This window comes from Strix aluco, chromosome 23 (genome assembly GCF_031877795.1).
Source record: "Strix aluco isolate bStrAlu1 chromosome 23, bStrAlu1.hap1, whole genome shotgun sequence".
Lineage (NCBI taxonomy): Eukaryota > Metazoa > Chordata > Aves > Strigiformes > Strigidae > Strix > Strix aluco.
Window position 1 is genome coordinate 4,107,017 of NC_133953.1, and position 143,101 is coordinate 4,250,117.

The 143,101-nt window shown below is 44.5% G+C and overlaps 4 protein-coding genes across 6 annotated transcripts; 3 read left to right on the forward strand and 1 right to left on the reverse strand.

Moving 5' to 3' along the window:
- The first annotated feature begins 8,441 nt into the window (after window positions 1-8,441).
- Window positions 8,442-84,240, forward strand: UBASH3B (ubiquitin associated and SH3 domain containing B). Of its 3 annotated transcripts, none has more exons than XM_074849033.1 (14): window positions 8,442-8,801; window positions 57,120-57,173; window positions 57,765-57,951; window positions 58,429-58,627; window positions 60,838-61,007; window positions 63,165-63,373; window positions 69,845-69,980; window positions 70,377-70,497; window positions 71,464-71,586; window positions 73,424-73,516; window positions 74,252-74,396; window positions 77,234-77,340; window positions 78,285-78,394; window positions 79,274-84,240. In XM_074849033.1, exons 1-14 carry the CDS (start codon window positions 8,641-8,643, stop codon window positions 79,409-79,411), a joined length of 1,953 nt encoding a protein of 650 aa, XP_074705134.1. In that variant the 5' UTR covers window positions 8,442-8,640; the 3' UTR covers window positions 79,412-84,240. The 3 variants fall into 3 exon arrangements, with proteins under 3 accessions (XP_074705134.1, XP_074705133.1, XP_074705132.1); XM_074849032.1 differs by having other exon boundaries at window positions 8,443-8,801; window positions 57,120-57,177; XM_074849031.1 differs by lacking the exon at window positions 8,442-8,801 and adding an exon at window positions 20,702-21,037 and having other exon boundaries at window positions 57,120-57,177.
- Window positions 84,241-86,948: 2,708 nt separating this feature from the next.
- On the forward strand, window positions 86,949-102,865 carry CRTAM (cytotoxic and regulatory T cell molecule). Its single transcript, XM_074848802.1, has 13 exons — window positions 86,949-87,013; window positions 90,425-90,571; window positions 93,293-93,445; window positions 93,653-93,784; window positions 96,822-96,992; window positions 97,555-97,626; window positions 97,758-97,823; window positions 98,033-98,155; window positions 99,318-99,389; window positions 99,902-100,006; window positions 100,420-100,566; window positions 100,942-101,025; window positions 101,927-102,865. Exons 1-13 carry the CDS (start codon window positions 86,965-86,967, stop codon window positions 102,055-102,057), a joined length of 1,452 nt encoding a protein of 483 aa, XP_074704903.1. The 5' UTR covers window positions 86,949-86,964; the 3' UTR covers window positions 102,058-102,865.
- A 307-nt stretch (window positions 102,866-103,172) lies between these two features.
- JHY (junctional cadherin complex regulator) lies at window positions 103,173-119,876 on the forward strand. Its single transcript, XM_074848696.1, has 9 exons — window positions 103,173-103,229; window positions 103,800-103,879; window positions 104,308-104,731; window positions 107,641-108,139; window positions 111,899-111,984; window positions 113,878-114,163; window positions 116,067-116,147; window positions 117,392-117,517; window positions 119,305-119,876. The coding sequence occupies exons 3-9, from the start codon at window positions 104,394-104,396 to the stop codon at window positions 119,506-119,508; spliced, it is 1,620 nt and encodes a 539-aa protein (XP_074704797.1). The 5' UTR covers window positions 103,173-103,229; window positions 103,800-103,879; window positions 104,308-104,393; the 3' UTR covers window positions 119,509-119,876.
- A 7,706-nt stretch (window positions 119,877-127,582) lies between these two features.
- BSX (brain specific homeobox) lies at window positions 127,583-129,569 on the reverse strand. Its single transcript, XM_074848854.1, has 3 exons — window positions 129,305-129,569; window positions 128,146-128,342; window positions 127,583-128,011 (listed from the first exon to the last, which is right to left on the reverse strand). The coding sequence occupies exons 1-3, from the start codon at window positions 129,567-129,569 to the stop codon at window positions 127,766-127,768; spliced, it is 708 nt and encodes a 235-aa protein (XP_074704955.1). The 3' UTR covers window positions 127,583-127,765.
- Window positions 129,570-143,101: the final 13,532 nt, after the last annotated feature.

Here is a 143,101-nt window from a genome sequence, read left to right on the forward strand (position 1 = left end):
ACTTTTGTTCCATAAAAAAGTCAAAATGTCACTGTCCCAGGGCAACTCCTCTTCTTGTGACCTCAGCCATATGGTATACAAGCGGGCCAGAATTATCTCATGCTATATTCAGCAGCCTAAAAACAGGGCTCCCGCCTCAGGAAAAAAAAAAAAAAAAAAACGGCAGGGGGAATTATTCAATTATTCCAACAACTCCTGGGAAAGAAAAGCTGCATTCACCAGAATTTGGGGGGACTTGTGAGTGTCTTGCAAGCAGGCAGAGAAGGAATACAGTATTATCAGCAAACACAAGAGGGAAGTGCAGCACCAAAATCCAGCCCGCTGCGGGGAAAGAGCAACAGGCTTTCAGTCTCTGCTTAAAGGTTTGTGCTCACACGCTGGGGCACTGGTGGCATAAAAAAGATGGGTCATTTCATGGTAGAGCCTTTTCCCCGATCCCCTTGTACTGAGGCCTGGAGCCATGACAAATCTCATTTACTTTACATGGCTTCAAGGTGGCCATTTTAGTGAAGTCCACTGCAGGCTCAGGCCGAGTACAAGAGGCGTTGCAGCCACAGCCTCCAACCACTTAAGCAGATGTTGTCATTTAAACCCGAGATTAAACTCTCTTGGACTACATATTCTATCGAAGGTACATTTGTAATGCTCCATATTTTTGCTTGTCTAAATTCAACTATTTCATCTTCTACTCTTTGACAGAACGCCTCTAAAAGAACATTGTTATTAGACCCTAGAGCAGGAATCTGAATCCAGCCACTTAGGACTTTGTGTTCAGTGTTCAAGAGGTTGATATGGGAAATCTTACCAGATTTAATAGAGATAATGAGCTTTCAGACTGTACTTTGAACACAACCACAACTATTCTCATCTTAATGATGCTACAGAATGATTCAAAAACCCTTTGTCCAACAAAATCTTTTCTTTTTCCTAAATTGTAAAAAGAATTCATGCAAGATCCCTTTGCATTTCCAGAAAACCCAAAGGACTGTATTCTAGGAACTCTAGCAGTTTTCCGAAGACCCTTCCTCAGAGATGAGCGTCTCTCATGCTTCATTACCATGTTTTCTCTGAAGTAACACCTCAGTTCGGGCAGAGAAATGAAGGGGCGACTGCTGGTTAGTTTGCTGGAGCTGAAAGATCAAGAGCAACAGCATCAGTGGCTCTGGTGCATGTTCCTCTGCAGCCTCCAAGCTCTCCCCTGGCCCGAGCCCCTGATCTGCAATCACACCCCCATTTCCTACTCTTTCCCGGGTCGGAGCAGGTCTATCTCCTCTATTAGGCAGCAGCTGGGAGCTTCGTTGTAATTACTCCAGGGTTGCTTTTAGCTCAGCGTAACACCAAGGATTCCTGCAGGGCCACGGGCCATCCACACAGACCCGAGTGAAACAGGAATCCAGTTCAGAAGTAGGAAGCTCAAAGCGTTCATCCAGACGTTGTGTTCTTTAACATGAGATGTATACAGTGTGGAAATGTTCCCCGGAGTCAAACTGAACGAGAAACAGATGGGGAATTATTTGCAAACAGGAACTCTTTTCTTTCCTTGTTTGCTCGCCTTGTTTTGTTTACCCCTCAAAATCCTAGCAAGAAACACAAGCAGGATAATACGACTGCAAGCTACTTCATCCTAGCAGAGCTGGATAAACAAAACTACAAAGCACTGACAAAGCAACACGTTTATTTTTATGTGATGTGTTGAGTAAGGCATCAAGTCTTACCTCGGGCCCCGGTCCAGCAGACGCTGATGCATGGACTTAATTTCATTGCTGGGAGTACAATGAGGCTGTGCTGAGCAGTAAAACTAAACATATGTGTACACTTTTAGGACTGTGGCCTTAACCACTAAATCTTAATTACTCTTCTTGCAGATGACAAGACCAAGTTTTATGCTAAGTATTATTAGTAGAGATTAGAGTTTTGACTGAGCGTATTTAATTTGGTGCATCGTTCAGTCAGATAAAGACAGTAGCAGCTGAAATCAAAGCACCATGTAAATTTATGCTCTAAGTATGAATGTAACATTTTAGTAAATGGTTGCAAAGAGTTACACATGGAGCCACATACAGTGGAATTTAATTTACGGAGAACAGCCTCTATCTTTTAGCCATTCATATAATGAAGATTTAAATACGAAATAAATTGCAAACACTTGCAGCTGAAGCAGGATGTTGGATGATGTTCATTCATATTGAAATTACATCTGTACGTTCCTCTCAAGCGACAGAAATGTGTCTATAATGGACATACATGTACATGTAAAACAATCCTCTTCTGTAATAAAAAGATATGTGTTATTAAAGTGCTGTTTTCCACATAAAATCCTTATCATAAGCATTAAAAATTAGTCTCTCATGCTTCTAAGCATGTTCAATGAGTACATCAGAAACATTTTTTGCAAATTTTGTTTTTCTCTACCATTCCAACTTTATTGCTGTTTTATTATTTCTATTTCTATGAACTTTGTGAAACTTGTTTAATCATTTTCACTTTTTCGTGTAAGCACTTTTACTCTCTTCTCCATTCAAAGACTGTTGCTGTATCCGAAGAGAGGAAAGTTAAAAAGGAAAAAAACCTAAAGAGAAATGAGAAAAGGAACCAAAGCAATCCTTAGTGTCACTCCACTGCTTTTAGTCTGTTATTGCCTGTCTTTGAGTCTAAACTGAATCACCAATCTTCATATCTTTTCACACAATTCTACAACAGAATTAGGAAGATTTCAAGTGACTATGAACACCCCCTTCCCTTCCTTCTCAATATTATATCAAACAAAGGCATTTTTCCTGAAGTAATCTGACAAGGGCCCCGTTAACAGTACAGGAATGCAGCTAAACAACAAAAAATAATAATTACGACAAATTCAAAAGTCAAAAAGAAAGGCCTTTGAAGAAATGCTGCAGACTTTGTACAGCCCCCTGCAGATCAGCGTATTTTACTGTGTGTGGGAGTTGGGGAAATCCCAGCAGCTTTCTATTGTATCTTGTTATTTCTTGGCTCATTCCCAAACAAACAAATAATCATCATAATAAAATAGATTCATACAAGCGTAGCAGAAACAGACATGAAATCCAATAGATAAGAGAGCCGATGCTCAAGATGTTCATTGCACATGGGCTAGAAGTTGGGACTCCATCATTCTTTTGTTCGCTCAACTGTCCGTCCGCTTACAGAGCCCAGGATTAGAGAGCAGACCGTGGCAGGGACCAGCTAACCACGCTTCTCAAGCCCAGCCTAAGTGGATTTCATACCGATATGCCAATTTACCAGTGGATTTAGTTCCCTTTGAAAATCCCACCTGCATTAACTGCACAGAGACTGTTTTTCACAGCACGCTGTACATGCACTTCCCCCGGCCAGCTGCACTGCTGCGGCGAGCCAGCCTGCAAGGGGAAATTAAAAAGGAAGATTTGCTGCATGCAACTACGTGCCAAATCTCTGACAGAACGCAGTGCTGCACAGGTTAGGACAGGGTACGCTCCATCTTTGCAAAGTCTTGGCTACTCACTACTCCTACGTCCGTGGTTTGTTCCGTTTTGAATGACCCGTGAAAGGACGTTCTGCTAAGACTGCCAAATGAAGCTGCCATCCCCACCGGCAGGCAAATTCTGCTCTGATGTACCCTGAGTACCCTCACTCCACGGGGCCACTGAACCGAGAGAACCGGGCTCCAGAGGAGAAGAGCTGGGCAGTAAATCATCTCCTAGGCACATCCAGCGAGAAAGCCAGGAGTCGTTCCTCACATGGAATCCCCTGTTGCCTTCTAACCAAAAATAGCTCAAAGCATTTTAAAATACATATGTTACTTTATTCTTCTTCACTGAGAACTAGGCTTGAAAGTTAGGCAAGCTGCCCTAGATGTCATCTCCTGCCCTCTGCTCTCAAAGTAAAATATCTGAAGGACACTTTGCCTCCTGGCTCATACCTGACAGTCCTGCTCAACTCCACAGCTCTATGCACAAATGAAAGTATTATGATGAAATTAAAGTGGATTTTGTTTGTAATGAGGAAAATACACTCCAAATTTGAAGGAAATCCAAGCTAGAAAAGCAAAATCTCCTGTGCCTGTGGCCAGCTTGGATCCTCCAGGCCCAAGCCCCAGCTGCTCTCTCATGAAGCCAATAGTGCTGTGACCAGCCCTGGGCCCAAATCCACCCCCACACCTCCACGTCTGCAGCAGAGTTTGCAGTTACAGCCTCAAGGCAATAAAAGCTGGAGATGGAAAAAAAATCCCTAGTCCTTAGGGAGTGCTCTGCAGCCCTAATGAATCCTCCCAGAGCCCAAATCTCATGGCAGAGGTTTGAGGTGAGGTAGATACGGTGAAGGGTGAGAAACTCCTTTCACAGCCTTCTGGACAAAATACAGAATCCTGCTCTCCTATAAACCAGCTGCTCTTTCTATTTTTAAATACTCTGGAGAGACTCAAATATTGTGGTGATGAGAGAAGAGGAGGCTCATGTAAGTACCTAGGCAGATGGATGCTTAGCAAAGGAAGGAAACTATCCCTGCGGGATGGATCCACAAATAAATGCTCATTCCAGCTCAATTATCGAAGCCCAAACAGGTAAAGTATCTGGACAAAGGTGTTTCAGGCTTTAAGACTAAGCTGCTCTCAGGAATGTTGTTCTTCCACTTTCACCAAGGCTCAGCAGTTGTTCCAAACATGCTCAGATGGGTGTTACAACACAAAGCCCAAGCAGTCACAAAACACTGCCCACGGAGCAATTACCAACTACATAGGAAATGGGCTGAAGTTTGCTGAGTTTCTCTGGTCTTAGCTTTGTAAAAACTCTGACTAATAATTTTCATGCTGTTTTGAATCAAGTGTGAGGCAGCTGTTCATTTTTCTCAGTGATAAATCACCATTCCTTGGCATTTGGAAACTAGGGAGACAAAAAAAAAAAAAAAAAAAAGAGAGGAAAAAGTGCTGAGGGTGAGCTCAATTTTGTTTTTAATTATTTAGCGCTTTCAGATGCTCAGCCCCAAAGGTACGTTGACACCACTTCAACATGCAGGCAAATAATCAAAGGATGGACTTGCCAAAGCAAGTAGCCCTCCTTCCCCCCCAGCTGCCGATGGGCCTGAAGTTGCCATGTGGAATATCTGTGTATGTAAAATGGCTAAAGCATGCAAATCATTGCAAGAATGGGCTCAAAGTATAGGAAACAGTGATCTTGCTGTGTCCTTCGTGGTTCAGCTTTTACTCAATGTTTGCCTTATGGCAGACTTCTTTTCTCTTTCTCTTCTCTGGGGACAGGAGGGAGAAGGGACAGTCTTTCCCTTGCTGCTCCTACAAAGGAGGTGCTGGGCAACAACACAATTCAATTGGTAATAATTCAAAAGCAGAGTCTTGAACAAGGACTTTCTGAAAGCATCTGACCCCTTTTTTTACAGGAGGAAAGTTAGGAAGGAGGAAAGCAAAATCCCTGCTCTGTTTCCTGCCGTTATGCTGTTTATTTCAGAATATTTCCATTGTTAGAGAGTAAACCCTTTGCATGTGAACACGAGGAGGTAGCATCAGGCTGGGAAGACGCTAAATTTGGCTCCAATTCCTTAGGAGCCTGACCTCTTTCTGCTGAAGTGTATAGCAACACTCCCACTCACTGTCCAGTACGGCATTTTTAAACACTTTCCCCCCAGTTAATCCTGTGTTGCATTGAAGGAAGCGATATAAATAATCTCCTAGGAATGCATTTTCCTGTAGGTAAAGGGATAATATTTGAGTTTCAGTGAGGAAAACAGTAGAAGAGCACAGAGAACACGGACGAGCCCGTTGCTGTAGGAACTCACACACTTGCCTGGTTTCGGGCACCCGGACGCTGTTGCACTGGGCAGGAAAATGATCAGCAGTAATAAGCACACATATAAATTTCTAAGATCAGGCCAGTAGAGAGAAGGCCACGTGAAAAAAGCGAGAAGGGTGTTACATGAAAATCTGACAGCATTTTAAAATAAACTGCTTATCACAGATTTCATACAGGCACAATGCTTTAATATATTTCAGGTTTTTCACTAGAATTATTGTTAATTTGGGGGACTGAAGCATAATTTTCTGGGTGTTCGCTTTTTAAAAAATTTGCTACCTACCTTTATTTCCTTTCCTTTTCCTATTTGATCACTGAGACAGCTTTCATTTTCAGCTTTCAATCACAACAAAAGGTGGGAGGACGCATTATTTCAAGGCACATATTTAATTGTTGGGGAGAAAAAAAAAAAAAAGGACCGCTTCCCAACGAAAGGGTTTTAATGTAAAAAAGAACAGTCAGATCAAACGCAGAGGCGCTCACTAAAGTTACAGGAGGGACAGGAGGCAGTTCTCTTCGCAGGCTTGAAAAATCATTTCAAGGCAGTCTGCAGCCAGTTTCACTGATGGACTGCAAATTATACAGTCAGCTAGCCTAGATGTGTAAACATCCTATTTCTGTTCCGTCTTGTTTGTTGTAACATCTTTGGTGCTTCCAGTGGAGTTAGTTGCAGCAATTCATCCAACCAACAAAACTTCAATATTATGACTCCTATAATGTGGATTTTTTTTTAAATTGGTCACGTGAATCTGTCACAGCTAGAGGAAAGAGATTCTCATCTGGGCAAAGTCCCTGGAAGCTACTTCCATAGCAAATTACATTTTTATTGTTATTTCCTGATTGAGTAATACAGCTGGAGCAAAAGCATGCATGAGTAAAGCATATCGAGTTAAGTCAAAACACAACAATCCTCACAGATTTCTGTTGGCTGCAAACCCATGGACATTGATCATATTCTCCGAGGAATTGCCTGGCAGGTGGGAGCATGGGGTCAGCGTTAATTTGGGATTTTCCTCTTCCCCTTTCACAGGTCCAGAACGAGCTGGATCTTTGTGGCGCTCGTAGCATGGCTGGGCGTGAGTTCATCGGTGACGAACACTTCTGGGGACTCTGGTAACACATGTTTCAGTGCAAATATTGTTATTAATAATCCTTAACTCTCCTCCTCCGTTAAAACGGACTAGATTGGGTGCCTGAGTCTGATTTCACGGTTGCAAAATGTCTAACAGGGCTGAAATCCATGACTAAACCCTTCTTGGTTTCACCCACTGACTTTAATGAAGTTCTTGCCAATTAATAGTGGGGGTAAACGAAAGAATCAGTGCCTCAGCAACATCAAAGGAGTTAAGAGTGACTTAAAGAAAGGAACAAGAAGGGCTTTGTGCGGTGTCCTTCTGGAGGTTTAATTTTCATGGCGCTCGTTAGCCCAGCCAGCGCGAGGATGACTCGCCAGCCTGTTGTCCCTGTGGGAACACAGCCCCAGCGTGGCACGGGAGAGCTGGCTGCTGCACGGGGCCGCTTCTCACCACGCCTTGGATAAAGCAGCAGAAAATCCACCGGCATGGGAGGGGAATGCGCGGACAGTTGGGAGGGGAATGAGCAGACAGTTGGGAGGGGATTTTTTTCTTCCCTTCTCCGGCTTCATTGATACAGCAAAATGGAAATGGGCTGTTTGTTTTCCCTAATGCTAATAATAACAACCGTAGTGATGGATTTGTCACTGCCAACATCGCTTTCCTTCCCTGACATAAACTATTGTACTTTTAAAAAACGCCTCTTACTGGTTTTTATTTATTTGCAGGGTTGTAATTTCACGCTGGTTTACACAGCCCTGTGAGCTGGGCCTGCTCTGGGAAGATCCTTAGTGGTATCTGCTTGTCTTTAAAAGCAAAGGGAGGCTGTGGGGTGAAGGAGGAAAGAAGGGGACATCAGGAAAAAGACAAAGGAGAAGGAGGATACCTCTTGCTGTATAGAAACCCTTCGCTTTACACCCCAAACTGAAGTCTGAACTGAAATACAGCTAGGAAGAAAGCAGCACTACTTGTCCCACCCAAGGAACACGCAGCTTTTGCGTGGGAGGGGAGCAGGGCTGTGTGTCACAGCGACCGGGAAGGGCCTCCCCTGCCCTGGAACGGACACCCTCCGAGGCCCTGGATTCCAAGGGCCGGCCTGGCGAGGGCTGAGAAGGATGCAGGAACACAAGATCGAGGTGGAAATTTTGGGAGCGCAACTCTTTTTGCCTGCGACTACGTCTCGTTTAACCACTAGTGCTGCCACATCAAAGCGCATCAAGCGGCGGAGAGGGCCCCCGAAGTCCCAGCGCGCCTCCGCCTCCCCCTCTGCTCCCTCAATATCGCGCTGAGCTTTTCCTCATTAAAAAAAAAAAAAAATAGAAAAACCACCAAAATAATTCTTTGTGCACGTGCTTTTGTTTTTTAAACCAAGCCTGCAATTCTCCCAGTGGTCCTGCTCAGCGCATCACCGCCCCCACTCAGCGCCTCCCCCCCACCCCGTGGGGCAGCGCCCGCGGGTGCGCATCCCGACAACCCCCCCCCCGGCGACGCGGGACACAGCGTGGGACCGGCTACCGGCCGGGTTTTGCCCCCGCCCGCCCGGAGGCGGCTTTAAGAGCGGGGGAGGGCGGTTTCTCCTCGCCCGACGAGCCTTTGCGAAGTCGCCGGTGGCGGCGTGGGCTGCGTGGGGCGCACACGTGTGGCGGCGGCGAGCGGAGGAGGAGGAGGAGAAGGAGGAGGAGAAGGAGGAGGAGGAGGGGGCGGCCCTGCCCCGGCCCCCGGCGGGGCGCTGCGGGTGTGCATGGCCCTGCGTGGCCGGCGATGGCTGCGTGATGGCCCAGCGCGGGCTGCCCGCACCGCTCGCCATGGCTGCCAAAGAGGAGCTCTACAGCAAAGTCATCCCCCGGCGGAACCGGCAGCACCGCGCGGGGACCATCAAACATGGCTCGTCGCTGGAGATCCTGCTGTCAATGGGCTTCCCCAAAGCCCGGGCGTAAGTCGCCGCACGGCCCCTTCTTTCCTCCACACACACACCCCCGCCGCCCCCCCACCCTCCTCCTTTTCCTTTTCACGGCGGCGAGAAGCGATCGGCGCCTTTTTGCTTCGCTGCTCCAGATCGCCACGGGCGGGCGGCGCGGAGCCGGCGGGAGGGAGCCCCGGTGGCCGGGGGATGCGCTCCCGGGGCGGGGGGATGCGCTCCCGTAACGGCCCCGGGCTGTGCTCCCGGAGCTGGAGGATGCGCTGCCGGCAGCGGCCGGGGGATGCGCTCCCGGAGGCGGGGGATGCGCTCCCGGGGCCGGGGGATGCGCTCCCGGAGGCGGCCCGGCGCGGCGGCACGGCCCGAGTCCCCCGCGGCCGCCGCAGGCAGCGCTGCCCCGGCTCCGGGGGGTGCGGGAGGTGCTGGGGGGGCGGCAGGTGCCATCCCCGGGCGCGCTGCGTGTCCCCCCCCCCCCCACGCCGCCCGAGGGAACCGGGGTGCTGAAGGAGCCCCCCGGGGTGCCCGCAGCAGCCCGCCTGCAGCGCCCGGCAAGCATCGCTCGAAAGTTTGGGATCGCCAGAGAGGCAATTTTTTGCACACCCCCCCCCCCCCCAGGTGAAATCAGAGCCCATCATCCCTATGCTTGGAATATAAGGAGTCCGCGGCGCGATGCTTTGGCTAACTCGGTCACCCGGGAGGGAGATTTTCTTTAATCCGTGTACAAGTCAACCAAAAAGGAACAGAGCAATACAAGAAAATTTCCATCGTCCAAAGTGGTAGGGTTTTCTTGCCCAATTTAGCAATGCCCTGGTGTAATCTCCCTGCATGTGCTTATGCTTTAAATTAATTAGGCAGCAACCTAATGATAACTTAATAATGACTCCCAGTTTCAAACATAGTGACTCCTGAAGTGGGACTGTGCGCTTTAGGATGGAAATGAAACCAGTGGGGATTTGGGTGATTCCTTGATCTGCATAAGTTTTCCTTTTGTTTTTAATACCAGTCAGAACTTGGTGGTTTTGCAGCCTGTCTTTGTGCAGTTTTCTCATAAATACAGAGATACGCGCATGCAGTTTTAAGGACATATGTCATCTGTGGGTTCGGGAGATTGCCATGGACCCGCTAGCACATACAGAAAATCTAATGTGAGTTTTCCATTGTCCTGTGCACGCTCCTTATGTCTGTCAGGGATCTACAGTTATCTATTGAAATCAACATACAGCGTTTATATACAATGAATGCAAATTGAGATAGCAGGAGACTGGTGACTTCATGCTCTGCTCGTTTGGAAAAACAGATGTGCCTCTTTCAGCGTAGCTAGAGAAAAAACAGCTTGATACTATGAATGAAACTAGTTACTACCTGTACAACAGTGCCATCGAGGCTGACAGTCAGCCCTGGTCTTACCTAACCATTAGCTGAGGAACTATGTGGTTCATATTCTTGCCCAAGAAAATGCTAACATTTGACAAAAATGGACCTAAAGCTTCATTATACAAGATAGGGAAGGTTAAACTATGTCTATGGTTCATATTCTTGCCCAAGAAAATGCTGACGTTTGACAAAAATGGACCCAAAGATTCGTCATACAAGATAAGGAAGGTTAAACACAGAGAGCAAGCCAGAGAAAGGGGTATAATATCCCCAACTGCAAAGAGTACTTATTGCAGATATAACCAGCCAGACAGGTAAAACTGTCTTGATACTAAATTCAAGGCACTGCTATATAACCCTGTTTGACAACTCAGCTGTGTGCTGCGAGGGGCACCACTTTCCTGATCTGAAGTAGTGATTAGTGCCCCTATTCCAGCCTGCTGGAAATACTACAGATAATTCATCATTGAAATTCAGATAAGAAGCAAAACAGAAATAAACCCAAACAACTAAGTACTGCCACCGAGGGTGCGCTCTGGAATGGCACGCAGGGTTGGATGTGTGAGATAGGACCTCACGGGAAAAGGACATTCCCTAAAGGTCACTGCTTCCCAGAAGCTGCTTTTTAGCTCACAGCATATTACTCTGCAAGGGTGGATGAAAGAGATTACCGAGTTGCCAAGGAGGTGAAGAGACCCTGTCTCCCAAAGACGGTATTGAGAAGTAGCCTTGTGGCACAGCCCTTTTGAACCATCTCCCAAGACTCTCCCACCCGTTTTCTACCCCAAAGCCACAGTTATCACAGGGGACAGAGAGCGGAGCGGAACGGGGGATTTCAGATCTGTGCCTGTAGATCCTGCCTACAAATACAAGCCAGGCTGATACTTAAAAGTGGTGACCATCTGTTTGGATGGCTTATGCACAACAAAGCTCCAAGTTGTCAGACTAGTCTGTCAGGCATGTCACAAAACACCGTCGCTGTTGGCATCAGTGGCCTCCTGGCTTCGTGTTAAAGCTGCGGAAGGGAGGGGGGGGATCGATTGGGGCAGGGGACAGAGAGGATCGCTGAAGCCAGGGTAAGAGACACAGGAGCTACGTGGAGATCACCAGAGGGCTGTTTTCAGATGTGGCATTGAGACGGTGCTGAGATCCTGGGAGCACTCACGTTGCCTAATTTTCAGCTTCTAATTCAGCACGAGTAACTTCACACCCCTACCAATGGACGGGTCAGCTTTTGCCTTTTAAAAACTGAAATTGTTAATTATTTGATAATACTTCTCCATGCTTACCGTTTAGAACAGCAATAAGAGCTCTGATGGCCAGGATGATCCTGGGCTTGCGCTGCTGACAGGAGCTGAGGATTCTCATGTTTGTTTTATTTGCCTGGTTCTGTGTTACTTTGGACAAGCCACTCATCCTATGTATGCTCAAATAACCAAAGGTGAAAGACTAAATATGATTTCCAAGTATTACAGGATGGTTAGTTAACTTAGATAACTACCCTTAACTAGCTCGGTTAAGGGTAGAAAATGCTCTGAGCCAGGCTGAAACCGAGAGAGGATGTCATAGGTGTTTACGCTTCAGGTATCAAATACAAAACTGCCGTGGATCTTTTGTTCAAATCAAGGCATTTATTTAATAAGCCTTTATTTGTCCAGCCTGCATGTGGTTTATGGGGGACTGGGGATAAAGGGTCCCTCAAAGAAGGACATATCCTTCCTTTCTGAACTATGATAAATTGAAATGAACGGAGCCCCACTGAGGTCAGTGTCCCACAGCACAGACTGCGACCCCCAGAGGTTTTCCCCACTGAAGTCCTTGTCAGCACAGGTAGAGCAGCAGCTCTGTCGTGTGCTCCTGGACAGACATCTGTCTGTCTTTTTTCCTCCTTCCCAGCAATGGCTTCAGTTCAGCTGGGCTACTCGGAATTACATAGTGACACAGGGACGTACACACCACCTTTGGATGCGTTTACCTGTGGATGGCAATTGCTCAAGCCAATGTAGTATGTCATCGCTTTGGACTGTTCCTGTGAAGAGCTGGTCTGTTTTGGGGTTTTTCGTCAGCACACAAACATTCTTTTTTTATTTTGCAATTAGCCCATTATATTACATACTGTCTAGTCACCCAGGAGGAGGCTGCCCCTATCCCAAGTAGTTTCTGATTTCAACAAGGAAGGAAGGCAAAGGTGATGTTACGATTGCCATTTTGCAATTTGGGCACCGAGTGCAAGCATTTTAGCCAGGGTCACACAAAAGTCTAGCCAGATCCCCAGTGTCTCAAGACCCTAAACACAAGAACGTCTTCCTCTAGAAAGAGATTTCACACAACTATTATTTCCCTCTTGCCCCAAAAATATTGTACCTCATCTCGTTGGGGATCTGCTGTCAAGGGTTGCACCCACAGATCTCAGGTGACTGCCAGCACATCTCATTATTGTGTGATAATCCCTATGTAGGTGTTGATAATCTTCCCAAGAGTTAATATAAGGAGAAGCACAAAGTAGTTTACAGGCCACTGAAACCACAGGGGATCCCTTAAAACTATTATGCACGTACAACCAATTAAAAAAAACTATGCGTAACATGTATCTCTGTAAAATGGTAAACAGGAAAATTTAGTGATGGGCTGCAGTTTCTTTCAGGGTGGAAGAAGGCCTTTGATCAAAATTAAATCATTGGAACTAATATAGGGATAAGCAGTTGAAATCCTCTAGCCTGCATGATGCAGAAATCCGTGTGGCTCCAGAACCTGCGAGTCCAGTGATTCCGTTTTAAAAGTTCCATGTCAGAATTTAAACTCCTACAAAACATCCTCAAAAGCAGAAAGTTAAAATTCTAGTCTGAGAAAAAAAAATCCCGCTTTCTTTGTTTTCATTCCGGGTGTGCATATGTGCATGAATATATAAATACATAAAATTTAAAATGTTACTTGAGTTTCTGCATACAACTCTGAATTCAAGCTACAGGCCCAAGGGACTGTTTCAAAAGAGATTCAGACCTGGAAAAATGAAGATAATTTTCTGGCCCCTGTCATTACTCAAACTGGGTAAATTGCTGCCCATAAACAGAACACTTAAATTACAGGCATCATGCTTTTTTGGTTGCCGTGCTCTGAGTGATAAGCGTTAAGAGATGAGCACTCTTCTTGACATAGGTGGCAAAAGCTTTCCAAAACTAAAGTGATGTTCCTTCCCAGCATCTCAGCTTGCAAAAGGGGGACCATCTTCTACAGACAGGTCCATAACATTGGTTCAGTGTGTAATGCTGTGCTCTTGGGTGGATCTGCTGACGCTAGACATAACTGCAAACACTTCCCCCTCATAAAAATGGGATAGATGGGAATATTGTACAGTTTACCATGAATCAACCTCACTGCTTCCCCTATGCTACGCATTTCCTCCTTCCTCCCTCCCACAAAAGACCACCTGGGTTTAACTCTGTGTTCATGGGCATGAAGAGGAGATAATTCAAAAAGCTGAACCACATTTCCCCTGGCCCTGAATAGAACCAAGCCAGTCTGATTTTGATTTTGTTTCTCAGTAACTATGAGAATTTAGGAGTATTAAGAGTTTCATTATTCTCAAAGAAAAGCAGCTCAGATCCAGTTTACAAACAGTAAAATCTTCTCTTGTGTTTTGAAAATGTTTTTGAGGCTGCTAAAACATGTTTTGCCTAGTAACAGACTTAGCAACCTAGCAGTATTTCAGCACAGAAAGGCTGCAAAGTCTCTCATTCCTCTAGGGTTTGAGCTGGATTTGGGAAAATAGTGCGTGGAAAAAAAGTGCTGCAGATAATCTTTTGATTTTGAAGTGGTTTCTGTTCCTTCACGGCCTTGCCTTCAGGGTATTAGTTTTCTGCAAATATTCTTAGCTGAAATTCATCCTACTACAAAGGACTAGCCCCAAACGTAGGCATCCTCTAAGTCCCACTTGAGCCCAAGCTTTAGAAGGGTTTTCATGATTCACAGTGGCTTGCGTTGGCCTGGGGTGCAGAGGGAAACCCCATCTCAAGTGAAGAAGTTGATGAATAGAAATGTTTCTAAAAGCAAAAGTTTCAAAGGCTACACTGAAAGTGGATTTCCAAGTTTGTTAAGAGCACTGGAGGAAATCTTCAGCTATTGAATAGAAAATCCAGGTGTTGCAGCCACAAGGGCTTAGGCAAAAGCTTCCTCTAATGCTCCGTCTGTGCTCATCACTCAAAATAGTGAGGGTTGGGCTTGGATAGAGCCACTGGACCATGCAGTAGAGAAACCATCTAACCAAAATACTTCCATTTCCAGTATGGCATCAGGCCGATGGACATTGTTAAGTAGGAGCTTCATAGGAGGTGTTGGAGATCTGTTTACAAATAGTGGAAGAGGAAGACCTTGCTGGAGGTGCAGCCTTTGGCAGATCCCTCGGGCAGGACCTGCTTTCCCTACTGTGACCCTCCTTTCCCGTGTGCCTGTTTAAGTTTTTTGTCAGGAGTCGTGAGGCATGCAGCTCTTTGCCCACGCTGGGGTTTGACGGATGAGATTCTGCATTGTAACTTGAGCAACAGTTTGAGCAATTAACTGGTCTAGTTCATGGATTGCAATTCCAAGGTTCAGCACCGAGGCCTCTGAACGATTTTGTACATCTGTGCTGGAAGGGATCCAACAGGTCTGCAGCGCGCAGTGGAACGTGGATACGGCGCTGGAGTTAGCAGCTGCCAGGAAGGTGCACTGGAGAAAGGCTTGAGCAAACATTTGGGACCGAGTCCCAGGGCTGCTCTGCACATGGATTTTTTTTCATGGGCTTTACTGCAGATTTCTGCTGACTGAGAGATGATTACTGCAGTATTCAAACTGTTACGTGCCAGTGGCTCCACCGTGTTTGGTGTGGGGGAGATCTCTATCAGACAGCTCCTTACTTTAAAGATCTAAAGTGATAAAGCATAGAGGACTCTTCACTTCCACCGTATAGTCTGGAAACTGAGGCACAGAGAAACATAGATATATACATTAAATCTGTAGTTAGGCTGGCACTTGCACCTGAGTCTGTAGAGTTTCAGTCTATTAGCTTAGTCACAAGACTTGGATATCTGGTCTAAGTAGAACATCTATTTCCATGACATTGTATAAAATTTTCAAACGGTGAGAGACCTTCTCTTAGGCTGAAGAAGTCATTCCTATGATAAGATCACACTCTAAAATGGTAATGGCAGCAGGAGCACTCCGTATTACCTCAGTGATTCAGGATACTGTATTCCTAACTGTCATTAATCTTCTCTGATGGTTGGGAGAAGTGGAACAATCACATACGCAGGTCTGATAGCGACAAAGAAGATGCTTCTGCCACAAACACTGAGAAAATGGTTTAAGGACAGAGCATCCCTATACAAAGATTGCTCACAGCAGAGCCAAGGTCAGAGAGTCACTGCAATACTTGCTGCATAAGTGCTAGCTGCCCAGAAAGCAAGCTTGCACGTGTTCAGGGAAGGAAAAAAAAAACCCAAACCCCCACCTTTATAGTGCCTTCACACACCGTGCTTCATCGGGATCTTATATTTAAATATCTAAGTAGCACCACCATATGCAGCAAGTTCCCGGTTCGGTGGCCAAGTCAGCCAGAAGGCGGCAGTCCCTGGATTTCCGAGATGTGTTTTTCAGGGCTGTCTAACTCTGGCCAACACTGTAAGAGTTGTCAGAAATTTTCTTGGCCCTTGAGTACTTAGTTCGCTTTGGTATTAAAATGACAGGGCGACAAGAAAACATTTACTTGCGCTTCTGTCTCTCTGATGACTTTTTTGTCTTGGAGGAAAGGTCCCGAACTTGATCCTACCCTCTACACGAGGAAGGAGAGGAGCTTCAAGAAAGTGCAACCCAGACCCCACGTGTCACTGACGGAGCCTGAAGAATTACTTTGTGCCTTCTGTGCCAAAAACCCAAGCAGTTAATAATTTGATCCTTAGTATGCAATTCCCTTTCAAGCTACGTATCAGTTTCAAGTGATACAGATACCAGTGTTATCTTTTCCTTTTCTGTCCCTTTTTCTCGCTCACTTCACAGACCTGATACCTCTGTCAGGAGCCAGTTTAAATTTACCAATGAGATTCTTAAGACAAAGACTCACTAGAGAAACACATGATTTCAGATATCCAGCATGGACTATTTGAATGGAGCCCTGTTTGCATAAAATGCTGATTATTCTTCCCCCTTGGAGGCTTGGGGACAGTGGTAGGGTGGTGGCCTGTTTCTGCAGAATTCTGCAGCACTTCCTTATAAAGCCCTCTGGAGTTTTACCCCTGGATTACTGCTGCCACTTTGAGCGTGGTCTCTCGCACAGCAAAGGGTGCTGCCAGCCCTCGGGACCTCCTGAATAAATACACTGACAGGAGTCAGGGGGGAATTCCGCTTTTTGAAAGATCATGAGCAAAAGTTTGGAAAAAAAAAAAAGAAAAAATGGTGCTTTTAAATGTCAAGTGCTAACTCTGATGGCTCCTGATGAGACTTGCATTTTAAAGTCAACTTTGAAGTGAGTCTTAGACTCCCAAGCATTGCTCACACTTGAAAACATTGCCCTAAGTTTTAACTGGTGCTTGTAGTGGATTCACAGCATGTGCTCTGCAACTGCAAAAAGAATAGAGACATCCGTGTGTGTGTGTGTGTGTCAGTACTGCACCAGTCTAATTATCCTCAACAAGCAGAGTCATCAAAAGAGCTGTAGTTTAGCAGCTGACAGCGTTTTGGATTCCATCACCAAGACTCGCTGCAGGCTTTGTGCATTACAATGGGGTGCACCGCGGCGCCTGTGTCTTACTCACCCCCTATATAAACAGACCTGAAAAGAATAGGTCTTGGCTTTGCTTGGCATTATTCTGTCCCCACCATATCCTCTGCTGCCCAGGCGTGTACAAAGACCAAATCTAGAGAGCAGTGTAAAGCGGATGGGAAAAAACCAACAGCAAGAAATAATAGGGTGGGTTGAGGGAATTGCTAAAGTCACTGCAACAAAGCAGCTGACAACCTACATAAACAGTGTTTTAGACATCTTGTACCTCTTGTCTATATTCATAAGGCACAGGTGCTGCCCTTTCAAATCCACTCTCCCAATAGTTTTTGCTAAAGCTTTGACAAGTCCCAGCAGCAAAAGGCGCTGTTTAAGGTACTCCCGAATATCCACAGCTCGCGGTAGGCAGCTAAGAGATGTCGACCTCGCACACCTAGGGAGCAGGAGCCATTGTTCCTCCATTCCCTGGGAAGCCTCAGCCTTCCTGTTCTTTATATGGATTCCCAAAAGAATAAAGATCAGCACGGAGAGCAGAGTTGCATGTGCAGATGTGACACTATCCTGACAGGTCTCGTCAGGACCTGAGTGGTTTCTGTCACCCACTAAGCAGCAGCGTAAAATTTAAACAGAAAGCAAGCAATTATAAACTGGAACCTGAGAGGAGTGGCAGGAGATGTGTTTGATGTCTCTGCTTTCCCCAGACACCAAATTCAAGTCCTTGAGACTGAAGTCTCACTGCCAGCGTGAATACCTTGCAGGCCAGTCCCTGTCAGCAGGAGATTAGCATGAAAATGCTAGCAAAAGGTGGCTGAGCAAACAGCAGCAGAGTAAACGTTGGGATATCTGTCTTCTGTGCTAGAAATGCAGGGACATACCCAAGGATAGGTAACTCTGATAAACACCCTGGCCTTCCATAGCCTGACATCAAAAGAGGTTTTAACTGTATTTCGCTCACACCCATCACCCCCCTGCCCTTATCAAACACAAGGCAAGTGCCACTCTTTTCCCTTCTGTGTAGTAATAGCTAGGCTCTGCAGTTCATGATAGTGCAGAATTAATCACTCATGGCTGGTGACTGGGAAATAATTGCCAGTGTAGAGGCGGGTGTGTTTCAGAGAGATTTTTCATCTCCTGATTTGTAAAAATGACTGTTTTCTTTCCCCTCTACCCAATGAAATAGAGCAAGTTCTTACATGGCACAAATCTCATTAATGGCCTGATTCAGCAAAGCCCTTGAGCACGTGCTTCTCTTGAGTGGCTGAGCTTAAAACGTTTGCCACATTTCTACCGAGCGTGAAGGGAGATGCGTGAAATGGCGTTGGAAACACCTGAAATAGATAAAGTAGGACTGTTTTTCTTCTAAGCTGTTCCTCATTTTGTTGAGAGCGATTGAATCGGTTTCATGACGCAAATTTCAAGCCCTGAGTTTGTGCGGACATGAAACACTAGTATTGTTTTTCCCTTGTATGGCACCAGTGAGTAGAATCCTGATTTTTATGTGCCACAATCCTGTTGTGCTGGGGGCTGTGCAAACAGAACAGGCAAACATCATCCCTGCTCCAGGAGCCAGAAAGAGCAAACGCCTCGAGAGAGGAGGACGGGGAGAGGCCACATGAGGAAGCAGACAGTACCACCTCCTGCTGACAGGCAGTGATCCCAGCATTGCCTCCAAAATCTTTTACTCCCAGTCGTTACCCGTAGTTACGGCGAGTGAGATTGATGGGTGAAATTCACAGCTGCACCAGAACGGCACTGTTATGAACAGCTACTTTGAAATAAGTATCATTCCCATTTTACAGACAGAAAAATTTAAAATGAGACAATACATCAAGTCGCTTGGTGCCAGAGAGGGCATCTTCATTAACATTTGCCATCCACTCGAGACAAAGGGCACTCCAGAATTGCAGGCTGTAAACGGTGTCAATGATGTCCTGCTCTCTTGTTCTACTATTATATTGAATTTATTCTTCACAATCAATATTTCTTCCTGAGAGTAGCTGCCAAGTCCTAGCAAGTGTCAAATCTCAATATATTACCCATGGATACGTTGTAGTCAGTTCTCCCAGGCACCGCTCAAAAAAATCTCAACAAGAATTGGATCTGGTTCATGTTCACACTAGTCCATGGGCAACGTAAACAAGTCTTGGAATAAATGTAACTTACAGCTGTACCTTTCAAGACACATTTATATTCCCTTTACAGTCTTTTCGACCCCCTCCCATAGCGTAGCTGTGTCGTAAATGTGTTCATGTTCTAAAGGGCAAAGCCTCCAATAGTGTAAATCAGCCCAGCACCATTTACTTTGTTGGAGAGATACTAATACACACCAGGTGAGGATCTTACTCAGGAATAACCTGACTTTCATTGCTACGAAAGCTTCTGTTAGAGAAATAGTTTTTCACACCATTCGGGTAATGCAAAGAGCCTGTGTGTAGGTAAGAATCAGTACCAAAGCCTCTAGAAGAAAAATAGAAACCTCGGGTGTTTCTCACCTATTCACAGAGCATTTATGTGTTGGGGCTGCGGAAGTCTTTTACAAATAGTGGCTACTCGCTGTGTGCTGGGGGAGCACTGGTGCACCTACTGGTGTTTTCCTGGGCAGCACGGGTGCAGCTGGCTCCCCACGTACCCTGATTATTTGGGTTTGAAACACGTCAGCAGGCTGGGGAGAGCATGAGTCAGGGTGGGTCCGCAGAGACCCGACTCGTGCATGTTCCCTGCAGCAGGCAGAGTGCTTGGGCTGTGATGGCAGAGGACAGCTGATGCTGTTTCCGTCCAGTTTTACAGCAGTGACAGGTTCACTGCTCCACCAGCATCCATCATCTGTGCTGTTTAACCCCCGCTCTTCTCAGAGTTGGCCCTGATGTGTACCAGAGGCCTCCTGTGTGGGGTGAGTTGCACAACTGGGACCTCTCACACCAACCTGAAACCAGCTGTATGGGGGTATTTTATGTCTCACTGACCCACTCCCCTGTGGTATTTCATCTTTTCTCCCTAAGGTGGAATTTTCTACTTGCAAATGGGAAGGTCAGCCTTCGTAAGAATTCTCCATTTCATCATCCAGCTTCTCAAAGCAGCTCATCAGATGCCATCTCTGAGAGAGGATTTAACTCTCTATGAAGACCCTGACTTTGGGGGTCGATGTATCTTTCCGATTTCTGCTGCTTCCTGCCCCAAAGGTGCTGATCCTCATCAGGATCAGACTTTAAGCCCTTGGGAATTCTAAGGGGCAGAATGGCATGTTAGAAGTGCATGGTGTGATTGGGGTTTTGTTGGATTTTGGTGTGATTTTCGCCTGGGCTGTGTCTTAGCGACTCGAGCGCCCGAGAAACGTGTCTCGCCAGGCTTCTTGCGTGAGTCAGCCTAAGCAAGGGTGCTGGGCAGCCTGCTGCGATCCTTTTCATGTTCTCCTAAGAAACTCCTGTGACCAGCTGCCGATTTCTTTGCTTGTGCTTGGTGTTCAGAAAGGCCCATCTGCTGCAAAGTGAATGTTGAAAGGGTAGAACCAAGGCCACCCAGCTAGAACATGACAACAGGCGGGAAAAAATGAATAGGTCTTTTAGGATGACGCAGAAACGGGCTGCAAGAGCCTGAGGTCACATTGGCAGAACTACATTTGGATGTAGGTACTGGGATCCTTTGGGCTTAGTTATAGATCCCTTAGCATGGGAACAGGAGTGCCATGTCTTAATGATCTTTGCTCCCTCCCTTCACCCCCCACCTCTGCTCCACCTCTGCATGGCAAACGGAGATAAAACTCTCCTGTCATGGTTGCTATCACTGCCTCTTTTCAACCATAGGACTAAGAGCTTGCTGAGGTGTCACCTCAAGAATTTGAGGATGACAGCTTAAGAATTTTACATACTTGCTGTCACCAGCTTGTTCTAGGGGAGAAGGATGGCAGAGACGTCGTTTCAGTCCTTCCTGACAGCCAGTGCGGTTCGGCAGATACGGGGAGGGATGAGGGCAGTGGATGCCAGAGTATGCAACCCAAGCCGAGCACCCTCTCTTACTTCTACGGGAGTGGGGGACAGCGGAGAGGACACAGTCGTTGGGGTCTGTTTATCATCCTTGCTGACATGTAAAGGTCAGCGGAAAACCTCGTCAGAACTAACAGGAAGCTCAAGTGAGTAACGCAGCGAGAGCCGGCTGCTGGCTTAGGAGGAGAAACATCTACCTCGGTTCCTTGCACCACAGCCAGCTTCCAGGGCAAGGGGCTGCTTTCTTTTGGCTTCAGGGGCCCGTTGGTGGAGGAGGGGAGTAACTGCCTGTCCCACAGGTGTTTTGGAGGATAAATACATTAAAGATTGGGAAAATAAAAGCACGAGCTATGATAGTGATGGGGCACAGGGGTTATATATGGACCACAAAAAGGGTCTGATTCCCCCCTGGATCACCAAAAGCCAAAAAAAAAAAAAAAAAAAGCCCCAAAACATTACTTAGCAGCATGTGGGAGAAAGTTGTATTGCTGGGTTTTGGGGTTTTTTTTCCTTGCAAATGAGAGTCGATTCACCAAAAGAAAGTTAACTATGAACCCCGAGTGCTTTGCTGTGTTTGGAAACCAAGCCCTTTTCAGAGGTCCAAAATGGATTGCCTGAAGTCGGCAGCCACTTTGGAAAACCTTGGCTAACTGATTCTTATTGTCTCTGCAAATTAAACACCTCCCAACAAGCATGAAAGCATTATAAGGTATTTGCCTGAGGATACAAAGAGAGTCTCCTGCAGTACTGAGTTTAAATCTCGGTAATTTGAATTTGCCATCAGGCCATAAATGACACAAAAATATACTCTTATGTGGCAATTAGATACTGTTCCAGGCATCTAGCTCAACTTTCCACCTACTAAATATTATTTCAATTTTGCTGCAGCATATCCCCAAGTCTTACAGAACCTTTGATGTGACTTTCATTTCAGTAATAGACATGAAATTTTGTGGTTTCATAGGTTGGGTGTAAGCAATGGTAAGGAAGGAATCCTTTTACCATGCTGCTTTATCTTTCCCTTACTTGCAACACATTAGTCTTGAGTGTCAGGATCGTGCAGTCAGTTTATTTGTGGAGTATCTTTCTAATCACAAAAGTAGTTGAAGCAGTTGAACAATTCAGATGAGATTATGCAAATGGAATTGAATGTTGTGACTAGATAATTGTCCCTTTGCTTCAAGGTATGCGTCAAAGGAGAGACAGGAATGAAAATTCCTGAAAACGACGGCTTTTTTGTTACTGTTTTCCGTGGTCTGTGTGAAAACAATCAGCGAATCCTAGCAGCATCCCATCTACACCTCCAAGGTCTTGGGCAGAGTTGTTTCCACTGCTGAAGAGAGTAGTTTAAGGTCTGCCTAGTGTACAAACAGCCCTGCGGCTTTTGAAGTTTAAGGCAAAGCTGAGCTTTGCAGCAGCACGCCAGGCAGTGGGAATGCCATCCTTTGAACCGCGCGCTCCGAGGAGCCACGCAGGTTTCCACAGGCTCCCCCGCCGGGCCCCGCGTTCAAGGAGGAAAACGGGATGAATTTAGGTGCCAGTCTGGCAAAGGATTCAAACGTGGTGCTCAAGTTCAAACACATGAATAGTTCCATTGGTTTTAACTGAGATTACTCAGGTGCGTAAATGCACGGCTAGCTGGTGGCCTTTGAAACAATTTTGGTTTTCAATATTGTGGCGCAGGGTGGAGTTTTGCTGATAGTACTTTGCTGTTGTTGTTACCATTAGCTAACTGCCATCCCACATTAGAACTGCTCGATTTGGTTATCTGGATTAGTGTCTCTAATTTCATTTCCTCTTGGGTGTTAATCAAGAAGGCTTTTTCTCTTAGGTGTATATGTGCATCCTGTTTGTTCTGAAATGTGCAATTCCATTATTTGGCTCTAATTATTGACATACCCACTGCCCATGCTGTTGCCTGTGTCCCTGATCTGCTACTTCTAAAGCAACAGGGTTTCAAGACGTTGCCCCGCACTAACTGTGAATGTTCTGCCACCCCCTGCAATGTAAGGAAGGCAGAGAAATTTCCAGCAGCTTTCTTTGCCATCAGCAGCGTGATAAGCATTATCGCCATCCCCATTTCACAGATATGGAAACTGCAAGTACAGAAGGATTAAGCTTCTGGTTTCGAAACTGGCTTTCAATTTTTTGGTTTTAAACATGTAACAACAGGCATGTGTGAGCGCTCACACATCCAACACCAGATGCATCACACTCACCATCTTTGAAAATTCTTGTGCAACTGAAATGGAAGCATTCAAAATCAGCACCTGCTTTTGAAAAACCAAGTCTGTGTAATTTGTCCAAAGCCAAACTACCAGTCCAATTTGCATCTACAACCCGGTATGACATGTCTAACATAATCTACAGATTCAATAGCTATTTTCAAAGGTGATTTGGGGCTAGATTTTCAAAAGTATTTAGGCACCTAGACACACACCATCTTCCATCAGTTTCCAACTATCTTTTTTAAAAGAAACAGCAGGTACAGTCCTGCCCTGGTCCTCATGTGAAATCCGGGACCAACCCAAGATGCGTTCAGTTCATTCTCAGCAATTCTCTCAGCACCATCTTCTTGGCTGCTACCATGTACCATTCTGCACTTTCCTGCCTGCCAGGTTTTGCTGTACATCTGAAATGGCTCCACTCATACCTGTGGTGTTACGTTGCATTAATGCAGCGTATAAATCGGAAGAAAGAGAGACTTATATTCTACCTTATTCAGGTTAACCTTTCTTTTTCAATACTAGTGCTTAAGATCTTCTAACCACACGGAGGAGGCAAGGGGATCTAACATCTAACAGAAGAGCTTTCTTTAAAGATGTAGATTGCATTATAGGAAATGAGAAGCAATAATCAAAGGAAGTTCTTCATTCTCATTATCAGTTCTCACCGTCTCATTTCTCACAGTAGAGTACTTCTGTATATCCAGCACAGCCCCTCTCAATTCTCTTCATTAGAGACTGCAGCCTGCCTGCGTCTCATCATTGCGACCTCTGCACAGCCACAATCACCTTTCCCAAGCCAGCATGGATTTTTGCCTTTACTTTTAAACAACTCATTTTCAAACCTAGCAAAAGACGCAGCTCCTTTGCCTCACAAATCAATCGCTATCAAAGCTTTCTTTTGTCTAGCCTCATTCAGAGCATGCTGGCTTGAAGAGGAATCATTCCCTCGGATTCAGCAGCCTTTGAATCGGGTTGTAAAGATTGATTTTCCTCCCTCACTTGTGTGCTATGATATCCAAGTCATCTATAAACCAGCTTCAGCCAGGAAATGTGATTAGCCTGGCCAGCGAGATTGGCATGGCTTCAGCTGGTCAGAAGACCAGGCTGAGAAGAGAACGTGTAAATGTTTGCAATAATTGGTGACAATGAATCTTCTATGCTGATGGCTGAATGGGATCTATTAAGACATGCAGAGAAGGACATTTAGGTTCCCATTCAAGAAAGGCCTAAACACATGTTTACATCCCATTGATTTCAGTGAATGGGATGGACTGATGTAGAGAAATATTTTGCTCTCTCCCTCCCGGTGCAAGCTAAGCACAGCGGGCAGCCTGTCAGAATAGGAGTCATCTTCCCACTTTGCACGTGTTCAAACTGGCTGCAGCAAGCAAATGGCAGTGGGAAACCCACCCCCCAGGCTTCAGAGGGCACTTCACTGGTGCTGGTTAAAGTTTTCAGAAGGCCCTGAAGCATGGAGGAGCAGGTTTGACTTTTAGGAGGTTTCTGCATCACCGTCAGCATCCAGCTCTGTGCCATTTTGGCCCCACCGGGCTTTCAGTGCCAGCTGACGTGTTTGCAGAGCTTTGCCTCTGCGAGCGACGTTTGGGGAAACAAGAGCAGCAGATGTGGAGAGGGCCGGAGCCATTGCGACCTCCCGTCCAGCTGCAGACCTTATCCCTCCCCACAGAACTCCTCCAGCGTTAGTGTCAACATGTGGCAAACCTTTCCTCCCCGTTGTGCTAACACTTTCCAGGCATGCTCCACCCGCAGCTTTTGCCAGGGCTGTTGTGCATGTTTTTCCCCTTCTCAGGGTCTCTGCTTTTGCAGAATCTCCTATTCCCGTGATGCGATAGCTCACAGCAAAGCAGCACTGAACACGTCCCAGAAACAGAGTCCCTGGCTTCCTTTCCATCTCTTCCCTCTCCCAGGAGGGTGTGGGGAGCGCAGCACACAACTGTCCTTGCTCTGGGCAGGAAACAAAGGTCAGAAATCTGGAGCTGTAAATCTGCCACCAGTAGCTATTTCTGGTTTCAGCGCTGGTTACAGAAATATGCTCTGGTGACAGGTGATTTTGCTGGCCCACCTTAGGTGAAATGTTGAAATACAGGATTTTCGTGTCTTCCTCTCTCCCCTTTATGACGCATTCAGAGGAGAGAAACAATAATTCTCCCCCCTAAACTATGCAAGTTTTAGAACTGCTATGACTTTTTATAAGTCATATTTCTTCTGGTTTCTTGCCAAGTCCAGTGCAGCCCCTGGAGCACTTCTGACTTTTACCCATTTCCATAATCTTTACAAGCTATAACAAAACCACAGAGTATCTAGAAGATAGCGGAGCCTCTTCCTCCACCCAAACACTAGGTTTGCTCCCTGCTCTGCCTCTCCTGCCATCCTGGGGAACTTGTCATGACACAGCACACGGGCCCTTTGTCTCCTGTGTATTTCTGAATCTGGGAAGGAAAGGGCTTCTTCCAGCTCTGCAGCTAGCTAGCTCACTCAGAACGTCTTAAGGCAGTTGCATATCTATGCAAATACAACATATCTATAATGCTGAAAATCCCCAAGATTACTTCGAGCTAGTAGCTGTAAAAATACCCAGCAATATACCTACTTACTATATATATACAGGCATATGCACACATTTGTATATGCATACACAAGCATATGTTCCTACAATATATACAATGAAGTATGCAGGGTATGTACAGTTGAAGTTAGGCAGCAATTTGTGGCCAATGTGTGGTTTTCCCTTTTTTTTTTTTTCTTTCTTCTCTCTCTCTCCAATACAAACCAAACTCTCAGAATTAGCAGTAGAAGCCAGGAAAAGAACCTGGAGCCTGATGACAGGCACCGGTTACAAAAGCTGCGTGGCATATTCCAACCAGGCAGCGAAGTGTTGCGGAGGGTCTGCAGCGTTAAGTGATTCAGACCACAAGCAAATGACGTGCAAGGGCTGGCACCAGAAACACAAACCTGCCCTACAACATATTTGTTCTGATGAGGTATGTCTTCCTGACCACGCTCGTAGGAACTTGATGCCTGATTAATAAAATCTAACGTTTGCACAACATATTAGATGACAATTTCACCCATGCTTTGCAAGTTGTGGCCTGGATTAACAGCAGGCTGTTGTCAAAGAGTGTATAGGACAGGGCTTAGAAAGAACAGGACACTCAGCAAATCACCCTCAGACCCTTATTGAGATGAACAGTGCTTTGGGGAAAGTGGTGTGTATATATTGTCTTGCAAGGCCTCGCTTTCTGTGGTTTCATCTAAGAGATGCACCCCATCGCATGGTTGAACACATACAGGATGTGAGCCAGTGGTTTCAGGAAATGAATGGGCTTAATTCTGATCACGTTTGCACAGTGATAAATGAGCAGTCCAAATCCCCTGCTGCCAGTGGGGCTCTACCACAGTTATCACACTGAACTCAGCCATCAGTCCTGGCCTGCTACGATACAAGAGATGTCAGAAATCATTTGTCCAGGCTATAAAGAACAGCGGCTTGCCCTTCCTCTCATGTGCACACATAAAAATATAAGACTCGCACAGATGAAAGGTTCATTTAACTTAATATGCCACTAAGCAGTTCTTCTGTTCTTACTCTGTGCCAGTCAGCAACTTGGAAATTTCCTGAGCCAAACTTTGCGTTTGGCCCAAAATGCTTGGAAGCCACCATTAAGCCAATCCTAACTTAGATTTCCTTTTCTTAATGCATTTATACTTTAACCTCCACAACACTATGTGCCACTAATTTCCACCACTCAGTAATGCATTATCTTAAAAGTACTTGAGTGAGTTTGCTTATGTTTTTAAGTACAAAAGATCTTGACTCTTTTAAGCTCAGATCTTAGGTTGTCTGAATAACCATCTAAATGTACTCCAGAGGATGCCCAAGCCTCCTGAGCTTTTATTTTAGGTGGCTTAAAGACACCTAGAAGCATCCAAACTTGAGTTTAGCAAGCAAGATTTCAGCAGAGAGGACTGAATTTTACTGGTAGAAAAAAGACAAATATCTGCCTTCCCACTCTCCCCAAAGATACCCAAGCCCTTTATTCCTCAGCCACTCATTTGGGTACTGCTTGTATATTTTTTAAATTGATAGACTTGGGGAAAAAGCATGGCCTTAGTTCTTTTAAATGCATTTGACAGAAGTTAGTTATTAATCTTAGTGTAAGATTTGACAGCACAGAAGGGATTGGGTCAGATCACTTTAATCCTGGCCTTCAATGGGTATTAATAAATCCATAGTTCATCTGGGCTGGGCATCTTGCTGTAACTCCAGCAAGTACTACACTGAGGCTACGAGCATATTATGGAGAGATTTCAAAGACAATACTGCAAAGCTACATGGAAATCAATGGGAGCACAGTTGAGACTTGTAATCAAATCATAGCGAATGCAGTTCAGAAGAGTCTGATCTTGTTGATTTTTGAAGGAAATGGAGAGAACCGAGGAGGCAAGTTACTGCAAGAGTCCAGACAGAGATCGGTGGCTATTACTTAGCTGCATTCTCTCTTAATGGGAAGCAGAAAGCATTCAGTAGAAGTGAGAAATCCCCCTTCTCCCTTTCAGGTTAAAAAATGAGCTTAAAGTTTCAACGTGAGAACTGTGTCTCCCGCCTGCTGCTCGGTATTCCCCTATTCTCCAGTCTGCAACAAGGGCCGTGTAATACTTCAGTATTAAAGTATTCTGAACTCAGCCTAGGTTGAACACCCCAGAAATTAGTCAGCAAGAACAGGAGCGAGCCATTATCAAGCAAATCAGTCATGTGTTTCTTCTCTGAGCCAGCTCTGGAATGAACAGAATTATAAACCAGTTTACAGAATCATGTAAAAATGTGATATAAGCAAATCTCAGCGCCTAATTCCTTTGATTCTTAGCTGAGCTTATTACAGGATGGGTCATAACAGTTAATTGAACACGAGGGGGAAACAATACAGGAATAGTTAGAAGCAAAGTCTGTCCCTCTGGTCTGTGCCGTTTATCCAGAAGCGAGTACCCCCACGTGAGCGTGGGTCCGCACAACCAAGAAACTGGAAGGACCTCAGAATTTGTTCTGCCGTTAACATAGTCTACAATCTGAACAAGAGCCAAATTGTGAAATCACTGGGATCCCTGCCATCCAATTTCCTTCGACCTGAATGGGAAGGTCACAGCCTCTACATTTTAAAAGTGACTAAGACTAATAAACAGCTGGGCTATCTTTTGGTAGCAGAAGAAGGTGTCATTGTATCTGCTATGTGGGTGGGAAAACTCCTTACTTCTATTTGGTCTCTTTTGTCTATTCATTTGTCCTGGACACTTGATCACAGAGCTTGCTCTAAAAGCTGTGCTTGTCCCCTCAGCAGCAGGCAGGGTGCAGACCCTCAGCTGGCGAGCACAATGAAGGCCACGAGATCATGCTACGACCACCAGTGACTTCATGCGAGCTGCACTTCTACCCCTCTTTCTTCAGAACAGGTCCCTTCAATTGCAAGAGGATTTTCCCCAAGTAGAGTTCGCAAGTCAAAGATGATGCTTGGCAAAACAGGAGAGGCCAGAAGGTTCAGGGACAATTGCAGGGTTACTGGGATAAGGACTCTACCCAGATGAGTTTGAGGAGAAGCACTTTGACACTGAAGACTGAAATCTGCATGTGTAGTATGAATGAACCTTTATTCTGCAACCAAATGCACACCAGATGCTGGGATTAAAACTGAAACTTTTCCCTATAGTCCTAGGAAGGCAGAATAAAATCTGAACGTGGGCCACTTCAAAGCTCAGCAGCGTTTGAAAGCTACTTTGCTGTGATCTCTGGTGGTTCTGCTCTTAGCAGGTTCAGCAGTTGTAGTTGACAGGAGATTCAGCTGCTGACGGAATGGAAAAAGCTTCACACAAACCAGTCACTTTTTAATTTAAGAACAAAGCTGAAAGTCGTGTGAATGACCCAAGTATTGGGCACTTTTATAACCCCCACCTCGCCCCCGCCACAATCACACATCCTGCACACGTCTTGGACGGGGTGGGGGCTTGCCAAAGTCTACAGGATTACAATTTGGGGAAATACTGAAGGGAGAAAATTAGACCATTGGCTTCTGTTACAGCCTGCAGCCAAAACTAGATTACAACAACACATAGTCCACTTCCTTGAATGTTTGTGCTGAGAGGTGATAAATCTCAGTATTCGCTATATAAAGCCCCTCTACCTATTATTAAGAACGATTCCACTGACACTATAGTCTTTTACGCAGAAGCCTCAGAGCGTTTTGCAGTGCTGCCTGACAGGGCTGTTGGGGGGCCACCCTGTGCCTGCGGAGTGGGATGTCCTGGGTGAAAGCTGCTTTCCAGGGGCAGGAGTTGCCCCCCCAAGACCCCGGCTGCTGCCTGTCCGTAAGAGTGCTGCAAGCTCCTTGTTCAAGCTTTGCTTTCAGTTCCTTGCAGCAACTTGAGCCCTTACGGATTTACCTACTTGGTGGCTTGTCAGGCAGCCAGACACTCCTAGATATAGCCAAGGGCTGTGCTAGTTTGTGTGGAAGGGGAATAACCAAAATGATAGCGCTACTGCAGAAATGACACTGATTTGTGAGAGGAAAGCTTCGTAAAACAAGGGCCGAGACCTATGCGACACATCTGACCCGCTCCCTCTTTGATGCTAGGGGGTCCCAAGGATGATAGACTGTTTACTCCATTCTCTGTCTTCTCTCTTGAAGCTGTGAGTACTTCAGGGCAGGGATTGTGTCTTATCCTTTGAGCAAACAGGAGCTCTGGGCCTGAAGGAAGTTTAAGCATCTCTCTCAGCCCGCATATTTTAGCATGCCTGAGGAGCCTGGCTGTGAAAGCTCTGGGGAACTGCAGACTGGGTTCAGCTCTTAAGCTAACAGAATACATGGGATAGGAGAAAGTATAGTAAACAACTCTGGGTTATTACTGTTTATTTGGTAGGGGTTTGGGGGATGTAGGTGGTGTGATTTTTTTTTTTTTTTTCCCCCAGTCACTTCATAATTTCTTGACTATTGGGTTGTGCCATGTTATGCTGAGAATTGATGGTTTGTTCCTGTGGAAATAGATGGAGCATTCGAAGAAACAACACCCTGTTAGTTATGAGCAGATTTAACACCCCTGCAAAGCTACCATCTGCCACCAAGAAAGGGAAATTAAAGCAAGATGCCTGAGATTCAGACGGCTGCCAGGGTTTGCCTGCCTCCTTGCTTTCTGCTTTCCTTCTAAGCAGTGATTTGTCCTAGCTAAGCATCAGCAGAAGAGAAAGCTGACACGCAGTTCAGGTGATGTGCCATTAAAAGAGCACGTCTATAATTTCTTGAAAACGAGAAACTGTTGGGTTTGTTTGGGGTTTTGGGTTTGTCATTGATAATTGTCAGCCTTGGGGCTATAATTAGCTTTTCTGTACAGTGTATTTATACAGGGGAAAACGGTGCTTTAAAGATCATGATTTTCCCTCTGTTAAGAAAATGGTTGTACCACATGCTGTTTGCTCTCTGCTGAGTCTTTCAGGGCACAGATGAATGCAAAGCTAGCAGCACCGTTCATCTCACCCCATCGATAGCACAGGAAGTGGTTCTCGGAGTATTTCCTAGTCAACTACAAGAAGGAAGTACTCACCAAGGCAAGACTCCCCAAATGTCACACTCCAGGTCCAGACCAAAAGGCCGAGGGGAATTATATTCCTATGGGGACACCCACAATATATCCCAGCCTACAGACAAGGGCAGCGCCTGTTCTATAATGGTCTTAATCTAAGCATGAAGGCAGAAGAAGGGAGCAAGAGCCAGGTGGTATATACAGATCAGATGGATTCACTGCTGGCAGAAAGAAGAGAGACTTCTGTCTCTGTGAAGGCACACAAAGGGACTGGCGTGAGCAGAGGCAGCGTTTGGATAAAGGAGAGAGGGATTTCATAGGATTGAGGAACTTTGCATGAATTTATAAATAGCCGTTCATTTAGACCGTGATTCTTTTTGGTATTTCCACAGAGGGTTGCCAAACTCCACCCATAGCTGGAGACTGAAGGACACATCTGTGGCACTGCACGGGGACGTTATCTGTGCTGTGATATCTTGGCGGTGCCTCATGGCGTTGGAATGCAGCATCCTGCCACGAGGGCACTGAGCTTTATCAGGGGGATGGGGAAAATGATGCCAGAAGTATAAGTTTAAGTCTTCTGCCTTTTCTTGGGGGTGGACTGTCCCTAGCAAGCTGTAAGCACAAAAATGACCAACAAAGCTTGTTGGGTTTTTTGGTTCTTTTTCTCTTTTCCAAGTCACTCAACATGACGTGGTAAAAAAGCAAGCATGCAGGAACTTGCTTTCATCAGCTCCTCTGCCCATTTGCAAGGTCATAGTGATTGAGAACCCATTAAAAAACCCACATTCAGGATTATTTCTATGCTGCTAAAAACCAGATTAATTTCTATAAATGTACTGATATGCTCAACACATGAAAATCAGAATTTCCTGGAAGTAGCTGGACCAATCCATGACCATTATCAAGGCGATGGACTTTACAGAAAAGGCTAGACAATTCCAGAGATGTGAACTATTCACCATTAGTAATAAAATTCATAACATGACTCAGTCAGATGTTTTCAACTCTAATGAGCTTAGATAATTCCAACATGAAATTTTACTGTATATGCTTCCTTTTTTCCTTTCTTTATAAATGATGTCCCCATCATTCTGCCACTAACATTCCTACTTAACAGTTTGCCCTTAAGTCCCTGCATATATTATTATCTATGAAAAGACAATTCTTGAGGCAACAAATAGGAGCAGAAGAAAGATGAGATTTTTTTTTTTTTTTCTTCTAACGTTCAGCGAGCGGGACATGGGAATTAGCTTGTTCCTTGTTCTCTCACTGAATTACCGTGTTCTAAGTTTAGCTACTAAACCCATTCGTGCCATGGTTTTCTCTCTGTTAATAAGGGTAATGGCTACCTGAGACGGCAGCATAGAGTGTAATCCTCTGAGCGCTGTAAAGCATTCTGAAATTCTCAGAAAACAGAGTGCAGGAGTAATGCTTACCTTCAAATTACGGAAAATTCAAATTTACTCCTAAGTGAAACACTGTCCCTTTAAGTCATTAAATATGTAACTGCAATACAGACACACTTAAATAAATTATTTAAAGTTATTTCTAGTTGTGTGTGGGAGGTGGGTGGGCGATGAAGTTGATACTTAGTGGTTAGAGCAGCCTTTAGCCTTTACATTTCTCCCTGCTTTCGCACGAGCATTTTTTTTTTTTTTTGTCTTTTTAACTCCTCTGTCTGATACAGACAATTGAGCTGGCTTTGATCAAACTTTCTGGGAGGTTGTTCTAAGTTTTCTCAGGCCTATTTATGCATCTTGAAAATGTCGGTTTGCAACAATAGAAAAGCAGCTTCGCACTGTCCCGTTGGTGACATGATGAGAGGTCAGGAAGGACTTCTCACATTTCAGAAGGCTTGTCAGACTCTTGGTTTCTATACTTTTTATTTAAGGATTAAAACATATCATTTCCATGGGATTCTAGTGGCTTTCTTCATGAAACTTCATCTGTCTACAACCAAAACTCAAAAGTCATTCCTAAGCCTGAATTACAGCCCTGTGAATGTTCCTTAACAAACCCAAATTTCGATACCAAATTCTCTCCCCATCTATCACACATCTTATCACTGCAGTACCCAGGTACAAACATTCCTGCTGCAGGAGACACAGCAAATCACACAAACCTCAGTGCTGACTTCTCCATTTTGACATACTTCTTTCCCTTCTATTTCCTCTTATAAAAATTGTTGGGAATTTAAATTGTTAGGAACAATTTTTAGCAGACAGTTGGGCCTTTTTCTTTTAAACAAATAAAAATTTGAGTTTTGCAACTGAATTTAGTATGAATAGGATTTAGTTTCAGAGAGAATCAGGCAAGCAGCAATGCTAGAAGAGGAAAAGCAATGATTCTCTGAAAAAAAATTCTCAGAATAGTTCCTACAGGATCGAAAAATACAGTTGCAGTTGACTGAGATCCGGATTGAGAAGGAACTGCACATACTCATGCACCAAGAACAGACACGTCACCCTTGAATGCTGAATATATCATTCCTGTACATGGCTCTTCATGTGCATTTGTTTACGAGTTGCTTCCCTCAAACCTAAAATGAGCCTAGCATACAGTTTCTGTCTTTCTCCACTATCTGCTAGTGCCCATACAGCATGGTCACAATCAGACTCTGTTGACTGGGTATAAAAAACGCTCACTATTTCAAGGGCAGACAATTTCTTGAGTTAATAAGAAAATCTATTGAAGTTTTGAAAATGACAGTGTTTTTAAGGAGCTCTAGCTTAGACACGGCAAATACAAATGAAGCCACTTGATCTATCCTTACAGACTTTCACATACTATACTACAAGGGAAGAGAATTCTGGTTCCTCACAACTAGTCGTTATGATTTTTGCATTAATAATGCATATGCTGGTAGAACCAAAAAGCCTCCTTCTGACATCAAGGTCACAAGCTAGCAAGCACTGTTCATACATATATTGATGCCCTTTACGACAAAAAGCTCCACCTATGTAATGGAGAGGTAACATGGTGTGAATACAGACAGGGAAGACGTGAGTTGGGTCTCTTTAACCAAGTAACAAGCGATAGGACAAGAGGGAATGGCCTCAAGTTGCGCCAGGGAAGGTTTAGACTAGATATTAGGAAGCATTTCTTTCCAGAAGGGGTTGTTGGGCGTTGGAATGGGCTGCCCAGGGAGGTGGTGGAGTCCCCATCCCTGGAGGGGTTGAAGAGTTGGGTTGACATAGTGCTGAGGGATCTGGTGTAGTTGGGAACTGTCAGTGTTAGGTCAATGGTTGGACTGGATGATCTTCAAGGTCTTTTCCAACCTAGACGATTCTGTGATTCTGTGAGGGAAGATGGGGACTGTAGCACAGGAAGAACTGCCCGCTTCGTCATCCTACACAGAGATGGACTTTGCATGGCAAATGGGAATGCAGGACCCTGTCTACTCGTAGAGCTTCCTAGAAAGACAGAAACATCAACCCTTTTAACGTCCCATGTATGCGTAATGCTGTTTATTTCCCTCCGCAAGCTACTGACCCGAGACTGAGCTACATTTCAGCATGCACAGCATGGACATTATAGATGAGCTCTGACTTAGGATGTCTTTCAGGGGTGGGGTTTTCAGAGGAGGCTGAAGAAGTTAAGCACTTTAGATCTTTGCAAAGCAAAGTGATTTTAAAAACGAAAGTTGATTTGGGACGCTCACACTTCAGGTTGCCTGTAAAAATCCCACCTCAAGGTGCTCCAGAACGCACAGGAAGAAAAAAAATCATCAGACTTTGTTCTGCTGAAGTCCCTACAGTAGAGAGCTATCAACAAAGCAAGGGAATTCAGAGAAAAGCTGCAAGGAGTTAATGGAAGGAATAAATGAACGTTGGCTGAGTGACAGGGATACGAATCTCATGCCCTTACTGGAGCATCACGCACTGGGGAAGTGGTTGGCACGTAGGACCAACAGCCCAGTGCTGTTACGGTTAGTGGCCGTGCTCCTTTGATGTGAGTGCCAGAGCTCTGGCTCTGAGGACCGTGGCTTCAAACCCCGCTTTCAATCCGTGCAAAAGAAGTCCTTCCTTAAGCAGCCAGAAGGGAATGCAATTAAGGTTGCCTTGTGAAGTTCATAAAGGCTAATGCATGAAAATGAGCAAAGACAAATTACGGTGGAGTATTAGGAAGAACATTTCTAATTGTAAGGTCAGCTGGCCCCGTTCCTCGAGCCTCTGAATGCTGAGATGAAGAAAGCAAATGAGACGATACTACCGGGAACAATTCTGTGCTGTCTGGGAGATGGGCAGGATGAGTAATATGGAAACTCCTTCTCTACAACATAATGCACTTTTTCAGCCTTTCTCTAGAAATCCAGCCACAGTTTCTGGCACTTACTTATGAACCTGTGTCCTTCAGAAATGAAAATCTTTTTTTTTTTGGTTCTTTTTGCCAAGCTGTTTTCTCTCTCCTCACTGGCATGTTTCCTTAGCATAGTTTAAGATGTTAGCATGGGCTTTACTGATGCAGGAGAAAGGACTATCTCCTCTCCTTAAACTCTCAGTCACTGCTGGAATTGGTCTCCAACTCATGTTAACATATTTGGCTCTTTCTGGTTTGTTTTCAGAGTTTGGCTGTGACTTGAGCTTGACTTACAAAAATACCACATGCACACACTGGGGAAAAAAAAAAAAAACAAAACAACAAAAAAAAACCCCACACCAGAAAACTTGTTCTCAGTGTTTCCTGCCATGAAGAGCCAGATATTCTACCTATTCTGGCCTTCTTTCCAAGCAGCTTTTGTAGGCTTGGATGGTTCTTGTAGTTTTAGTTCAAGGAGGGAAGCCTGGGAAACCACCACCTTGAATCTATCTCCAGTCTTAGGATCACCCACTAACTTCTTGGTTTTTTCCTACGCCTGTTTTCCAAACTGTAAAATGGGAATATTCCATTAGTAACTCAGGCACTCTAGAGAAAACCAGCAAGCTTCTTCATGAGAGTGTAACTGTGGGAATTAGCATATTTGTCACAAATGTACCAGTGATTAAAAGTGTTTCAGGGTTCATTCATGCCTCAGTGGGGAATGTGAGGTGAATATGAATATGCATGTACATTTTTATTCTGTATCTCACATCTTCCCAGACAGCTGCGGGGCGTGGGGATGGACAAATGGTAGCATTATTCTGAAGTATGTGTGAGTATCTCTCACACATTCATGCACAGGGAAAAAATCATAAGATGATGGTTAAATAAGTCTTTGTGTAATTTTTATCTACGATTTTCCACTGTGAGTCACCATAATTTACATGTTATCTAACACCAAGAGTCCCAAGTTTGTGTTACTTTCTGATCTATTCAATGCTCAGTGCGGGAAATCGACTTCTTGAGGCTTTTCCAGCCTGCTGGAAAGAGGTCCTCTCAGAATGAAGGAGTTAATGGTTTGCTAGAATAACTGTCATCAGACAATTGTGTTATAAAGAGCAGCAGTTACCAAAATACATTTTAGCCTGCAGCATACAAGAACAATACAGCTATTGTACTGTAACCACAGAACTTGGCACACAGATAAGCTTGAAAGGGAATCATGTTTTGTTTATTACGGAAGTGATGGAATCCATTGAAAGGTTATTGTTTGACTCCTTTTGAAGCAAATTCCAGCCCCTTTGTGAAGGGTGTTTGCAATCTTTGGGTCAAAGGCAGAAGGCAGTTTATTCAGTGGTGTTACCTTTCTTCCAGCAGAGAGAGTCTGAAGGATAACAAGATCAACCTGCCTCCAGGTGACCCTTCAGAAACCGCTGCCAAACCATAATTTCTATTACAGAGGCAAGGAAAGGCTGAAACGTTCAGTAGAAGAGTTTATCAGAATTTTCTGTTTTCATCAGAAAACCCACTCCCTAAAAATAAATCGAGTTTGAAATCAGAACATTCTCAGCTCTTTTCAACAGTGACGAAAAATGCGTGTTCTGTTTGCAAACATGTCGTTCTCACTCAGGAAAAAAGTGGATTTTCAGGCTACATAAAATGCTTAATCCTCATGGAAGTGGACAAGGTGTGAGGCTGTCACTTATTTGCCTTTTACCCAGGATCATGTGTTCTGGTCTTAATAAAGGTCCTCCACTGCTCGATCCGTAGGCTCTGTAGCGTGTTATACTGATGGTCTCAGTTACCATCTTACACATTTCTTTGGCCACAAGCAACGTAAGAGGCTGCCTGAGCCCTACAGCTGGTTCAGGAGGAAAAAGGCTTCACATAAGCTCAAGAAGAACTTTTTCACACAGGAGATAACAACAGTGTGGAAGTCACAGAGGAAGGGTGTTGTAAAGGGGGAACATAGGTTCAGAGATCATCTATCACAGTCGTTCAGATACACTTTATGGCTCAAGAAATACTTAAAACTGCCAGTTGCTGAATGCTGGGAAGGCGCAAAGGTATGGGCAGAGGAAGATGACTTCTGTGTGCCTGCTTTTATACTGGTTTTAAATACTCACTGCTGGGCACGGAACAGGAAAAAATAGTGGTCAGCATGGGCCTTTGATCTGATCTAATATAACACTCCCCAAGTATCACAAAGATCAAAATGTCAAATACTGCAAGAAAAACAAAACAATCAACAGTGGATTTTAAAATGCTCACAGAGAAGGTTTTTTCAGCAAGTACAGACTTTTTTGCCTTTTCTGTATGAATAATACCTGAATTAGTTCAAGCCACCTTGATTTGAGAGAAGAGAGGAGGAAAATGATGGGGACTTTAATATAGTGAGTAGATTTTTAAGTGGTAGCAGACTGCCCCCAAAAATGCTCTTGCAGATCTCCCTATTAATGGGACAGAGGGATACAGAAAATTAGCCACATCCTCACCATAAACTGACATATATTTTTAATTCCCATGGGGAAGTGCCACAGAGTTTGAGGGGTGGAAGAACTGGAGTTTATGACCACTTTTTCTCTCCATCTTGCACCTACTCCAGGAGAGGACTGCAAAACTTAGGGCTTATGACTAAGGACAGAAGCTTAATGAGACTGTCTTAAAGACAGTGAGATTTAATAACCAGAACATTAACACTTGGAATTTTTTTCATCATGGTCTCTAACGTTTTAGGATACATGTAAGTTGTTTTCTTAAGGTTTTCTCCCCAGCCAGGAAGGGTATGGATTGACTTTGCTTCTTCTAATGAAGCTCATTGATTCTGAAATAATCACTTGGTATTAGAAGCTGTGCCATTAAATAAAAAAAAAAATTTAAAAAAAGGGAAAATTACAGGATTGAGGAACTCTAATAATACGAATATGAAAGGGCTTTTAGAATTCTTCAAAGGTTATTATGCCCTCAACACTTTGCTGATTTTTTAAAGTGCATAATTTCATTTGAGTCACTTCAGTTACATACTTAAAAACCTGCTGATATTGCCTCCAATACTTAGAAAAACATCCCATTTTAGACTTTTTTTTCCATCCCCCACTGTATCTCCATTTTACTTTGACGGATACTTTCAGGCAACTTTTTAATTTTTATTTTTTTTAACCTCAGGAGCCGCACAGATGAAGTCAGTTACAATTAGCTATCAGGTACAATGCAGAGCCATCCTAAATCTTCAGTCCTTCTGGTTGTTTTTCAGCAGAAGGCTTATTTTCTGTGATTTTAATTAACTTTGGACTTGGTATTACTAATTTTAAGCCAAGTTCAGTAGGGAGCAGTGGCATTTCATATACTGTGGGATCTTCTCCAAAATGCTTACACCTCTAATTAGAAATATTAAAGCCAAAGACATTCAGGCTTGGGTTTGTTAAGTTAAGCAGCAACATCCATATAAAGCAAAACAACCCAAAAGCAACCTGGTATGACAAAAATACTGAGTGCCTGCTGATCCTCAGAGCCACAGATTTTAACAGCACATTTGAAAGTCAAGACAATTTTGTTTAGGTTCCTATTGAGATGCCTGACCTCAGTGACTGACATTTGAAATTTTTTCCCCAAATAATCAAAGTTCATGCTGCCTCACGCAGCCCACACCTTATAAAACCCTCCTCCGTCTTACAGATGCTGAAACCAAAGGCAGAGAAGCAGATCCCTCCCTCCGTGTAGCTGTGCTGAACTGAAGCATACACATAAAACAATCCTTTTGCCCATCCTGAAAGAGTCAGAGCAATTTCTATAGATGTCTCAAAGGCTTTTGTAAGCCACTGGGATCTTCTTCTGCAGGCTCCAGCAGATTTTGGAAGAAATTTATGGTAACTTAAAGAATAGCAGCAGTGGCTAGAGACCTCGCTACCTCTATTTTGGGCACAGTGTAAAATGTGCTCAGAAAAAAATAGATGTGTCAACATCAACCAGCAAAAGAGAACCAAATCCAGCACTCGATCTGGCTACTCAAGCTCCCCCCCAAGACTTTAATAGTCATGTTTCTCCGTGAGTTTTTCTTGGCCTTCCTTTTCTGCAATGAAGAAGCTCCTCCATTAGAAAAAAAGCTACTTCTAATTTCTCTTTCACCCATAGTCTGTCTGTCCATCCATCCATCCATCAGGGTACCACAGAGAACCATGATTTCATGATGTGGATGATGTGCAGCATGAATTCATGAGATCTCATTGGTATTGGTGAATTACCAAACAATACAGGTTCTGTATTCATGTAAACACCCCAGAGACAAAAATAGGGAAAACTCAGAGAAGTATAAATGTGTTTATATCCAGAACAGTCTCCACAAAGAATACTTTGTACAGTTTTATTATTGTTGTTTTTTTCCCAGAAGCATCAGCAGTTCCTTAGGCGTGTAATTTACAAGAGACTAAAATCTAAATTATGCATCAAAAAGGGAGAGATGCAACTGCAGGGCAATAATGCATTTCAAAAATAACTTCAAATGTGTAGTTCAGCTCAGCAGCCTATAGCTGGAAACGAGTGCCCAGTCAGCAAAGGCAGCAGAGGAGTAAAAATGACTCTTCCCTACATATAAAAAACTGGTAGAGATCTTTATTTTTAAATCTCTCAGCAGCAGGGCTGTATCCTGGAATCCTGAATCTATTTGAAGGACTTATCTGAGGGGGGGATCCTTCAGGAAGACACTAAACAAAATAGACAAGTCTTGCACGCAGGGCCGCTGGGTTTGCAGTACTGAACTCTTCCTTCATACGTGACTGGATATCCAAAAAGGACATTGCAAATCAACAGTGCAGAAACAATCTGAAATTATATTTCAAACTGAAATGAAAAGAATCCCTTCTGTTTAACAGACACACCACTATAATATAGCCCTGGGCAAACAAATACAAGTCCTCAAGCCGTCACTTTGAAATCTCAGAGAGATCTGCAAGAATATCTTTTAGTCCAATCTACAGCAGGGATATAACTTCCTACTAAGCTTCACTGAAACCTAGAGATGGGTGATCTTTTATTAATAATTTCTATCAGGCTTCTTATACAAGGGGTGTTTAGTTGAGAATAAAGAAACTGTGAGTCATACGTAAAAGCTGCTTGCATGGTTTAAGGTAAAAGATCTTCCCTCTCAGCTCTTTTGATAGCAGAGAGACCACACTATGAATAGTTTGTCTCTCACAACTGGGTTTTTTTTGGCCTGTATGTACTAATTGGAAAGTATTGTACTGTTATTTTTATGATGGTACTGCTGAAAGATCTAAAGATACCATCACGCTGACGTCACGCATTACAGGAGTTTACAGTGCCGAGGGGAATTTATGATCTAAACATACAGGAGAAGAGGATGGAGTGCACCAAGAGGCAGAGAACAAGCACAGAAAAACAGAAGGCAGTCGCACTTTCACATAACCTTACACGTCAGAAGGTGATGCCCATGTCTGGACTAGTCATCTGACTCTTCTTCCAGGCAATGGGGAGAAACAGGCACTTCTAGAGCATGAGTCATCTGACCTATTTTAAATGCCGGCCTTCCAAGAGGAAACGTGCCCTACAAGTGCCTCCACTGACTGTAAAGACAAGTCTAGATGCAGGTATCTACAGTATGAAGAGCTATTTAAAAGGAAGGATGCCACCACCACCAAGATGCATTCACTTCACTGAAACTACCCACAAAGTGAGCAATTGAGGCCACCCCGGTTGGTTTAATAGACCAAATCCCCCTCAACCTTTCCTTGAGGCAAAAGTCCATCCTTAGGCTACTGCCATATCATGAGCCTTTTTAACTGTCCACGTTTACTGCCACAAAGTAACAAATTCAACCTGAAATTCAACCGGACAAAGGAAAGGTGGAGAAATCTAAGCATAAACCAGTGAAGAACCACCAGAACGGGATGATGTGGATTCTACTTCCATGTTGTCTTACTGTTTCCCACTAACAGCTGGCACTCAAAATATAAGCCATATTCTGCTCCCAGCAACCCAGATGGATTCACTCCAGATTTACTGTGAATCCAGCACAGTTTCTGGGGATTCCTGCCAGGATAACTGAGAAGAGCACATCCTCTCCAGCTCCCTTCACACTGCACTGCAAGAGTAGAAGCGTGAAACACTTGTTTGAGAGGTGACAAAGCCCTGTGCTCACAGGTGGCCACCTTACCTCTCTTGGTAGACCAAAAAAATGCATTTTTTTGCAGGGGGGGTGGTGGGAGGTGGGGTGTGCTAGAAAGAAAACTATAGCAATAGGGAAAGGAATAGCTCTGAGCTAGTACACCTCCCTGTACTCCCCTTCCCACAAACCTACAGGAGATGACTTTGGATATGCAGTTTTTTATCTCTCGGGGTTTAGTTTCTCATCAGGGCTGTGTTGCGAATGAAGGCCCTCGCTATCACAGTGAGCAAATTTTTATCCTTCACCAATATCAAGGCTGCAGTTCAGTGTTAGGACCAAGGCTGGAGCTGGTAACAGATTTTTCCCTTCCTCTTTTAACGGAGTTTCTCATTTTCCTCTTGCAACTAGGTTTACTGCTCCCAGGGAATGCAGTCACATTGAAATACTACCAGAATATGTGATCGTAATGTAAGGAGATACAACAATAATCACTGATTAAAAAGGAAGAATGAAAAAAGTAAGAGCTGGTGACAGGATTGCTAAATGCTGATCAGTGCTGTAAGACAGACTTTGATTTTTTTAATTAATTATACATTCCCTCATACTTTGTGCTGCTGTTGATTTAATTGGACTCCTTATTTTTAGACAACTTGCAGCAAGAGGAAGATAGGGTACAGCTTTCAGAAGCTCAGCTCTAGCCTAATTCTGCCTCATGCAATACCACTGGGAGCAAAATTAGGCTAATGCTGAGCTCTTCCAAAAGCCTCGTGGTCTCGATGCAGTTTAGCACACTGCATGTTTATCTGTCTTGCAGGATGGAGTAATTTCTATGCACTTTAGTCTGTCCACAGAGGAATCCATGCAGAACTGGGCTTAGCATCAGTAAACATCCCAAAACCTTAATGCAGGAAAGAGTAAGCGTTGAGCAGCAGATCATGGTACTGAGGTCTGTCTCCTACCAGCAGGATTTGCCCCGATACTCACACTTCAGCCTCACTCCATGCCATTTATTTGCACCCTATATAGAAACGTGTCTGCCAGCGTGCTTTGCAGAGATAAAGCATTAGATGTTAAACTGCAAAAGGGCAAAGAGGAATGCACCAAGAAGGGTCTGCTTTCAGCTGCAGCCTGACATCATGTATTGCCACAGGTGAAAGGGACACAGGGGGACATAGAAGACCCCTGCATGCACACACTAATTCACATTTCATGGAACCTCCTTATCTGTGCTTCCCAAGGGTGTTTTGTGAAATTGTTGAGGGAGGTAGGAGCAGCGGGAGGCTAGCAGAAGCAGGTCTGTTGAGAGAACGGGGAAGGACTGAGGAAAGGTTACGTTATCTCACATGCCCGTACGCACGTGAACCAGCAGCCGCCAGCACTGGGAGCAGAGGAGCCTGCAGATCTGCAGCTGGGAGGCCCTTATCCCCCAATATTTGTTGACTTTCTTGAAGCCTCAGCTCCTGTAGCTGTGGGATCCCCCAGACACATATGTTTTGTTGAAACACATATTCTGCTCTTTTGGCTTTCCCAGGATAGTAATTTCTGCAAAACGTTCCCAATATATCCGCAACTGTGGCTGTATAAAAGCGCTTGTGTTGGTGTAGTTTAGGCACTTTCAGATCTGAACCCTTGTACAGTCCTGATCTTACTCGGGCTTTCACTGTCTGCACAAAAGCTCTGCCTACCCCGATGAATCTACGGCAGAAAAATGTGTAGAGCATGCAGTAGCTGCCTTTGAACCTTCACTGTCTTTGAACAACCAGCCCCGGGAATGCCAGAACTCACAAAGCCTCGTTTTGTGCACATGTCTTTCTGATAGTTGATGCTTTTCTTATGACTGCAGCATTTCTTCGGGCTTGCTTCTGTGAGGATCCTCTGATGTCTACTAACAAGTAAGCTCACCTCACAATCTTTTCCAGCTGGTGCACTCCTAGGGTTACTTATGGCTATCCAAGAATCTATTTTTACAGAAGCTGTAAGACATGAAATATCCTTGATAGCTCTACGCCTCTGTCACGCTGGGTTTAAATCTACTAGTAGGTTCAGAAGTTATTGTAGGAAGTTGGAGAGACTTGCAGACACACACATGGATGCAACACAGTCCTATAAGCCTCAGCTCCTTTGAGAACCAGCCTAAAGAAAGGCCTAACTACAGAGAAAAGCTTGAAACGTGTTCCCAGGACACCCTCAAATTTTAAAAACTAGAAGAAAATGCAAGAATTCACAATGCCTTTCTTTTCAATGTTTTTGAGAAGCGGGTTCCATTTGTTCAACTCCTTCAACTTAAAATTCTGTATTTTCTCTTCTTGCCCTAATCTGAGGCTCTCTAAGCCAGGTGATGGCAAGCCTGCAGCTGACTTGGGCTGCAGTTGGTAGGGCAGCAGCTCAGATGGGCAGTGACACCCTGAACACGTTTGCGTTCAGAAGGCAATGTTGGGCAGGGATAAAAGCAGGGCTGTGGCTTTCTTTTCCCGTGAAACCCAATGAAATTAGTTTGTCTCTTGGAATAATGGGATTCTGGACTCCAGAAGGGATCTCCCACCTCTCACAGCACACTTACACACACGATTTATCATACATGCCTTGCTATTAGCCTCTGAAATTTACCGCAAAGAATTATTCTAAACTGATATCTAGTATTCTCCTTTCTTGCCTACTTTTCAACAAGGCAGCTCTTAAATATTTACCAAGAAGGAAGCTCATGTCAGTATAGATGCTCTACCATAATCACAGGAGCCTGCATAACAAAGTACTCTTTAAAAACCAAAGGGATTTTATAACTGATCCTTATCCTCACTAAGCACCTGTCATTCATTTAATTTATAGCTCTGTCTTATTTCCTCTCCCAAGAGCCCACTCTGACAGGGCAGAGAGAGGGGGTCTTGCTGCAAGCACAGCTATTATTTGGCAGTACCAGTGGTGCAAGGTGCTCTTCCTGGGTACCACCACTGACGTGCCACACTTGCTGATGCTGCTGTTAGTGACAGCTGCCTGGCTAGCAAGAGCTGAAGTGATCGGTGACATACAGCACAGGACAGCCTGCCTCATCAGCAGGATGGAAAGAAAGGCTGCGATATTACCACCATTCCTTCTGCGTTTAAGAAAAAAAAAAATCGCACTACTTCGCATGCTTTCGAAATATCAGATACACACACACAAAATAGATAAGATGGGGATCAGTTGTAAGATTTGCATCGTGAGTAATTTTAGAAATACACCCCCACACCAGTACTTATACTCCAGCGCGGGGGAGAGCTACGCTGTGGAAATGAGGTGATGCTAGTGTGTATGTGTGTCTGTCTGTCTAACAATACCTGCCTGAAAAGATCAATCTGGATAACAGGGTCTTCAAGGCAAGCATCCAAGACTTGGCCTCCTACACAACCCTGGCAATGGCATGAGGTGTGCCTCCACACAGGAGATGCTTCTGGTGAAGTGCTACGGCAAAGTGCTAGCTGCCTTTGGTGGCTGGCAAAGGAAAAATCATGAGAAAAAACACTTCATACTCAGACAACACATCGCATCTGAGAATCGTTATGGTCAAAACTCTTAACTAAAGGGGAATCTCCCACCATTTAGGTACCCGAGCAATCACAAAACATCAGTAGACATATTGGCCAAGCAGATGAATAGAGGAGGCAGAGGACAGGTCAGGTTACATCTCAGTCCTCGTACACATACACAACGAGCTTTGTTCGGGCAGAAGGAGCAGGACTATCTCCTTACCTATTCCCAGTCCACTGTTCCCAGTACCTGACTTCTTAGGTGTCAGAAATTAAATGATAATGCTGAGAAGAGAAGGAAGGAGATATAACTAGACTGCGGGACCTGCTTCACATTGATTCTTGATGTGCAAAACACGGAATAGGAGTCAGTGCTGTAAAGTTTGCAGGTTTCAGCTTAGCCCTTGGGAATTCCCATCCCTTGCGGTCGGATGAAACCATGTGCTGAGCAGTTTTTAAGACCTAATGCTGCTTGCGTTTACTCAGATGGCTCAGAAGAGACTGAGATGATTAGGGGGGAGACCCGCTGAGCTGATGTTTCATGATCTATACTGTGGTTGTGCCCTGCTGAGGTCTCTGAGCCCCACTGTGCCAGGCACTAGAGAGTGCTGAAACTGCAGAGAGCATTTTACAATGTTAAACAGACATCTTGGAGCACAGAAAGGTGAAGTTACTCCTCCAAAAACATGAGAACTAAGCGCTAGCGTAACCAGTGCATCACGACACCCGCTAGATTTGGAAGCCCTTAATTGAAGGCTATGAACTGGGTCAAGGAGAATCCCATGGCAAGGGGACAGAGCGGGGCTGTGCGGGTGACGTGCTGTGCTGAAGGTTGTGACAGACCTTGGGTCAGATTCGCTGCTCGGGGGTTTTTCTGTGAGGGGGTGGGGGTGTTAAGTACAGTCCTGCTCCAGCAAATACACATCCATCTGTTACGTGCTAGCATCATATCCCCAGGTTTTCAGCGAACAGAAAAAAAGTGACTTTTCTCATGGCAAACACTTGTTTTAAAATCCTTAGAAACTCTGTTAGAAGAAAGAATAGACCCGAAGCCTTGATCCGCAATAACCTTTCAGCACATGCTTTGCAGGAGAGCAGTTGGCGTGTGCTTGTGCCTCGCTGAAGTTTGTAAGGACATGCTTGGAGTTAAATATATGCATAAGTACTCTTTGGTACAGGGATAATTACTAAATCCAGGTCTCATTAAGGTCTTCCTGTTTTCTTTTTTTATAATTCACTTACATATTCTGCAAGAATATGATCAGATACAGGAATGAAGACTGAACAGTTAGAACTGTCAGGCCATAAGAAATTATCAGGAAAGTATGCAGGGAAATATTCCCAGTCTGTGGTTAAGTTTTCTCATTACATTCTTAGATCCTTATTTATCTCATTGTTTCTCAGTTTATCACAATTCTTCATTTCCTGTTCCCTTTTAGACTTCAAACATATATATTTTTAATGTGGCTTTTTTTTAACCCTTCCATAGTTAGTTTTTAAACCTGTTGGAGACTCTTGGCTAGACCTCATGTACAAATTCTGGAATACTTAACTGGACACTACAAGGACATTTTCAATATATAATCTGGTATTAGAGTTTAAAGTCTGGTCAAGAGTTTAAGACTTCTCATTGTTATTAATGTTATAATAGCAAAATAATTGTACTGTACATTTTTATGGCTTCTGCCACTTGAGACAGGTAAAGGACAGATATTAATGCAGCAATACTTCATTCAAATTTGGGTATCTCACCTTATTTCAGTGTACAGGACTCTCAAAAGCATCTACATTTGTCTAAATTTCCTGCCCTGACAACAAGAAGTAGAAGAAGCAAGCCAAAGCTGAGCTAACTTAAAAATCTCCGCCAAAGTTTTTGTTACAGCTTCATTTGACTGCAGTTTTCCTGATGTTCTGGCCTGCAGGATTACTTTAGAGAGCTCACCACAACCTACAAAGCGATCTGAAGACATCCGAATACAGTTACCCAAATTGAAATTCAGACCAGAGCTCGTGAACTTTTTTTTTTTTTTTTTCCCCTAATGGAAACTTTGACATTAGCTTTAGCTTACTGGTTTAACCACACAGTTCAAAATCTCTGAGGCAAGAGGCTGAGACCTGTGTGCGATTTCTTACCCCAAGATGGAGCTTCTAGTACCATGGCACTCCCAACCCCAAGACTATTCGGGGCGGGGGGAGGTGTTTTAGCCTTGAGTCAGTGGCAAGTGTGCCTCATCATCTGCTGCATTAACCCTCCTTTCCCCCATTTCCTACAGCACTTTGAGGTTCTTGCCCAGGTCTCCCATACAAACATTGACATAACATGGTCCTATCTAGATGGCAAGAAACAGTAAGCGAGGAATACTTATTTGAAATATTTGTATTATTGAAAATGGCAAGGCTTAAAAAATTTCCTGAACAGAGCTGTCTAGAGCAGGAGTCTATTTTGAGTATCTCTTTTTGCCTTTCACCCAACTATCTCAGCACCCCACCCTTCTTCCTTCCACCTTCCTTAATTTCTTAGACTTCCTTCTTGTTGCTTTGCGTGAGTCTATTTTAGGTGTGAGATTGTAGTTAGCTTCTCGCTAGGCATCTACTTCCCATTTTCTGTCTCTGGGGTTTGCCTTTTCAGCAAAGTTGTGAGTCCATTAGTACATAAAACGTGTAAGTTTCCTCATGATAGACAGCATTGCCCACAAAGAAGAGAAAATAACTAATTGAGAAGAAAATCAAGTGTCAGAATGAACACAGCTAGGCTTTTCCAAATGTAGGAAATAATGCAAAAACTGACTAGTGCAAAGAATACCAAATTGAGCTTGCCGAGTCCAGCTCAGGACATGGTGTCTTAACTCTTCCATCTCTGGCAAACAGATATTCAGACTAACCACAAAATATCATTGCTTTGATACTAACCATCGTCTTTCCACTTGGTAGAAAGTTATTCCATCTCATGCATTGACCAACTTCAATATTAAATTCCAGATGGGCCCATGAAGCTTTACTGTGGAGCCCACAGTGGGATTTAATTGTGATATATTCCTTCCCCTCTACTAGATGAACAGGGATTGAAACAGTGAATGGATTTGGCTATGCAGGCCCCAACTTGATGCTTCACCCTCTTTGAACAAGACTTTGGGGCTGCTTGTTGTTTGCAGATAAGGGAATGGTTAGTCCAAATCTCATTGCTGTCGTGTCAGAGCAAGTTCAGACAAACATTCAAACTCTCCCTCTGAGGATGCGCATGATGCAAAGACCTGGACTCTAACCTAGAAGGAAGTTTGCATCACAAGTTTCATCACAAGACCCAAACAGAGTAGCTCAATGCTTTGTTTTCAGTCTTTAGCTATACCATGTTGACGTTGGTCTGTGTTATCTCTACCCGCTTCCTCTCTGTCGGGCCGGGAAGACTTCCCCTTAGCTCTGGGGTTTACTCTGTCTCTGGAGAACAAGTCAACTCTCCACTGGCAGTCAAGAGGAGCTAAAACCACAAGGCTCCTACTAATAGGAGCAGCACATCAACACCTCCTTGCATCGCACTGAGAATTAGTCCCAGAAAATGAGGGCCTTGGTGGCCTGCAGGGCTCAAGTTCCGGGTAGAGCCCAGTGTCACCGACTTCACAGAACAGCAGCTTTCTGGCAAATTGTGCAACTGCACCGCCCCCAAACTTCCTGTTTTGAAACCCCAAGAAGCTGGAAAATGTTAACACCGGCACTTTAAAGTGCTAGTTGTGGCTTTTTTTTTTTCTTCTTCTTCCTAAAGATCTACATGATACTAAAAAATTCTACATACAAAGGAGTAAAATGGGGCTGCCTTTAGGAACTGGGGGCAGAAAAGCAAGTGCATGTCTCTCCAGGGAGCCCCAAGCCAGGCAGAGCACGGCACATCAGAGCATCTGTACCAAACCCATCCCCTCTTCCATGACCCGCGCGACATCAGGTTGCTCACTGTCTCTCCACCTCCCATCTTGCCCTCTCCAAATTAAGGCATTTGGGACGTGCTCCATCGCTGTGGCCATTGCTAAGTTTTTTTGGCAGCAGGTCGTGGTGCCACAGCTGGAGCTGTGCTGGGCACTGCGGGCGCTCGGTGAAACGGTGGTCACCAAAGTCGAGCTGTGCCACCCGGAGCGAGAGGCGAGGTGGCAGATGGAGAGGCAGGTGCTCACGGAGTGGCAGCGAGACAACTGCGGTTCACGTGTCGAGCTGCGCTCACCGGGCACCAACGCGCCATGAGTTGGCTTCCCGCTCTGGCAAGCCGTGTGGCAGGTCCACACTCCGCCTAAAACCCACCGGTGATGGGAAGAGAGGCCCTAGTGATAAGAGGACCTTGATACAGAAAATAGAGATATGGCAAATCTCTGTTCCATTCCAGTTCATTTTTATATAGGAAGAAAAGCAACTGGAAAGAAAAAAGCATCATGTTTGTCTTGAACGCTGCACGGGAACTTATTTATTTCCAATCAGCATGACAACTGCTTCCCTTTCTGGCTATCACTGAAACTCCAGATGGTACATTTGAGCATACTTAAACCTCTAACTTGGCTCCTTGCAAAGACATTGTCTTCCTGGTTAGCTAAAAATGTATTAATAGTGTTGGGATGAAAGCTCCCGCTCTCCTGCACTGCGCTATTTGAATAATGAAATCTTGGTCATTCTGCAGCATTCTGGCTTGTATTAAAATTAGGCATTTGAAGGGGACAAGCCTCTGCTGAATGTGCTCCAGTTATAACCACCTTTTATTTGAATTTTATTTGTATTATCTATATTGGACTGTTTTTCTAATGTTCAGAATTCTGCAAACCCTCTAACAGCAGCGATTATTACCTGTCTTCCTTAACCCTGTCACCCTCTTCTAGCGGTTGCTCTGCATCAAAACTTTGAACCTTTCTGAATCAGCCATCTGAGGTGCTGCCAACTCTTATGGTTCTATTAGGGAATTGTGAGACATCATTTTCCTAAATATCCAGCTTCAGGACTCCTGTTATTTTCAGAGACTGCTGCTCTTTGTTTGAGCAGCAGTACATTTCTAGATTCACACATAAGGAGAAGGCTTAAGGAAATGAATGAGGAAGCCAGACGACAAATGTAATCCAAAACAAAAACTAAAAACAATATCACAATTGTAAGCAAAACTAATGACCAGTTTTTTCACCTGAAGCTGGAGGGGAGAATAAAAGGACAGAGGAGTTTTGATGGTGTGTGAGCAATGTAAATCAACCAAAATACCTGCGCCTCGTTCCTCCTCCATCACACAGAGACCTGGTGGAATGGCTGCAACTGCAGGCTCAAGACTTTGACACCTAAGCCCATGCCTCATAAAAAACTGTACTGTTATTGTTCTAAAGAAAATAATATCCTGTTTCCTTTTTAAACTGTGTATCTCTTTAAAAATGTTAAATGGCTGCTACATTCCTGCCTTTATCCGGGACACTTTTTATGAGTCTGTACTTCCCTCTTCTTTTGCTTTAACAAGCCGGCTAAGCAGAGGATTAGGGAATGACTTAGTGCACATGTGCTAAAAAAGGGGGAAAAAAAAAATCATCCGCCTTCAAAATCTTACATAACTTAAAAAAATAAACACATAAAACAGACACACACACACCCAGGCCCTCACTCTTTGCACTTAAAAATAATCATCATCATCATGTGGCCAGACTGCAGTTTGCCAGCTGGACTGTCGTCTGAAAAAATGAACATTTTAAATTATGGAAACTAGAAATACATAGCAGCACATTTCCCAAACTTATTTCTGATGGCGTTTCCCATTTCTCCCTCTTTCCTATTACCAGAGCTTGGTGTTCAATAGCTGGGAATAAGCAGGCACCCCTCGGGAAGGAGGAGGGAGAGAACTACCAAGCCTCTATCATGCTGTCAGGCACCTTCTATAAATATTTATGTGACCTACAGGATATAGCACAGTTTGAAATCTTGCAGTCTCCGTAGCCACTGTGCAGTCAGGCAGTTCCCTGTACTCCTCGGAAAGTTCCTGTATTTCAGGCAAGACCTGGGTCTTTACATAGCTGTGATCTGCTTATAGCATTCGCTGACCTAAATTGGGGATGTTGTACCGAACGGCGTGTTCCTAAGGGGAGCTCAGCGTATAGCAATGAACTCAGATTTTATGGAGGATGTGGCTGCAATTAGAGTCACTCAGTTAAACGTGAAGAGGACTTCATGTCCACCATCACACGCAGAACGTAACAGAGGATAAGGAAAGGTAATGCTTGAAGGATTGAGCCAAAACTCAAAGGGAAGAAAAAGTAATTCTTCTGCCATGCGCTTATGTTAGAGTCATTTCTGTCTTGCAAGAACACCCAGGTTTTGGGTTTTTCTTCTTATCAAACTGCAGAAAAGGAACCTACCCAACCCCCAACCCTAAACAGGAACTTGATCCCTAGTGATATCTTCCTGTCCTGTCCCTATTTATAGAAGTAAGGTCACCCAAATAAGAACAGAAACGATATCATATGATTTTTGGTGACCAACTGAATTCTGCATATTGAGAATTCAGAGGAACGCATTTGAATAACCCACATCGAAAACCATTTGGAAAGACCACCTCACTGTGGCCATTTTTGTGTGCAGAACAACTAAGCAATTCATGAGATACGCAGTCAGTTATTTGGAATTTGCATTTCTTTCCCTACATCAAATAATCAAGTCATTAGATGGACAGAAATTTTGCTGGCAAAACTGTTCTTCAGCATGCAATTGTTTATTGAAAGCCTAAAATAGAAACGTTTCCCCTATTGTACTGTTAATGGTATAAACAACTGATGAAAACTGCAAAAATTAAGGAATCTGTAAAGGTCATTTGATGGGCACAAAGCTGGGAATTTTACTGTTTGCAAAGAATTTGAACTACTTCCATGTACATATTGCTGTGCAGCAGGGGTTGAGTTCAGGACCTCCTGCACCAGGACTGAATTTGACATGTAAGCTAAGGGGGGAGTTAACTGTTGGGCTTCTGAGCTGTACCTGGCCTGACAGGCACGCTCCAAACAGCAGCTGCAGCCACATCTAGAAAAGGCCTATTTTTTGTCATTCCCTGGAGCCAGACAGCACTTTGTTTTCTATTCTTTTACCATAAACCAATGCTGACTGAAAAAAGGCAAGCTTTAAATAGATACATATACCTATTTGAATATATGTTGACATAAATACGTATTTTATACACACATACAAGCAAAACTAAAGATGCCTATTTTATAATCCTAAGAAAAACGTTAGATTTGACAGCATTCATCTTTCAAACTCATTTGGCATAAATTGTGTTCCATAATTCCTTTCTTATCGTGTCAGGCAGTCCTTCGAACTGAACCTAGTGATGAGGAGAGCCAAGTACTTCCATCATGTTTAATGCAGTTTCCAAAAAATCTTTATTTACAAAGCTAAATATTTTATGGGCCAAAGATTCAGGGCTACTTGAAATGATGAATTCATCTCTCCGAGGGGTTTTGTTCACGGATAAGAAGTTTGTCTAGGCTTGAGGCACATAATGAAAGGGAAGATTTAGTCATTCCCTTTCTTTTACAGGCTGTCTCCATCCTTCCATTGCTCATTCACAAATCCCTTGGTGCCTCCGTAGGCAGACAACTTGTAGGTGGATCTGAGGTGGAGGCTGCTGCTAGCATTTTCTACCGCCTCTGTGAGAAGCGACACGCAGCAGAGAGAGCTCCCTCTTACAAGCAGAGGGAGGTCAGCTCTGCCGACGGCAGGGTTTGAATCTCTGCTTATTATAGCAAAGGGAGAGCCAACGGAAACGGGGAAATTCATTCCTAAGTGGCAGCCAGAGGGGCCAACTTTCTATGAATTAGATATTGCTTCTGGAGAGCAAACAGGCTCTCTGGACCCCAGGGTCCAGACCAGCTGCGTGACTCAGCCGTGGTGTATTTGAACGTGTGAGGAGCAGAGGAGGCTGCCTGCAGCGGTCTCCACTCTACGTGCCCAAAGGGCCAGCTCCGAGGGCTCGAACATCTCAGCCGCCACAGCCCAGCGGGGCCACGACAGGCTGGGGACCCTGCACGGCCACGCTCGTCTTCCCCGCCCCAGCACGGCTCCTCTCGGCCGTGGGCGACAACACCCTGAGGTTTGCATACCATTTTAGTGATAAAACATAGCGCAGGTGCAGATCAAGAACAATCTCAAAACAGCTCACCCCCGTCCCTTGCTCTTGTGCTCTTTGCATTAATTTTCCTGCGTGGTAGTTTATTACCCCACGCGCTACGGCGCCGCTGGCAGCCGTACACACCCTCCTTTTTTAAACTGGACTAGATTAAGAAACCTGAGCACTTAGGGAGAAAGGATTTCTGTGCGGTGCTTCTGAGACTGAAGGTTCTCTTTACGGTTAATGCATCATTCCCCATTACAGTCATTTCCTCTGAAGTAAATGGGATTTTGCCATTATACTTTATGTTTATTGATATATATTTCCTTGCTGAATTGACATTCCCCTGTTGCCTTTTTTCCCTACCCTGAAATTGCAGGAAGTCAAAAATCCTTCAACAGTAATGAGTTAAGTTCTGTAGCACGCAGAGCTGTGTGCTCTCCCATTAAGTGGGCTGGGGTTAAAATGGGCACCATTTACACATTAATATGTATGCCAGGGCAGCAACACCGGTTCTGCTGTAATGTTTCAGGCTAAGGGGTCAACTGTTTAGCTGGGACACTTCCTATCAATATTTTGATACTGTTTAACCAGTGATTGAGCAGAGAAAGACTTTCCTTGTGACCTGACATTGAAGACTGTCACGGGGAGGCCTCTGAGGTTGAAGAATCAAAAACATCTGATTCTTTGCGGTGGCTAAAATAGCTGCAGTGCTTTTGGAAGACAATGCTATTAAGATCTTCTTTCCCCTTCCCTAAACCCTCCATTTCCAGACCTGCAGTTGGACATAGCATCTCCCCTGCTGTCTGTTCAAAATTGCTATTACGTGTTGCTCTGCACTGTTAAATGATTTCCCTGTACTTCATCTCAGAGGCAGCAGAAGTGAAGAGATAGAGGAATTGGGTGGCTCGAGGGACTGGTAATTCTGCACAAAGCTTTTCACCTCCTATCTGAATTTTTGCATGACCAGAAATGGTTACTGTGTAATGCTGGTTTGCTAGATTCTCAAAAATATATTGTTTATTGACTTTTTTTTTCTTTTCTGGTGCATCTGTGTCACAAAACCACTTCTTACTACTAGCTACAATACTACAGCCAACACTTACTACCCAGCATGAGTAAATCTGAGCACCTAAATCATAGCTAGTCACCTAATTAAGTGACCTGATTTTCTCAGGAGCAGAACATGTCTTCCAGCTCCCACTGCACTCAGCAGTTGTGAAAATCAGGCCACTTTTGAAAGTGGCCAAACATAGCTGTGATTAGTTTTGAGTATTCAACTTTTAAAAAGTTGATCTTGACAGGGCCTGGGAGCTGGAGCACCCAGAGGATGGGACTTCCCCAAGTTCTGGCTGGTGGCTGCAGAGGAGTGGTTGGGAGGGATGCAGTGCATGCCCTGTTTTGTGACTAACCAGAGGCTATCAGTCATCATCACCATTCCCAGCACTAAATTAAAAAAAAAAAAAAGCTTCAGGTCCCATGATAAAAATATACTTTGGCTTTTGTTTGCTTTATGCAGTATTTCCTCGCACTGAAAATTAAATTGAGAAGGGAATTTATTGTCCCCCTGGAAGAGATAGGCACCTTTTGATATCACACATGAACAAACGTGTGGGGCCCAGCCTAATGTTTTCTAATGCCCGTTGGGGTCCCAGGAGCACAAAGGCAGCGGAGAAGGAGCTGCAGTCAATTCCAGCAGAGCTCTATTGTGTGATTTGTTCCAAGGAAACATCAATTCATTAAGCAAACGAGTCAACAAGGGTGGGTGGCAGAACCGTCTGTCCTGCTAGATTGTGCATGACTCCTCCGGAGATCTGCTCTGGGGTCTGGAGAGAGTAAATAATGAGTAGAGCCAGCTTGCCTGCCCTCGCTTTGCAACGGGAGAAACTGCTCATTTCAAAGCCAGAGCTTGACTGGGAGGGCGTTTTTAATTCACTGCCTCGGATGCAACACAGACAGGCATACTTCAGGGGCAAGATGTATGGTTAGGAGAGTCACATTTTAGTCGTGTTTTCAAGAGCATAAACAACCCAGGCAACAGGGGAGGTGAACTAAGCAAAGACAACACAACAGAAAGGGACGATGAAACCAGGGTGGGGGAAATCCGCGGCCGGCCATCGCTCTGCTCAAGGAGCAGCCTCCCTGAAAGGTTCCCAGCCTGTGCAAGGGGAGAGCTCTTTGCTCATCTGAGCTACTTTTCAAAGCAAAACAGTAGCCGTTTTGCATAGTGCATCTGAGCCAGACTAGGGAAAGGTCAGCAAGATAGAACAGACTAAACTACGATGTTGACCACACAAGATACATCCTTCCAGAAGGCAGGTGCTTGGACCAGCGCTCTGCTGATCTCAGATGAATGCTGGCAGATAAGGGCAGCAAAATGCTTCAGGAGGAAGTATTTTCATAATCGCACATTTGCAACACAGCCCTTTTTTGCAGCATTATCTTTCTGCCTTCCTCTTACTCTCAAAATTAACACAAATATGTATATTTAAGGGGTGGGGAAGCCAAGGGCAGAGCTGAAACACAGCTGAGTCAACAACACATGTCTACGAGCTGGTGGGTAACATTGCATATTCCCGCATGGTTATCAGAGTGCTTTCGAAAGGCATCACTGCAGACAGAAAGAGCGACAGAAGTGCAGTAAGTACCCTACACAGCTCTACGGGCAGAAACAAGAAATGCTGGAGGGTCCCAGCTGCCCTAATCCTACAGCTAGGGGTTGCACCCCAGAGTCATGAGCCCTTTCCCTCGCTTGGACCCGCTTCCTATAACCAACCAGCAGCATCTTCTCACAGCAGATAACACAGGGTGCGTAGTACATGGATCCTGTCCCTTTGGTCAGACACATTCCCTCTAGCTTAAAGATATCAGCAAGTCTTTCACTCTATTATCAAGCTGTAACATACCATATTTAGTAAGATTAGGTTATGGCTTGGGGCTGGCCAGCGTGAACTAGAAGTTTTCCTGTCCTCGGTCACATTTTCTGCCGCTAACAGCAATCAGCTGAGACATGGCACATAACCCACAGAGCAAAAGGGAGGCAGCTGCTTCGGCCAAATTAACAACAGGAGAACACAACTAGCTGTCACCTTTGTCAGCCCCTGGGCTGTACCCCTGCTCGTGCTTCACACGGCGAACAGCAGCCAGCGGGGCTTTAGCTTCGGTGGGAGCTGCACTGGTGCCTGAACGCATTCCCTGTTCTCTAACACTGGGAAACACGCCTCTGTCTACCAGTGCAGCGTGGTGGCTCTGTAGGATGGGGGTCCTTTTCTGGCACTGCCCATCTGTAGGATCCCTGCCCTTCCCTGGCTTCGGGAGACAGCTGCCTGGAGACCCCACTCTTGCCTTCTGTGAAGGCTTCTTGCTCTTCAGACCTTCCTCCACCCACACCGTGTTTCACGAGTGTGTGCTGGTTAATTAGATTAAACCAGCATCCCCTTCATTTTGGCCTCTTTCCTACCAGACCTGTAGTACTTGTTTGAAAGCAATACTTCCCTTCTTCCCTTAAATAGAAAGCTCTGAAATCACCTATTAATGGAGAATTTGCCTTCTGACACCAGGGCCTGACTTCTGCCCCATGACCCTAGCATTTCTATCCTTTTCTGCCTCCTCCTTTCATCATTTTTGCTAAATATTTATGCCATTTGGATCGAATTTCTCATTTTGGCAGTCTCTAGTGTTACAAAGCTGAGCTGATCCACAGCTGCATTTCAGTGCTGATGTCAAGCATTTGGAAAACACTATTACATGTCTACATGTTATACAGCACTGTGCTGGCTGCTTCTGCAACCAGAAAACTTGCTGAACAGAAGACTTGGGTCTTCCTAGCTGGAGAGAAAAGGGATTTATAGGCATTCTGAAGGGAAATAAGCAGAAGAGCACTTTCAGTGTAGCGAGGACTGAAGGCAGCTAGCAAATCTTGGCAGGTTATTGTAACCTGGAAAAAAATTCTGGTTTGTGCCCCCTCGTGGCAGATGAATTTTTCTTGTCCTCATTGCCATTGCAATGTCTGCACTTCCAGACCCAACCCTTCTGATTTTCATGCTGAGCAGATGACCAGTATAAGAGGTCATTAAATGCCAACAGCCGGTGCTTCACTATCCAGAAATACACCGGGCCAAGCAGGGAAAACCCAGAGGTCTGTATCTCACACTTTAAATATGTTGCACAGCTTTGCCCCTCGAACTGCGTACAGCGACTTGACAGGCGGCACGACCTAAAGAAAGCCTCAGGGCTGAGGAAATCAGTCTGAAAATCATATTCTGCAGGTTTCTAAACACACCGTTACAGCCCTTCCCCAGCAAGGACCCAGGTTCAAGCAGCAGACATGACTATAACCGTATAATCCAGCATCACTGAAATACTCTTTTTATTTTGTTCTCTCTTCAGACAAAAAGCACTGGCATCGACAGGTGGAAGAAGTGTTCAAGCAGCATGCGACTGGTTGGTATGAAGTAATAAATGTTAAAAAGAGTAAAAGTGAATTTACCATCTAAGATTTTAGCCATTAGAATGTGGAGTTTTTAAACTGAAAAACACTATGTTTCGTATAAAACATGTAAAATGTTTTATCTGAAAAGCACTAGCAGCATTATTGAGCCATTATTTAAGTGGTGTAAATAAGTCCAGAAACAAGCCTTGTCTGAGAGAGTCTGTGATCTCGAGTAATAGCAAAAAAAAAGGTGAGAGAAAGGAACCACTACTCTCTCCACCCTAAACAGAAAACTGAGAGATGCCTTTTCAAAGAGGTTGAGCAATTTCTGGTGCTCTCCTCCCTGTGTTTTGTACACCAAAAGTCAGAAAGGCAGAAACAGTGACCTGGGTTAGATCTTCAGAGCCTCAGTCTGAAACTAAAACCCAATTTTCGGTATTACTTAGTAGTGGTAATGGGCTGCAAGTGAGATAGTGCACCTCTCTGCCTGACCTGCCAGAGCTGATTTTTTCCATAAAGGGAGAGCGGGCAGGGAAAGCTGATTTTGCTGAAAAAAATAGATGTCTTTATCTGTCAATCTAACAGTGCTTTCTCCCTCTCAGGCTGTTCTCCCACGTGGGTGACCCATTCCTCGATGACACCCTGCCTCGGGAGTACGTCCTCTACCTGCGCCCCACCGGCCCCCTGGCTCAGAAGCTGTCTGAGTTCTGGCAGCAGTCAAAGCAGATCTGTGGGAAGAACAAAGCTCACAACATTTTCCCACATATCACCCTTTGCCAGTTCTTCATGGTAAACCAGAGCTCCTCTGTCCGTTGCCTTTATGCGTGCACTCGTGAGCAGCCCTCACCAGGCTCCAACTGGAGACATTACACACTTTGTTCAGTCGCTGCAGAAGGGTTTGTGCTCGGGGGTTGGGGGGGGGTTGTTGAGGAGGTAACTGGTTTTTGAGCAAGTTGTTTTCAGCAGCAGCAGACCAAATTCTCATAATCTCGGGTGATCGTTAACAGACACGGGGGGGTGGTGAGGTTAGGAAGGTTACATGGGGATAGCTGATCCTGCTTTGAGGACAAGGGAGGGGCAGATGATTTCTAAACATAACATTTTCTATGACCCTGTGCTTTTTCTCACTGCATTGTAGCAAGGGTAGACCATTCATGCCCACCCACCCAAGCCTTTCCTTTCTCTCCTGAGCGCACTAGAGAGCTAAGCAGAGGCGTAAGGAATGATTATCCAGCTGAGAAACGCTTGTCCCGTTTCCTTTGGCAGTGTGAGGACAGCAAGGTCGATGCTCTCACTGAAGCTCTGCAGGCCACTGTGATGCGGTGGAAATGCAAATTCCCTGCCCCTCTGCCTTTGGAGCTCTACACGTCCTCAAACTTCATTGGGCTTTTTGTCAAGGAAGAAAGTGCTGAGGTGCTCAAGAAGTTTGCTGCAGACTTCGCTGCAGAGGCTGCTTCTAAAGCAGGTGAGTGACTATGCTGGCAGCTACGTAGAGCTTATGGCTTGGTCAAGGCTTGGGCATCTTCAGAAACCAAAGTTTTGATGGCATGAAGAAATGAAGCTCAGGAAGCCAATACCTGATTTTTAAAAGTGACCTGAAGGCTAAGAGCCCAAGAGGAACACCCCAGCGGGTGCTTTGGGTTTCAGTGCTTTTTCAGTTGAAAGATCACCTCACGCTTAGTCTCAAGTGTTATCTCCTGAAAGGGAAGTTGACATTTGGTGGTTCCTTAACCTTTTAGATAGACGCTTTGTCTGCAAGCCTGAGCATTTCCTGCTCCACTCGCTACCTCGAGCCACCACCACAAAACTTTCTTCAGCCATATAAAGGCTGTGCTTTTCGCTGCATTTCTGAGATGCAAATAGGACTCAGTGAGAAGATCCCAAGTGCCCTGGCAACCTAGAAGCGTACCTTTTCAAATCTCAGTACCAACACATCTGACGCCATTGCCTGGTCCTCTGCTGCTTCTGGAGGGGAGAAGCCATCAGGAGCTGGGAGATAACCACAGCACCCCGTGCTCTGACAGTTTCTGCTGCTGAAGGGGCTCTCCAGGTGCCCTCTGGTTAACTCCAAACTTGGAAGTCAGAACAGCATCGGAGCCCTGTGATAGCTCCCTGACTAATCCTCCCACCCTCTGTCGCTGTAGTGCTCAGCCTGGACTAGTCACAGCACAACTGGTTTAGTCCTTCCTTATCACAGGCTTATCCTGGACTTTAAGCGCATGAAGATACGGCAACTTCTGAGTCCCTGGGGTGTTTCCTTGCTAGACAGGCACCCCATAACACCATGCAGCACCGCTGCATGTCTCTGCCCCAGGTTCAGAGGAAGAGATACGGATGTGTCGTAGGTTCATAACACCTCTGAAATGCATTGCTTTCACCTGACAGTGACCTAGAATCTGTCTTCCCTTTAGAACAGGGAGGAAATGGCTGTTATCTTTACAAATGCACATTTTGGAAGGCAGCGACAGGCACGGCAACCTTAGGTGGGTCCAAGGACTGCCGGAGCCGTGTGAGAATGGTACAAGTGTTCCCCTGCACAGCATAGACATACCCTCCAAACCGACACAGTCAGAAGGGGCAGTTCATGCTCCAAAAACACCAGCCCAGAAGAAGGAAGCGTCAGTGGCTCCCAGCAAGCTTCTGCCCCTGGAACTGCTGCAATTCAGACCTAACTGGTTCGTTCTTAGGGGAAGCCAATTGCTGCATTGCAGTCCACAGCTTGGTCAGGTTATCACATTAACGTCTCTGGGGCTTTTTCAGAGATACAGAGCATATTTTTTCTTGCTGATCAAAAAAAAAAAGATGGATGAGCTTGCAGAGCTACCCCTGGCTGGCACTTAGAGCCAAGTCTCTGAATAGCTGCAATTTTGACTGAATAATCAGTCAAATTTAATTGCAATTTTCGGTTGAATAAGCAAGAATAAATTACATGCAAACAATGTATCCTATGATTTCCACGTCTAGTGGAAGAGTCCAATATTTCACATACTTTCACCTTTCTGCTTCCTGGAATCTTTTCCTAATAAAGATTCTTTTTCTGCAGAGTCATTTTGAATCATTATCATATTATTGTCTGTTTCCACATATTGGAATACCTCACTCTCAGGGGGCAAACTGGTAATCCAACTAATGTGCAGGGAAAAGATTTAATCAACTCACATGAACCTGTAAATTCCCTGGATTTGTAATTGCTGATGTAGGAGAGAGAACAAAGGAGGGAGAGTAAAAATTAAGATTTTTACTTGCTTATTTGGAGAGATCCTCATCTGCTAATGAAAGAAAGTCCACCCCTTCCTGGAAAAGTGTCTTTTTTGGCAGAAGGCCTACTGGGTTCAAAATTACAATAATTGTTATCACACCATTCAGAAACCCGTTGTTCTCTGAATGCAAATGAGCTTTGGCAGTTGGTTGCCTTGTTTGCCACCCTGGTGTGACTCAGGACTGAATCAGACCACGAATCTCTAATAATTTGATCCAAGGTGCAACATATATAGGAAACTCACGTTTGACTTCTCCAAAGCCTTTTCAGAAACTGGCCTACAATTTGTTCCACTTGAGCTATCTTGAAAAGTTTGGCTCCCAGCTCCTGTTCAGAAGCGATAGACACTCTTAGACCTTCAAAAAGCTGCTAATCTCGACAGTCTCTTGTTGTTAACTGACATCTTCTCATTGCAGATGTTCACGTGGAGCCCCACAAGAAGCAGCTCCACGTGACGCTGGCCTATCACTTCCAGACCAGCCACCTGCCCACGCTGGAGAAGTTAGCGCAGAACATCGACGTCAAGCTGGGCTGCGACTGGGTCGCTGCGATATTCTCCCGAGACATACGCTTCGTTAATCACGAGGTAAATTTTTGGAGCTTGTTTCAGTCAAAAAAAAACAAACAAAAAAAAAGACCTAGCAGAGTTGCAGGCTGTTTTAGCTGCATTTACAGCTCAAGAGCGCTCACAAGCTGCAGGCTGAATGAGGACACCCGTGTCCCGTCCTGAGAGCTGTATGGATACGCAGCACAGACTGTACAGGCATTAAGGAATTTGCCTCAAGTCCCACAAGGATACCCAGAACATAGATCTCCCACATCTCACCAGTCATCTTAGCCAACAGACCATCTTGCCTTTTTTTGGCTTTTTACTTATACTGCCTAGACTTGCTATTTCACCCACCTCATTTCTTGCTTCTTGTGGGAACACTGTCCAGCTGGATTAATTAATTCTAACAGTGACTCTCATGTTAGCTCAACCTAAGCTGGTCCAATCTCTTAAGAACCAGACCAGTATCTTAACCTGACCTCTATTCATTTCTTCTGTACAAACTTGACATTATTATTAATCACAGCATTTAGTTTCATCATCTAAGAAACATTTACCCTCATGGCCTGTATACTTCAATTACTCATATGGATTCTATAACTGCAGTATATAAGTGTCTTAACATAGTTTTCTTAATAATGTTGTTTTCCAACACAATATACAAAAAAAGAATATCATTTCCATTTTGTAGATTGGGATCTTGGGCATAGAGAAACCACACGTGAGATTGACCTCACCTCCCTGTAAATATCCCCAATTTAGACCTCTAAGTCTGAGCCAGTCTTTGCACCGAGGCTCAGTGTGGAGAAACAGGCACCTCCAGAAAGTGAGTCATCTGACCTACCTAAGATGTCTAGCTCAGAACAAGATGAATCAACTTCTGGAGGAGGGAACCTCCAGAAGGTGCCTGCTCAGGCTTCGGCAGCTAACTAGACTCCTAGGGTTGGGGTGATTAACCCCACCAAAGTGCATTGTCTAGAATCAGACACACAAAACCTGTGGCAGAGTGGGAAAAAGTTATTTTAGTCCAGCACATGATACACCACAGAGTAAACAGGTGCCAAATCTTCTGGAGAGCTGAAGTCTCTCATACAGGATGCTCTGACCCCACCCGGGCCATGCTTCCCATCCCTGACAGCCTCCTTTCCTACCCAAAGAGTCGTCTTGTCCTTTAGAGGCTGCAAGTAGTCAACACTATCACTTATTGCACAGGGAGCTGCTGATGAAAACCAGCACACATCTTTGCATGTCTAACTTCAGGCAGCCATGTGTGAAAGTTTTGGCCTTGTGGTATCAGGTGACAGTGACTAGTATCCTTTGAAGATACCACAAATAGTCTAAGGAGGATTAGCGAGCAAACAGGCTGACACCATCAGGAGATTGGAGCTGCTCAGCAGATTATGGTTTTTCTTTGCGTGATGCCATTGGAGAAGTTAGGTTTGGCCAGGGACAATAACACATTTGTTGTCCTTTTCAATGGGGGACTGCTGTAGCCATTTCCAAGGAAAGTTACTCATAGACATTTAATACGTGTGGATTCCTCATGCTCCAGTGAAGGCAAGATTACAGAATTACACTCACTGATCCTTCCCCCACCTTTTAACTTAATCCTCTTCATGTCAGGAAATACAAAGAAAACAATGCAGCCACGTCGCAGTATTTCTCCTGTGCATTCACATGAACAGTTTTGAGAGCACAGAATCAAACCTGTTAGCCCCCCTTGTCTTGAAAAGCAACAGCAACAAGGAGAACTGCTCTTTCAGCTCAAGCACAAGTGGGTAAACCAAAAATGGTCACGGACCGCCACAGCTGTGTAAATTCCACATCTCAATAAGAATTCGGTTCCATTTTTAACAGGGTGATTAGATTTAAGCACACGGTCATGTTTTTGCTCACGCTAAAAAAAAAAATCACCCCCCCTTGCATCCTGGTTATCAAAGACACGACTGGAATCAAAGAAGGAAGGAGTAAATAACTGGAAAAGCTTTCCAACAGCAAAGAGGGGGAGGTGGCAGGGATTCCCTGAAGGTAAAGCCTTCCTGGATAAAGCACAAAGTGATGCATTGCAAGGAGAGCTGGTCACACCTTGCTAAGATTAAAGGTCCAGTATAGGAGTGCTCCTGCCCCTCCCTGCTAAAAGTTCCCTTCCATTAACAATCCTTTCATTCATTTGTGCTTCTGTTTCTCCCCCAGACTCTGCAAGTGATCTATCCTTACACCCCCCAGAATGATGATGAACTGGAGCTGGTCCCAGGGGATTTTATTTTCATGTCCCCAGTGGAACAAACCAGTACAAGTGAGGGCTGGATTTATGGCATTTCCCTTGCAACTGGCTGTTCTGGGCTACTGCCTGAAAATTACATCACGAAGGCGGATGAATGTGGGACCTGGGTGTTTCATGGGTAGGTAAAGCTGCTCAGTCCAGTTTCCATCACTGTAAAAAGGGGGCTCAGCAGCTGTGATTTCACCTGGGTAAGTGAAGAATCTCCCAGGGCTGCTGAGCAGGTTGCTTGGGGAAAACATACTGGCACACAAATCCTCGTCTTATAAGCAAAGGAGGAGCAGATGCTCTCCCTGTGCAGGGGATTAGAGGACGATGTGATTTATTTAGCTAAGATGTTAAAGCAACTATTACTCATAGGATCCGTGCTGCTGGTTAACGGAGCCGGAGCAGATGGCCACTCTCGAGCCACTGCTCTGTAGATACCTCTGTGGTGGGACTAGGATCAGGAAGGTTTACATTTGAGCATTAATTTGGGAAGCGGGATTTTCTGTGTATAATTCCCTGGGGAAAAGGACTTGGGATCAGCAATATTTCTCAGCAAGATTTTCAGAAGCGATTAGTTGCCTGCCTGCCATTGGCTTTAGTGAGAATGCAGACCTCACCTTTTGATTAAGGTTATGCCTTGTGCCTCTTGATTTTGATAGGAATTAGTTAAACAGCAATAAAAAAGTAGTGCTTGAGGGGTGGCTCTGGGCACTCCTGCAAGGCTGCCTGCATCTCTAAGCACCAAAACCACCTTTGACAAGCCTGGAGCGTAGGGAATAGTTTGTATGTAAGAGCACAAGACATCAAGGAGAGGCACGTTCCTGCCTGCTGCTCCTCGGCCAAGGACCGTGCAGGTACAAGAAGTTTGGTTACAGTCACACCAGTGAGCAGGTTAGTTACAAAGGGAAGGGATGGAGATACAGAACAAAGCACAGTTTGTATTTCAGATTTCAGTGGGCAAACATGACCTGTAGAGAGGGTCTCTGAGCAGAAAGGGAAGGCATTCTGTAACCCGTGTCAGCACAGGACAGCCAGGGGAACTAACTCGGCACTTTAATAAAAACTGATCCAACAACTCCTCAAATTGAGCAAAATGCAGGAAACCAAAAGAGCAAAAAGGGCAAGCAGCCTTTTTCTTTTGCCTGTGACTTTTCAGGCTTAACACATGCAATGTGGTGAACGACAGACGGCGAGCAGGCATGGGGCAATCACAGCTTGCAGGCTGGCTCCCAGATGTGACTGCCACCGACCACTGCCCTTCTGTAAACCAGCCCTGGTTTGGCCCCGAGTCCTCCCCAACCCAGAAGGCTGTCAGGCAGGGACAAGCATAGATCACTCATTTGCTCCTCTTGTCATTTTTTTTCTTGCCTGCCCTCTGAGAAATGAGCACCACTAATAAAGGGCTTCCGTCCATATGTTTGCCAAACAAACCTGTCTATACTGGGTCTGTCGTTGTAAAACTCCAACTCGTCTTTCATTACGAGGAAAGAAAAGACCTCCACTAACCAGGGCTTAAAGAAATGAAAACCAAGACTCCTGAGCAAAGTCAATCAGAGTGTTTGTATGAAGACAGGACTTAATCCAGACCCTCCAATCTGCAATGCTGCAAGACCATCCTTTCTTCCCCTAAAATTTGCCAGCCAAAATGGTCTCAGGTCCACATACACTGCAGCAGCCTGCTCTAGTGGATTCTGCTTTTTTTTCTTACAGCGCCTGGAAGAGTTTTGAGGCCTAGGGAACAGCATGGGAAAGAATTGCTCTTGCAGCAGCAACTCAAAGGAAAGCCAAATGTTTTGTAACTCCAGCACCTCTGCCTCCAGACAAGCAAAGGAAGGAAATGCCCCTTCCCCGATTACTGCTAAAGACTATAAATCATTAATTGGAGCATGCAATATGGAGCATTTATCAAAAACATTATTACATACCCGGAAACAGCCTCATTTTACACAACAGCTTCCCGCAGGGAATATTAGGTTACAGAATGTCATGTGGTCAAAACAATAGCAAGCTAAGGACAACCTAAGCCCCGCTGCTGTCTAGGCCATGGTATTCACAGTAGGATCCTTGGGGTAAGAGAACAGCACACAGATACCTTCATTTTGTAGGCATGAAAGTAAGCGTGGCAGTACTCACCGGGACTGCAGGAGACAGGACCCAGCTCCGGGTGTTGGGACCAAGGCTCCTGGTGGTGAGCAATGTCGTGATCCCGGGGGCTGGCTTGTGCTGCCTCTGTGTACACAGCCATGTCCCGTTTCATCCCTGCAGAGGATGAAAAAGAAAGAAAGAAGAGTCATGGAGCTTTCCCTCCTAGTCACCAGAGACTGCATTCTTCAAGTGAATATCATGCATTATTGAGATCATCACGAAAATACAGCTCACTCTGGGCTGCAGCACCCTGGCTATACCACGCAAGAGATATGACAGGCAAAATGCTATTCTGGGATGTCTGATCGAAAATTTTAATACAGCAAAATTAGATTGCTAGTTCCTGCACATTTCACCCGAAAAAGGTTTCCCTGTTGCACTGCCCAAGTGAGGCAGGTGCCGAAATTTGTGGCCTTTGCAGGACATGGTTTTTATGGCTAATATCCAAACAGTGCCTCGAGAGCTCTGCCCAGCACACAGACCTTCCACTGTACAAACATACGACAGAAAGACGTCCCTGCCCTGTAGAATGGTCTGTACCTCGGCTGCAGACCAGCAGGCTGCCACATGAAGATGACAAGCTTGGTGATCTGTTTAATAGGGGAGGAAAGGCTTTGCCTTCGAGGCAGAAATACTGCCCAGAAAACCAGGTTGTGTCTTGAGAGACTCCAGGTCTGAATCCTTTCCCTGTCTACTAAAAATAGGAATGGTATCACTTCTATTCTGCAAACCCCAGGGATTTTCCATACACCTAAACTATATTTCTTTGCTGGCTGTGGCACATCCCTGCATGATTTCTTCTCATGCCAAGGACTGGACCTGCTGGTAACAGTGAGGAGAAACATTCGATCTCTGATCAGTGCTGAAGACTGGAAAGTAATTGAAGATAAATCGCTTCAGCATCCCACACAATTCAACCCAGATCCTAAGTCTGTGTAACCCATTCTTGCCATCTCCTCAGTAAGGGTATGTGGGTGAAAAATAACCTCTCTGAACCAAGCACTGGACTCGCCGTAGGGGAGGAACTGGTTGTGTTTGTATCGATGTCAGATCTGTTCTGATTGAGCCTAGGAGAGGACCTGGCCACAGGTATGTTAAAACCAAAATACTTCTCCCCCTGATATCAAGGTGGAAGTCCTCTCCTGGAAGCAGCAGAAGCTACTGGTCAGCTGAAACTACTTGGGGTGAATCCAAACTACAGATGCAGTATTAAAGATATATATATGTGCTCTATATACATATATATATATGCACATATCCATCTTAAAAGCTCCTCAGCAAACTGCTTGTAGGGTATTTTCTAAGTTGCCTTTCATGCCTGAAAATTAGTGGGCTACCAAGTCGACAGAAGAAACTCTCCACCCTAGCACACAGAGCCCAGAGGAAGTGGGAAGCCCAGCGAAGGTACAGGAATTTACTTGCCCCATAGAAGCCACAAAACCCAAGCATTCGAGACCATGGGGCTCTCCACATATGCATGTAAAGGCATAAGGCAGAAGTAAGTGTGCTGTCTTTGTATCTGTGGACCCAGCGCTACCCAAAAGCTTAAACTTGTGATGGTTCCCTGCACTGCCTTTCCATTACCAGCAAAGCCAGAAATAGTCACCTCCTCTGCCCCAAAATGGATAGAAGTGCTGTAGATATTACACCACAGTCTATTTCAGCTCCTCGTGAGATGCCAAAGCTATTCTTTGCCCCTTTAATAAGCCTGAGAAATCAGACTTGGCACAAGTACCAGGGGGAGGAAAAACAGCCCTAATTTTTCAAGCTATATTTGGGCCTCAGTTGGGTTTTTTCCACTCTGTCTTCCTCCCGTTCTACAACAATGGCTGGTTCATTTTCCCCAGGGATCGCTCTCCTCTAGGTAATGATGAGTGATGCAGCAGAGGAGTCTTTTCCTACACAGAGCTGAGGACCAGCACTGTTGTGCCATGGCAGAGACCCTTTCTCCATCCTCTGCTGCAGCACCTCCATTCTTCAAGGGGCCTTTCCTGACTGGGAGGACATTGCCTCCAGGGACACAGCAGTATCACTGACAGAGCAGTGAAGGCAAGGCATCATCCAGAAGACAGTAGATGTTGTTGTCTGCCTTCAGTCTGTGTTTGCCAAGCAGAGGAACCACAAGCTTTGGGAAAAGCTTCCAAACAATGACCTATGCTTAGAAGATGACTAAGCTGAAATAGCTTCAGCGGTTTCTGTTTTCCAGCAACATCAAGGAGATACTGCTGAAGACAGGCTGGTGGCTGTCCTCCAGACACAGCAAGGTAGTATGCCTTTGCTTCATCATCATTTGCAGCGAATCCTAGCATCTATAAATAGATAGGAAAGCATTCATGGCCTTTTAATAAGGGCTTAGAGAGAAAGATGGTCTCAGAAATTGTGCAGCAGCTCCTGGGGTTAAGGGGAAGAGGAGTAACCAAACAAATCCTTAGTATTCTCCAGGCCAGGGTCCTTAAAAGACTGTCACATGGGCAAAGCAGGAAGGGGCTGAGACAAGATGAGGGTCTGGAAGCTGCAACACAGAAGTGAAGACAGAGAGTTCAGGCTCAAGATCCACTTTGTACAGCAATAGAGATGGGTCCTAGCTAAGAAATTTCGATTCTTCTCCTATTGAGATACTCAAGTTTTCGGGTCAGTGAGGATGTATCTATGCTAGCTGCACCTGCACTCCAAGCTAACTACTTAATACAGTGATACATGTCCATTCGTGCTCCCTCAGGGCTTAGCCACCCTGGGCTTGGCACACGCTAACGCACTCAGGCAGCTTTTGGATCAGAGTTGGCCTTATCCTGCCAGCTGGAAGTGTGGTCCGAGCGTACTTCTGCCTGCAGTATTCTGAGGAGGAGGGTTAGACATGATTTCTCACCACAGCACCCGGTAGTATTTCCCTCAGCTTATCCACAAAGCTCTCCTGCCTTCATTTAACTCCTCTTCAAGATCCACCACCCCTCTCGCACCTTGGAGTCGTACTGGGCCTAACTCAGAGGTATTTGCTTGCCCTGACCTCTGATGCTCATTTGGGCAACGAGAGGAACAGTTTCTAGAGCAAGCCCAGCCCTTGTTGGGAACTCAGCTTGAATAAAATAAATACAGTTAGAAGAATCTGTAAACCTAGAAGGTCAGGTCTGACAGAGTAAGAGCAGGAGGCTGGAGAGGTTATCTGCTGCCTCATGCTGTGGGATGGGATCAGCAGTGCTGTCCCCAGTACGGCTGGATCCCACCTCCCGCTCCCCTTGCCTGCCAGTGCTTCTCTGCCTGACATCTTCACCTGACTGAATAAGCCAGTACCTCAGTCTCATCCTTGCACCTTAATTCCACCAGATAAGGGACCAACATCAGGACCAACAGTGTGGTATTTTTTTTTCTTCTTTAAACTGGTGCAAATCATATGATCTTGCAGAAGATGAGTTCTTTACAAAAATGCAGATGACCTACTTTTGTTCAGTTGGTAGAGGCACTTGGTGTAATTTAACAGCTATGAAACCCCTCTGAGATTTTATCCTAACTAGGTGTTTGTCAGGAAGCAACTTCTGACATATTTAAGGCACTGAAAAGTGCAAGCAATGGCAACTATTTCTGTCAAAGTAAATGACCATATACATTATCTGACAACGGGTTTTTTTAATGACTAAGCAAATGTAACCCATACAATGTAAATGAATCAGCAGAGGGTCACTGCAGCTTCTGTAATTGCCTGTCAGAGTTTACTCCCAAGGGTCTTGGTCAAAGTCCTTGAACGTCCGGACATGAGAGCTTTATTCAGAGGAACCATCATTAGATAAGCCCCTTGAGAGAGAAAGGGATCTATTATATCCCGTTGACTACACTTAACAAGAAGCACTGGTTAGAATTAATTCCCACTATAGATGGAAAACGGAATAGACAGGACTGAAAAATGTAGAAACAACCCAGACTGAGCGTGTCACACCCCTACCAGGGGATACAAGCTACTCTCTGCACAAGAACCCTGAAAACTGCCCCGCATGAGAGGCAGGGCTGTGCTACAGCTTTCTACTGAAGCCATAGCTTCTGCTACAAAGGTGAGTGAAAACTCCCTGTACCCATTAGTTTCCAAACTTTGATCCACAAGACCGTGGTAAGTAATGTGCAGCTGGTCCCCAGATGATGTTAGTGAGCACCCTGTGGCTGTGAGGAAGGTCTTGGCATTTTCCATGGGAATATTTGAGGGCTGACAGAGCCTCGCAGACCAAAGTTAGGGAACTGTTGTTCTGTGAAACTGTTTCTAAGGAAACAGAAAGCCTGCTGAGATGGGATTTGTCTCTTCATGTGTGTACCTAGCAAGGTTCTCTCTCACAGCACTAAAACACAAATAATAATGTAATAACATGACAACAGTAATTATCATCAGTTCCTGAGGACTACAGAAATGTCCTTACTGCAGCCTAAGCACATGAAGCCCAAAGCATTCCCAAAGCCAACATCTTCCTATTTTTGGCAGGTCCTACTCAATTCTGAATACTACGTCTTCCCCGTCCCTTCAAGCCTTCACTGACGGAGCTCTGGAAAGAAGACAGCAGGAAGACCAAGGACCTGGGGATGCAGGGCCCCTCACTATCATCTGCCAGAACGTGCAGGTAGGGACCCACACACACGTGTAAATCACACACGGTTTTAGTGGCAAGTTTCCAGCAACTGGGTTTTCCCCAACAACTTATCCTCTGGTCTCCTTTCACTGCCTACATCAGAAGTTACAGGTTAAAGCTTTTGAAGGACACGATTAACCGCAGGCACAGAAGACACTGCGGTCCCCAAACTTGCTCTTAGCATGGGGCAGCAGGGCCCCATCCTCTGCTCACTTTAGCTGTGTTGTACCAGTATAAATTCACCAACTTCAGAAGAGTTTTCCTGTACCCACATTTGCACAAAGGTAAAGCAAGAGGCTCCGGGTCCTGACTCCCATTAGTAAACTGGATCTCAGAAAAACCTTTGCACTCTGATGAAGGTCAGACATCCTGTAATTTTTCTTCCAGCCCCTGAGAATAACCAGCCAGCCAGGGCCTCAGAAACGCTGCCTGTTTGTCTGCAGACATGGGGAAAGGATGGATGTCGTTTTTGGGAAATACTGGTTGTCACAGTGCTTTGATGCCAAAGGTGAGTCAGCTCCCGTGGGTGTCTCAGGCTTTAGGTTTAGATGAAGGAAGGAGAGTGGCAACTGCCTGGGGCAAAGCTTAGATGGGAGCTGTGATTTCCTAACACAAAGTCTTGCTTTGAGCAGTTATGAGTGGCAGAGCACCTCAGTGCAGAGCTCTGCCATGGCAGGGCTGCAGTCCAAAGCAGAAACACGAGCCAGGGAGTAAATACTACATTTACTAATATTTGGGAAACTATTGCAGGAAAGATTGCATTAAAGTAACATTGCCAAAGAACATTTTCATTTTGGAAATGAAGTCATGATGTTAGCAGTCAGGGTCCAATGCAAATATCTACCATCAGGAAAATGTTTTGCACGGTTGGCTCTCTGTCCTAAATGAAAATACCACCACTACCAGGTACAGTTCAGAGTGCCTTTTGGGGCATAAGCTGGAGTTTGCAACCCAGTAATACGCTTGAGTTTCGGACTATAGTTAACAGACTATAACTTCAGGCTCTGTTGGCATTAGAGCTGCTCAGAAATTTGTCTAAAAAGTCCTTTTTCTGTTCAAAAATTGCCAATATCTTGTAGTCAAAATCACTGGAAAAAAGGACGACTTTACAACTACCTTCTTTCTAAATTACCTTTGAAGAACTCTGACATTTTAGCCTCCTGTAAAAGTGTAACATTTGAGGTTTCTTTTGTTGTGGGGGTAGAAATTATGTTCCTTTGGGGAAATCTGTCCTAAAGATAACTTTTAAGAAGTTAGCAGTGTTCTCTGCTGATTTTGAACTGATACAGCTGCTTGACTTCGTTTTATCAGATTCCTGATAGTTTTACATGGGAAGAAGTGCTCAACAGCCAGGCCTAGGCAATGCCTGCGAGGTGCAGACGTTGTGGTGAAAGAGGGTAGAGACAGGCGTGGTGCTCTTTGTCTTTCTCTGCTCAGATAATTCCAGCAACTGCTTCTAACCTCTCCCTCACAGGAAGGTATATGCGTAGTAACCTGAATATGCCTCACAGCTTACCTCAAAGAAGTGGCGGTTTCAGGGATTATGAAAAAGACGCCCCAATCACCGTGCTGGGCTGTACGCAGGCAAGGCTCGTTGGTAAGTTGTCCTCAGCAGACAAGAGCTTGCCCAGGAAGCTTTGCTATCTCCCTCCCACACACCCAGCCAGAGAAAGAGAAAGTGCAAGGCAGGAAAAAAATGAAGCGGGTGTCCCGAACTAACGGGATTTAGACGTTTCAATGACCTTTGCAAAGTCCCTTCACCTTGCCCAGCAAGGCCTCTCTTTCAAAGGAAACCTTGTCTCCTTCAGCTGCTGCAGCTGGAGAAAAGGCAAAGCACAAAAATCTAGGACGGGGTATGAAATCAGAGCCATCAGCAGCGCGACTGCAGAGCGTTCGCTACCGCCCTGTGAACGTGCCACGCTGGAAGACGCTGTTAATACCAGCGTTGGTGAGAAACGCAGCAGTGGGACAGTCACCCCCCCATGCAAAATACACTTTTTCCTTGACTTTGACAATCTTAAATTTTGACCTGCAGTTTGCCACACCAATATACTTCTATCAACCTGGCTGGCTTTATGTTTATGTGGCAAAAACACAGTCCAGATTATTTCCAGTGTTCTCCCACTCCCCCATCCTTGTCCCCCAACTTCTGAGCCTGTTGGTTTGTGTATAGACAGAAAATTATTTGGTGGTCAAAGAGCACATATTAAGCATTGTGATTAGGGGAGCCCAGCCCCTTAAAGACACGCGCTTCAGAAAGCAGTACTTCGCATTTTCCCAAATTCAAATCCTTTAGAGTACTTTGTGTTGGTCACATTCGAACTAGGGCAGCTAAAATTAAACTTGCTTTTTAAACAAAAATAAATCACTGTGCAACAGCAGGATGCTCAGACTCCCGGCCACATGGCATCGGGGTTTGCAATACGCCCGTAACAGAAGGCGAATCTGGGAGCAATCACAGCACACTTTGGTGGTGTCATTAAACGGGTCTGAGGACACAACTGCAGACGTGACCCCGACGCCGTGGAGCCGCCAGCGCGGCCGCAGCGTGCCGGCCATCTGCAGGCAACCGCTCCCCGCTGCAGCGCCGCAGACGCGACCTTGACGATCGCCGGCGCCGTAATTCCTCCGATGACTAAAGCAAACGAGCAGCTTCCCCGTGACGGAGGGCTGTTAGATGTGCCGCTCCTTCTAAATTACCCCACTTCTCCCCAGAGATTTATAGATGGGTTTGACACGATTACAGCCGTCATTAAACATACGAAGTCAAGGTTAATAACCCCTTCTTGCTCCCACTTCTTTGTCCTCCCTCTTCAAATACAACAAAAATATAACTCTTTCTTACTACAAGTCTGTGCAATGCTGAGCAGATTCCTGTTCTCATTTGGGTTCCTTTGGCATTGCAAGAATATTAATAACCCTAATAGTGGAGTTGATTCTTATCTCATTTTCAGTGATCTTCCACCTGTGTAATGAAATGGTAATTTATACTAGCGAAGAATCGAGCCAATTGAATTAAGTTGGGTTTGAGTTAGGTTGAATCATTCTGATTTACAGCTTATAAATGAAATTAAATTAAATTCAAGTGCTCTACAATTTTTCTCAGCACACTGTTTGCTTTTTGGCTAAATCTAAGGGAAGCAGAAACTGAGCAAAAGCCGCTGCAATTTCTTTGCATGCTGGTTAAGTACCTAAATGCACGTGGAACAACACACACAGGGAAATGTATCCCAGTTCCACAGCTGTGCACACCACAGTGCCCGACACACCGCTGAAATAAAATACGATGGGTACACATATTTCCCAAAACAGAAGCAGTGCAGCTGGGAAGCTGCTTTAGCTCCTTGCTGGGTGGCAGATACCCTGCACGCTGCTGTTGCTGTTACAACGCCATTTGTCTGGTTTTATTCACGGGTGTTGAAATTTGCTTGCAGGTGAAGCCTTGCTAGAAACAAACACCATTGTAGACTACATCTACAGCTCCCCATCCCTACGGTGTGTACAGACAGCACACAATATTCTGAAAGGTAAGAACCCAACGAGCAGGAAGGGCTGCATTCTCCTCGCTTTCTGGGGAAAACGCTGCCAACCAGATAAAATGGAGCCTGGCATGGGAGACCCAAGGAAATGGTAATTCAGGGTGAGGGTTATTTCCACGGGAGTATCCTCCCCGTTAGCACAACGCAGCCCATAAGCAGCCCTTTTCTAATTGCGTGGTGTGACAAGCGCTTAGGCAAGCAGCAGCCCTGGCACTGGCCCTGACACCAGCTGCTGGCCAGGGGTAGGTTTATTCCCCCCCTGCAGAAGCCAGATGTGCAGTCGGGATGGGTGGACACATCCAGCTCGGCAGCCCTGCATCCCTGCTGCTCATTGCTGCCTGCTCCCACAGCAAGTGCTGCCACCAAGAAACTTGCTACCCTCAGTAAGAATAATTGACTGCAGAAACTGGGAAGGGAAATAGTGATAGAGCACGAGATGCCCTGGCATTGGAAACAGTCAAGAAACACCTCCAAAATGCAGTCATGCCTAGGTTCAATATATTGCACGTAGCTGCCAGCCAGAGGTTTACATTCCCTGGCATATCATATGCCAAGTACATATATTAAATACTTCATCTTTCATACCAACTATTAATCAACTGACTATTTAGAGAGAAAAAAAAATAATTTACAATCAAACAGAAGAATTAAAGCTGCGAAGTCTTGCTGCCTTTCTCCCCAGCTACTTTCACTGACACCTGGTCTCCTTTCTCCCTTCTCAAGGTATGCAACAAGAGAACAACCTGAAAATTCGAATAGAGCCGGGCTTGTTTGAATGGACCAAGTGGGTCTCTGGGAACACACTACCTGCCTGGATACCCCCCGTGGATTTAGCTGCAGCTACTCTAAGCGTTGATACAACCTACAGGTAGCAGAAAGGGGGCTGAGAGGGTCTTGGATTGCTTTTGGGCTTTGTTTTTGAAAAGTAACACTCTGCTGAGTTTTTAAATTTAGGCAATGACTGGAAGAGCTGCTGAGGCTCCCAGAATAAACTTGGAGCAGGCTCGAGGCCTGAGAATGGCTTCTTATAAACCAAATTTCCCAGATCACTGACAGGTCCAGCTATATTGCTGATCGTGGAGGTTCTCTTTCCAGTAGTCCTTCGGTCCTGGGCATCTTTCAGGTGTCCAGGAAACCCTCAAAGTGTTTTTGTTTTAACCCTTTTTCCTAAAACTTAGGAGTTTGGGCTCAACTAACAGAACTAGTTCTGTTGGCTTAGTTCCCTGACCATCACGTTCATAAATTGAACCAGATCCTGGGTTCACTCACGCCCAGCCTTTTCCTTCCCCAGAGGAAAAAGCTTGTCTGTCTCTCTGTTATGATTAGCATGGTGATGGATCTTAATTGTAAATTTTGCATCACCCTGGGGAACATGTTTACATCTGTCAGGAATTCAGGGTCTCCTAGAACATCAAAATTCAGAGGTTTTCTACCAAAGAGCTAAACCCTAAGCATTGCTCACTTCTCAGCAATTACATCTGAAAAGTTTTTAGTGGAAAAAATTGCAGGTTTCTGACTCAGGTTTTCATGGTATTCAACCGAAAAACAGCTGGTGAAAGCAAACAGAGTAAACGTCTGGTTAAAAAACATTTGAATGGCAAATGGATAAGCACCACTGATCTTTCCTCTCTGCAGAAAAGGGAAACGCTAAGATAATTCTCTCTGCTTTCAAGGGCCCTGACAGACCCGCTCCAAAAGTGCAGAGCTGACCTTCACAGAGCTCAGCATTTTTGCCAGCCACCCCTGCGGCCGCACGGATCAGTCCTGGTGCCTGGTTAGGCTCCATCTCCTGAATTCATGCCCTGCCAGCCTCTGCTGCTTTCCTTGTATCCAGCCACACGGCTGCACCTCAGCATCATTGCTGAGAAACACCGCAGGGCTGCTGGGAGCGACCTGCAGCCTGAGTCTGGAGGGAAACTCAAACCTCTTCTGACTCCCCAGTGCAGCATCGCAGCCGTGGTGCCCTCAGCCCAAAATGCTTTTTACTGTAAGCTGCAGAAAGAAAGGCTAAATAAAACCCAGCAGAAATAGTCAATGTGGCAAAGAATAGGCAAGATGGTCTGTTCAGGCTTCTTATTCTCAAATTTATGATTCATTTATACAAGCCAGACTCAAAGAGCTCCCACAAAGAGGGAAAGTCCAGAAAGTTCACACAGTTCCAGTCCTCCACTGCACCTCACTGCTGAAATACCTGTATCACTATGACTTCTTGCGGAGACCAGCCCTTTCTATCTTAGTGTGTGCCTGATCGCTGGCTGAGCAATCTCAGATAAAAACAAAACATTTATAAGACACACATAGTATATGTACACAGGAGTTCCACCTACATGGGCTTGGTGATGAATATTTTGTGGCTGGGCTTTTGTGGTTGATGGTATCAGCAGAAACACTGGTGTTTCCTGGTGTCTCAGTGCACCCGTGTGTTTTAGAACCCTCAAGTGGAATAAGCAGTTGAAACATGAAAAAAAAAAAAAAAAAAAAGGAAAACATAAAGAAAAATCACTGATTTTTTTCATACCTAATCATACCATAAATGACTTGTGTTGCATCCTTTTGGTCTGCAGCTAAAATTCCAACACTCTTAGAGTATCTAAATAGGAGTCCTTACACCGTGTTTATCCCTGAAATGGTATCACATGGCTAACACTCGGCAGAGCAGCTGGACCACAGGAGAGTCTCTGCTTTGGAAAACATGTGCCTTCTGAGAAGACCATAACGAATATTCTCAGCACAAGAAAAGAGCCGGCTCTTGTGTGCTCAGCTGGTTAGGTGGGGGACTGGGAGACAGCCCTCCTGGTGCTCTGTCTCCTTTCACAAGGGCAATTCCTGTAGATATATCAGATCACTGAATGGGGGGAAAAGTTACGACTTTTCCTTGCACCACAGCATGAATATACAGCCTTCTGCTTCCTATCCCTTGCTCCTCTGTGCACATCAGCCTGCTCCAGCCAGCTAATTCCAGGCATTTCCCAGCAATGCAGCTTTACAGATGGCCAGAGCAGCAGTTTGCCTCTGCCTTTCACCATCGAAGCCTGAGCAGTGAGGAGAGCCAGCATCAGCCTCCTCCACATTTCTCCCCGTACCTGCCTGGTCTCTGCAGGCAGACACAGATGTTGCCAGCCCAGCCCTAAGCTGGAAGCCGTGGTAGCTCAGCACAGACCTCAGGTGGCAGAGACTGCTTGGACAGTGGCTCGTCCCGCTGCTGTGACCACAGAGCTGCCAGCAGAGCCGGCGGCATCGACACCGTCCTTGTCTGGCCGTCCCTGCCTGCTCACCTGCTCCTGCTGGGTACAGATTTTGCTCTCCTGCCACTCACTGACTTTATGCGGGTGGGTGAGCCCTGAAATCTGCTGCTCAGAGGACACGTGCCTAAATAAATGCCAGGTAGCGTTGTTATTGCTGCATGCCGTTGCAAAAGTAACACAAGTATCATCAGCACATCGTATGCTGCCGCCACTAACCGGTCCACGTTAGAGGAAGCAATGATCAATTTTCCCAGCTAACTGAAATATCTTAATGCCAGAACAGTAAACATCTCAGTCATGAAGTTTAAAAATCATCATAGCGGTCCTGACGTGAGATGCACTTCTGGGGATTTGGGGAATTAGAAGAGTTAAAGAAACAGATACTTTCAGATGAATCATAACTTGCACTTATAACTTTATTGCTTCTTACAATTTACCGTACTTGTTTTTCTGCTCACAGACCTCATATTCCTGTCAGCAAGTTAGTGGTTTCCGAATCTTATGATACATACATAAGTAGAAGCTACCAAGTAACAAAAGAAATCATCAGTGAATGTAAAGGGAAAGGTGAGTGCTACAGAGGGTGTGAAAAACAAGACAGGCTCTCCAGGATGTGAATGCCAATACTCGTAACCAGTCTTTCCCCTCTTCAGGGAGATGAATCCCCATACCTGATTCTCTCATCCCCTCTCCCAGAGACTTTGGAAACTCCTGTATGTGTCAGAACAGAGTTCAGATATTCTCAGCTTATGCGAAAGGTCCATAAACTTAAGTAGCAGAAGTATTTTAGGGATCTCTACCCAGTGCAAGCTATCTGTTTCTCAAGGGAATAAATAAGGCCTTTGCACTCTGCCGTCTGTAACCAGCATCAGATGGGGCATCTTCCATCCCCTATCTGAGCTACTGTTTTGAAACATATTGCCCATAAAGACTGTAGAACATTTCTCCAAACACAATACTGAAATAAAAAAAAAAAAAACCTCTAGCTTTTATTTTTCATTCACAGTATAGAAATAGGATGTTTCTAAGTTCTGGTGATTTTGCTAATTTCATTTCATTGATCTGAATCTGCATTCTAAGCTTTCATTTTAATAGTTTGCACACAAACCTCAATAGCACAGTGTGGCGTTGGCTGTAAAGGATCTTGGAAATGGGAATCTAAATCGAAAACCAGCAACTGAAATTAAAGTGCTTGTTTTAATCAGAATTAATTTTGGGGTAGGAGAAAAGCATTTGCTTCACAAGACAGCTGAAATCTCGCTGGAATTCTTGTTTTCTTCAGAAAGCCCTTTTAAAACTAAGTAGCTCTGAGTTAACCATTATCCTGAAAATTGAGAAATGCTCTGTTACTAAACCATGCTTTTTCCCCTGTATACGCATCGTTTCATGCGTTGTTATATGATAAACTGAACCTGTTTTGAACATTTTAAATGGTCTGCTTGATCTTGGGCAGCAGTCCCTAAAGCTGGCTTCATCTCCCTCCTCAGCCTGCATTTCTCACTTTATTCCAGGAAATAACATCCTGATAGTGGCACACGCGTCCTCCCTGGAGGCTTGTACCTGCCAGCTCCAAGGGCTCTCGCCGCAGAACTCCAAGGACTTTGTACAGATGGTCCGAAAGGTAATTACCAGCAAGGAGTAAAGCTCGCTGGCTTTACAAAAAGAAATCTGCAATCTGCTTAACCAGGCAGAGGACACTTTGTTCCTCTTGTCCGATCGTCCTGTCCATTACTGAGCCTCATCCATTTCAGAAGTCAGGAGAGTAAAGCAGATTGGTTTAAGAGGCTTATCTTAACGTGTCACTTCTGTAACAGATAGCACGGGATCAGATGCCCACCTACAAATGGGCTTGCAGCGACTCTGCTTTATGCTTGTAGATAGCGGGGCTGTACAGAGACTCCCACAGTGCCCTCCAGTGCTGAAAACACCCTAACCACAGTTAACAGGGCACTTCTGCCCTGCAGCACTTCCCCTTCTCGTTTCACCCTAAAGACCTTTGCATGGTCACGGAAAAGGGCTGATAATTATAAATGGGGTCTTTGCCTTCATTGCTTCACTCCCGCCCTGGCTAGGGAGATGGCACTGTCCCCTGCCAGCCCTGCAGACTCTCTGGGATGTTCATCGCTGATACTTGATCTGAGGACACCTGAGCCAGAGCAGCATCCGTATTTCTCCTCCATGGCTGTGCTGGCTTTCAGGATTTGGGACCTTGTCAACCAGCGGGACATCTTTGGTTTGAACTGGTCCATATTTAAACTTCATTCCAAGGGTATTGTCTACCTCTCCCAGTGTTTTGCCTGTACAGTGCTGCACAAAGTCTGGCTGTCACACTCCGGCCCTACAGTCATCTTCTGAAAATGGACTTTGTGGAGAGGGAAAGAGAGAGAAGAGAGTGAAATACTGCAGTAGCGCAGCAGGACTCCAGTCCTTTTAGGGGAGCTCCTTCCTTCCACAGCAAAATCCCTGCTCATTGCCTTTCTTTCCATCTCTTTCCACACAGATTCCATACCTGGGGTTTTGTTCATGCGAAGAACTGGGAGATACAGGTGTTTGGCAGCTTACGGACCCCCCCATCCTCCCTCTCACACACGGACCAACTGGAGGCTTTAACTGGAGAGAAACCTTACTACAAGAATGAGCAAAGCTACACGAGCAAGGAAAACCCATGGCCTTTTTAAGCGTTGGAGAATGTCTCTTCTTTCTTGTGTTTATTGACAGTGGAAAAATAGTCATGATATGTTCAGTGGATCACAAAACAGCTGTTCTAGCATATCTCTCACAGCCACAGTCATGCAAAAATTCTTATTTACAACTAGGCAAATACAAAAGGGGGCGATCCGAGGGAAAAATATTAAGATACAGATTGAAGCTCTTGCACAGCAGGGAGTCTCTGTTTAGTCAGTAGCTCGGGTAGATTTTCCCACCTTGAACAGAGCTCTGATAACACCAGTAGCTTTCACTGCCTTCTGTACCGCGTTAGAAACAACTAGCACTGTGTGAAAGTTGAGCAATTCAGGATGCTGGGGTTTTTTTCACTACTGTCATTGCAAAGCATTAGCAGACTTGTTCAGGACCACGTGTTGACAACCCCCTCACTCACTACCCCCAAATTCTCAGCACCTTCCATAAAGCCTATCGCCACCAGCTGGAAATGAGAGTCCAGCAATGCCTCTGCAGGCAGCATCAGATTATTCCTCTCCTCTATTTGAGCACTGGGTTAGGTGTCGTGTTGGGCATACCGTGGATGCAAAGATTGATTGATGCTGATCCATGCCAGAAGAAAACTGAGTTTCACATCAGTTACAGATGAAGTTTGCACATCAAAAGACAGCACCTTTGGGAACAAAGACTGGGAGCAGTTTCTTTTAAGTGGAGATGAAATAAGCCTTTTCCAACCAAACCTGACAGATTTAGAAAGTTGGGGTTTGGTTTGTTTTTTTGTTTTTTTTTTTTTTTTCCTTTATTTAGGTTATTGAAAACCACCCATGTGCACAGACCCAGCCTAAAGTGTTTGTGTGGTTTAAATTCCCTTCAGAAGACCTTGGAAAAAGAGTTTCCCTTTTATACTGAGATTTTGTGCCAGTCATTTACTCAGTGGTGGCTTTCTGTCCCTTGTGAGCTTTTCTGTCAGCCTTGGTGAGATTCTGCAGTAAGCAGCTCTCTTCAGGAGGTAATCAAATCAAAAAGACACCAAAATTTAGCCTCGGCTGCATGCTTTGCTTCCTTTTCCTTAATTCCTAAGTGCCATCTGCCATAAAGACAAAGCAGAGCTGAAAAAACAGTACATTTAAATGTAGGAGCAACATACTTTGGCCTATTACGATGATATTTATCTGGTGGGGGAAGGCTTAGGATGATTTGGGGAGAAGGGGAAGAGAAGGTTTTCCATCTGTAGCTACAATCTTTGAAATCACAAGCAGCGACCTCTTAGTGCGACAGCCTGAAAGACGCCAGCACCAGCTGCTTCACAGGAGAGTGCAAGATGCACCACAGTGGGTAGTTTATAGTATAAACTGGCTTCAGAGCAGGTTTCTTTCAGATTAATATTACTTTAAGTCATCAGCCTTGGGTCAAAAAGCTCCTGCAGACATTTGTATGGGTCTTGTCAGTGTAGGCTCACTTCCAGAAGGTACTTAAAAATGTGCTTAAAAAGGATTTAAGCAGACTTCTTTCTTGGTTCGGGCCCTAAGTCTGAGTATTCCCATAAATAGCGTCAAAGGCAAGTTCAGAAGTACCAGGAAAGAAATTCTGGCATCCTAAGTACCCCTCTTCTGCCCAGCTTTTCCTCTGCAGAAAGCGTTAGTGTCCTCACTACGCACAGAAGTTGATACTGGACAACTTTGACAAAGACTTGTTATTGATAACAAGACCAAAGTTTGTTTTGTGTTGGTTTCTTTTAACCTATTAAGCCTTCGGCAGGCCTGGTCTCACCTGCAGTAGGATATGGCTGAGCTGCACTTCAGCAGTCAGAACAAATACGGAGAGATAAACCGCAATCCCTTCTTCCTAAATGAGGCAAAACGCTCAGCAGTTGCGATATAACGAATCTTAAGGGGGTTTAGCTCAGCTTTGGGTCTGGGTTTTACTGAGCTTGCGAGGGAGAGTACACCAGATTCTGTACATTTTGAGTCAGCAGAGAGCTTGTCCTGTGCAATAGATACGTTGTCACAAACCATAACAATAGTCCGTTATTTATACATTTATGACTATGTAATACACAGTAGGCCATTCGTAAGTGCATTATTATACCAGGGATGTATACTGAAAAGTCAGGGAGATAACTTATGAGATGACAGAAGAAACTGCCCCCGTGCAGTTATACTGCTGTCACTTTAGTTTTTAACTGTAATTTAAACTATTTTTGGCTGCGTACAGACGTTCTGAAGCGCATTTCAGGCTTGTTTTCCTCCACGCTTACTCACTGCAAATTTGCAAAGAGTTTAAATCTAAATAGATGACAATCACACCAAAACTAACTTGGTTAGTGATGCACGTGCAATTCTCCAGGCTGCTTTTTGCTTCACGCTACGGGCCAGCAAGGTGTAATTTGAGGCAACACATATTGCCTGTACAAACCAGTGGAGGCTGCTCAGGTCCTGCTGCAGTTCAGTGACTTGACAAGGAGTTTATTTAGACAGAAGCATGAAACAGAGAGGGAACAAAACCTGAATGCACAGTTTGAATATTGTACTAGCTGATCTTTGCATATAGTAAGTAATATAGAAAAGAGTGTCCTGATTGAGAAGGTAGATGTTAAAATACTCGCTTCTTAAAAAATATATATTTTTGGATGTTTGGGAAAGTATTTTGACAATTGTAGTCTTATCTCAGATTTTTCAGGTGTCAAGAATCTCTGTCAGAAAGAAAAATCTTATTTTTTTTCTAGCATTCTGATTTCTCATAGGGGGTTTGTGTTAAGTAGTCTCATGTTGATAAGGCTTATTGGCGGGGGGGGAAGAAAAAATGTTCCTTTTAAATTTGTAATTGAGATGTTAAGAATACAAAACAATTGCTGCTTCACTTTCCCTCCATTGCTGCTCATTAATGTGTATTTAACATCACCTCAGTGTTTTGTCCCAGAAGAACATTAGACTTGATCTACCTAAAGTGCATGCAAGTGTTTTCCTGGCCTTCACTGTGAGCTGCATCAGATCCCAACAGTTTAATTAGGGGATAGGAGACAAATAGCAGTTCCTAGATTTTTCCCTCTCTTCCCAATTAAGGAATACAGCTGGAAATCTGCCAAGAATAAATTGCTAGTCCAGTGTTTTCATAAACTGCAACTTCAGGACTGGGCTAGAAAAATACAAGAATCAAAGTGCAGAATCAAATTCTAGCAGAGCAGCAGCTGACAGGATGACACTCAGCACCAGAAGGTCAAAACCAGGGTATTTGGAAAAGCTCAGGTTTGATCAAGAGTTTGTCCTTATCGCTAGACTTTATATCTCGCTCTGCCTGGGGATACCTTGCTAGTTTAATGCAGGTACCAGATCTAAAGTTTCATGCGTTTCCCTTACATTTAGTGCAGTGGCAGCTACAGCCAAACCCTTCAAAGCGCTGAGCACGGAGCCAGGTTCTCTGCGAGTAAAGGGACACTGTGTACTCAGATCAACAGAGCTCTGCTTGCTTATGCGAACTGAGGATCCAGACCGTGACTCCAGAAAAAAAAATATTTCCCTTTTTACTCAGTCTGAACGGTTTCAGAAAGAAGTCAGCTGATGGTAGGAGCCTCCTTCTCTCCTCTGGTGTTAGCTTCTAATGTCAACGTTATTATGAAAGGGATCATTTACATCACCAAATAAGTGGTTACTTACAAGAATTATCTTCAATGAAGGCAATGCCAGTGGTAATTCTACAAAACAGAGTAGAAGGGATGCTAGAACGCCATTTCCCAGCGTATGATTTTGTATGTGCAGCCCTGACCCCCCAGAGCAGCAATATCTCAGGGACACGGGTACTGCAGCTCTGGGGAAAAACAGTCAGAGGATGGGGAGGGGGTTGTGTACAGCACTGTGACAAACTCAGCCCCTCTGCTCAGCTCCTGCGTACTGCACTGGATGTGAGGGGTTGTAAACTCTCCCTCTGGGTCCTGTGGGTCCTTACAAAGGCCTGGTCCAGAGCCCAGGGAAACAAAGAGGAAGATTCCTCATGATTTCCTCAAGCTTGGGATGAAGCTGCTCCCCCCCACCTACCACTGACTGAAGGAGGAATTTGGAGGACTCATATCTGTGCGGGGTTCAGCCCTTCCAGTCCTGATTTAGGAAATGCATGCAGAAGTAGGGTAAGATTTAGTGTCTGATTATAGTCATGTTCATTGCAGAAAGAGGGACTCTAGATAATTGAGTTAGGCTGTAGTCAACTAACCTTCACCTAAACCCAGAGCTGGAAATTAGTTTGCGACGCTTCACGACTTAAAATGTATTGAAATTCCATGAAAACTATTGTTTAGAAAGGGAGACTTAATAGGTTTGGTTTGTGGTTTGTTTTGGTTTGTTTTTAAAAAGGAGCCTAAGCACAGAGGAAATTATTTGAACTTAAAAAGATACACGTGAAATGATGGTGATAACAGACATGCTTAAAAAGGTGAATGAATGAACGACAAAAAAAATAATTAAGTGGTAAGCGTGATTGGTTGCATACACTCTAAATCGCTACTTCTCACCACTTCCTCAAAAACGTTTTCCCTGGGGAATATTCATGAACCATACATGCTACATAACTGAAAACACACAGCCAGTTCCTTTATTACTTGCCATTAAAATGTATTTTCTGAAGTTTCTCTCTGTGGACATCTCTTAAAACTTGATGTTATCAGTGGATACTTTTTTTTTTTTTCATTTTAAACCTGTTGTATCATTCTGTTTATTATGTTTTTTAGTGTGAGCAGATTGTATTTATTTGAGAAAAATGTTTGCTGTTTAAAAAAACCAATAATTGTATTGCCAAAAATAGCTGTAATTACCTGTGACATCTGTATTTTTTTATTTTGGGGGGGGCGGGGGGGTTGGTTGGTTGTTTTTAATCTCAGTTTCAAGTGCTAACAACTGTTAAAACAACCACTGCATTTTAATTTGCTTACAATATTAAATGGATTTCTTGGAAGTTGGACAAAAACGTCTCATAGATGATTTAATAAAGATGCCACGCACCCACACCTTGCCCTTCCTATTTAAATCTTCCTCTCGAGTGTGTTGGACTTTGCTGGAGTGAGCATTCTGACACAGACCCTCGATGAAGTGCCCCTTCAGAGGGGCCCGTGAGCTGCTGGGGTGCACCTGAGCAATATGTTCCATGGCTCCAGCGAGATGTAGGTAGGAGAAATGCCTGTACAGGGCATAAATCTAGAGAAGAGCTGTACTGGGACCTTGAAACAAGAAGGGAGTCAGGGCTGTTTCTCAGTTTGGGTTGCAGTGCTGCCCTCACCACATCCCGCTTCGGGATGCCCACCTGGATGGGCTGTAAGCCTCAGAAGCATTAAGGAGAAGGGGGAATTTGAGCTTCATATTCCTTCCCTCCTCTGAAGATGAAGTTCATTTATTTGACAGCAGATGGCACAAAACCATCTCAGGTCTGGTTTTCCATCTACTGCCCAGGGATGGAATTTTTCCTCTGGGTTGGAGGCAGGTCGCTTCAGTGCCTCTACTGCGTGATGGCTTTTTTCCCCAGAGTTATTTTACTGTCAGGTTTAGATGTGTGGAACTGGAAGCACAACTTTAAACCAAAGCAATGCTTGCCTTGACAACACATATCTTCTTTCCTGGTCTGGATTTTTCAATCCAGCAGTAGTTTTATCAGCCAGTGAGGCTCTTCCCTTTCAAACCAACTATCTACACTAAACTTTGTGGCCTACAGCTCCAGTAAAACTGATTATATTATGATTAACATAAAAGCCATAGCTTTTATCAATCAAATATACACTGATAGAATGATGCACTTACATGCACCTGAAAGTTTAATGGAAACAGGTTCTAATCAATTAAAATTGCATAAGGTATTTATAATTAACCATTTTATCCAGTTCACTCAAACCCATGTCCTGCAAATACACACAGTTTTTAAACTGTATTTCTTATCTTATTAAAAAGTCAGCTCATTCTGAGTGCGTTATCGTTTGCACCAAGTGTTGGGCAGTTGCAGAGAAGTGCCAGTAGAATCAGCCAAAGCATTTTGGAAACCAGTACACATGGCTACATCATGAAAAGAGGCTCTGCCTACAACAGGCTTGGATAAACCTTGTGATCTTACTGGACGCTGTGCACCCCAGAGACACAAAAATTTTGCTATGCCCCAGATTGCTCCTGAAATAATCAGACCTGCAAGGGGACACGGGAAACCCAAATTCTGCCACCGGTCCTCTGGGACCTCCTTGATGCAGTCATCCTCTGCCCCACGCTTCCGTGCTCAGCGAACCTGTCACAACCCCCTCGCCAATACTCTTCATTCCCCGGAGAGCCACAGACCACACGCAGCAAATTACCTTCCTCTCGTTACTGGTTTTGCCAGGATCCCTGCAAGCGGAGCAGGGCAAACCTCCCGTGCACGTGGCAGTACAAGATACAGAGTGATGCAAGACTTTCGTTTCCAGTGATTTAAACCACCCAGCTGGGTTTTCAAGCAACCTTTGCCAATTACTGCACTACAGTGGTCTCCACCTTCCTGGTGCCTCCCCATCTCGGGGAATTACATCCTGCACACTGTGCACATGTAGGATCACTGCAGGGGGTCCCCGGCAGGGTTATCCCAGGCCCACATTTCTCTTGACCTTCTTCCCCCTGCGTACATCTCTCCCCCTGAGTGAGACAGAGCTGGAGGGGGTGCAAGGTGAAGCACCCCCAGTCCTGTTGCCCACCAGTTTCATTTTTGTACCGGGTCTGGCTGAGCCAGAATTGGTTTTCCCCTGTAGCAGCCCTCATGGTGCTGTGTTTTATGTTGGGAGCTGGCAGGGTGTTGATAGCACACTGGTGGTGTGGCTACTGCTGAGTAGTTCTTACACAGCACCAAGGCTCTTTCTGATATTTCCCCCCCCACAGTGGGACAGGGTGGGCAAGATCTTGGGAGGGGACACAACCAGGACAGCTGACCCCAACTGACCAAAGGGATATTCCAGACCATATGACGTCTGCTCAGTATAAAGCTGGGAGAAAGGAGGAAGGGGGTGGGGTCACCCTTGGTCCTCCGAGGCAACCCCTCCGCGTATGGGAGCCCTGCTTCCTGAGAAGGCCCGACATCGCCTGTTCATGGGAAGTAGAGAATAAATCTGTTTTCTTTTTTTTTGCTTCCGCGCGCGGACCTTTGCTTCGCTTTGCTTATATTAAAACTGCTGTTGTTTTACCCACAAGGGTTGTTTTGTCTTCCTGTCTTATTTTCTTTCCCTTCTTTGCCCTATTGAGAAAAAAAGGGGAAAGGGGGAGAAGTGATAGAGCGACTTGGTGGGTACCTGGCATTTAGCCAAGGTCAAACCACCACAATTTTACAGACCTGTGAGGTCACCGACTTCTCAGCAGTCACCAACACATAGGAAACGTGAGACGGGGGAGAGGAGAGTGGAACAGCAGAGAAGAGGAAAGGAGGCAGAGAATGGTGATGAAGTCATGGTAAATCTGCTGCCCCCGTGCTGAAAAGGGACCTGCTGCGTAGCAGCCCCGGCAGAAGGAGGAAGTCAACAGAGACCGCCGGCGCCCGCGCCGCAACATGACTTTCACCTGGGTGCTACACGTCGCAGCTCTGTTCCTGATGCAAGGTAAGTGATACGCGTTTTCTTACATGATCTCCTCTTTGCAAGTAGTCCAGCCTGGAGAACTCTATTTCCAGAGCTCCAGCACACCACATGCAAGGCAGCTTTGCTATTGTTTTCCTCTTGACAATGCTGCATTGTCACCCAATTTCCAAAGCACGCTGGTGCCGAATTCCAGCTGATTCCCAAACCCATTATTGATAAAACCCATTCACCTCCTAGCAGCATGCTTGAGATGGCAAAGCACTGGGAAATCAAAAGATTCTCCCTTAAATTTGGACAGCGAATCGCTGCTTACTTTCCATGGCTTGGATATCTGTGTATGCCTTTGTTCATGTATTATGTAAAAAGAGGTTAATATCAGAAGTCAGAGCAATTTAGAAAGCACTTGCAGAGCACTTTGAAAATGAAAAGCGCTTTAAACGCTCAATCTCCTTACTGCTACTAGAGGATGTAGCTTTGCTTTGCTATTCTCCTGCCTTTCATACACAGGACAGTGCGAGAGATTCATATCTGACCATGTCAAATAAGGAAAGTTCGGCTGGACTAGATGATCTTCAAGGTCCTTTCCAACCTAGATGATTCTGTGATTCTGTTGGGCTGCCCAGGGAGGTGGTGGAGTCCCCATCCCTGGAGGTTGTTGACATAGCACTGAGGGATCTGGTGTAGTTGGGATCTGTCAGTGCTGGGTTAACGGTTGAACTGGATGATCTTCAAGGTCCCTTCCAACACAGATGATTCTGTGAAAGCAGCAAGACAGCTATCTACAGCTCAGGATTCTTGCAGGCTTCACTCCCGACCTTTGCGGGAAGAACAGCCTGGTGCTGGCCGAAGCAATAGTCCCTCTCCTTTCTTAAATGCTGGACCTGAAACCATAGCAGTGCTATCGCTGACACTTTGCTAATACTCTCACGCACCAAGGTATCGTTAACAGAGGCCACGTGAAATCTCAGTGTCTAAGCAGTGACAAAACATTCTGTAATATGCTTAGCATATTTTATTAGCATTGACTAACAGCAGCCAGGCCTTAAGGAGCTACCAGTTATATCCTAGCTGAACTGGCACTTGCAGTGCCCTTTAGACTTGCTCCAAATCAGCAGCTTCCACCCTGATTGTACAACCCCTCTTCCCCCGATATTACCACAGACCCCTGCATGATGAATTTGTACCTGCTGACAACTACCAGCTGCTCTTGGCCATCAGAATTAATTCAGACTCGCACTTGCGGGTCGACAGCCCACAGGTCAAAAATAACTCATTAAACAGGATGTCTCTATAGGCTACATTTTTAAAGATAACTCTGAAATGATACACTGAGTGCATATCACCACAACAAGATCTCTGTGCACTTTCTGAGGGCCGAAATAATAGCAACCAGAGGCATGAATCATTCCGCTCAGTTGCATCCTGCAATTTCTAGCAAGAAATTGTTGCCCTTTCTTGCCAAGAAGGTGACTGTATCACTGTCCTTGATGCCAGGCTCATTTTCCCAGGTAGCTGGGGCACCAGGGATCCACACAGTACAAGAACCACTGTCTTCTAGAGCTGGCATGGGAACATCTCCCACACCCCAGTGACTGTCCTGTGGTGGGCTACAGTGGCTTGAAGACCACAGCCACATCAAACTGCCTCCTATACAAGGAAGGAAATTTGACCTCTGAGTTACAGACGGAATGAAGCTATGGTCTCTCATGGAAATTACATATATGCTCTGTTCCGGGGGCTGCTTTCACTCCCACCTTTTCTTGTTCAGTCTTGCTGCTCTCACCTCAAAAGGTGTGACTTTATAGACCCCACACTGCTGTTAGACAGGAAACTGTCACTATGAAAAAATGCAGAAGGGCCCCGTGGAAAACCACAAAGCCCTCTCTCCTACCTTAAGAACATGCCCCTCCTGCCACAGGTCTTCACAAGTGAAACCCATGCAAGGAGGTTCTCCTTTTCTACTGCTCCTCTGCAAATGACCCCCATGTGGCACAAGCCCTGAGAAACCAGCTGAGACACTAGCCCTAGTAAATGGAGGTGGGATCAAGAGGAAATATAAGCCAAAGGCACTGATGTGCCATATGTGATGGTAAAGCAGTTATGGGCGCTCTAAATTCCATAAGGCTTCACTGGCGTACAGAGATTCAGTTGAACCTGGCCTGTGGTGTCTCCTGGCAGTAAGGACAGACAGTAGATCCACACTGCACAGTTTCTCCTCAGTTAAAGCAGCATACATCACACAAATCTGGAAATTAAAATATTGAGCTATTACAAGGAAATCTCTTCTACAAGCTTATAGCCTCCAAAGATTAGCTAGTGAAGAACGATAAAAGATCTGTGGTGTGTTTGCTATTTGTGAAGTTCCAAGCTACATCACTGACCATTTTTCCAGGCCACCTCTAGCGTGGGAAATGTCAGGTTTGCTCAACTCAAGGGTGAGGCATGAAAGCAGACCCCCATGGGAAACTACAGGGAGACAAGCCCTTCCTCCGATTTTAGTGGTAAAAGATCAGGTCCAGCAAGAGCACCCTACGATAGCTTCATTTCTGGTACATTTTTAAATGTTTTTAAGAAAATTCAAAGCTTTCCTGAAGCCCAGAAATACTCTGTTCCCGAAACTGCAGTGTTCATGTATGCAGTAGGAACTTGCAGCAGAGAGCTACCTGGAAAATAAAATCAAAACACGCAAAACAGGAATCAAAAATAAAACCCTCTTACTGCCTATTTACTTAACTCTGACCCAGGCACTGCTCTTAGTAATTTCTCCAGGGTATGCTTTTTTCTGGAGAACACAATTCATTCCAGGTCATCAAATATTTTCACAAAGTGTATTATGTATCTTAGAATGTCTGGAGAGAAAAACACACTTTACTGCCTGTCTGTAAAATGAACGGGGAGGAAAGAGGATGAAATTTCATTTTAGTAACCTGTGCCAGGCCAGGTTTGTGGATCCTATCTTCAAAAGAAGTTTCAAAGCCAGTTCAAAGCAGTTGCAGCATTACAATTTCTGAATAAAAAAGTCTCATTTTTCAGAGGTGCTGACCATTCACTGCTCAGTCGCACACGCTTGCAGATCAGGTTCAACAGCTTCAGAATGTAACATGGAATAATGAAAATTAATGTTTGTGTTAACACACAGGGAGAACGTGCATTAAATGGGTCTGCTAGCAATTCTTCACTGACTCATGTGGAATAAGGATTAATAACTAAATCGGGTTGTGCTAGCAGGTGAAGATCACAAAACGTTGGTACAAGGGGGACTGCAATGACCTAAAGACTGTGATTTATTTTTATCAGTACAATCATATTGGCAAGTCTAATGTAGAAAAAACTTTACACCCTTGAAAAAAGGAAAGTTGACACATTGTGCGAAACATTGTCGCTTTATGTCACATTTTAATACTTGTTTTTTTCCCCCCTCATCTCTGGCAGGGGATTTTTCAGAAGCTGGCAGTGAAACTGTAACTCTAAAGGAAGGAGAGGACCTAAAACTCCGCTGCACCCTCAGTGGTGACAACAGTTCTGCCCGGCAGTGGTTAAACCCTCAGGGTTTTGCCATTTTTCTCAACAGCCAGCGGGGTAAGTGTGAAAACTGAGTGTCCCACTTTCCACGTGGGGCTGGAGGGTCACTCAGAACTGGGCTTTCCCTGCTCCCACCCATGGCCAGTCTGACTCACCTCCTACCCAACCACTCGAGATGGTTTTACATCCAGCCCCTTTCTGGCAGGAAGCTGATGAAATGGAAACCCCCACAAGAGTGGTCTGGCCCCAGAGCTTTTAGCAATGAACTGTAGTTACCACCAGCACCAAGAGATTAGCACAAAAACCCCACTCTTGCTGTTCAAGACAGATAGGAGTGGATGTGCCTGAAAGCCTTGGGTACTCTTCTGCTCATCAGGGAATTCAGTGTAGTGCATCAAGAGGAAATTTTTAGAAAACAAGAAAACAAGCAGTGATTTCTAATATGTGCTGACAAAGCCAAAGTCACAATTATTGTGTTCCCTTCTGCTCCCTACACCTCATGTCTCTCTATCCTCTCTCCTCTTGGTCCCAATTTGACAGCTCTGCAAGATGAGGACTGCCTTGGTCTTCCCTATTTGTAGAGTACCTAGTCAGCATCCCTGCTTGTTAAAGCCTTTAGGTTTTAATGATAATGACTGGGATTTATCCAAATCCCATTGAAACTGCCCAGGAGCTGAGGGTCCTCTTCGGTTGCTCTGGGAATCCCAGACACTGGGTCTTGCCACCCGCATCAAACCAGCCTACCAATATATCCCACAAGTACTGCAAATATTTCTAAATGGAAAATGTCATGAGTAACTGTTGCTCCTATTTACTCAATTACAAGAGCAAGTGGGATGAGTGTTCATTAGCAATTTTAAATGACTCAAACATGTATGTATTAGGAACTGTTTCCTGCGGAATCCAGGATCCCAAGTTCAGTACTCTCATATAATGAATATGAGCCATTAGATTCAAATGGGATCCAAAAAGACTCAGTGCTGAACCACTGACAGTTAATCAATGTGGGAAAAAGGGCTATTGCAACCCACCCCATGCTGCTTTGACATCCAGGCTTCCAAAAACCACAGCAGGCTATGGCAGGGGTTCCTCCCCCCTGTGGCAGTCTTAGTCTGATCCTGCACCCAAGAATCACAAGACCTAAGAGGAAATCACCTCTCCGTCAGTTATCTCTATTTTTAACATATATATGTATGTTCTCAGTATTTTACACCATAGAGGTAGGTGAGAGTAGCAAGAATTCCTTCATTTATGCAAGTTCTCTTTGCTCTGGCCCTGGCTAAAGCCACAAACACTCCCTTTCTACGCAAACAATTTTGGACTGAGACGGTTTAATCTGCCCGTATCCAGTTTTAAACACCTCCATCTTTTAATGGCTCTAGCCCTTTTGATGCTTAAAGTTTTGCTGAGTGGACACAGCAATTTAATAAGGTTAGGGAAAGAACATATCCACTGGTATCTACAGAAGCAGACTCTAACCTGAGTGAAAACAGTATCTGTCTTAAGTCACCTGAGGATTCAGCCCATAGTTTCAACTTCCCATGATTATCCTTCAGTAAGACACGATATAACATCCATGAGGACTAGAGCTTGCAAAGCATTTGGGTCCTTGATAAGTCAGACACACTGAATATTTCCCTTTTGCAATACAAAAGAAAACAGTCCTCATTTAGAGAGAAACCAAACTTGACGCTGCATACGGACATTTTCATTTTTTATTCTGAATCAGCACTGTGAATCTGTCATATTCCTTCTCCAAAAAACCACTTCGTCAGTCAGTTCCCTCCAGTCTCATTGTAGCTAAAAACACGAGAAGTTAGCTGCAAGCCTTACATCATGGTGATTTCAAAATCCTTTAATATTTAATCACTTACATAAATTATAGTGCTGCTGTGATTTTCTCCCAACTCTGTACTGTTACAAGACCTCATCCAAAAAAAAAAAAATAGTTTTTGAGATCTTTTTCTCCCTAATGACTGGTACACATCCCCACTTTCAGTTCAATTTAAGGGCAGAATGTTACACTTTCTGTGCTGCGGTTGTGGGAAGAGTCCATGTGACTTGCTGGCCTGACCCTGAGGACTCCCATGGGTCATCCAGCGGGAAGAATGAAGCAGAGACTAGAAAGTCAAGAGAGAGAAAGGGAACTATACAGCAGAGTACAGACATCCTAGGAGATGGTCTCATTAAAATCAAGGTAATTAGACAAGGATAGGAGAAGCAAAACAGCCAGTTAATAACACTATGGTCACATCTCTTTCATTTATATATCACAAAATACACCCAAAGAGGGGAAGTGATTTTTTTCAAGGCCAAATAAAGGCTTGGGGAATGGGGAAGGGAAAGATCATCAGTTCATGCATCTATGCTCTATACTCATACTACTTTTCCGACCACATATCATGTCCTCACACACCAAGGTTTGCTTATATTTATCCTCCTAGACACTTAAAGAACCCAAATTGCTATAATACCTGGGAACACAGGAATAAGACCCCCTGAAAATAAAAGTGAGAAAAAAAACATGTAATCCTTCCCTGCTGACAGCACACACACACACACCCCCCCTGCCCCCACTTCCTCAGTTTACTGCTGCCTCTGTACTAGCGCAGCACCCACTAGGAATGCTTCGTGCTAGAACTGCTCCCTTATGTCAAGTGTTGATGAATTAAAAAAAATCCAATAAAGAAAACCATCCTCGTTCATTACTGCTTTGATTATCTGTCTTCCTCTTATGTACCAACACACATAGCATGCTGGGCTTTATTTTCCTTACAGCTCTAAGAGATCAGAGGTACAAACTTATCCATTATTCAAAGGATGAATTATCCATCCAACTGTCTAACGTAACAGTGCACGATGAAGGCATGTATAAATGCTTCTACTACAGCACCCCCTTCAAAAGCAAGACGACGGCTCTTAAGGTTTTGGGTAAGTTCCTTCGCCTGCTTTGTTCCAGAGGAGCAGAACAGCAGAGCCAGCTCCTCAACTCCAGACCTGCATTTTTGCATGCAATTGTACGGTGCTTAACACAGCATAATCTTAGCTCAGTCCCCCCAGATAATGCTGTGTTTGCCGCCATTCATAAAACCAAGTAGAAGGATGTACTATAACTGATTCTAAATCTTATTGCTGCAGCTGCTCCTTCTAATCCAGTACTGGAAGTATCCCAAGACACAGAAAGAAGAATTACACTTTCCTGCTATACCCAAGGATGTAAACCACAGCCCCAGATTACCTGGCTGTTGGACAACGGGATAGAGCTTCCTGGTAAGTGTTAAAGGACTGAGGATTGATTACTAACAATTTCTTAACAGCCTTGGGCATGTTTAAAAACACTAGAGGGTGAAACACTTTCTGCAACACGTCAGCTGGGACTACCACTCATCCTCCACTCCTTTAGTACAATTTGGCCCCCGTGGTGCAGGTCTGGAGAAAAGTCAGCACTAAATTCCAGTGTCTGCGCAAGGCAGAGGGCTCATCTGCTTTGCTCACATTCAGTGCAGAAAAACACTTGGCACCAAAATCCCTTAAGAGTCTGGTGTGAAATTCCGCTGAAATAAAATGAAACCAAAACTCTGGAGGCGCAGTTTTCAAAGCCCCAGTATAAAGTCAGTTCTCAAATCCATTATAACTATTTCCACATTATAACCAGTAAACAGATGTTCCTCAGCTTTGCTGAGCAGCTCACACCCCCCCCCCTGCCCCAAGCAGCCTTTCTCTCTCATCCATCTGCTCTGAGCCAGGCAGCTCACCAGCAGGAGTAAGAAGAGAGCTCAGGAAACACAGCCCACACCACCCTGCCACAGTTTCCCCAGAGAGAAGAGGTCTGCACCCATCTCGTGGACACACGTGAGGAGGAACGGAGCCACCACACAGCTCAATTTAACCTGTGTGCTATATAAATAGCTGCTCTGAAGGCCACGTCTAATATTAACTACCTTACTAGCTGTAGCACAGCAGAGAGGAAACGCGCATCTGTAGCAAAGTGTGAGGAAAATACCCACAGATGCAAATGTATTTCTTTTCACGTATTAACAAGCTCTTAATTGTAGTTCGCATCATCAAACAACATATTCAAAGTTTAGCCTGTAATCTTCCTCCCCACTCAGCCCCAAAATGGTTTTTTTAACTAAGAGCACTAAAAGAAGTGTGCTGGCCTGAATATAGCTAGAAAGCAAGACTAAAAAAAAAAAATAAATCCAGGCTGCCAGATACACAGGCATTAATGCAACTGCATAAAGCCCTACGCTTAAAGAAATTGCACTCGGGGGAAGCAGCATAGCTGCTAAGCAAGGCACACGAAAGCCAGGGCAGAGAGTTATCTGCAATTGCAGGGGGAAAGGTGCTCTGGAGCAGCGTGTGGGTCTTGGAAAAGCAGATCCGAAAATCCTGCAGGCGTTTGGGAAAAGCAGGGCTCTGTGTGACTGGAAGGGTTTGGGGGATACCAGCTGTGAAGTGATTCAGAGCTCAGGGAAGCAATATGCCACCTCTGAGTTTTTATATACATTTTTCCCAGTGTTGTTCTAAATCCAGGGCTTTCCTTAAACTTGAAACGACCTCCGTTCTGGCCTGGTAAATTACATGATTTGTAACAACACACAACTCAGACACTAAACACCTCCCACAATACATATCACAATACACCATGCATTTCTCCGCTTATTTTAGCAAATCTCTACGCTTACCTTTCTCTCCCGGTTGCCCTCATAGCACTTCCCCAGCCAGCCAGACTAGTGGGGACCACCTGACCCTCCAGCCCCCAGGCTTCTGGGACCAGTTAAACACCACAGGGGCTAAGCTGGGCCCAATTAGTGGGTTTCAGCTGGTTTTCAGAGGAAGGACTATTTGCATAAAGAGGTGCTGATTTCACCAAGTAGCCAGCTTGTGGCAGACGGGAACTAGAGCATTCAAAAGGAAAAAATTCACTATCCTAATTCACTGTTTCTCAAACTTTCTGCATGTGCCTTTCTTTTTTTTTTGAAGGTGACTGTCTTCAAGCACCACTCCACTCCCCCCTTTCCATTCTCAGCTTTAATCACTTACAGCAAATATTTATACTAATCAGAAAATAGCTAATACATCTTAATTACTGGTAGCACCTCAGTTCCACCAGGGCTCAGCAGGGGCAAACCAGCTGTAATTACTGAGCTGTTGCTGACAAAGATTATTTCCTTCCTAGCAAAACCACTTTGAAATTCTTTTGAGCTCTTACATGACCCTGCTGGGTATGGAAAAGACGGTTGAGAAATACTGGTCTATGTGATACGGCAAGTTATCTGCAAAGGCTAATTTTGAAACAAGGAATTTCCTTAATTTAAGAAATAAAGGTGTTACCAAGGGTAACAGATCAAGAGAAGGCATCAGTTTGTTTCCAGAGAAGCTCTACATTATAAACAGACAGTAGAAATTATTGTGCTATTATGGGTATTTAAGGTAAACACTTGAAAAAAACCTCCCTCTCCACCAGAGCTATTCAAACATGTCTCCTTGTGTCACATGAAATACATCTTTATTTTTCCATATTGTATAAATGAGTAGAAGTCAGTACTACCTAGAGGACATCAGACAAGTTACATGGCTCACTCTTAAGTCATTATGGCAAGGCAATTAATCTTTGTGTTTAACTTTCCCCAGCTGCAAAAAGGGGGAGAGTCAAACCCGCATCGTAGGGATGATGGAGGACTTGTACAGGATTTCATAGTTACATAAATGTTGGTTTATTGCAAACGTAAATATTGCACATCAATATTTATTTTGCATATTTATCAATATGCACAAATACTGCACAACTTTTTTATGTTTGGGGTGACAAATCCACAGCTGTTAAGACACAAATGCAATGCCCTTGGATATCACATAGCAGAATCAGAACTTTTCTAGACCTCAGTCGTGCTGCGAAACAGCAGGTCCTTGCCCTGAGGCTCCCCACTGCCGGCCAGGCTTGCCTGTGCCACACAGCAAAGCAATTTATTCTGTTCAGGAAGGACCAAAAGTGCTGGTGGGTGTTTGGACATTTTGCTGCCCCTGCAGCAGAATTTCCCCAGTCAGTCATGAACGAGCAGAGGCTTTGGGTTGAGCTCAGGAGGGGCAGCGAGGTCTGCACTTACACAGCTGCCAAGGAAGAAAACATGACCTTGCTGCCTTTGGGCTCCCAGGTAATCCATTTACACAATGAACCACTTGTGCACAGTAACCAGGGGCTGCTTTAGCACAGCGAGGTAATGCAGATTGCGCCGGGAAGGTTTTTCATTAAATTGCTCTTGACTAGAAAGCACTTAAATGTTTTCTTCCAATGGGTGTATAGGTGACACTAAGCACAAGTTAGAAGCTGATGGGAAGAAATGGACCACAACCAGCACGCTGACAGTCCTCGCCTATGGGCCCAGCTCAACAGCCAGCTGCATCGTTCACCACCAAACACTAAGAGGACAGAAGCTGATGGCATCTTTCCAGTTTGAGGACCTCCCTAGGACAGGTACTGCAGGCTCTTTCAGCAGAGGCTATCTCATTTTACCACTCTGAAGCGGTGAAAGTTATGCAGATACGTAGGCAAAGCTGAAGCCCTTAGTCTACTGCCCAAATCTATCTTTAAATGAGACGGTTACCTGGGGCAACAGAAGAACTCCAAACTAAGATTTCTGGGCTTTTTCCTGCTTCTTAACTACCTCAAAATTCATTAAACATTAAACCACAGCAGCCCAGGCAGGTCAGTTCTCCAGTGCTGCTGCTAGAATTCAGGTAATGTTTGTCCTAAAGCTTTAAAGACAACTTAGAAATTATATTCTCAAAAAGCTGTGAACTTCCCACGTCTTCTGCATATTAGACACATCCATCCGGAACGCTAGCAGGGTGTAAATATTGTAAATTAACGCTGAAGCTGCTTGTTTAATAATTCTCAGAATAGAGCTTGCCTTCCGCCTATTTACCCATCTTTAGGGTGGATCTAATTATTCTTACTTCATTCTTCCTTAGATTGCTTGATTCAGCAAATGCTTATAAAGCGCTCTGAAAGTTCTACTGTTGTTGGGTTTTTTCAGTGACAAAACCAAATCCTGCACCAGCTGCGCTGGAGGTGGATACACGTGTCTCTGAGAGCGAGCAACCTGCAGGTAGGCATTAACTGCTTGGCCTCTTTTTAATTAATGCACAGGTCAGGTAAACACAGCCTCTATCACCAGTTGCCATCAGCACTGAGGGACATTTTGCACAGCCTTCAGAACCGCTTTGGTTTTTCCCTCAGTGACCACAGCAGCATCAGATCTGAACAGCGACACGGCCTCCGCTCCAAGCTACCCACAGCATACTGGTAAGGGTTTCACTTTCTGGTTTTTCCTCATTTCGTAGTGTTAAATATATCCAGAGGACAGGGAAGCTGCAGGTGCGAGGGTAGGACTGTAAGTCTAACCACTGATCAGCAGCCAAACAGCCCGGAGCACGGAGCGTACAGGGCAGGTTTGTTTTTCAAAGATCAGTTCAATGGCAAAATGTGTTTTCTGATTTTTGTCTTGTGTTCAGGGGGGGTTCCTTTAGAATCCAAACAACCAGCTGTTCCTTCCGCAGTACCAGAGGATACAGTAGTTACCAGCTCAGCGTCAACACCAACCCAGCAAAACCTCCAACCAGATGTCACATCTACTTGTAAGTTTGGTCTTAGTTACACGAATTTACCAAACCAGGACAGAAATGTTACAGAGAACAGCATTACATTCCATGTTACAAACAAGCATCTTACATAAAAAGCATTTCTTGCTTGTGCGGGGAGTTTTACAGCCATGAAAGCAGACGCAGTCCCTCACGTAAGATGCAGAACAACATCAGCATTAGCAACAGCAGCCAGCCCGGCCGCTGGCGCAGCACGGTGTGAGCCCAGGCTGGGATTTCTCTGGCCAGTTGCACTAGATGGCACTGTGCAACAACGGTTATCTGCACACAGCAGGCTGCAGTTACTGCACTGAGGAGTTGTTTCCAGCAGAATTAAGAGCTTCACTGCCCAGATCAGTTGGCCAAAACTCACCAAGGTGGGTGCACGCACCTGCTTAGTGTGACAGGCCCTGCAGTGGAAAAACACAGAATCACAGAATCATCTCGGTTGGAAAGGACCTTGAAGATCATTTAGTCCAACCGTTAACCCAGCACTGACAGATCCCAACTACACCAGATCCCTCAGCGCTGGGTCAACCTTAAACCCCTCCAGGGATGGGGACTCCACCACCTCCCTGGGCAGCCCATTCCAACGCCCAACAACCCCTTCTGGAAAGAAATGCTTCCTAATACCTAGTCTAAACCTTCCCTGGCGCAACTTGAGGCCATTCCCTCTTGTCCTATCGCTCATTACTTGGTTAAAGAGGCTCATCCCCAGCTCTCTGCACCCTCCTGTCAGGTAGTTGTAGAGGGCAATGAGGTCTCCCCTCAGCCTCCTCTTCTCCAAACTAAACAACCCCAGTTCCCTCATCCGCTCCTTATAAGACAGAAACAATTGGCTGTTTTAGAAATACATGAACTCTGTTGTTTATATTTGTTTAAAAGTGCTACATCAGTGATTACAAATGTCACAGAATGGCTACATCCCGATAAATAATTCATACATACATTGATAAACATACATGGAAAGGGAGCCTGAATCTTTTAACAGGCCTTTCACTAGGTGCACTTGCTAAGGAAGAAAATCTCTTATGAATATAAAGTTTTGGTAGACACAGCACGCATGATCATTTTAGTTTTATAAATCAAAGTTAATGATACAAGGATATATTGTCTGTGTGCGTAAGAAAAGTCAGAGCTCACCTCTCTGTTTGCTCAGGGTCCGAAGCAACGCCAGCTGCAGCAGGAGAGGGAGAACTGGCTGGTTCGTCGAGTTATCGTGTCCCCAACGGTACGACCTTACGTCATCAGTGGCATCAGGGTGGCAGTGGCAAAGGACGGGGGTTCTCACACTGGGTTATTGCACCACTGTGAGCTATGAAGACAGTAAAAGAGTAATCAGGGATATGAATGCCAAAAAAATATCTGCTTTAAGGAAAAGGATACATGCTCATTCATGATTTTGCAAGGAAAAGAAGCAAACGGATGGACAGGGAAAGGCTAAAATGAGCAAAGAACCAAAGCTCAGCTTTGTTTTAATTTGGCTCTGAATGGGAAATGTTGAGTTCAACAATGTGTAAGAAAGTCTGAGGATTTTCTGTCCGTAAAGCCTAGGTGGTCTTCAGATTAAAACGAATTACAGCGTTAAGGAAGTGAGCACAGAACTTTAAATCAAGGGCTCCAGAAGTCCCTTTCTGCTGCAGTACCAGGTGCCCTGCACTTATAAGCTGCTGGGAAAATACACATTTCTTAAGCATCCCTTTGCCCTTCAGAGCAATACTGTTCTCCTTTCCATTCTTCCAGGGACTGAAACAGCATTCAGTGGCAATGTCACAGAAGAGGAACTTTCCAGGACAGAAGTCCCACTACCAAGTGAAAATGTAACTGTGATTTCCATCATCACCTTCGGTACGAACGCTGTAATGACAGCTTCCAAACATGAAACGAGCTTTCTTACACCAAGCTGGTTCTTTCTGACCACGTATCCACCTCCAAACCTTCTGTCAGTACCCTAGGGTAATGCTGGCTTGTGATCTTGGGGGGAGACCACAGAAACACAACCATTTTTATCATCTAGAAAAAAGCTAAATTTTACTGTTTGTTGTGCTGGAACACAAGTCCACTGATTTCAATCAGTTTTTGTTGTTCATACAAGAAGAAAAAATTTGACCTCACATCCTAAAATTAGGCCCAGTGAGGTGACTTCCACTCTCCCACCATGTTCATCTGGCCTGGTCCAGGATATATCATTCTTGTCTTAATTACCAGAGATTTAGAGGAAGCTATTTAACAACACAAACATGCACCTGTCTCTTTTACAGAGCAAGATCGGAAATCTGAAGGCATCAGAAAGAAAGAAAATAATCTCTTGCTGCCAATCTTGGTGGCTGCTCTGATCTTCATGCTGCTCGTCATTGTCCTGCTTTTTATGAGGAAGCTGAAAAAAGCTCATGGAGTGTGGAAAAGAGGTGGGTGATGGCCCTGGCCAAGCAACTGCTGACAGTGCTTTATTCAGAGGGGCTGGAGAGCTGAGGACCCTCTTAAGCAGAGACAAGACACAGCTCCTCCAGCCTCAATTAAATGTCCCATAGACAGTGACTGTGACTTGTTGCAAACAACTGCTGAAGAATCCCTGTAACTGGTGGCCTTGGGCCACGCTTCAGCTGACAGGAGGTGCCACAAAAGCCAACAAAATTGTTGCCTTGAGCATATCTCTTAGATGGTCAGGATGACCAAACCCCCATTTTGTAACTAGTCTCTCAGGATTTTTATGCTCAAGGCAAAGGATGAGGAACAGTCATGGAAAGATCTCATCATTTTAATTACATTTGTTTTCTGCACAGAAAATGATGTTTCAGAGCAGACACTGGAGAGTTATAAATCCAAATCTAATGAAGACAGTCTGGGCCATGAGAAGAACGGACACGGTAAAAAAAGCTTTAAGCAACATAAACTAATTCCTGTTAGAGCATTGCTACTGACCACAGCCAGAGCAGATTGCAGTCGATCTTACTATACAGGGATATTTGCAAATTGCATGTTTTAAACCTGAATATTCTAAACGCAAACCTTTCATACCCGGAGGTTCACCACAGATATTACAGCTTCAGCAAGAGTGATGCAGAAGCGATACAAAATTAAAACCATTGCTTTTTATTTGATAGGTTAGACTGGATAATCACAATGGGTTTATCTAGCTTCTAAATATAACCTACTGAAACATTATTAAAAACAATATGTGTGGTACATACCGTGAACACTACTATTGTTAAATTGTCCTGAATGGCTCTTATCTGATTTTACCACCAACAAAACATCAGTGCTTCACCAGTCCTGTTCTCAGCCAGGGACTACAGATGAGGCAGGTCTGTCAGCCCCCTCAGCTGCAGTATTTTTGCTCCACACTTGGACTTTTGTCTAAACAAAGTCAGCTCTGGGCAGGTGAATAAGCCCACACGGCAAGACTGAGGGAACTTTGCCAACATCTTTCAGCATGAGTTTATTGCGGCACCTAAATGGTATTAAAAGAGAAGGGGGCTCATAATTACTGTCAAAATATTTTCAAAATTTGACTTCTTTTTCAAATATTTTGAAATATGAAATATTTAAACCACTTCTAGTACAAATTAGTGCCTTGAATATTGTGTAACCTGCATTAGATCCCATCATGCATCTCAGTCTTTGCTGTGATGGATGGATGCCCTTACAGCTTCTAGGAATGCATGTTGTCTTTTATTATTCTATAACACTCTAATTCAACACCTATTTCAAGCAGGTACACAGCCCCTCCTTTACAAAATCAGTAATAAATGTGTGTTTATCTTTCAGTTGTCAATCAGAAACCCAACGTGCAGTATGTGACAGAAGGATGTGTGGAAACAACACAGAAGAATCCAAGAGACAAAAACATTGCAATAAGTGAGAAACTGTTTGGATGTGGAAAGGAAACAGATGTATAGCAACGGCAAATCTGTACAACGTGCAGTAAGACCACTCTTTCCCGGTACTTGTAGTACAGCATTCAGATATCAATATGCTTTCCAGGAGCAGAAGTACAAACAGTCACCCTCAATCCAAAAGCCAGTTGGAAATGCTTTTCTTTAAACGGTGGGACGGGTAGATGGGAGCCACGCTCCTAGAAACCGATCAGCGATGAACACAGTGATTTACCTGTAATCCTCAAAGGATTTAATTAATCACTGCCAAAAATAGAGCTCATCAATCCCATCTCAGGTCCTATCAGCAATTAGGGTCCTGGCAAAGGAACAGGCGGTTAGCACCGAGGACCGCAGGATATGAAGATATTCCTGTAACGCTTCAGCCACCTCCTCTGTAAGGATGGGACTGAGCAGGAAACCCAGGAAAAACTGGGACCATGGATTATCTCATTCTGACCCCAAACCTGGACATCCAGCTGTATTTAACCAAGCAAGAAGGCATCCTAATGTCCAAAGTGTTAAAAAATAAATAAAATTGTCCCCCCTTGCTAGGACTTCTGCCTCACCCGTACAACGATAACATCAGAGCAAGGGGCTCTGAAACCAAAAACATTTGGGTGCTACAGTCTCCCCCATCTCCGAAGGTCCCAGGGGTGTCACTGGGGAGATGGGAGTCAAACAAGGGGTCGGCAGAGGTGAAGGGGATGTTGGGACTCTCCAAACCCAGGGACAATGTCACTCGCCTGCCAGCAGGCAAGCTAGGAGGATCGCCAAGGCTTTGCATCCCGCCATCACCGGGGACCTTTTTCTGTGGCAGAAAGATAAAACTGAATTCCGAAAATAAAGGAAATGTACATTACAAGGGAAAGCTGTCTTTCTTTTTCTCATTAGAGGTTATCAGTTCTCACTAGAAGTAAGAAAAATGCTGAAGACCCTTTCTGAACACCGAATTAAATGAAAGCCCGTGAAGTGGCTGCGAGCAATAATTTTAATTTTAAGCGGAAAGTGGCTTCGCCCCGCGGCCCCTGGCCCGGGCGCTACCACGCTCCCCGCGGGGGGCGGACAGGCCCTCCCCCCCCCGCCGCCATCGCTCTTGGTAGGTGCCGCGTCCGGCCGCGCAGCCATGGCAACGCGGGGGCGGGGCTGCGGCCGAGGCCTTGGGGCAGCGCGGCGGCCCTGTGAGGGGGTTTGGGGTGAGGGCGAGGGGATTTGGGGTGAGGGCGAGGGGATTTGGGGTGAGGGGGTCTGGGGTGAGGGGATTGGGGGCCTCTGGGCACGCCTGGCCTGGCTGTTCCCGGGGGGGCTGAAGGCCGGGGACAGGCTCCTGGAGCGGCGGTTACCGGCAAGGCCTCGGCTCCCTCGGCGGAGCCGCTGCGGAGCTGAGCGGGGGCCGCTCACGGAGAGGCAGTTTCCAGCGAAAGCTCCCTGGCCGGTGCCAGCCTTTCCTCTCCCGGCGGCGGGGTGTGCGCCGCCCCCCATCAGCGATCGGCGGGGGGGAGCGGTGATCCAGGGGCCCGCCCGGGTGTAAAAGGCCTCCCTGGAGGGTAAACCCGTGTGTGGGAAGCTGGGCTAACCCTGAAAAAATGGAAATGATATTTTGCGTTTCTGTATCTTAACAGGCGCCCATGTACTAAAGTGAAACTCGCTACGTACCTTTAAACAGATTGGGCACACTATGCACTGCAACTAATTACTTCAATGATTGTGATAGTTACGCTATAACAGACTACATTTCTTCACAAAACACTGCCTTTTCATTCCAGCCACTTCATAAATATCTGGTGGTGCAAATGACATCTGAACATTAAAATGCAGTCAAATGAAAAGAAACTCTCTTCCTAATGTAAGAAGTGTTCAGTTCTTATCCCTGTGTTCTCCTCTGTCACACTTTCTTGCTGACAGCTTACATGTCAAAATGGCATAAAGTCGAATAAAAAGAACACATAAAATTTCTTTTAACCCTCAAAAGTTAACAGATAGAATGTCATTGCTTTGTCTTCGCTTTATTTTCATAAGCTGTTCATATGTGATTAGCTTTGTTACCACTAATAGTTTAAGGTAGATTTCATAGCAATAAGTAGTGCATTTGCTGCATAGAGACTTGATATTAACTCCCTAAAGGAAAATCAGTGTAACAGATGAGAATAAAGAATTGTTTTAACTATAGAAGGTCAAATTCTAAGCCAAAGATACTACCCGCAATTCCAGATTTTAACAAATATTATTATAGAGTGAACAACCTTTATTTACTCTCATGTTTTCCACATACAGGGCTGGTGTATACCATCAGTGCAAAACACGGAACGAATTCTTCAGATACAAAGTGTATTTCAGTTTCTTCTCCACACACTTGCAACATGAGTAAAACACATGTTCCTCAGAACGTACTTGTGCAATCAGATTTCCACCCTGCGAACTGGAAAAGGCCGTCTGTAAGCAAAGGGGGCTTTGCCTCACGTCTGCACGACTCCCAGGAGTCTGACACTGAAAGTCTTGTTCAGGAGAGACAGTATCAGTTAGAGCTCCAGCAGCGGATTCGTGAAAGTGAAGAGCTGGTAGGACTGTATTCTGAAGAGTTGGAGAATGACAGCTTAGAAGAAGATAGCTTGGAGGAGATGAGTTTAGAAGAACAAGGAGCTGAGTATGACACCAGTCGATACACAAATGGAATACTAAAGAATGATGGCAACGGAAGGTAAGGCGTAGGATTTTAGTAGATGAGTAGAATAGTTCTGACACTTTAAAACCTTACGTTCCTCAGAATATCCATGACATCTTCAAGACCAATGTATGTTACCAAAGTGCTGTTAAGAGCACCTACAGACTGAGTTACACACAACGATGTGCTGTTTCATCTTACCCACATTCATAATTATCATACTCATTTCTCCAACATGGCCTCAACTGTTTATTATGTTGGCTGAAACACCGGTGTAGAGGGGTGAGATGGAAAAGAAAACATCCCTCGCAGACGTGTATGAGCTCCCCACATACTGGCTCTGGACACTGCATACAGAGGTGGATGCTACATGCCTATTTAGTTGCCTCTGAAACAGGCAGGCAAGAAGGTAGGAAGTGATGAGCAGATATGTGCTAACCCCTCCCTGAAACATCACTGGGTAAGCTAACGGGGAAGCATTTAGCTACAGTTTCTTCTGGTAAAGGCCTATTAAATGTAGATCCCCTCTTATTCCTGTCTACTTGATCCAGAACTGCAGAAGGAGTCCAATGACTGTAACAGGCTGTGGACTGGGCACTACAATACTTAGCAGTATGTGCTGGCTACCATCTCAAACAGGCAACCATTGCCGTGTAACTGTCAGACCTTCCGATGCTGCAGCAGCTCTGAGATCGTGGGCTACAGGGTTTCTGGAGCTGGGCTGTGAAAAAGGACCAGGGAGAAAACAAGAACCAGTACCAACACATCCTTTTCTCCTTCCTTACCGAAAGATCTGTGCTGAGCAAACCAGGCCACTTCCTGTAAGAAAACTTAAAGGGCAAAAATTGGTGGGTTGAATAAATGCAGTTTTGTCCTTATAGCTGTATAAATCTAAAATTAAATTTTCCAGGGTTACTGTCACCTTTAAACATGCTTTAGAAAGCATTGACTTGGTACATAAAATAAAATTCATTTTGCTGTCATATGCATACAAGGTTTAACACTATAAATTGGGAATAATTCTCAAGTTTAAAGGGATTAAATTAAACCTGAAGTAATAATGATGTGCAGTTTCAATTTAATTGACTACTTAAAATAAAATGGCAAACAAATGAAGGCTAAATGATTAATAGCATGCTTTTATTCACCTCCTCAACAGGCAAAACGGCCAGTTATTGAATATTTTATTGTGAGTGCAAATGATGTTAATTGTACTAGAAACATGCTCTAATTTTTAGTAATTTTTTTGACTGAATACTATGTTGAATGTGAGGCTCTTCATTAAATGGAAATTTAATTTTATTTTGTTTGAACTTAGGCTAGTAAGTACTCAAATACAGTCCATTAACTGGAGCAAATATCACAGCATATACATATGAAACCCCCTCTCTACATCCATTACTAACCTCGGAATTTGAAGAGGAAACGCTGCATCTGTTGTCTACATACAACACTTTTGTTGATGAGTACAGAGTCCATCTAACCTTTATATCAAGTTGGGGGGAGGAATAAAAGGTGCACTTTTTGTCTGCAGATGATTAGAGATGAAGGAGCTCTTCACACTCATTTTGTTCCCATGCGGTGACCTGGCCTGCACAATACAATTGAGCTGCTGTGCACACATTTCAGCACAATAGAACTCTTTAGCATTATACTCTGTCATTTGAATCACTGCAATTATATCACATATTTCTGTACTCATTTCAAAGTATGGTCACCTATTTCTGTTTACCTGCAGTGTATGACAACTAGGAATAATAATGTTTTCACCAGTGTAAATCATCTAATCTCTAGTATACAGGGTACCACAGCACCAATGCTTACCTGAAATGAGAGAAACAGATTATTTTATTATTAGGAGCCACTCGAAAGATAGGCAGAGGCATGTAACTAATTTAGAAAGGATGAATAAATGATTTACGGAAATGTTAGTATGATTAACTATGCCACAGTTTGGAGAATCCCAGCAGATCAGTACATTTCTTTTAATAGGGGCTGAAGAGTCAACCAGGTTTCAGTGCCTACAAATGTCGCTCTGAAAGGCTCACCATTTGTCAGTGCCCAAGAAACCAGGACTATACTGCAGGTCCTGTTAAGAAAAAACAGTGTTAGAAGCTTTTTTTTCCCCACACTCCTTACTCCTGCCACTGCCCACACGTCTCCTGGAAGACAATTTGTATGTATTTGGCCCCTGCAGTTGGTTTTCCTCCTGTTGGATCAGACCATAAATCATAAACTACAAATGTAGTTCAGAACAACAGTTTGGACATTTGGGGTTTTTTTAAAAAAAAAGCCAGACCCACAAACCTTTCTGATTTATGTCTTTCTACACTTATCTCAGTTACAGCCTGTTCTTTCAATGAGAAGTTACTTTAAGTCTTTTATGGAGAGTTTTTTTATTGAAACATCGTGATGTATCATAAGAATGAGAAGAGAGAATAAAAATACAGAGCTGTAGGCAGTTCTTGCTTAGACACTCTCAAACTGACATTTGAGAGAGTGATTTTACCAGGAATACCACTTTTATTTCACACAGCAGAGTCTTTGAAGAATGAGCAACACATACCTTCTTTTGTAGGCTACATCATTTTAAAGGAGACAGCAGAAGCAGTACAACATATCTTTTCATCTTTTAGTTGATTCTACTACTACTTATGATTCTATGCTAAATTTAGGATAAGGGTTGTATTCTACTGTGACCTTAATGTTAGGCCAATTTATCATTCCGTGATAATGAAAATTTAAAATGAAGAGGAGGTCCTGCCTAAATTTTCTACTAAAAAAATGTTTGATAAAACTGTTCTGATCCCAGTGCCACAGATGGCCATACTGTACGCACTGAAATATTTCAGTTGACCGTATTGGTTGGCTCAAATTGCACACTGAAATAATACAGGATTTATATAATTTATACATAAATAATCTTGTGTTTCTTTTTTAAATAGGAAACAACAGTCTGTGGACAAGTATTTCAGCCTAAGATACAATCCTAATTGGAAGAACACAAAAGAGGTAGCAGAATTTTCTGAGGCAGAAAAAGCGTGTCAAGGGGCTGGAGGAAGCAGCGTGGACTTCTCGCAAGATTCATTTTACCTCCATTCCAATGGCTCCCCCGAAGAAAAGAGTCAACAGGAGGCAAAGTCACGAGACTCATGCTCAGAGTTTGGTACAGAATTACTAAACCTTCATGAACCAAATGCTGTGGTCAGCAATGAACCTTTTAGGCTACATACCAAAGGGAAGGAATCTGCAGATGGCTGTCATTTCAAAGACAGTCCCAGTACACACAGCAGTGCTTTTTGTCCTCAGATTCAAGATCGACCACAAAAAGCAAAAAAAAACTTTGTGGAAAAAAATAAACGTACTTTAGGATTACGGTCAGAGAAGATAAATTCCTATCTTCAGTTACACAGTAAAAAGCAAGAGGGAGTTCTTCAAGAGCAGGTAGGTAACTTTTACATGTTTTCTAATTGGTATAAACTGAGGACTGTCTAGTGTTACAATGGAACAGCTGCATGATCAGGTTTGCAGAGGAGGTAAGTAGATTTACAATCTATCATGCAGGTGATAACTTACGGTTTCCAGTGAGAATCTTGTTCACCATTTATGGAATAATTGACAAGTCCTCAGTTACTCACCACCCCAGTGACTGATTCTTCTCTGCTTGGCCAACATGAATTTGGTAACGATTATCTCTGCTAGTAGCATATTCCAAGTTTTGCTCAATGCAGCAAATGCAAATTGCTTCTAATAGCAGAACACAGTTTTTTACCTGCAGTAGGAAACCCTGATGTCACCATTTGGCTTAAAAAGCTGTGTTTTTCCACTCATGTTGTTCATAACAAAAAAGTGAATTTACAATTGAGTTTAAGAACCAGAAAACACATTGTGGTCACGCTGCTTTCAAGGGCCCTGCATTAGCACTGTCATTTAGGGCCACACATGTAGGGGTATTCAAGAAATATGTGTTAGATTTGGGTGGTCAGACAACCCTTTCCCCCTGCTTGCTTTCTCAGCCAGACCAAACCTTATATTTGAAATCAGTCAGCAGATACCAGTCATGTACAGTACTTGAAGGGCCTAGCTTTGTTATGATTGGCTGCAAAATGTCAGACAACTTGTCTTAAGGATTAAGTGGAAATGTAATTACAGTTCCTAATGAACGATTATACATGAGTTTGTTGGTTTTACTTGCTACTTATTATGCATAATGGGAGGGTGGGAGTCATTGAATCACCCCACGAGTTGTAGCATAGAAAATTCCTAACTTGCAAAACTACAGAGACTTTCTGCTTCACGTGACACATTTTCCAAGCTAATGAACAGTTGACACAACATTAGAGGGCATCTGCTGACTACGTTACAATGAGTGTAATGGTGGACAAGATTTTTGCTAGCAGAGCTATTAAGAGCACTTGTTTTTTTCAGTTATAATCTGGTTGATGGTAAAAATAATTAGTGTAGATTGACGCTAATTAAAGCTGTGTTGATATGATTATGTTTACTATTTGGGGAATTCTGAAAATGTTTCATATGCGAGTATTGGAGCCAGGGATCAGAACTTCAGTGTGTAGACACTATTCAAACCTATGTAATAGAAAAAAAAAAATCTCTTAAAATCCAGGCTGTGTTCTAAGATTGCCTTTCTGAAGTAGCCATGGGGACAGCAGAGCTGTGACATAGCAGGAGCCAGGCAGCATGTGCTTCTTTCCTTGACAAGTTGATACAGCTGCAACAGCATCACCACCTACTGTCAGCTACCTTTGTATTTGCTGCCGATAGGCATAGGAAGTACTTGCCTCTCTTGTCCTGAAGCGATACAGCCGTTGCTGTGTCTTGTTGGAGGGGGTGAAAGAAGGCCTGACGGGAGCATCTTGTTGACCAGAGCTGGCCCACGAGGCAACGTTGGTCACCTCACCTGGAAAACTGTATCAAAAGTGCAAAAACACAAAGTATGAGAAGAATCAAACAAGCCACATGTCTTCCGCTGGAGCGATCAAACATGTGCTGAATACTGTTTTTTTCCTAAACTGGGTTGTTCTGAGCTTTGCAGGATGTTGAAGCTAGTTCTATTGATATGATCACTGTTGGCTGTCAGGTACTGTGGTAATGAAACAGTATTTACGTTGAAGTGACTACTTTGCACACTGCTCTTTTCAACTGACATAACATTAGGTAAAATATTTGCAGCCTCATTCTTGCAAGATTTACAGCTGTTACCTCCGCACATACAGACAGCAGGCTGTATGTACCAAAACATACCATAAATGTGCGTTGATCTGTGTATTTACTAATTGATACAGCTTTTTATAAAGCATCAAGTTCTTTGCAGTGTTGCCTGATTCTTTAAGAACCTGATGATGAGTTTCTTTGAGAGAGAGAGAGAGAAAGAAAGAGAGAAGTAGTGGCCCAATCTAGCTCAGCTGTACTCAATATGAGTTGCTTTCCTACCTACAAGCCCCTTACTTCAAAGCAAGGAACATAATGTACAATTTTTTAATGGCTCTAGACCAAGGCACTCAGACTCTCTGTGCACTGCGCCTTACCTCAGTGTAAACACCTAATCAAGATTGCCTGCGCTTCAACAATAGCAGCCAAATGCAATTCGAGAACCACAAGCCTTTGAAGTCCTCACTGCAAAGGCCGGTTTTCTAGTCTGGGATAATGACATGCCATGATTGCTGTCTTTGTTGTATCTTTTCAGTAGAGAAGCAATTATGGGCCTCAATTTAACAGAATAGGCATTACACAGCTTATGATTCTCAAAATGCAATTTCATTTGATCATTTTCTCAATTTGATTGGTATTAATAGAATAGTTCACAAAAAATGCTGGCAGAGGTTGTGTCCTGTTCCTCTTTCAAAGAGATAATGTAGAAGTATGCTTTACCTGCCCAGTAAACTATCAATGCAGTGAGGCAGTTGGTTCCACCAAAAACATCTTACTGACTGCAAAGCTGTATCTATCCACGGTTCAGGAAACCTGTGTGGTAACTTTTAATTTGTCAACTTTTTCCATCACAGCTAATAGAATCTGCATTGCCATTTGGAGCAATGAGATCACCTGAAAACTCAGCAATAAACCCTACCTGCCTTTTCCTAGTTGTCCTAATCTCTCACCCCCAAAGATGAGAGGCTCAGCTCCCTGGAAGGATTTAACACTTCCTTCACGCTGATTTCACTGTTATGATTGTCAATTAATAATTCTCTTGGTCACAAATATCTTCTCAGTGCAAGTTCTCCTGCGTTAGCCAGTGTCACTCCGCAGCGGTGCATAGGTACTTCTACCACAAGCACGAGTCCAGCACATAGTTAGCTGTAGTTTCTTTGAGGTGAGACTGCCTAACTGCACGCTTAGCTGAGGTCACACCTGCTAAAGTACTTTGCAAGATGGTTTGGGACAACACAAGTATAAATAAGAAATAAAAAACCCTTTGTTTTTCCTGAAGTTTTATAGATTGGGAAAAAAAGTTTGATGCTTTCAAGAAAAATGTTCATTATTGCTATGTTTACGAGGGTATTGCTTGGCTTCAGAATCTGTAGTGCCTGCAGCCACCCTCGAAAAATTGCTCAAATTTGATTTCCAGCCGTAGCGCTACCATGACTGTGGCCACATGAACATGTTGTTCTTGTTTGTGGGCTTGCTGTTTTGCACAAACTGTTTGATATTGTTGCCAGGCTATGTGTATTAGATGTTTTATTTCTGCAGCTACTCCTTGTACTTTTCTACCAACTTTACTGTGTTTTGCCATGTTTTTCTGCATACTCTGTTGTTCAAGACCTTGCGATGGTGTGTGTCATCCATCAGTATCTTGGTACACTGGCTGATTGCTTGGACAATGATGATTGTCTAGTTGTTTTCCTGTTATTAGGTACATCCACTGGCTCTCATATAAATGGAGAAGCGTAGACATTTGAGAGTTACAAGTAGGTTTCTGTGCTGCATACTTCCTGCAATTTTATATTCCTCTCTTCTTCTTAAAGTAGAAGGAATACTCCCTACTACCACAGCACTGTTAATTGGTTTTTGTGCTTCCTTTTTCATTTTCTCTTTTTGCCGTTTGTTTTCTCGGTATCTATTATATAATGCCTAACGTTAGCATTTTAGATTTAAAAGGAGGCAAATTATTTCTCATTCTTTCCCCAGGACTTCTAAATCCTTTCATCTGGTTTGGCTGTGGCCATAAACATTCTTGATTTTTAGGTTACAGATCCTAAAACTGTTGATGAGGAACCAGTTCAGAGTGTCCTACCATTCCAGACTGTGAAGATGGAGCCTGAAGACAAATGGTACCTGAAAGCACAGCAGCTCAAGGTTCCTTTTTGATAGAACGTGGAAATTGAAATATATATGTAAAAGCATTGAAGTTTGAATATTTAAAGCTGTAATGTCATTACTTTTAAAGTACCAATTACTGACAAGAAATCCTTAGATATATATCAGTAGATAATCACCAAAAGTTAATGCGTATGGTGCTTTATATACTGAATGATTTAAAACCAAAATAGATCCCAAATCCCAAGAAACTGAGAGCTCAAAGAATCTAATCTATTTAAGACATTATTTGGTTGATAATAATGTAAAAGCACAAACTAATCCATGGTCATGTTTGATGGTTCACGAGGATTCTGAGCTAGAACTTAACTACTGTTGCTTTACTTGTCCCCTAAAATCCCTGTGAACATCAAGGGGTTACCATAAAATGGAAAATGTTACAAGCAGAAAAAGTTGCACTGACCTTATCCATACACGTAAGTCTATAGATCTGTTTTATGTTGGCCTTTCAAACCAATGCAGTGGGATGGTCTTTGATGTGGTAAAAAAAGATCAGGTTATCATCACAGATGAAAAACCAAGACTTCAGAACCAGAACTTCAAGCCAACTGGAATTCCTCTTGGCAAACTTAGTTACTCTCTTTGTATTACAAGTATTTGAGGTAATTTGGCAGACTGTTTAAATTTCCTGCTGTTCACTTAAGACTGAAAGCTGCGCTTTGGTAAAGGACAACCAAGATTACATGCTGCTGTTCATTGTGAGATGTGCTTTATATATGGAATTTCAGAATGAAGGAGGTATTTTACAGGGCTGCTCATTCCGTTTAAATGGGAAAACACTGGCCTGGTCCCAGTTTGGCAGCAGTTTATGCTTTCCACCAGTGGCACAGTATGCCAGAACATTAATCGTTACAGCAGAGGTCAAGCTAACAAATCATCATCTTGGCACCAGGAGTCAGGATTCCCCAGTGCTAAAGCTTTCGCCAAAACATTCTGCTCTATATATGGATTTAATACCTACCATTAAGTAGTTATTCTGAGTGCATATGCTATGTAGTGATTGCAAGTGTTGCTAACAAAAGAACCCTAGAGAGACAGGAGGATGAAATGGAGGATTTTAGCGCTGACAAAGATTAAATGGACTGAGAATGGATTTGTATATTCCCTAGAAGGAAAGCCATGTCTTTCCTCAAAATAGGCAACACCTGATGCTGTAATTGGAAAGTGAAAAATCTTAAATAAATTCCAGATTTAGAGTATGTCAGTTTAGCTCAAGAGAGTAGTCCTGGTGTGCTTAAATTCTTAAATTGTTTCTTATCATTTGGATAATGTTCTGCAGGATACAGGGCAGAGAGGAGTGCTTGGTTTAGAAAAGAAATCACTGACATTGGTCTGTTAGCAAAAAAATAGATAGCAAAGAACACTGTGCATAAACTAAGTCTACTGCTAGCTGCATAGAGTTATATCAAAACTTGCCTTGCAGGGTGAGTACCCAGAGTCATTCCAGTGCCAGTTCTGGCTTGCTACACATGGGGAAGAGCATGAAAATCCTTAGTTATGTAGAATTTCACCTGCCTTGATAAAAATGAAGGTTTTCTTTCACATAGAAAGTTAGTTCTTTCAGTATTCTGCAGGCCTGATCCAAAGCTGTTCAAAGGCAGTTTTCATTGTCTTAAGCTAGCTTTGCCTCAGGCTGAAAGTTTCCCCATCTATAATTTTTGCCATTTATTTTAAACAATTTCCATACACTTGGGTGCAAAGTCAGTTATTGAGAAATACCCGTCTTTCCATCTTCATGTTCCCAGTATACTCTGTGAGCAAGGAGCATTGCATGTACAGATTGCTTGTTGAGCTATCTGCTACGTACAAATAAAGTGTCTTATTTTTCCCCCTCTTTCTTTTTTGAGGCCCTCTCAATCTTCTGTTCACAGTTCACCAACAGCCCCTTGTGCAACCTTCCAATTTACACAAACGATGGAGCGACATCACCAAGAGATCACTCGTTTGACAGAAGCTCACTTCGCTGACAGGGACTTGTTCAGCCTTCTCCCACCTATAATGCCTCAGGTAGAAAGTGCTTCAGAGGTAGATCCAGAGAGTGGTGAAGGAAATCAAGTGAAAATAAGCCGAAGCAACTCAGAAAGCTATCTCATGCAAATGGGAAAGCAAAAACAGCCTAAAGTCAGAAAAAAGGTAAGCAAATAGATGCAGACTGGATGGGTTTACATTTCTATTTCCCACCTGCTCAATATTTCTTTTCTTAGTAATTCAAATATCTTCACCAAAAAAAAAAAAAAAAAAGGGAAGGGGGACTAAGAAATATTTCATTGTTACAGAGAGCACACTGACACACTGACTTGCCCAGAGCATTAAAAACCAAGGAACAAAGGTGGAAACAGACACTAAAATCATTTTAGTCTAAAGAGCATGGTGGTTCACCACTATGTCACTGGCAGTCTTGATTAGCTCTAAGAACACACGGAGCAGTGTTTGTCCTTTAAGTTATCCAGCGATAAAATGATTTAGAATAAAGCTATTTGTATAAAGCAGCAGGTAGCCAGGCCTCAGATCTGAGCTAAACCATTATCCTGGTCGTGCTCATTTGCTATCCAACTCAAATCTCTTCGTTTCCAAGGGAATAAAACTGAACAACAACAAACTTAGAGGATTTGTGAAGCTAATAGCATAAACATTATTACAAGTCTCCTGATGATCCCATTTTGGTCCTTATTAAAACTTGTTTCTTTTTGTCTTTTCTGTGTGTCCGGTTTTAATCTGCAACCAGTTAACACAGAGGCAGTGGAACAGCATAGACATATCTCTGTGTGTCCATGACAAATTAAATGTTTAAGAAGTTAGCTCCAAATCTCAGGGCAGACAAACTAAGCTGGAATAATTACTCATGTGTTTGATCTGGGAGGCAGTTTGTGTATTGCTGCTTGAATGCCTCTAAGAAGAGTTAGCTGGATTATGATAGTAACTGAAGGACAGATTTCCTTCCCTTTCTGTTCCCCTGAGTTCAAACCATTGTTTCTGTCCTGTATTTTCAGCAGCTCTCTCACGCTTCATATGTGAGGAGTGCCACAGACAATAAGATGGTTTATGTCTCTCAGAAAAACCCAGCTTTTCCTAATAAACAAATGCAGTCATACTCATCACATGAAGTGAGAAATCCCTGATTTTGTTGCAGACAGCTAAATGATTAACTCTTCACAGTACCTTAAAAGTTAGGTGTAAGTATATCACAAAAGAATGGGGATAACTGACAGAAAGAAACATAAAATTGAAAATTCAGTGCTTAGAATTAGTTTCTCTGCAATTAACTTGAACATGGCCTTTGAAGAAATGCACATTTTATTTGCATATAGAAATTTCTTGGTGTTTCTGCATTACACTGTGATTGAAATTACTTCAGAGCTGATTATAATGAGTTTCCACTGACAAGTTTTTAATATGTAGTCCACTTGTAAAAATTAATCTAGTGTTCTTGAAAGAGATTAAAAAGGTTCAGGAAGTATTGGGGTCTTTGTAGTAATGTCATGAAGTATTGAAATGGCATCCCCCATCATTCATCTTCTGCCTTCCCTATGCACTTGTAAAGCTTTTGCTGTGCTGCAAGGCATGTATTTTTCAACTGTCTGTGAACAATTTTCCATTGCAGTCTTGAGAACAAAGAAGGATAACTATTACTAATAACATTTGCCTATTTTTTTTACCACCAAAATCAGGTACTTTTATCTGCTTCTCCTATAACAGTTTCTTTGGAGTTTCATTCTAACAACAGTCAAATGGGTCACTTTAAGCTGTTTAAAAATAAAGCTCACAAAAGATCATTTTTGACAGAAAGTATTGCTTTGTGATTTGGACAATTGGCAATTACCCACCTAGATTCCAAGGAAATACAGTGCAATTTGATTTATGCAAACTCAATCTTTTTGGTCACTCACAATCTTTAAAATGAGACATGCCAGAAGCAAGACTGACACTGCAAGTTGAATCCTGCTCTTACCTTGGGTGTCCGCTACAAGACTTGCTTTAATTATGTTCTCTGTGAAATCATATAAAGGAAAATCTGTCACTGCTGTTTGGTTTTCAGCCACGTAGCTCCAAAGCCTACATAAATCTGAATGTGAAGCTTGGAGGCCTTGGACCTGACTATGAAGCAATCAAAGAGAAGGTAAGAGGTCCCTGTTATATGATCTGCTTTTCAGCTGTGCAAAGTGAACTTAGGCAGAGGAGAATGGCAAAGAAATCACTGCTGAGAAGCAACTTATGTTTGTCTGATGCTTTATGTCCCTGAGTCTAGGTCTAGCTTGAGTTCCTAAGGGGAGATTCAAATAGAAAGACAGACAACTGTATTGTGGATAATTTTATCCCTCTAATGTTGTAATTCCAGAAACAGGGAGTAGAGTTCGTGGAATTCGACAGGGCTAATTGCACATCAGTAAATTATACACTCATGTGACTGAGTTGCCAGTGTAGAAGGTTTGCCTAACCTTCAAAGTGGAAGTAAAAGAAGTTGTGTAAACACAAGAAGAAAATAGCTGGATGCACATTCCCCTCTGGAAATGGAGACTCATTGTTCAGAACAAGTATCTGAACAATTGATATTGTTTGACCTGTTCTCTGCTGATAATGAGGGTCTGGTAACAGCTGTATATCGAAGGTGCTGCAAAGCCCATCCTGCATGCTTTGAGACCCAGTTAATCTGACAGCAGGTGCTTCATATGGAATTCTTTATAGAAACACTGTAGGACAGCAGGAGGGAAAAAATTACAAAATTATCATCCCTTTGGAGTCATTGAGAAGCTGCTGTATTTTCTTCCTCCTTGACATAAATGAAACAGATTAGAGATCTGAAATTGGAATGGGCAGACCGGTGCAGAGCCCAGGACTCTGTGCATTTTTAGCCCCATCATAACACATCTGGAACCTGGAATGCCACTGGGGTATCATTGCATTGGCTGCTAACAGGGGCAACGTAGAGCATACTGCTGAATTGGAGCATCATGAATTGCTAGAAACATAAAGGCAGAGAATATCAGTTAAATAAATGAAGCGGGTCATTTAGGGCCTTAAAAGTAAGTACAAAGCTTTTAAAAGTCATTGCAAAAGCTGACAGAAATTAGCACAGCCATTTTAGAACTGAACAGATATATTGAAATATTCAGAATAAAGCCACAATTCTGCTGAGCTCCATCCTCAATACAGTCCAAGAAAAAGCTCTTAAAAATGAAGGGTGACTAAAAAAGCTGTGCCATTTATCAGGATTTCCTGCTGTGTTCTGCTGAGGAATGATCAATAGCATAGCCAGGTTAAACAGCAACAGAGGTGTAAATGGAAGACTCCGATGGAAAAAGTGTTTCATTGATGGATCCACTGAGACATTTAATTAACCATATGCTTTTTTCCTTTTGTCAGAAAGAGAAGTTAAAGCAACAAAAGGAATATGCAAAGCAAATTAAGGAACACAATATGAAAAACATTGCTTCGGTTCAGAGGTTACCTACAAAACCCCAGGTCATATCTTCGGTGTCAAGACAGAAGGTAAGAACAGAGTCCCTTTAAGATACATGCAGGGAATGATTCTGGACTTTGCACAAAGAAAAAGAAAAGCCTCCATTTAACTCACAGTAGGCTAAAACAGTGTCTCCATTTTGATTTTCCTTTTAACAACTCTAAGGACTTCTACTCTCATGGGATCCTGGCAAGTGCTCATCTGTGCATCTATTCTGTTATGGCTGTCGTTGCTGATTTCTTTGCCAACAGCAGTTTTCAGTCCATGCAGCTGCCTTGCTCTTCATGAGAGTGTACCAAGTGGAGACGGAGCAGTGCTCCATCCAAGCTACCAGCACTCAACTTGGCTTAAACAGCTAGCGATGTTTTCCTGGGAAAAAGGGTGGGGATAAAGGAGAGTGAGACCCCCCTAGGAACGTTACCCAGGGCAGCACATGCTCTGCTTCCCATCAGCGGTAGAGGCCACACTACTGCAGAGAGCACTCTTCTAATGGACCACAGATATCCTCTTGTTAGTCTATTATCCACCTGCCTGTCAGTCTCACTCACAAACTCTTTTCAATTCAGTTGCATAGCTACAGTAATTGGTCTTATTTTTCAAGCCCATACAACATCACTTTAGCCTTCACCGGCCTTCAAAAATAGCCCAAATGAGCAACAACTCACGACATGACAGTGGCATACATAAACAAACAAAGGGAGCACCTTTTCCCTGTTGCAGGAAGTAATAAAGCTCTGGAAATAGCATATATTTTATCCAATCAGTTCTGCAGGAGCTCGCCTGCCTGGTGCTGAAAGCATGCTAACAGCTATTTCTCCAAGGTTATAAATGAGAACTGCATACTTCAGGAAAAAAAGTTTTGGAGTTTAATATCAGTTGAATTCCTCAGTTACTTGCATTTATTTCCAAACTTCACATAAACCACAAAGAGATGAAACTACATTCTTTGGATGTCAAAAGGGCTGTGGATTCCTTCAGAAGACTTCCCAGACACTCTTTTCGTGAAGAATGTGAGATAATGCAACTTCCACTTGAAGCATAACAGGTGTTTCCAAATACATGCGACCGAAACTCAGGCACCAAAAAATGTCCCAGGTTAAACCAGTGTGCTCTCAGTCACAATGTAGTCTTTACCTACACCTCACATTCACACATGCGAGTTTACCTACATACTGCTACAGAAATACGTACTTGGAAAAGCGCGTGATAAAAGGAAACGTGCATGTGTGAATACCATCCTCATTTGTTCAGAAACCTTTTCTTGTTCAGAACTGTGTTACCTTTAAAATTAACCAAAAAGGAATTTGGCAAGGGATTATGTTAAAACAGGCTGCAGAGAATTTAAAAGAATTACCTAGACTTCATTTCAAAACTTGTTTTAACATTTTAGGCCTTTCAATACGTCAATTCCTTAGAGTTTGTCGTAGGAGCACTCAGTTTCCATCCTTGTCGTATTAACCTGTGGAACTCCCTGCTATTAAATAGGACTGATGACAAGAGCTTAATGAGACTAAAAAACAAATGTTTATAAACTTAATAGACTCATGTTCCTTTTTTAAAGAAAAAACACTGCTTCAGTATTTAAGGTGACCTCCAGTGGTAAGTGTCAGAAAGCACATCTCCTTGAGGTGGGTTATTTTGCCCACTGCAGAGGTTTCGTGCAGTCACCACTGAAGCATCTAGTATTGAACACTGTCAGAAACAAGATCAAGAATTAGGACAACTGTTAATTTGACTCAACATAGAAACACCTACATTTTCTTGGAAATATCGATCAGGTTCTCTTAATCAGTTACCCCAACTTTCATGTTCTTAGGCGCTGGAATATGCTAAGAAGATTCCTAGACCAAAGGCTTTCACAGCAAGACAATCAGATGAAGAGGTGAAAGAGGAAAGAGTTCTGCCACAGACTTTAAATGGAGACAGTTTACCTCCAATTACGTCCTTGGAAACTTTACAAAATAGACATGAGAAGGAGAAACAAGTTGTAGCTGCTTTCAGAAGCCTTCATATCTTTTAAGTAGTTTGAAATTAATAGGGATGTCTTCAAGGCAAAAATGTGTGAACTATTTAATTATGAGCTATGACTATTATATACTGATTTACCATTCCATTGAAATATAAAGTGGCTTAAGTTTAATCATTGTTAAATTTTAGAATCAGTTCTAATATACCTAATTTTCAAAAATGTGAACAGTTGCATATGTAGCATTTTAAATATGGTCACCCCTGTTGTTATTTTTCTTTGAAATCAACTGATCTAGCAGCTGCATCTTTCAGACTAATCAGCTGTTGGCTTATTGCAGCTGGATCATTTTTAGACATGTCAAACATGGGCATATCTACAAAACATTAAAAATAAACATCAGTTTCATTTGATGATCTTAATACCAGCATTGTTTCTCTTTTTGGAAGTCCAGAGGAGACTTTGGCAGACTGTCCAGAAATAAAGCCAAAAATAATCCATTACTGGTAAGAATGAGAACAAAAATGTGCACCAAACATAGCAGTTGGTAATGATACAATACTAATTATTCAAACGTTACTCTGTTATCTGTTAGTGAATAGTTGTCACATCAAGACCACAATTTTGAAGCTTCATCTGGGACGCAAAAATTCAAAACAAGTACTGGCTGATCATGCAGACAATCTGTTATTAGCCAGAAGCAGTTGGAAAAAAATATTGAGTAACAGGATAATTGAGAGCTACATGTTTGAGAGGGGACAGCTTTTAACAGATTAAATCTAAAAAAATAACAACAAACAGATGGGTTTGTTATGATGGTTCCGTTTCTTTAGCTTAGTAAATTATGAATTAAGTCAACATTTGAGATGTGATTAGAACACACAGCAAGGGAATTTTGAAGAAAACACACTAAGATCTTCTAGAAAATAGGCTTGTTAAAAGAAAAAAACAACCACCACCTTGTGATTATGTGTTATTGCTTTATCAAATTTATTAGGTCGCCTTTTGTATGGGAGGAGAGAGAGAATTAGTCTTTGGGCAAAAAAAAGGGTTTGAGTCTCCTTGAAGGAAGCTATCAATGGAAAGGTTAGGTGGGGAATAAAAGCGAGAGTATCTTCGAAATGGCTTTCTCTTCTTCTAGATGCACCTTTTCTTAAAGTTAGAGAGAGAAATGGGTAAGACTTAACACATTTCTGAGCTAACATTTCTTTGGCTGGATGTCTCACAGGAAAGAGAGTTTTCCAGTAGGTGTACAGTGAAGTCAAGGCATTGGAGGTATGACATAGGTTGCTGGAAAAGCCCCGTACCTTCCATTTTGTGGAGTGTGGCTGAGTTTGACCTAGATCCTACAGTCCTCAGGGTGCCTCAGTCCTCCTGGAAGTGGGTTCGTTGCTGAAATACACCCCGCAGGATCGGGGCTCCCAACCTAACATGGGGAAAACTGACCACTGTACTGCATCTCTCCATCATGTTAAAAAGGACTTGTTCCTTTCTTTAAAGCCTTCCTGACCCCCCCACCTGAGGTAGGAAGCTCTCCACGCAGGCAGTTGCTTCCCACCACACATGCTGAATTAGACTGTTCCACCTCGAGGCGGAAGCTGGTGATGTACATAATCTTTAGAGGAAACTTGGTGGAACATCATCTTCAAATGTCCACTGCAACTTCTGGAACAGGACCATGTTCTGCCTCGGCCTCCTTTCTCCTCGCCTTTGGGAACTGCATTTGCCCCCTCGGTAGAATGTGTGCCTGTGGTATGATCCATCAAGCTAGGCTGGGTAAACGTTTCCATGCTCTGCCAGTTGCTGCTTTTCTACTTTTATTTTTAAACCGAACGGTAACACTTTGAAGCATTTCTGATTAGGGAACCTCAACTTGTTGTTTCTGCTCAAAAGTGATAATCCCCCCTTAATACAAACCTCAAGTACCTGTTTTAATGAAACCTTCAGATGAATATCAAAGAGCTATTTACTCGTATCTAATATTTTAATTAGATTATATTCTCAATTTAACCCATTAAACTCCCTTTGATGATCTCCATGTTTAGTGTTTAGCCCCAGATGCTGGAGGTAATGAATATTGGACCTTTGATTTAATGAGAACTTCTGCCTTTCCAGCCTGACTCCCTTTGTATCCCCCTTTTTTATTTTCTGAGCTATAGAATTCAGTTAATTGAAGAAGTCTCTTACCACCACACATTAAGGAACCTAAATTAGCATCCCTTTTCTGATTAGAAAATGCAAGCAGACATTTTCTCTTTGATCTGAGGATTGAGTTGAAGTAGGCAACAGCCCCCTGAAAATGAGCTGATGGCCTTATTATTTGGCTGACATGCAGATGCGTCCATGTGGTGCAAAATGCTTAATGTCTTAATTGATCACCTTCCTCCCTGTCTGTCATCCTACTACCTTTTAGAGCTCCCATAAATTAGGGTGAGCTTTCTGGGTAGGTGCTGTGCTTCATTTGGGGTTTTTTTTTAATAAAACAATGAACTTTTAGGAAACATTTAAATGCTAAACCCATGCTAAGCTAGAAGCCATCTATACTTACATGGTGCTGCATCTGGGGGGAGGCGGGGAAGGGTCTTCTTTAAAAACACTCATCATTATCATCTCACAAACCATTTGGAAAGGACTGTTTGGGTTGTTTTTTTTTTCCTCCCAGAAAAAGACATTATTTGCAGCATATGTGGAAGGAAAATCTTTTGATCTACCTCAATACTAATGCAAATTTTTCCTGCTCCTAACAGATATGGTGGCACAAAAAGGGACCATACAAGTAAATGATGAGCATCCATCTGCTTAAAAGCAAAGGCCAAAACTTAATGTCTTTCAGATTAGGAAGACAAGGAATTTAAATAAGAAATAGGCCTTGAATTTTGCATTAAGTATTCAGGGAGAGATTGAGCTGGAGTAGAACCTGCCTGCCATGGTCCCACGGCTACCACAGAGCGCAGTGTCGCTCACCGTGAGCACAGGCTGCCTTCACAGGGGCAGAGACGTGTTTGCCTACACCTCCCAATAAACCTTCTCAACGTTTACTTGGCGGGCCCTCTCTAGTGCCACCATTTCTTAATATTTTAGATTCAGGAAGCAGTCGGAGACCCGGGGTCAGTTAGGAGCAATGCTGCTGCAGTAGCATCGCCATCACGTTCTGTTCAAAGATAACCGACGGCGGCTCGCAGAAGGCTCGCAGAAGCTGGCTGATAGGCTGCCAGCTGACAAAAACATCCGGTTTTATCAGTTAAAAACGTGAAATAAGAGAGCCAAAAAGCCGCGTTCCATCATCTAAAGACAAACTGTCAAAGATGAGGATTGTAAACTAGATGATGTCTAACTCCTGCAGGCATTGAGTACTTCAGATAGGCATGAACAAGCTGTAATGTCCAAACAGCCCACAAGCCAAGCATTGGATAATTATCACCTCTCATTAGGGATTAATTCTACAGAAAATAGCACAAAGAATATGTCTTTTTATTATTATTATTATTCATGTTTCCCAAACCTCAGTGCTCTCTGTGTGAGAATAAGCAGGCATGTGAAGAAAGGGCCAACTCCGGTGACTGCCTGCGTGGTGTGAGACCGAGCTCTAGGTGCACAAAATCACAGCGATAGGTAACGGCGGTGAATCCCCACTGGTGACAGCTGGCAAAGGGTGAGTTAAAGCAGCCTGCCTCACAGAAAGAGCCTGCTTTGAACAGGAGTGATACCGAGCCAAAAACGGGATAGAGCAGATGCTAAAGAAGCATCCAGCAGCTCAGCAAGAGCTTTGCATAATCGTGAGGGCAGAGTGGGCAGCTGCAGGTAATACCACAGGGTAGTTTTCTGTGTGTCTTCGGAGCATTTAAGGGTTTGTTCCAGCAGTCACTGCAAAGCCAGCAAGATACACAACACCGGAAAATATTGAGTCTTTAGGAAAAGTACTTTACTTTAGGAGAAGAATTTTTAAGCTGAGTAAGACCATCCGAGCAGGAGTTTACAGTTAATTCAGGTGATGCTCTTTGTTATTGTGACTAGCAGAGAGGAAGAACAAAGTCACCAGTTCAGGAGGCTCCAACACTCGGGAGTTCACGCTGCTGTAGTCAGCATCCTCTCTACGTTCACCTACCTCTCCTCTGCTCCCCAGCACGGCCCACGCCTGCAGAAACTTTGCTTCAGAAAACCAATGGGAAAAATTGCCCCAAGTCCATCAGCCAGCAGAGAGAAACACTGAGAGGAAGTTGTAGAAAGAATTTTACATAGAAGCGATAAAGCTTTTATGGCCATAGAAGTGAAAAGCTTGGGTTGGAACAGCTTTCCAGTCCCATAAAAGTTAAAAATGTTAAGGGCGACAGGAAAATGCTTGAAATCAAAACAGAAAGCAAAGGTTCATGGAAGGATGTTATAGACCATTTTTTGATTTTCTTTAATGAAAACAACAAATATTAACCACCTAGGTGTTAAAATAAATTAACAGGAAACAGCTTAGTTTAAAAAAAAAAAATCTCACAGAAAAATTTTGATGAAAATCAATACTTCAGTGGATTTCTTGAAAAATAGGAAATCTTGGTGGATTTCCTATTTCCAGCAATTATTTCCCACAAGCCATTTCCATCCCAGCATTTCCCAAACACATAAACATTTTTTAAAAAAAAAAGGAGCCATCTCTAAACAATCTCTCCCCTACTCCTCGAGCTGCTTGAGGAGAGCAGCAAAGGATGAGTCACCGAATAAGTTAAGACCCAGGAATAAAAACTCACTTCATTTGTTCTGAGAGAAAAATCTCTGAAATAAACAAACAAAATGCCTTTGCAGCCCTTCCTTCTTCCCGGGGCCCTCTCCACTCTCCAAACACATGCTAACCTCTTCCCAAAACCTTGCCCAGATGGTCTGGAAACCACAGCCTCTTGACACCAGCCAGCAGGCATTGCTTCCCAGCCTGGAGGGAGCTGGCTGGGGAGGGAGAGGATGTCTCAGGTAGCGACTATTTGCTTTCTCCGTCTCAATCTCTGGGGGTTTTGCCCTTGTTTGCAGCAAATTTTCTGGGATAAGTTCCCAAAGCCGCCTCCTGTTAGTCGCAAGGCTCAGTGCACACCTCTGCAGTGTCCAGGCTGGGGTGGGGACTTCCCTGGGGTTGGCTGGGTCACATTCTGCCTGTATTTGTCACTGAGGTCGCTAGCGATCCGTGGCTTCGGTTTTAAACGTGATTGTCATTTTAAATGTTAGCCAAGGTGCCTAGAACTGCAGAGGGGTGAAGATAGGTGGGTGTTTGTGGATTTTATTTCATCGATCAGCATAAATACTTTGTGAAGAAGAAAATCCTTGCAGTGACAGGGGAGAGGCAGCAGAGCCTTGAGTGTTATTTGCTCCATATTCTGACCCTTCCTCACAGACCTGGCACCGGTGGCAGAAGAGGGAAAAAGCTCTGTCACACCCCTGTGCCCCAGAAAAACTGTGGCACCTCACTGCTGAAGGGGCCCCACGAACACGGCCCTGCCCAGGGGACTGCAGGGGGGGATACTGGCAGGTTGTAGCCGCCCTGACCTCCCTCACTGTCATCGGCAGCGCTGCCTGGGTTGTGGCACAGCAAAGGTCCTGTGCTGCAGAGCCTGTTCCCGGACACACTCCCAGCGCCTGCACACAAACCCCAGGATCCTTCCCTCCACCAGACTATAAATATCGCCAGCCCATGGGTGTGCAAATGCCCCCGCTGCTGTGACGGAGACGAGCACTAACATTTGGGGTGTTTGGTGCCCAGGGAACGTGGTACTTGATGACACAGCATCCGATGGCGCTGCTCACCCTGTGCTGGGAGGGCAGAGCCTGGCAGCGCCCGCTGCCTGACACCACCACTTTCCTGACACCCACGGGACGCCCTGCAAAAGGGACGTGTAAACGCACAGAGGAAGAAAAAGTTGCTTTTGCATGTCTGTGCCCCAAAACATCTGTCACTTGTGCATCTTAATCTTCTACTTTATTTTCTCCTGCCTTTTTGCTTTGTGTTCTTTCCAGCTCAGAGTATTTTTACATACCTTTGTCTTTAGTAATAATAATAATTCTCTGCACGAGTAATCACACAGAAATGTAAAGAAACAGGATTTTTAATATCCCTTTTCATTCTGTTGCATTTTTTTTTAATGACTACATCTTTATACTTGCTCCTAACATTCTCTCTCACTAAACTAAAGGGATTTCTCTTGTGTTTCTCTAACTACTTCGCTGTCCAACCCTATTACCAAAGGCAAGTGACTGGTGTGAAGTCACTGGCCCCCACAGCAGAGTGCGATTGGCCAGGCCGGCTCCGAGATGAGCGTCCGTACCGCACTGCACGCTGCGGTGCACGGTGCCCGGCCCTGGGAACAGCAGCGGTAGACATGGCCAGAAAGAAATTATCACATAAATATCACGGTAGAGCTTCTCTTTTATATCACTTTTAATAGTTCCTATTGAAACGTGCACTCAGGGGGAGGCTGACAATCATTAGCACAGCGCAAAACGAACAAAATACTTGGTGGGTGACTGAGTACGGATGCAAACAAACGACGGCATCGAATTAAAAGGTCTTCCAGACCGGTTTCCATCACGTCCCTTCCCTCAACACCTCCCCAGCCGTAGGCAGGGAAGAGCCAGGGAGGCAGGAGAAGCGTTTCCAGCCAGCGACGTGGCGATGGGAAAGGACCCGCTGTCCCCTGCGCTTGGCTCTCCACGGTGCTTCCAGTCACACCGAGGCTTTAGGAGGAAATCGCTTGGGTTTACCTCCTGAATTACAATTTTTAGGGAGCTGGGTGGCATTTTAGCAAAACTTGTTGATGAAAATGATTGCCCTGGACCTACTTATAAACACCATGCAAAAGACAGCTAGCCATTTTCTGCACAGATGGGTGGGTATTGGGTATTTCCCCCCCTCTCTGTGTGATCTTTATTATTTTGCGTGTAAAAAACATAAAGGGAAACCCACCAAAAGGAAGCAGACATACACATTTCAATCATCTATATTTTATATATTAAACAGGGACACATTTTCCTTCACAAAACCACATGTCCCATAATCCAAAATGCCCTGAAAGTGCTAATGACGCCAGTAAACCAAATTAACTTCCCGTTAAATAAATAAATAAAGGAAAACAAAACAACAAAAAAATTAAATAACCTAACAAAACACTGACATACCACCAGGTTGCTGGTGCAGCGAGGGTTGCACGGACAACATCTGAGCAAGCACAGCCTCTCCTCCAGGTTTTTACGGAGCAAAGCCCCAGCTCTCCCCTGGAGATGCGGAGCCTCCACAACGCTCCCAGCTCATTTGCCAGCCCAGAGGAAAAAAAAAAAAAAAAAAAAAAAAATTAAAAATTTTAAAATCTTCATTTACCTGGAAATTAAAACCATTTCCCTGGCAGGAAGATAAACGCAAAGCGAGCGCGGGCGGTGACTGCTCTGCAACACGGAGCTCAGAGAGGCGGGGGTGCAGATGCAGGCGCGGGGGGAACAGGAGCCAAACGTGGGACCAGTTCTGGGGCTCTTTGAGAGGAAAAGAAAAGTATCCGGAAGGTGATTCACACCTGGAAACCGTGAAGAAATCAAGCTGCCCGTGCAGGTGATTCTCCAAACTGTAGAAAATCCCTTTTGCTCGCTGGGATTGTGTTTGCTCCGAGCAGCCCTGGCAGCATCGAGTTATTCGTGATGCTCCCCCCTTCCCTTCCCCTCCCTATATCGGATTTAAATAAACGCTGATTTTGGTCTTACCTGTTTCTTTGGAGGGCTTTTCTATAATTTTTTATTATTATTTTTGAGTATATGGGTGTCCTGGAAGCTCTACCCGGGATCCAACCCGACCTACCGCACTACAGAGGGAGAGGGCGAGCACCAGCCCAGCTGGCGAGGTTTTAGGGGGGTCGGGGCGAGGTTTGGGGGGGGGGGGGGCACGCCCCGTCTGCCGCTCTCAGTAACGACAACATGCTGGCACGGGTATACATTTATTTTAAAATCGAAGAAATTTTGGGGAACGGAGAAAAGTCCGATATTTCGAAGGGAAGTGGAAACTTAAAGGAAACTCGCCTTATTTTTTTTTTTCCTCTCTCTCTCCCCCCATCAGGCAAAGCTCAGGTTTGGGGTGATGCTGGGGGGAAGCCGACGGTACCGCGGGGCCCCGGGCCCTCCCGCCCGCCGGGGAGGGGGCTCCCCCCGCCTCAACACCCCCTTCCAAAAACGTGACCTCCTTCCCTCCGGGCTCCGGCATGACTCAAGGCGGGGGAGGTAGGGGCCATTTGGGGGAGCGGGGCTGGGGCAAAGCCCCCCCAAGAGAGGCAGGAGAGCCCGGGCCGGCCCCCTGTCCCTCCTAGAGGCGGTGGGGGCCGGGGCAGATGTCCCCCTCCTCCAGGATGTCCACCTCGTCCTCGGGGTCCTGCAGCAGGAAGGGGCCGGGGGGGCCCTTGCGGGGTTCAGCGCCGGCCCCCTCGGGTAACTCGGGCTCGGGGGAGCTCTGCTCCCGGCTCTCCTCGCCGCCCGGGTGTTTGGGGTCGTCCTGGGTTTTCCGCAGCTGTTTTTTGTGTTTCATCCGTCGGTTCTGGAACCAGGTTTTCACCTGGGGAAAGCAGGAGGAGAGAGGGGAAAAAAAAAAAAAATAAAAGAAGAAAAAAAAAAATTAAAAAGCGAAGGTGGGGATGCTGTGTGGGATGAGGGGTGGGGATGGGTGTCGGAGCCCTTCCCGGAGGGTACCTGGGTCTCGGAGAGGCTGAGGGCCGTGGCCAGCTCCACCCGTTCGGGCGTGGAGAGGTACCGCTGGATCTCAAACCTCTTCTCCAGGCCGGAGAGTTGCGAGTCGGAGAAAACGGTGCGAGCTTTGCGGCGGCGGCAGTGCTTCCCGGGCAGCTCGGCGGGAGCGTGGTGCTGGAAGAGAGCTGGCACCGGCACTCCTGGGGGGGGGACACACGGCCGAGACCTGCGGTGGGGCAGGGAGCCGGCACCGGAGCTGCCCGGGGGCTTCCTGCCCCCGCGGCCCCCCGGAGGGCTCTGGGCTCTCCCCCTTACCTCTTTTATGTTTATTTTTGTTATTTTCGTTTATTTCGTTTTTGAGGGCGTTTTATTGGTTTGGGTTTGGGGGGGTCTGATTGCTCTGGGGCTTGGCAAAGCGCTTCTCCTCTGTTAACCCCCCCCCCCCCCAGCAAAGGCGAAGGCAGCCCGGGCCGTGCTCGCAGCCTTCCCGCTGCGGCGGGAGGGATGAGGCTGGCGGCGAAACCTCCACCCTCCCGGCAATTAAACCAAAACGAAATGAACGCGAAAAAAAAGCAGAGGAGCCTTGGAAAAGGCTGAGGGGAGAGCGATTCTCCGCGGCCACCCTGGGACACAATTTGGGCTGCCCGGTGAGAAACTTTGGAGGAGGGTTTCCTTCCTGAAGCCGGGAAGGGCTGAGCGGGGATCCCAGCACTGCTGCTGGAGGGGGGAAAGCGAAGCCCGGTCACCGCCTGGGGGGACAACGCGAGGAAAAAGAGATGTTATCTGTGCAAAAATAAAAGTATTTTTTTAAAAAAAATAAATAAAGGCAATGGAGTGAACGACAAGCTGCAGGGCCGTGGGCTCCTTTCCCCGACAACGAAGCCGGCGCTGCCCGGGGGTCCCCGAAGCTGCGGCCGAGCCGGGGGCTGCGGCCGGCGGGGGCTCCCCGAAGCCGCGGCTGCCCCGTGCGAGGGGGGCTGCGGGGGGGACGCAGCCAGGATTTCGGTGAAGGATGCAGAAAGCTGACCCCGGCTGCCCCAGAGGGACTTGTCTGTCACTGCTGGAGCACGTCCCGTCTCTTGTGCCCCCCCCCGAGTCCCCACCTCGATGTCACCTGGCCACAAAACTCCGCGGGTCGCCCCTGGGAGGGGGCCGCACTTACCCGAGGTGGTGAGAAAATAGGGGTGGTGGTGATGCTCCGGCTTGTGCAGGGCGGGATGCGGGTGGGGCGCCAGGAGGGTCGGGGTTGGCATCAGGGGGTACCCATAGTCCAAGAGGGGGACGCGGGAGGCCAAGGAGCCGGGGAAGTGCTCGGGGGGCACCTCCCGCAAGGGCTTGGGCTTGTGCAGCAGGATGTCCTCGATGAAGAAGGAGGTGGGCCTGGGCGCGGAGACGGGGTGCACGGCAGAGGTGAAGTTGAGGTTCATTTCGGTCGTGGCCCCCCCGCCTCGGGCAGCGGGGAAGGGAGAGAGCGGGGCTGAGGAGCCGGAGGAGAGAGGGTGGCCGGCTGCACCTCCCGGGCCCGAAGATGAGAAATAAAAATAATGCGAATAAATAAATAGCGATTTAAAAAAAAAAAAAAATCCGGAGCAAAAATAAATAATAATAATTTTTTAAATGTGTATATATATATTCCCCCAGCCAGAAATAAACTGAAAGAGCCGGGGGGATGCGAGGCGGGTGGGTTTGGGCTGCGCGGGGAGATGCGCGCCTTTGAGGCGCGGTGGGAAGGGGGTTCTCCGGCGAGCCAATAGCGATCGGGCGGGCGCGGGGGGGACGGGCCCGCCGGGCCACCCAAACCACCGCCGCGGGGGCGCGGAGGGGGCGCGGAGGGGGCGCGGAGCCGCACAGCCTCCCCCGCGCAGCGCCGTCGCCCTCAACCCCGGTCCCGGCAGTGGGGTTGGGGCGTTTTCCCAAATAGGAGTGTTTTATCCTTTTCTTTTTTTTTTTTTTTTTTAAAAAAAGCAAAAACTTGGTGGAAAAAAAAAATTAGTGGCGTTTTCCCGACCTGTCCCACGCTCCGCTCCTAACTTGTCCCCCGCACGCAGCTTGTGCCTTCCCGCTGAGGTTTTTAGCCCGTTGGGGGTTTGCTCAGTGTTGTGTTAATACTTCTTTTTTTTTTTTTTTTTTGGTCTTCCCTCTGTTTATTTTTTTTTCCCCCCTAATCTGTAACATTCATTTCCCCGGAGTCAATTTGCTAAAATGAGGGTGATATACCACATCATAGCCGAGATAATTTCGGTTCGCATCTCAGAAAATTGCTCCAATTATTGATGTTAAACTCAGGGAAATTAAAAGAAGGCACTTCTCCTTCATCTCCTGATTTTAAGCTCTAATTTGTTGAAATCGAGTTGTCATCACAATTCCAATCACTACCGTTAATAGTAAAAGTGTTCTAATAGAGCCAGAATTCGCACAACCCATGCTATTAGATAATTAAGAAAGATGTTAGAAAGGCAAGTGCTAATCCTTGGGCACACGGACAGCATTTCCATCTGATCCAGCAGGTAGAACAAATTAATTACCAGAATCAATTAGTCCTAAAAGTACAGTTCTCAGGGAAGTGTAAGCCATGTCTTCCATATGGATGAGCTGGTAAATGGTAAATAGACGAGGAAAAAAAAACCTTTAAAAGAATAGAAATGGCAATCGTCCGGTTTTAATGAATCTGGAACTCGGAGCAGCCGAGTTTTCCAGCCGTGCCGCCTATTCCCCGCCACAGTCACGGGTGGGCGAGGGCAGGGGCAGCCACCCGGCTTGTAAGAATAACCAGTTATAACGCGTGGCAGCTTTTAAAATACGGGTGCGGCTGCTTCATCAGTTCCCCTTGGCCAAAACTCGGCGGGGGGACACCAGAGAGCTCCCCGTCTCGCCGGGAAAAAACCCACAGGAGCGTTTTTTCGCCATATATACAGGCAGTGCGTGTTGCAGCCACGCACACGCCTCGTTTTACACGCTCAGTGCCCACGCGCGGGCAGGCACCGCTGCGCTCATCACGCGCTTAAGAGACATATGTCTGTATATATATATATATACACACAGATATACATCCGTGCGGGCACGGTAGGGATGCGGGTGCACCGCGGCAGGAGCGCTTCTGGAGGGGCAGGGGTGGGGGAAACGCTCGCTGGACCCCGCGGAAAGCTCTGCGCTGCCCCGCGGAGGCTGCGCTCCTCCCACCGCGGAGCTGCTTCTGCCGGTGCTGCCGGCAAAACTCCCTCTATTTCTCCAGGAAATAAAAAAAAAAAAAAAAAATTAAAATAAATCCGTTGCAGCGTCCCCTCCTGAAACGCCCGTTTTGGCATCAGCCCGGGATTTTGGACTGAGGTTTAAAAATACAACAGGTTAATAACTTTCTCTGAGGAGCAAATGAGCAAGTAAATGAATTAACAGTGATGAAACGGGTCTAATGCCCAACTTGTTAATGGAGGGAGCGCAGCCAGGGGCGTGTAAGCCGCTTGACTGGCCATTTCATCAGCTGAGATTGCTTCTCCGGGAGGGCTGGGGCTTCACTCATCACTGGGGGGTGTGTATATATATATATATATATTTAAAGCAGATCTGAAAGATTAAAGCCACATTACTTCAGCCAGATTGGGTCACAGGTTCAGGACTCGGGCAAGAGCTTGCTTGCCTGCCTGACAGCCACATCGAGAGGGGCTGCTTTTCAGAGTCCCTCTTTATTTTGGGTACAGCCAGGGAGGGGGGAATAGGGCCACTGTTCTGGTGTCACCTTGCAGCAGCACCAGCAAAACGCGGCCCCAAACCGGGCAGCGGCACTCGAGGCACGGCAGCCTCTCCCAGGTGCTAATTCAAGGGCAAGAATTAGAGGCGATAACCCCCTGTCTGTGGAGAAGTCCCCTGAAAATAAGGTAACCCCCAGGAAGGGGGGTTCTCTGCGCTGCAGTCCTCACACCCAGGGATTTTTAAAATTTAACATTTCATGCCTTTTTGTGGCAGGAAGGAGGTGCCGGGTGCTTTCTGCTGTCGGCAGGTGTTGTTGGCAGGGTGGCCTCTTTGCCCTACAAGCCTCTTACCCATTTTTCCCCTTTTGGCCCTCTTCTGCAGGTCCCCACGGTGATGGGACCCAGCAGTATGGATCTCACCCCGGTACCCCCAAACGCTCCCAGCCCCAGGTGCATGCTCGGCCCTGCCCTCGGCCCAGCCCCCGGATCATGGATCAGCCCTTTTTTCTGGGTGGCCAGACACATGCACACCAGTGGATATTCCCATGTATTTTTACATACAGACACAATTCCCTTTGCTGCCAAACTCATGGGTGAGTCAGGCCTCCAAAGAGACCCTCTGTGGTCTCCTCTCAGTGAAGCGGGGTCTCCTGTTGAGGTGGTCCCACAGCTTGGGGGATCCCAAATCCCACAGATTTGGCAGAAACGACCCCAAACCTGGGCAGAAGCTGAGATGTCGCTGGGCTGAGGGACACATCTAGGAGAGAAAATGAGAGGGACGGGGGTCAGTGTGAGGCAAGGAGAAGCAGCAGGTTTTACTCACTGTGTGTTTCCCTTCCCATGGGGGGGGACCAGAATTGCCCCTTGTCACTGTGCTCTTCCTGAACACCTTCTGGGACAGCGTAACATCTCAGCCTGCAACCCCCAAACGATTCAGACCTCCTCCAGAGGCCTGTGAACCCAGGTAGCCATACTACTGTAGAGTTTGTTTGTTATTTCTTCAACAGAATTATTTCTACAGGCTCAAAAGAACTTTATAAACTTTGCTGGTAGCGATGCACGCATATCCCCCCCCCCATGTATGTAGAGACACACATACCCCTTTCATGATTTAATAACACACATAACACACGTGTGCTTTGCTTATGTAAACACCAGTTGTCATTACTTGCACACTTAAGATCATCTGAAGGTATTATGGGGAAATTTTGCCCAGGAAAACAGAAATTTATTTGACTTAAAACCCAGGGGGTCATTTAAAAGGTCTGTGCGGCTACATTGATGTTAGTAGCTTTACTGCAGTGTGTTGCATTAGAGACAAATTTGGTGCGGTTTAAAAATACATGCACTTACCTTCCCGTGGCTCTTGAAGAGGTAAGGTAGCTTGGAAGCCTAGCCTTTTCATGCCTTTCAAGACAAATCCACTCAAAAAGGAAGGGTTAAATTAAAAACAGACAGCCTTGATACGATCAAAATGGGAGCCAGGCAGCAGGAAAGAGGTCTGAAGAGCTCAGGTTGAGTAGCCACACAAGTAACATAGAGAGAGGTCTTTTGAACACAAAGCATGGCTTAATGGAGAATGTTCCATGCGTGATGCTTCAGGCAAAACCGCTCCCCACCCCGAAGAAGTGGGGTGCCTCTGCCCGGAGGCTCACTGGGTGCTGCGGGCGAGAGGGAAAAACACTCCCACCCTCCACTGCAGCCGCTTTCCCCTTCGACAGCCCATCTGCCTTTGCCTACATCTCCGCAGGTCTCCAAGACCTGTCTCACCCGGTGCCCAATCCGGCCTCCTACCACCCTGCAAACTCACTGGGGAAAATTCCGGCTCCCTAGAGCAGGGCTGCTGAGTTCATGATGAGAGATTTTATAAATTCAGCTTAATTGACATGACATAAAGGCAGCGGTGGGAAGCCCCTTCAGTACTAAGTTAGGTCTGCGCTTGCAGCTTTTACTGGCATTTCAGTATTGCCACAGATAATATTTTAATGTTGGCAACCCTCTAGTATGCCTTGACACCAGCGCAAGCCGGAGGAGGGCTCCGTGGATGGGCTTTGAGGTCAAGTGCTGCCTAAAAGAGCAGGGCCTGGCAGGTTGTCTCAGGATGGAGAGTGCAAACGACAGGGCTGAGAGAGGGTGGGAGGGGTAAGAAAATGTCAGAGAAGAGTTTTTACCTCCTAACAGGGTTGAGGGCAGCACCAGGAGACTATCCAGCCAGGTCTTCCAAGGCTCATATGGCCACCCCTTGGATTTTTTCACCTCGAAACTATGGCATCCTGCAGCCCATGGACTGGCACGCTCCTGCTTTTGTAGCCAAGATGAAAACATAATGAGGAACAAAGAAGTAATCAGCATATTCATTTTACTTCAAAACACTCAGGTTAAAAACTGGGTCTGTATTTTTCTGACAGAATCACTGAATTTACCCACAAACATCACAGTAATTTCAGGTCTATGGTTCTAGGTAAAAAGCACAGGGGAGGATGGAAGTGTTGCTGATGCAAGGGGGCCACATTAAGAAGTGACTGAGACAGGAAGGTACTTTTGAGGCTTGTAGCACTACCAGTAACTGCAAGAATTTTTGTGAAAGAAGGATTATGGCATCAATGATGGGCAAAAATTGTTTCAGAGAGTAAAAGGTGAGACTATAGCTTCCTTACATGGCTTCCAAGCCCAACTGTCTAGGCACGGGGTCAGGAAATTCATTCCTAAATCCAGAAATTTGTTTCCATACTGAGAATTTCCATCATTATCTGATAATGCTGAACATTTTCTGAAGGCAGGATATTGGCATAAGGAAGATGAAAATATTAGGATTGACAGGTTTGGTCTAAACCCTTCCCCTAAAATAGTGACTCTAATTAACTAAGACCTAGGATCTTTTTAATTATCTAATATTTGTATTCAACTTCAGCAGGGTTATCTTTACTCTTTCAAAACACAGTAAGATTATTCCTTCTTTCTTTCTCTCTTTTTCTTTTTTTTTTTTTTTTGGAATGAGTCAGAAATTGGGAGGGAGGCTTAGAAGTTTCTCTGGGACCTGCTTTCAATTAGTCTTCTCCTCACTTGGTTACATATCAATTCCTCCTCATCGTGTGACCAACCCACGGGCATTGCTTACTCCCTCGAGGCGAAGGTGATTATTTCACCCAAGACCATCTGTACTTCGGGATCTCAGCTAATCCTTTGCTCTCAAAAAATCCATTCTTGCTGCTATAGTCACTGCTTTACCGTCGCCTTTAGCACATAAATGCTTATTCATTTTCTTTCATTCCAGCTGTGTGACAATCTACACAACTCTATGTTTTGATTCATTTTTTTTGCACTAATGACTTAGAACCTCCCCTGTTTCCCTAATTTCATGACATATGAACCTTGTACGTCCTTGCTTTTAACCTTCAGGGTAGGATAATCCTCCTTTTCCCTTTCTTATCCATTCAACCTTTATTTTACTCCCATTGTTTGCCTATTGCTCTTTGTGTTTTTCCTCTGATTATTTGTCATATTCTTTCTGTAGCACCAGGTTCCTCATATGCCTTTTCTACTTAGAGGAATACTTCGAATATATAATCCCTGAGCCTTATCTCAGGCTGCCATAAATCAGGAGTAATATATAAAAAATAACGGAGAATATAAATCTAAATGATGCAAATACTTTGCTTCTTTTCAATTCCACTTACTTTCCAACTTTAGGTGTCTCACTTTGAAGCCTTAAAAATAAAAAGCACACAAATTATGCACTCCAAGGTCAGAGGAAGCTATTATGACCACGCAGTCTGACCTCCTGCATCACACAAGCCAGAGTTTCATCCAGTAACTCCTGTATCAAACTCAGAAAAAACATCCAACCTAAGCAGCCTGTGGAATAAGTATATCAGTTTTCCAACTCTATCAATTATGTTTGACACATCACGACATATACATAGGCAATAAGTGTTTATAAATAGGGTGATCAGCTTTCTCTTAGCTCTAGATCTCTAGCATGCCTCTCCATTCTTCCATATTTATATTTTGACTAGCTCCATTGAAAATCTGTGATTATTTACAAACTCTACACTAAGCTTTTGTAAATATGATTCAGCCGTCAGTTAAAAGGTCAAGCTCTACTGGAGAGTAGGTTTGATAAGTCACTCAGGGCAAGCCTCAACGTGCTGGCTTATTTTTTTCCTCCTTGTTTAAATACACAAATTGTTATATAACTTCTGAGTTATATATGATAATTGAGCTAGAAGATGTACACAAGTGTCACGTCTTACATCTCTCACACCACGTGTGTCATATGCACAGTGATGGTCACAAACTGATGCTGTCTTAGCCAATCATTTTGTTAAAAGAAAAGGAATCATTCTTTATTGAAAGATAATTAAACCTTTTTCTTTCATGTTTGCTCCAAACAGATTGCAAAACTAGTTGGACCTAGTTTACAAAAAAGATAACCTTTTTGATGATCAAAGGAAGAGATTGGTTCCATTACTTGCATTAGTCAGAGTTGTCTGTGCTGTGGCCTTCAGAATAAAGGGAGAAATGTACTTTAGAAAGATCTGAGTAACACGCTTTACTGGAAACATTTTTGTATTATATTGCTTCTTGACTGTTTCAGCTTACTCTGTATCTGTGCACTTTATTTTAAGCACTCCACAAGTGGATGACAGGTCTGGGGGAAAAAGATAGAATCTAGCCAGCATCTCACAAATGCATCTTCAAATAATGCTTTAAAACTGGGAATTACATTTTGAAATGTTTTTTTCTACATTTCCAAGGATGAGGTATTCAAATGGCAATATAATATTGTCTAACGTTAAAAACGCTTTCTCACATTTGTCAATATTATTTTTAAATGGAAATATTAAAATGCTGTAGGTCATCTGAAACAAATAATGATGCGGGTGGATGCCTCATAATAAATTAGTAAGATAGTATTTGCATGACTTTTCCACGCTTCAGGAAATAAACTCAATTTATTTAGTTAATATATTTGATTCAATCCAGCTATTTCTCACTCTTTCTGATATTTTATTTTAATATGATTTCCTGCTAAAAAAAAAAAATGAGGCTCATACATCCCTCTTTAACTCTCTTCTTTCCTCTTAGCCTGGTAAGGTTTTAACAGAGCAGCCAATTTCCATGAAATTAGTTGGGCAAACCACAGTCTCGAACACACATTTTCCCAACATGTTTCACAGGTAAGTGGCTGAATGGAAGCAGTAACTTCATTCTGGCAGTGGGAGTCCGAGCTGCGAGGCTGGAGGAACCACTCAGGCTCGTGGTCACTGACCCCTCGCTCCCCCAAACAGGGGATGCACGGCCAGGGCCTATTCAGGCAATAGGGTGGTGCTATAGGATCATCTTTAATTATTCCTTAAAGTCCATAGGATGTATGGCCAGGGCTTATTCAGGCAATAGGACAGCACTACAGGATTGTCTTTAATTATCCATTAAAGTCTGTAGGTGCTTCGAGGGCAGATGGTAGCTTTCTGCCAAACGTAACTGGGCTATGGGATCAGTTTTGCAGCTTGTATGCATGCTAGAGAACTTTGCATATGGACTAAACACATTCTGGATAATAAAAAGATTTATATGTTACAAGTTTTTGAAGACTTCCCCAATTTGAAGAAACATCATTACATGCGGAGTTTGTCGTATTTTTTTAGAACAGGAGAAACATGATGGGAAACTGCACAGACCTAGAAACATGCTATGATTTCTTACTTACGGGACGCACAAATTTGGTTTCTTTGGTCTTGATTTAGCTTCCACTCAGCTGGTATTTTCGTATTTTTAATAATGAGCTATGGGGTTTCCTAGTTCATAAATATGTTATCTGCTCTTCAAAGCTAATGTTAGAAACAATCGATGCGATGTAAGCAACAGGTTCACCAATGCAAAGAAAGTATTTGTTCTCTGCCAAAATCTGCTTTTGTTTTCTTTTGACTTCAGGGGGATCAAGACTTGGCATTCAACAGCCTACAGCCATCTTTGCAAATTAGTTTGCCATTTGTTATTACACAGGGAAAATTAAACCTAGAAGTCCAACAGGTCAAGAGCCATAAGCTTGAATGCAGGAAAACAGCAGCACAATTATGAGAAACAACATATCATACAAAACGTCCTCAAAGCTAAGGGGGTATTTTAGAATATTATATGCATTATAGGCATTATAATGCATCTTTCCAACGGGGTCCCAAATAAGAAACATGTGTGTGCACGCCTGTGTGTCTGCTTGTCTGTGCATTTCTGTCCAACTGAGATAGTACTTGAGTCTCAAAATAAGTACAAAAAGGAGAATTTTCCAGTTTGTGTCTTCTGGCAAATGCAATTTCCCTCCCAACACACATTAAATTCATTTAGCCTAGTGCATTTTTAATAGACATTATTCATCTATTACCTTAATGAGCTTGTGGTGAAAGCATATTGCCTCCCAATTTTAACAAAAGCAGTCTAATATTGCTGCAGCTTTTTCCCCTTTTGCCTTCTAAGGCAGCAGCACAGAGGGGGGAAGAAAAAAAGCTATAGAGACAGATAAGGTTTTTATTCTGTGTCACAACACTACATTAAGAATAAAACCTTCCACTTAAACACTTAAATGAAAACATCGAGAAACTAATTTACCATTTGTAACCACATGATTTAAGTAGGAGCAGCTTTAATTTTCTTCCCATTTTCCTCATATTCAATGTGAGCCCACATTAGATTTCACTGGCTCAAATCACAACACTTAAAGCCACTTTCATTTTCTTTTTGATTAAATAATTGAAATTCCTGTCACTGCCTGCACTTTACTAGCACACAAATTTTATGTGTAAAGATAAATACTCTTTCTTTCTCCTTTCCCTGGCTGTAGGCTTTTTTTTTTTTTTTTTTTTCCAGCTTAATCTTAAAAGCAGGCAAGGTTTAGTTTATTGATGGTTCCATAAAATGGATCAGTACTCCATTCACCTATTTCGTGGAATTATACTGCTCCCATTAAGTGATTGTTTGGAGAAATTATGGAAAGCCATCTTCTCTAATTTAGCTGTCATCGTTGTAAGGTTATTGCTATCCAATCCTAAAAGGACAGGAAGCCTGGTTACTTGTGCGCTGTTCCCTCTCCCACACGCACATCCATTAATGTCTGAAGCCTTGATTTTTATTTAAGCATTTGTTTCAATTAGGGTAACAAGTTTTATTAATGCTCCCTAATAAGTTACTCTGACAAAATTCAAGACACTTCCCGTGGCAGCTCGGTGAACGGCCCAGTCAATATGCAGCATCACTTGGCGCTGCCTGTAACGAGCAGGGGACTCAAACACGGCTCCAGCTCAAGGGAGAAAAACCCACAAGACTCACCCACCTCGGCTGCTTCTAACGCATCTTGCAGGGCTGCAGTGAAGCCCATTTCCATTGCTTTTTCTTTTCACCTTAAGCTGCGGGGGAGAGTTAGCACCCATTAAAACATGCCTGTAATGGATCCCACCTACCACTGAGCCGGCTGGAGAGGCCGGTGCCAGCTTGCTGTCATTGTCCCACCCGGGTCTTGGGCCATGAGGGTGGACAGTTGTCACATCCCCAGGGGACACGGAGGGTGGAGGTGCTCAAGCAAGGCAGTTTCACAAACCTTGGGCTTCGTTATCATTTCTGGCGTAGACTTTGGAGCAAGTGACCCTGCACAAGCCTCTTCGGTCTGGGTTCTCCAAAGGATGGAGAGGTCTGACTCTAATTAACAGGATTTAGAGTGGCATACTTTGGTGACTCTGTGCTCAGTCCCGTATATATGAAACACACATACATATATCATGGGTGCTCTGTACTTTTCAACATCAGCCTCACGATTTAACACTTTTTAATGGCTACTAACTGCAGGAGATTTGACACAAAATAATAGGTATTGCCTGAAAACCACAGCAAAAGATCTACAAAAGACATCTAAGTGCATTTAGAGAGACTCCGGAGTCTCTGTTACTTCTCCTAGCCAAATGACAAAGGCTCATATAAAGCTTCCTGTGTCCCCCCTTTGCGGGGCCATGGAAGAAAACAGAGGAGACAGAACCCGGCTGGATCCACACTGGGCCCTGCTGTTTTAATCTGCTTTCCTAAGGCATCAGGTTCCCCTGACCAGGGGGTATTGCAGGGTCATGAAGGACATGGGAGAGAAGCGAGGCTGTTGCCATGATAGGAGATATGGAGATAAATCAGTAAGGAACAGGGCTTCCATGAACAACCAGATTCCATTAGAAACACACATTGTGTTTCCCAGAAGAACCATTTTGCCATTACATCACGGTGAGCCCTTTCCTAATCTGACACTGTGGTTTTTCCTGGGCGATGCTTACAAAGTGTAGAGGCCCTTACAGCATCATGCAGGAGAAGTAGCTACCAGGAGGGGTCATGAGGTGCAGGAAGATTTCTTTCTCTTCTGCAGCAGCAGAAATAAGAAGGGTACCATGTGCTGCCTCTAGAGTGAGCTTTTCACTAATGTGAAATAACACAGAGCATGGACAGACGTGGCCTGAAACGGCAACGGGCAATGTGGATGTACCTGTATCCCCCAGCCGAGCCCAACACGAGCTCTCAGAGCCACAAACGCCACCAAGAACAAGGGTGTCTCTGCAGCGGTTCGAAATGAAGACAGAAATGAGAGTGTGAGTCTAAATCAAGCCAGGTGATAAGACTGGCAAAGACTGGGATAATAAAACTGCCCAAATAATAGTCCAGCCATGCAAATGGCTTTGTACTAAGTAGGACTGGCAGCCAGCTCAAGAGCTCCCGTAGTCATCTCCCTGCCCCAAACGTGCCCTGTGCTTCCCACCTGGAAAGGGACAGGGCTGACAGCCTGGCTGCTGAATTCCTCTCCGATTCCAGCTCCCATAATCACCATGATTTTTAGATGCTCTACCTAAACAGAAGTTTCATTCCTCAGCATGCAGCAACACCCTCCTATTTTCTCAGAAGGAAAAGTGAGGATATTTTTACAATTCCCACAGAATAGCAACATGTTACTGCTGACCTCATATCCCCACCAAAGCAGTGATGGCTTTGAATTCTGTATGGAGCTCTTTGAGAAGAGGTTTGTGGGCTTCAAAAGATGTCCAGGTTTTCCAACTGCATCTGCTGAGCTAGTGGAAGGTACTGCCTTTTGCTGCCAGCCTGGCCAAGATTGTCTCATACACCATCAAGAAAAACGATAAAGGCAACTTTCATTTTCATATAACGCATCAGATCCTTCCACACAATTTAGAACTCTTCCTGACAGTGTTGAACATGCATTTTCTAACGGGGGGAAAAAAAGCAAAAACAAACTTCCAGAGGAAAATTCACCACCAACATTTCCAAGCAAGTTAGGTCCCGAAGTTAGGGACCTTTCTGTGAATAAGGCAATGCCACAGCTTTTAATTCTGAAAGGAGGTCCAAGAAACAGAAGAAAAACAGCTTTGTGATTGCCCCTCCCTTTCACTCTAACTATTCACCCTAGAGGACATTGTTAACATATAATAACTGGGCATGTCAGAATCAATTAGGCAACTCATAATAAAGCAGATGCTGCTATTGTGAAGACGATGCACTGAAAGTATGGGTATAGGAAGGCCCTCAGCGCAGTCCAGGCTAAGCAGATATGATGCTAATTGAATTCTTGCTGGCAATTTTTCACCCCTAAATGAACAAGAAAGAGAGGAATCTTAGAGTCTCATCTGTTTAGCTTGCGAACAGGAAAATGTTTTCAAGCCCAGTAAATGAGCAACCTAATCCACAGGGATGGTAGCAGGAGGGGTTTCTTTAAAAAAAAAGCAATGCCCCCAAACCCTAATATGTTGAATGTGAGTTGTGCCCTGTTCTCACAACACCAGCAGGGATCAGGGAATGGGTTATTTTATTTAACCTTAAGGAAACTGAGCACTTCTGCAGTTTTTCCTTGTTCAGAGGCCGGAGGTCCCACGCAAGGCAGCAAGAGGGCTTGTCACGCTGTCATCAGCACACCCACCTGCCGCTTGCACCAAGGCACTGTCAGAGCTTTAAGGAGGCTCTGATGGCACAAATATTTCAAATACAAACAGGAGAAGGACTTAATTAGACCCTGGGCAGCTGAATTAAAACCTACTCCTCTCCATGGCCGTTTACTGCTAAACCCACATCTAGAGTCCTGCCTCTTAAAACCTGCCAATTCTCTCCCTTTTTCCTTTATAAGGCTGCTTGGAAGAGAGCAGCTCAGCTCTGAGCCCTGGAGTTGAAACCCTCTCAGATGTCCCTGAAGCAGCCTCTGACCACCGAGCAGATGGAGGGATCTGCTGGGCAGGAAAACTGGGGTACACCAGGACCCCATTCTCTCCTCAACGGTGCTCAGCCTCCCCCGAGCCCAGAAAAGAGAAAAGAGACCTTTCTCTGGAGGTTTAGATGCTGGTTTGCAAGTTAAGCCTCACTAAAGTGAAGGTGAGAGCTCCCCATTTTTTACGTGGACTGAAACTTAAATTCCAGGGTTAAACCAGCTGGGTATTATTTTTCGGCTAACAGCCTTGCTTTTTATTACTACTGGGACAAAAGAAGTGATTTCTCCATCTCATAGTTATCAATGAGTAATTAAGTCTCTTCTAGTAACCCTATGCTGAGAAGGCCTTTTAAATTAAAATATTTTCCATTTGATTTTGTTAGCTGCTAAATGAAGATTGGGAAAAATAGGCTAATTACAGCTATCCTAATTAAGCTCCTACAATAACCCATAATTACACCCATATTTATCACCTTTGTGCTGGACACTTTAACCTGTTGTGGTTTGTAATTAGCATGTCTGCGGCGGGGGCTGTAAGCTAGCATCTTCTCTCCCCTGGTCCAGCTAGAGTTTTCATTGAAAGTGTGGAAACAAACTCTCTGTTTGAGAAACTGTAATTGGGGTAATTTATGAGGCTTTCTTATTAGCAGCAAACCGGTTAGAGAGCCGGGCTGCGTTTTAGCACACTAGGTGACTCTAAGTGTATTTTATTAAAGAGAAATTGCGGCGTTACCTTTGAGCAGAACGAACGTGGCCTTTTTGGAGGAGAGAGAGGAGGCAGAATTTGATCTCAGATCGATGCCTGGGCTTCTGGCTGACCCGCTCTCAGAGCCTTAGCAAGTCACTGCTTGCATTTAGGGGTGAAAAAAAATCACCTTGTGCCTCAGTTTCCCCACCCATAGAAAGGAAACAGGCCAGTGTTTCAGGGGTTGAGGTGCCGCCCGCGCAGCATTCCTGCTTTGACCCACTTTTCCGTGTCTTCACAGCCTGGCACCCCCTCAGCCCCCCGGTTACCCACAGCAAGGGTGAGACCGCACTC

What these genes read in the sequence shown, in the direction of transcription:
- UBASH3B (XM_074849031.1), top strand. Translation starts at nt 20,809, where the DNA reads ATGGCAGAGACGTCGTTTCAGTCCTTCCTGACAGCCAGTGCGGTTCGG. An exon ending in CCCTTTGCCAGTTCTTCATG is followed by an intron (nt 57,952 to 58,428) that starts GTAAACCAGAGC and finishes TTCCTTTGGCAG; the next exon opens with TGTGAGGACAGCAAGGTCGA. An exon ending in CAGTGAATGTAAAGGGAAAG is followed by an intron (nt 77,341 to 78,284) that starts GTGAGTGCTACA and finishes ACTTTATTCCAG; the next exon opens with GAAATAACATCCTGATAGTG.
- CRTAM (XM_074848802.1), top strand. Translation starts at nt 86,965, where the DNA reads ATGACTTTCACCTGGGTGCTACACGTCGCAGCTCTGTTCCTGATGCAA. An exon ending in GACGGCTCTTAAGGTTTTGG is followed by an intron (nt 93,446 to 93,652) that starts GTAAGTTCCTTC and finishes TTATTGCTGCAG; the next exon opens with CTGCTCCTTCTAATCCAGTA. An exon ending in CAACGGGATAGAGCTTCCTG is followed by an intron (nt 93,785 to 96,821) that starts GTAAGTGTTAAA and finishes ATGGGTGTATAG; the next exon opens with GTGACACTAAGCACAAGTTA.
- JHY (XM_074848696.1), top strand. Translation starts at nt 104,394, where the DNA reads ATGAGTAAAACACATGTTCCTCAGAACGTACTTGTGCAATCAGATTTC. An exon ending in AGGGAGTTCTTCAAGAGCAG is followed by an intron (nt 108,140 to 111,898) that starts GTAGGTAACTTT and finishes CTTGATTTTTAG; the next exon opens with GTTACAGATCCTAAAACTGT. An exon ending in ATGGAGCCTGAAGACAAATG is followed by an intron (nt 111,985 to 113,877) that starts GTACCTGAAAGC and finishes TTCTTTTTTGAG; the next exon opens with GCCCTCTCAATCTTCTGTTC.
- BSX (XM_074848854.1), bottom strand. Translation starts at nt 129,569, where the DNA reads ATGAACCTCAACTTCACCTCTGCCGTGCACCCCGTCTCCGCGCCCAGG. An exon ending in CTATTTTCTCACCACCTCGG is followed by an intron (nt 128,343 to 129,304) that starts GTAAGTGCGGCC and finishes TCCCCCCCCCAG; the next exon opens with GAGTGCCGGTGCCAGCTCTC. An exon ending in TCAGCCTCTCCGAGACCCAG is followed by an intron (nt 128,012 to 128,145) that starts GTACCCTCCGGG and finishes TGCTTTCCCCAG; the next exon opens with GTGAAAACCTGGTTCCAGAA.